The 142,500-nt window shown below is 38.7% G+C and overlaps 10 protein-coding genes across 17 annotated transcripts; 7 read left to right on the forward strand and 3 right to left on the reverse strand.

The window, feature by feature from the left end:
* The first annotated feature begins 712 nt into the window (after positions 1-712).
* On the forward strand, positions 713-12,806 carry LOC146483963 (uncharacterized). Of its 2 annotated transcripts, none has more exons than XM_085105069.1 (4): positions 713-922; positions 8,935-10,161; positions 11,480-11,536; positions 11,791-12,806. In XM_085105069.1, the coding sequence occupies exons 2-4, from the start codon at positions 9,016-9,018 to the stop codon at positions 12,259-12,261; spliced, it is 1,674 nt and encodes a 557-aa protein (XP_084961195.1). In that variant the 5' UTR covers positions 713-922; positions 8,935-9,015; the 3' UTR covers positions 12,262-12,806. The 2 variants fall into 2 exon arrangements, with proteins under 2 accessions (XP_084961195.1, XP_084961194.1); XM_085105068.1 differs by lacking the exon at positions 713-922 and adding an exon at positions 2,363-2,497 and having other exon boundaries at positions 11,791-12,789.
* Positions 12,807-24,596: 11,790 nt separating this feature from the next.
* On the forward strand, positions 24,597-29,272 carry LOC146483964 (uncharacterized). Of its 2 annotated transcripts, XM_085105070.1 has the most exons (3): positions 24,598-25,845; positions 26,470-26,526; positions 27,809-29,272. In XM_085105070.1, exons 1-3 carry the CDS (start codon positions 24,730-24,732, stop codon positions 28,286-28,288), a joined length of 1,653 nt encoding a protein of 550 aa, XP_084961196.1. In that variant the 5' UTR covers positions 24,598-24,729; the 3' UTR covers positions 28,289-29,272. The 2 variants fall into 2 exon arrangements, with proteins under 2 accessions (XP_084961197.1, XP_084961196.1); XM_085105071.1 differs by lacking the exon at positions 26,470-26,526 and having other exon boundaries at positions 24,597-25,845.
* Positions 29,273-30,239: 967 nt separating this feature from the next.
* On the reverse strand, positions 30,240-31,693 carry LOC146483965 (galanin receptor 2b-like). Its single transcript, XM_085105072.1, has one exon. It carries the CDS (start codon positions 31,581-31,583, stop codon positions 30,447-30,449), a length of 1,137 nt encoding a protein of 378 aa, XP_084961198.1. The 5' UTR covers positions 31,584-31,693; the 3' UTR covers positions 30,240-30,446.
* A 2,052-nt stretch (positions 31,694-33,745) lies between these two features.
* On the forward strand, positions 33,746-36,270 carry LOC146483966 (uncharacterized). 3 transcript variants are annotated; one of them, XM_085105073.1, is made up of 3 exons: positions 33,746-33,912; positions 34,194-34,223; positions 35,472-36,270. In XM_085105073.1, exons 2-3 carry the CDS (start codon positions 34,214-34,216, stop codon positions 36,203-36,205), a joined length of 744 nt encoding a protein of 247 aa, XP_084961199.1. In that variant the 5' UTR covers positions 33,746-33,912; positions 34,194-34,213; the 3' UTR covers positions 36,206-36,270. The 3 variants fall into 3 exon arrangements, with proteins under 3 accessions (XP_084961199.1, XP_084961200.1, XP_084961201.1); XM_085105074.1 differs by having other exon boundaries at positions 33,746-33,905; positions 34,199-34,223; XM_085105075.1 differs by having other exon boundaries at positions 33,746-33,893.
* A 1,968-nt stretch (positions 36,271-38,238) lies between these two features.
* Positions 38,239-39,551, forward strand: LOC146483967 (LIM domain transcription factor LMO4.2-like). The gene is made up of 2 exons (XM_085105076.1): positions 38,239-38,433; positions 38,992-39,551. Exons 1-2 carry the CDS (start codon positions 38,246-38,248, stop codon positions 39,203-39,205), a joined length of 402 nt encoding a protein of 133 aa, XP_084961202.1. The 5' UTR covers positions 38,239-38,245; the 3' UTR covers positions 39,206-39,551.
* Positions 39,552-41,917: 2,366 nt separating this feature from the next.
* Positions 41,918-54,553, reverse strand: LOC146483968 (mitoguardin 1-like). The gene is made up of 13 exons (XM_085105299.1): positions 54,241-54,553; positions 52,188-52,325; positions 51,500-51,577; positions 50,321-50,664; positions 50,056-50,147; positions 49,302-49,370; positions 48,874-48,946; positions 48,410-48,496; positions 47,646-47,744; positions 46,824-46,958; positions 46,280-46,333; positions 45,196-45,312; positions 41,918-42,645 (listed from the first exon to the last, which is right to left on the reverse strand). The coding sequence occupies exons 1-13, from the start codon at positions 54,416-54,418 to the stop codon at positions 42,421-42,423; spliced, it is 1,689 nt and encodes a 562-aa protein (XP_084961425.1). The 5' UTR covers positions 54,419-54,553; the 3' UTR covers positions 41,918-42,420.
* LOC146483969 (integrator complex subunit 5-like) lies at positions 54,531-77,887 on the forward strand. Of its 2 annotated transcripts, none has more exons than XM_085105294.1 (25): positions 54,531-54,669; positions 55,750-55,954; positions 61,755-61,876; positions 62,116-62,167; positions 63,151-63,253; positions 63,703-63,798; positions 64,198-64,387; positions 64,953-65,085; positions 65,741-65,804; positions 66,258-66,358; positions 66,623-66,681; positions 67,177-67,352; positions 68,104-68,212; positions 69,203-69,322; positions 70,267-70,334; positions 70,854-71,074; positions 71,515-71,624; positions 71,999-72,032; positions 72,955-73,130; positions 73,707-73,924; positions 74,806-74,876; positions 75,591-75,739; positions 76,184-76,288; positions 76,412-76,472; positions 77,726-77,887. In XM_085105294.1, exons 1-25 carry the CDS (start codon positions 54,640-54,642, stop codon positions 77,827-77,829), a joined length of 2,877 nt encoding a protein of 958 aa, XP_084961420.1. In that variant the 5' UTR covers positions 54,531-54,639; the 3' UTR covers positions 77,830-77,887. The 2 variants fall into 2 exon arrangements, with proteins under 2 accessions (XP_084961420.1, XP_084961422.1); XM_085105296.1 differs by having other exon boundaries at positions 66,258-66,352.
* Positions 77,888-81,723: 3,836 nt separating this feature from the next.
* On the forward strand, positions 81,724-89,285 carry LOC146483970 (uncharacterized). Of its 2 annotated transcripts, XM_085105078.1 has the most exons (3): positions 81,724-81,794; positions 83,246-83,408; positions 86,977-89,285. In XM_085105078.1, the coding sequence occupies exons 1-3, from the start codon at positions 81,774-81,776 to the stop codon at positions 89,088-89,090; spliced, it is 2,298 nt and encodes a 765-aa protein (XP_084961204.1). In that variant the 5' UTR covers positions 81,724-81,773; the 3' UTR covers positions 89,091-89,285. The 2 variants fall into 2 exon arrangements, with proteins under 2 accessions (XP_084961204.1, XP_084961205.1); XM_085105079.1 differs by lacking the exons at positions 81,724-81,794; positions 83,246-83,408 and adding an exon at positions 86,470-86,535.
* An 8,745-nt stretch (positions 89,286-98,030) lies between these two features.
* LOC146483971 (uncharacterized) lies at positions 98,031-101,916 on the forward strand. The gene is made up of 2 exons (XM_085105080.1): positions 98,031-98,169; positions 99,703-101,916. The coding sequence occupies exon 2, from the start codon at positions 99,705-99,707 to the stop codon at positions 101,790-101,792; it is 2,088 nt and encodes a 695-aa protein (XP_084961206.1). The 5' UTR covers positions 98,031-98,169; positions 99,703-99,704; the 3' UTR covers positions 101,793-101,916.
* Positions 101,917-117,187: 15,271 nt separating this feature from the next.
* Positions 117,188-129,836, reverse strand: LOC146483972 (uncharacterized). 2 transcript variants are annotated; one of them, XM_085105081.1, is made up of 3 exons: positions 129,815-129,836; positions 129,553-129,754; positions 117,188-119,424 (listed from the first exon to the last, which is right to left on the reverse strand). In XM_085105081.1, the coding sequence occupies exon 3, from the start codon at positions 119,420-119,422 to the stop codon at positions 117,362-117,364; it is 2,061 nt and encodes a 686-aa protein (XP_084961207.1). In that variant the 5' UTR covers positions 119,423-119,424; positions 129,553-129,754; positions 129,815-129,836; the 3' UTR covers positions 117,188-117,361. The 2 variants fall into 2 exon arrangements, with proteins under 2 accessions (XP_084961207.1, XP_084961208.1); XM_085105082.1 differs by lacking the exons at positions 129,553-129,754; positions 129,815-129,836 and adding an exon at positions 122,667-123,500.
* Between the last annotated feature and the right edge of the window lie 12,664 nt (positions 129,837-142,500).

Below are 142,500 nucleotides of genomic sequence, written 5' to 3' on the forward strand. Positions count from 1 at the left end.
TGAGAAATCCGAGCTCTCACAACAGGAGTCGAACCTATGACCTCTAGTCTGAAATGTCAGCGGTTCCCTCGAGCTTTGGAGAATACCAAAGAATAACCTCCCGAGAATAACCTCCCGAATACTTCTTACGACTGGGCTATAATGGTGACTGGCATAGCAGTGATTATAAATTACAATTACAATTACAGCTCGGCAAGCAACCTGACTTACAGTAGCTGTGCCTCAAACACAAGTCGATACAACTTTGATACGACCAAAGTGAAAAAATCAGCGCTAGCTGTCACAATCATAGTAAAAAAATAAAGGTGTTGAATTTGTCGCATAAGATTGATAAAATGCTTATTGAATATTCAATTTGATAGCTTAAGCCGAGCGCGACGTGCGCGAGACGCAAGCGTGGAGCGCGCGACGAGAGCTGAGGCGGAAAGAAAAATAGTGTAGCAAAAAAACAAAAAAAAAACAAAGGTGATAAATTTGTCATATAAACTGAGATAGATAAAATCGATGGAGTGATGCCGGACCTGGTTCTTTTTTCTTTCCGCCCCCATCCTCCCCCTCACACTCAATTGCTATAAGTAAATATTATAAGCTATAAATAAGAATTCATTCATATAGATAGTGGACCACCAAGTTATTGGAACTACTCGAGAGTTACATTAGAGCAGTGCCCTTCCTGACACACGCTGAGATACATACCTTCACAGATATACCTGTAACGGCGAGTTGATCTACTTTCCCCGCGAGAAAGAATTAATAACGAAGGCTGCTTTGCTTGACATGACGGAGGCTTAGGAGGCTGGACTTAAAGCCTGAATTGATTGACGTGTCCCAGACTCCCATTCAAGCGTACAGTCAGTAATTACCGACGCACTAAGACGTCAACCTCGACCGACCTTGCCCCAGACTTTCGACAGCAACCTTTGTAAGTATTTAACTTCTGAACACAGTAATTATTTAGAAATCAAGTTACATTTCCTGTTGAGATGAATACAATCAGAAAGGTGGCAAATATTCTAAATAACCGTAATTGTTGCTTTCATAATATCTGATGTGCCATTGTGTATCTTAATTCACACTGTATATGTAGGTAAAAATCATTACCAAGCTGAGTTTGGGACACCCCTCAAAACAAACCAAAAGCTTTGATTGTTGAAAAATGTGGCCTTTACAGCTGCAGTCTCTCAAGTTCAACGCTAAAGCAAAATTCCTCAGATTCAGATGAATGAGGTGATCGCGTATTGAGTTAAAAGTGTGAAGTTTGGCATGCCCTTTTGAATTGCTTGCAGTAGCGGAATGAAGCGCGGAATCGTATTCCTAGGGAAAACGCCGTTTAACGAACGTAAATTTAGCTTTGGGAGAACGAAGATATTTTAATTTCTTCACCATCGTCTACTCGGCAATAGAAATGGAATATTTCAAAACATTTACGTTTATTAACATGAATGCTTTGTCATGCAGAACAAGGTAATTACACAAGAAGCGTTTGTCATTCATGCTAATGTGTCACGCACCAGGGTCGACTGGGTGCAAAGTGATAAAAGAACCACATGGGTTGGTCCTCTTGTGATTTTTGTCTTTAACAAATAACCTTGCGTACAGTATTTATCGATAGCGCATATTCCATGTTAATCAAGATACTAACAGAGTCTCCAGTGTGCAATAATTTGGATTTTACTTAATGTGCAGTTACTGCCCCGAAGATGAACAATTGTATTGAAAAACAAAAGCCTCTTCGGTTGAACTAACATTAAACGCCCGGCGCCATTTATGCAGAAAAACAACCTAACAGGGGTTGCTCATAACGCCCGCCTAAGATTTTTCTCGTGTAATTCATTTCATATTTCCTTGGAATAATAATCTCTTTCGTTATATTCTATCGGATGTGTTTTTTTACAAAACGTCAAACAAATGTGGTAACGTTAGTGTAGCCCATGACAACTCAGGAGAAGTTAAAGAATGTCAGTGGGCTCCCAGTTTATCCGACAACGTTTTCCTTCAAAACAACTTCACCAGCGTTCGTCTCTATTCTTCCGGTAATATTCACAGCATCAGAGCTGAAAATACGGTAACACATCGGTGGGTTTATCTTGTCCTTCATGACAACAGAAAAGAGAGCTAAGAATGCCCTCTGGCACTGTCCATCATGTTTTGAAAGTTTCATACGAATTTGCGCAGTCTGTCTGAAATGTGCGCGTATAGCTGTCACCTGATAGCCATCTCTGTTGTGTTTGGTTCAATTTAATGGTAAAAAAATGTAAATTTTCCTCTTATTTTTTGGCTTCTATGTCGTTGCGTGATCCGATCCTACACACTTTCAACTAGTGTAATTTACATATGTTTTAATATAACATCTCAATTGACATTTTACTATGCCTTTACAGCGAACATATGATAGCTTTTAGCTTTAGTTACTTTAACATCTTCGTCTTCTCGCTTTGTGTCGTCCCTGCTGTGAGGTTCTGCTGCCATGCATTGCTCATATACTTGCTGATTCAAGGTATACTGTAGTTAGTTTTTATTGCTTTTGTGTCGTGCGGTTATAATCTCCACTTCATTGTTTGAATGGATTAGAGTTTGACGGGGGATGAATAGGGTATGTTAGTCTACTGAACTATTGCCTTTAATCCTTTGAATGCTTTTGCTTAAATCCGAATCCGCAAAACTTTCGCGAACATTTCGCAGAAGCGATGACCTGTTTACACTCTTTATTGGTGACGACATGTTTGAGTAACTAAAGCTTTTTAGAGTTTGTAATATATTGTTTGTACGGCAAATAATTCAGCGGTGTGAAAACCTCATCCAAAACTCATTCCTATGGGATAAATCGGTAATCCGCTGCATTTGCACAGTGAACTTATCCGAACAACATATTCCTCGCGTATTCACCCGTGCTTGTTTGTATTTTAATTACCCGGGTTTAATTATTCCTGTGGTGACTCATTACTGTTGAAAAGAGAAATAATACATAGAGGAGTATATGATAAATATAATAAGTGTGTTTAATCAATCGCACGTTTTCAGTTAAATCCTGTGCGAGGGCACTTGTCCTTTGCGACCTTTATTTACGTATCTGAGAAATGCGTGGGTACAAACGAAAAACAAAGGAAAGTCGCACATAGTTACCCTCGCATAAAGTGGTTGCACGCCGTTTGAACACAAACTTTTCAACTGTTGCTATTACAAAAGTGTTGAAATCATTAACAAAATTATTTCTGTCGCTCTTGTATTGTGACAGAACCCTGTATGCGTTAAAATTGGGCTCCCTAAATTCCCAGAGAGCAAGAGAAACTATTTGCAAAAAGGTTTTAGCATCATGAATGGCCATGCTTATAGCAAACAACAACGATTGTATTTGGTTTTTGCGTGTGTCTAAATGGAATTAATTGTCAAAAACAAACAGATCAAAACACAACAAGAACAATGATAGATGTAAATTGGTGTGATATTGATTTTCCAAAAGCAATGAACAGATATCTTAACAAAATCACATTTTTTTTCCACACAGAAAAGTCTACATCATTAAATGGCAACAACAATCTTTTATGTTCATTAAGTTGGATTGACGAATTTAGCGCACAAAGAAACAGACATCTTTTTTTTCCGAGGCCTAATATTTAAACATCGCATGAATTTCGATCGTGTCAACTTTCCGATAAGAAAATCTGGTTTTATGCCAATCAACCTCACATTAGAATATGTCACTGAATATGATTTGTTTTGTTCTGGAGTTTTAAATGACAGTTCGATCAGGCAACTAACATGCGAAGTTAGCATAGTATAAACTTGTCCTTCTCAGTGAAGGGTGTCAGGAGTGTAATGGTGAAAGATGCTGCGATAGAAGAGGAAACGATTTGCTGTCCTCAATCTGATCAAGATTCATAAAGTGATCAGGCAGGTTGGAGATTTAGCACTTATTGTTTCGCCCGTTCATTACAAAATTAGTAATAGCAGAGTCGTGAAGAGACGTCAGAGGTAGCGTAGGATTCAGTGATCCTTGATTCAAGACGTCAATGAATGTCATCGATAACTAGAGACGTAGCGATCATCTATAAATATCCTTCATATTCCAAAACGGCCCCCCTACCCCACTCTACACATGACCCTGAATCTTGGCGGTAAAAGGGAGGGTACATGCTCAAAGCCCAGCAAAAAAGTCTTCAACATGTAAGAACAATTAATTTGAAAAAAAATAAAAAAATAAAACGCTACGTGTCCGCCGCACGTTGGGAGAATGCGAAGTAAATCTATTACCGAGCAATTGTTTGCCAACTACACTCCGTGAAGCTTAATTTGCGTGATTATTTTTGTCATTGTCTTGTGAAAACTAAAGAACATTTTGGATGACTAAAACGCAAAATTTATACCATACAACAGTTAAGCGACGTAAGCAAAAGCGCAAAAATGCTTATTTCACCGTGAAAACGGCCTCGACGTCAGCATAAGCACAAGGATCAAAATTTTTCCTTTTCTTATGTTGTGCTTCAGTTTGTGCTTGCGTCGCGTTCGTTTTTAATCAACATTAAGCTCTTGTGCTTGTGCTTGGCTTGTGCTTGACTCGCTAGTGAAAACCAGGCTTTAAAGTCATCCCCAAATAACCGCCAAAGTCACCCTGATAATCACAATTTACGTCCTTATGCACACGTGTGCCATTTATGTTAAAGGCTACTCTGTAGTTTTGTATTTTGCCTCTGCGCCTTTGCCGCGCTTCAGTGTCAACTGTTACAGTTTTTTGCTTTTCTTGGACGGCGTAGATTTCTCAAATAACAGCTTCGTTTTTGAGCGCAGGATTCAGTGTTATAGAAAATCAATAAAGACAACAATTTTTATAAATTGAATACATACTTAAATTATATACATACATGCTTTATTCAAGATGCAGATATTACAGGACTATATACATGTACAAATAAAACATAAGAATTTAAAAAGAAGGCATCTTGTAAGGAACAACAACAACAAAAAGAACTTAATTAACCCTCATAGTTTACAAAAAGCACTTGCTATGTAAAATAGAAATGATAGGGGTATTGGCTACCTGAAATATTGGTTGATTATTCCATAGCTTAACTATCATAATGAAAAATGAACGTTTATAACAGCCCAGTTTTGGTAGGTTTGACAGAGTTTATACGAATGATTAGCTCTCGAAGATTTGGTTGTAGTAAATTCGAAAAAATCTTCAAATTTTAAATTATAAGAACCAAACACTATCTTATAACACTCAACTTAAGACAAATAAGTTCTACGGTCGGATAGAGTAGGTCATTTAGGCAGCTGACATCGATGTTCATACGACATATCCCCTTTATGTTGATTAGGAACCAATCTTGACGCTCTTCTCGGTACACTCTTTAGTGTATGAATGTCCTTGGCGAGCTAAGTGTTGAAAAGTTTCGCTCACCGACGCCAACAGTCAGAAAACACACCGAAACGAATCTAGCACTCGATACAGTCACGTAACTTTTATTCAAAGGCAGAAACTGCATAGCTTCTGGAAACTTCTGGAAACCTAGCTACACAGTTCATAAATGCTTACTGGTCTCTAGGCAGTCTCTAAATCTATTGATGACATTTCACTGAGAGTGTACCTATATTTCTAATACTAAGGGCACCGCATTGCCGCCATGTTGGTGGACAAAACAAACGCAGGGGGTAAAAATTCGCCCACATAATTTGCATAAAAATGGCAGTTAACTCCGAGAGGAGAAAAATCTTATTGTTCCTGTCCACCAACATGGCCGCCATGACGTCACATGTAAACCATCATTTGGGATTTTCTTTATAGACACCTTCCTCCGAAGGATTTCTGCTCTAAGAACCCCTCTAGGGACCAGTCTGCAGTAGGATTCTCTGCTCTACAAACATCCCCCGGTCTTTCATTACTAACAATAAAATTTCTGACAGTTCTGTTATCCCAGTTATGAATTCTGCTTCTAGCATTAAGAATTACACGCAATGTAATGCACAAGTAGAGTAAACCTCCCTTGAGAATAAAAATTACAGCAAGTCCCATCTGTAATTTTTGTTACTTGGGCACTGACAGGTACCGCGTATTCGTTTTCCCTTTGCAACAACCATTATTTTTGTGATAACACGTTTTTAGTTTTTAGGCTGTCTGGACAATTTCTTTAATTCCTGGAACCGTTATATTACGGGTTTCTCGAAAACTCGCTGGCTGCGGGAAATACTGAGATTGTACAGTAGAAATCGGCGAGAATCAGAGAGTGAACAGCACTAGGCTCCAACAGTAACTGAAATAACTGCGATGCCTCCAAGATATCACCAAAACTGTAACCAAATAATGTCTTACAAGGGACTCATATATTAATCAAAAATAGCGAAAATTACATAGTCACAGAAAGGAAAGTACATAACTGATTAAGAAGTCTAAGTTAAAGAGGAAGTGTCATCTGGTTTTGATCTCTTTTGTTAAAAAAAAAGTGAAATAAGACATTGACTAAGCTACAAAATAATTCTAGAACAACGAGAGGAAAGAAGCCAGCTCAGTTCTTGAAGGGAAAAACTCGTGATCTGTTCTAGCGCATTTTGGAAACAAAGATGCCAGAACTTGAAAAACATTAGACTAACATATTTCAAGTTTCAATCCATTGCGACTTACTCTGTCTCTGGCCAAAGGCACTAATCGACAGTTTTAATGCACAGGGGTGATAATTTATAACAAAACTAGACAGTTATTTCTTTTTTTCTTTTGACAGACAAACAATTCTGGGTTTTGAAATGACATCAAATTCGCGTGATACTTCCCCTTTAACATTATCATTCTCATCGCACTACAGAATCAGAGAGAACTTCGATTGGACAAAACGGAATTCACACTTAACAAAATTAACCCTTTCCAAAACAATACAAGCAGTTAATGAGAGGGCCACAGTAGGTTGTAATTGCAGTTTAACTCTTATTACAGTTATCCTTCAATACAAACACTTTACGGCGGGTAGTAGTTATGGTTTACTGTACTGAAAACTGATCATGAAGACTATTTTTCCAATGGATTTTTTTTTTAGATTTTCCTTTTCACAACAAAGCAAACAAGCAATAATTTCTTCCTTACATTTTACAGTGCGCGTGATCAATGGTTTCGATGGAGAGAAAAATCAGTGGCCATAGTGAGAAGATGACGCGTTTACGCTAGCAAACTATCTATTATTACAGTCAGTCGCTTAAACAAAGTGGAGAGTGACAAAGAGCCATTGCTATAAAGACAATTGAGTAATTTTCGCTCGCTTTTTTATTCGTCAACAAAAGAATATGTCAATGGGGACTACTAGTCCGCTCAAAGCTTGCAACTAAGTTTACAAACTTTTCAAACTAAGCGAGTATATTTAAGGTTTTTATTAATTTCCTTAACCATCTTAGAATCATTATTATTATTATTATTATTATTATTATTATTATTATTATTATTATTATTATTATTATTACTTTTTTCGCTGTTTTCATCTTTCGGTCTTTTCAGACGTGAAGTAAAAGGATAAAATTGTTAAATTAATTTACGATTGACCAGTTGCCTGCCTCTATCGATGATTGCTCACTAGGGATTTTTCCTTAACCTAACACAGGCTGGTTGAAAGGGGCAGAAAGTGCCAGCGCTGATTTTCAAGATTCATTACCTTTTTATCGACACAAAATCTTATAACTGTGTGAATTTTGTTCAAACGTACCTGGTAACATGTGGCTTGGTATATCATGGCATAAATGATAGATTAAAGAATTAACTGTACAGTGTATGTTAATAAAGTATTAAAGTGAACCCAGGTTCACTTTTTTCTTTAGTACTTTAGCATACACTGTAAATTTAATTCGCTGATGCATCATTTGTGTCCGTAGTGCTTAGCGGCAAAACATTCATTTGTACCCTTCATATTATGGTAGTGTTGAATAATACATTTGCTGAGTATAACATTCCGTTTCACTTTAGTTAAAAAAGTACTGTCTTCAAAAAGTGTTTATAGTCCAATCCACTGCGTACTTTTCGAATTCATAACCCCTTTATCAGAAACAAATTCCGGTAATTTCGTTTAATGAACATGATTAAAATCAAACGTTCTTGTCCATGCGCGTCTCATGGTGCAGATGCACTGGAAAGTTGATTGCGCACACGACTGCTGTAAATTTAAAAGCCTCCAGGTGCAATTGCTGTAAACTTAAAAATCAGCAGCCTTTCATCGCGTAGCCTTTTCTCTTTATCGTGCTTGACTTGCCTCACCACAGATACTCTCATATCACTGAACTTGTAAACAAGAAGACTGAAGCGATTGGCAACGCGGAATCCGCCTCCTTAATAGCGGGTTTCTGATTAAACCGTTACAACGCACGGAGATATTGAGCGGAAAGGTCTGAAGGCCTACGACCAGCACTCTCTCGTCAAGCCCTCATCTTGACCAATAACCACCAGGAATATTCCCTGCTAGAACCAGCACCCAGGTGCCGTGCTTGTTACTTCACTGAAGGGAAGGACGATGTAGGTCTCCTCTACTAACGGGTTTCTTATACCTAGCTGACGGGACTGCACCGCTGCCGCGCCGGCGTAGTTTACATCATTGCGTGTCACCTCTGCCAAATGATGTACATTGGTGAAACGTTTAGAAGGCCCATAACAAGATCCGTAATATGAGAGTGTCTGTGGTAAGACAAGAAAAGTCTCGTGTGCAAAAGGCTCAGTTGCAATTACCAAAACCCAAACGTGTTAACGATGCTTGTCAGTCGTATAAACGAGCAAATGTAACTTGTCAAGGATAGCTCTTCACGAAAAAGAGACTCTCAAGGAAAACCTTCAAGGGTGTAACCAGCTTTTGGACAGCTATTAATACAACTTATGTTTAACGTAGCCGCTATAAACAGTATACTTATAACGTCACCGAGTTTTAAACTAAACATCATTGACGATTTGGGATCCTAAATTGTATTTTTCAGAATTGTCCATGACCAACATTCCATGTATGTAGAAAATAAGAGCAATCCGGACTCATAGAAGCCATACAAAAACCAAAGTTGATGGCCAGGATGTACTCGTTAAACGACATGGCAAATGGTTGTGTAAAGATAGAGCCTTTGGACGAATCACTTTACAATGGACCAAGTAACCAAATGGTCTTGACTAGCGAGCTTCCTGCAGTAAAGGAGGAGAAAAAAGACATACCATGCAACGTGGTTGGTCAAAAACCAGTGTATCTACCACAGGAGTCCGAGTATCAGTTACCTTCTCTGGAAGAGATAAGTCGCCAATCAGATGTTTTCAACATTCAAATTACCAACATTCAAGGAACACTGCCTAATCAAAATGGTTTCAACGATGAAATCACCTCTAACCAGTTAAAAAATCACGTGAATGAACCACCAACCAGAGATGAAAGCAATCAAGAAATGCAATCAAGGTTTGATTATGGCACTCAGGGGAAAATGCAAATTGCTGAAGAATATCGTGACGGACACCTCTTGCAACACATGGTCACTGAAGAGAACTTATATCCAGCGGAGAATGAGGTGAGATCACCCATAAATCAATCGAGTTTCCACGACAGGGATTCTTTACGCAAGACAGCAGAACAAGGGAATACAAAGATGCCACAGCAGTTAAATTTCCACCAGAGAGTGTCACCAAGCGGACTAAGCCATCACCCTTATGCAGAAAGTTCTCAAACATCATTGTCAGGCTTCCAGACGACTAACCGGTATACATTTCCAGATGGTTACCAGCAATACGGCCTGTTGTCAGCTTACCACTGTGGCCCCCAGAATGGCTCATCTTCTCGAATCGGCACCGAGATGGTTGCTTCGTCAAATGTGATGTCAAACTCAACGGTCCCTCTGCACCACCTGGCTGTCCAAGATGGATTGACAACTTCCCAAATGGGAGAAAAGGTGCGTTACCAGGCCATTAACTATCACCCAGAAATACGTTTCCACAGTGGACACAACTCCCACGAATCTCTCCAAGCTCAACAGTTCCACCATCATCACAATGCTGGACCACATGCCCCTAGGAGCGCCAGTAGCTGCCATTGCTGTTGCAATCAATCGTCACAAAACGAATCGTGTTATTCTGCTGTTTTTGGTGTGGAAACCCAAAGGCCATCAGTCATCATGGTTCCCGTGAGCTGGAACAGTAGCACTTCGGGTATCTCGCATGTGCCATGGAAGGTAAGAATTCTTTCACTGTTACACTAACGTCAGTTTTCCAGTGCCGTGCAAAAAGAGTGTGGTCTGGTTGGGAAATTCCTTAGTAGGCATCCCTCCTATTTGTTCATAGAAAAAAAGATTAACGTTTTCATTTTTGACGTGGATCGCAACAGCGAACTAATTTGAAGATAGCGAATATAAATTGGTCTACGAGAAAACTAGTGCACTGCCGTTCGTGAACCACCGAATACAACAGCAGAAGATAACTAAAAAAACTCCCTTTATCTTGTTTCTTGGTGTCCGTTGTTAGTTGACATATTGCGATGGCATTACAATGTGTCGGAGGGGAAACTTTCAACTTCCGGTTGGCGTCTGTGACCCAAGAGCGCTTAAAAGAGCAGTGTCACCTAGTTTTAGTGCCACTTTGAAATACTGAGCCAAAAACATATTTGTATCGATAAAAATGTTAAAGCAATGGTTGAGTTTTGTTTCTAATTGCCCTACTACTGCACAGAAACTAATATTAAACATCCTTGACTGCAGATGGCAAGGATGGCAATGCATATCAACTTGAAAAAATTGGCGAAGTTTTTCAAGTTCTTCCTAAGTTCTTCCCTAAGTGCAATTTCATGTCAGAGAAAAGGTTCTCTCATGTCGTATATATGTTCAAATGTTGAGCGGTTTTGAGCAAAGTACAGTAAAATCTCCTTGACAATGCCACATTTAATGGGTTTCTACCTGTTCATAACGTGGTTTTAAGTTTAGCATTGCTTTAGTTTGGGCTACCCACAAAATACACAAAAAATCAAAGCTAATATCGCGTTTTACTGTGCTTGGTACTTGTTACTTTTTTGCTTCGTGTTCTTATTGGTTCATTGCGCTTTTTAGTTGCGCTTACTGTGATTTGCCAGAATGATTACTTTGTTTTGGTTATACACTCAACTGAAAATTGCTCTAAAGATCCGAGAGGGGAGGGGGTGGGGGTGTGGGGGCGTGCCCAAGTCTAAAGCCAGATTTGTTTCGGGGTAGTTCCATGTTCAAATCCTCGGCCACGCTTCTTAAATAGGCAACTGGTAAGACCCCCTGCCAGTTGCAATTTATAGTTATTTAAGTATCCCCAATTAGCAGGACAGGGTTAAATAATTTGACACTTAAATAATGTTGTTATTAAGTAAGTATTATTAACATTATCATCATTCTATCATTCAATATTCATACAAGTTACAGTCTCATTCAATTCAAATCTTTTTACTGGGTACTACTGCTGCACAGATGGAATTCATTATGACACGAAGAAGAAAAGTGCAATGCAATTATTTTTTGTTTCTTTCTGATTCAGGTTAGCAACCCTTATTCGCTGCAGCAGCAAAATCGGCCAAACGTTGCCGATGGACTGGTAAGTCCTTGTAAAATATCAGTTTTCTCTTTTTTTTTCAGTTTAGTTTTTCCACTATACGCGGACATCTGTTCCCTACTGAGACAGTTTACAGTACTGTATATCACTATAATTTGGGCTGTTATACCGGGTCCATCAAATTCATAAATTTTGTCATAGTCATGAATTTTTAAGTCTTTCATCTATTGGCAAACTATAATTCACTGTCTCCTTTTAAATTATTTATATTTATATTTATATTTTTTTATTTTCAGAATGATTCAGATTCATCTGACGACGACGAAGACGGAAAACCAGAGAAATATTTTCGCTTGAACATCGATGGGACCACAGCAAGATTCAAGCTGACGAAAGATGATTGGGAAAGAATTCCTATCAACACGTTCCCAAGCGGTGGCCGATTGCTGAGTGGGGACTGGACCAGAATCTTTCTCAGCAAAGTCAAAGAAAGCAACCCATGGTGCAGTTTGCGCTTCAAAAATAATCACGTGAGATCAGAAAACTCCCGCAAAATCCACTCAGCAGTGTTCTTCAGAGGAGGCGCGGAATGCAAGCGTCCAGAATGTAACGTCAAAGTGCGATTTGTCATCCAAAAAGAGAGAGGAAAATACGTCGACGTGACGTATGTGGGCAATGTATGCCACAGTAGTGAGCCTGGATGGAGAGACGTCACGTCAGATAACAACGAAAGAAATAAACGCGTTCGTCGCACGCACTCTTCTTGAATGAAATCATGGACGCTCTTCGTGTTAACTGACATTGCAAAGTTTTGTTCACATAGAGTTTCTGGGTTAACGGAATCCATTTGATTCGGATTTAATTACTAATCAAAAAAGGTTTTTGTCCCGCAGTTTTGACTTAGACTTTTCTGTACCATCAGCTTGAAAACAGCTTTTGAAACAATTTTAACGAACAAGACGAAAACGTCAGGTAACTTTTAATCGTGGATTAGCCTTAATCGGCTTTTGAACAACCAGACCCTGTATTTTAATCCATATGTGCAATACCCATTGCTTGGATATTTTACTACAAGACTATATCTTTGTACTTGAAAGGAGTCAATATAGTTTCTTATTCAAATTGAAATTAACTCATTCAAATGTACTTCTGAACTATCGAAATGTCGTATTTTCAACGAATTAAGATGAAATGATAACGAAAAGATCGTTTTTGTTACCTAAAGGGATCCTCAACTAAAACTCGGTGAGGCAATATGACGATTTTAAAGCCTTACGCTCCTGAATTCAAATAAATTCCAGTGATTACATGGGGAACAAATTGCCTGGTTGTTTGCTTTAGTGCTCGCTGGCGTGTTGAGATATAGCTGGCTTGGTGGCTATTACTTAATGGGGTTTGCGTAACTACCGTAACTAAGGGACAGACCATTAGAAAAAACCGGAGAGGGGGTGACAATTCCCTTAAAAAAATTCCTGCAAGGGAAACTTGTCTAAAAAAAAATCCTGCAAGCGTTGGTACCTAAAAACAAAAGTCACACAGAGGGAAAAAAATTCCTACAGACAATTGGGTTTCAAAAAAAATCATGCACCGAAAATCCCCCCCCCCCCCCCCCCGTTTTAATCTAATGGTCCGTCCCTAATTATAACAGCGCGCGTGCTTCCTTATCTAATTCCTATTGGCATCATCATGGTACATTTCTCAACATACGCACCGCCGTGCGTCCGTACTTGACGTGTGCAAATCAGACAATCCCGAATTTCCGTCGCTTAAGTTTTACAACGTTTCCCCAAAAATTAAAAAAAAAAAAGGTCAAGAACTACCCGATTTTTTTTCCGTTTTCTCCAACTGTACCGTGCACAACGTAAACATCGCGATGAATCGAAACCTTAAGTTCAATCCTTTAGCTTTGACTTGAACGTTCGAGTACTTTTAAAAATATTCCGTGAGCTTGGAAAACTCGTTTGTCTACATTTTCATTAACTTAAAACTAATTCAAAGAAACAAATTTTTATTGACAATTTCAGATGAAACATTCTCGTTCAGACCATACCACTGTAGCGTGTTTGTAACCAGCCAATAAGAACCTTTGTTTTTCTGTAAAGCGCATTGAGAGAATTTTCCGCGCACTACTTTGTTGTCACTATGTTGTAAAAGAATTGGTTTATGCTTTTAGCTGTGCGTATATCGACTTACGGATGCACTTGGGAAGCTTGGAGAGCACTCAAGAGGCTATAGTTGCTCCCAGCTACGCCTCGAGCAAATCTTACGCTTCTCTCGTTCTCTCCAAACTTCCCGCGCTGGATATATGCACGCTAAGCATGAACCAATTCTTAAAGTGGCTAATGGGAAGACTGTTTAGAAACAGGCCTTTTTGACAGTGCATAGTGGAGCTGCTTGGTTCTCCTGTGAAAAGCAGACTGACTGACCCAGTGGCTAAGTGGTTGACTGGTTGTCTACCTGCGGTCCAATGAATAGAAAACGGACTGACTTGATTGATGACTAGGTAACTATCTATCCGAATACCTTCACGTATTGCCTGACCACTTAGCAACCTAAAGTATGAGTTCAAATCTCCACTTTTAGCATACGCACATAAATTCAAGAACTTAACGCTTATTCTCCCTCCCCCACCCCATTCGGCAAATAAGGAAAAGGGGAACAAGCAATCGCAACTTGCATCGCAGCATTTGTTGCGCGACAAGTTGCAAGAAAATGTTGCCCTTATTACTTAGCCTTAAAGTGTTTACATGTCAATATGTCTTTCGATGCATAAATTAAAAGAAAGAAAGAAAGAAAGAAAGAAAGAAAGAAAGAAAGAAAGAAAGAAAGAAAGAAAGAAAGAAAGAAAGAAAGAATGCTAGAGACTCCAGGGACATGACGAGCTCTGATAACGGAGAAATCAAGAAATTCTACTTCATGAAAATATGAATAAGGAACCGAATAAGGTCCATGATACGTTTTGAATGGCTCCAGTTTATGATCGAAACTACTGATTGCGTTTCCCTGATAAGTAAGAGCGCCAGCTGACCTGGAAACGTTTACCGTAGAAATAACCCCCAAAACTAAACAATTTCAAATCCGGGAAAGAAGTAAAGGTGGTCTCTAAAAGGGACGAATGTCCGTGCCACCACGTGCAACCTAATGATTGTTTAGCTATTTTTAAATTCGTTTGATTTTGTGAAATCATTTTTTAGGTAATTTGCAGGGCCCCCACTGAAAAGCACCAAGGCGAGTGGGCTCCCTGGATAAATATTATTATCATTATTATTATTATTATTATTATTATTATTATTATTACAAGGTGGATCCATCCAGAATTGACGGACATTGACTTTGACATCGAGAAAGGACATTTTATTTCTCAGTTTTTCTTATTTTTCTTGGTAGCCTTCAATTTGATGTTGGTTCTTATTCCCTTTTTTTAAGATTTTTAACTTTGTATATATGATTGTTTTTTTTAATAAGAATAGTATAGTAACTTTATCAAAAAAAAAAAATCGGCTTGAAAGTTGTCTCTTTTTCATCGAAATAAATTGTAAACAGTTTTTTAATAGTTCTTTTTTCTACTTTTAACTCCTGAATAGCAATTTGCTTGAAGTATGTTAATAAAGAGTTCTCATTATTTATATTTAAATATATAAATATTTATATTTAAATATTTTGCACTAATTTACATAGACGATTTGTTTAAACCACATCGTAAGCCACATGAGTAGCTGAACTACTTATAGTTATTTACAATGAGCGATGTACACGAATCGGAGCTCGCATGATCTCGACATTTAATAAATATACAAAATATAGACGGGAGACTAATCCTAACGGCAGAGGTGGCGAAAAAAAAAATGGCTAGAAATATGGCAGATGTGTTATAACAACTTTGTTATAATATACATTAATTATTTAATATTTTTGTTAAAATATATTATATATTTATAATATAAAATTTGGGCTAATTTGTTATGTATTCAGTTGTTTTAGCCATTCTTTTTCGCCACCTCTGCCGTCTATATTTTGCATTTGAAATAATTTCCTGATCCAAGTCTACAAGAGATCTAGCGCCACTCATCGGTTTGTCGCTGTGGTCTTGCAAACTGCTTTGTCTGTGCTTTGGTTTTCATACCCTGCTAGAGTGGAAAGTAAAAAATGTTCCACAAATGGTTTGATCTCGCGTTCTCCTACAATAGGTGTGAACGGGGGCGTATAGGGGTTAAAATTCGTGGTTTGGTACATCCTTAGGCTGCTAAAATCTAAAATGAGTTCCGTCAAAGGTATGGTGATACCTTTTAGGGTATTGAACCGAAAAATATGAGAAGAACTGTTAATGTCAGTCAACTGATTTGGTACCTCTTAGGGGTAAAAATTGTTCAGACCAATCCCACAAAAAGAGAATTCTGTTAACTTTTGGGTTTTTTTCCAAAATTTTTGACGATCACCCCGTTTACTTTTGTATGGGAGTTCCCTTCCCCCCGGCTGTGAAACGCCAGACGTGTGAATGTTGACTAATACGGAGGGTGAATTTTTTTTATTCTGGTATATAATCAAGATCGCAAAGGGATAAAGGGATCGCAAAGACATAAAAATGCAGTAACCCCGGGGGTGGGTATCTTTTGCGGAGTTCAGTGATCTGTTCAGTTGCACCCAGAGTCATGTTATTAAAGGGGAAGTATCACACAAATTTGCTGTCATTTCAAACCCAAAAATGTTTGACTGTTAGCAGAAACAACAAAATAATTGTCAAGTTTGTTAAAAATTATCACCCCAGTACAATAAAACTGTGGATTAGTGTCTCTGGCCAGAGACAGGGTAGGCCAGTTTCGATTGAAACTTGAAAAATATTAGGCTAATGTTTTTCAAGTTCTCGCATTTTTTGTTTCCAAAATGCGCTAGAAAAGATCACAAGTTGTTTCTTTCAAGAATTGAGTTGATTTCTTTCCTCTCGTCATCCTAGAATTATTTTGCAGCTGATTGAAGGTCTTATTTCATCATTTTTAACAAAAGCTATTTAAAACCCCATGATACTTCCCCTTTAAATCTCATAACATAAGTCATGTTATTAAATCTTAGACTAGTCAAAACATTTGGACGAATCCGATCGGTATTTTTGGGTACCTTTTGAGGGTAAACTTATAACCAAGAACCACAGCCACAATATTAGGCTCTTGAGCTTTTAGGATTTCTTTCACAACTTCAGACGAGTATTCCGTCACTTTTATATATGGGAGTACTTAAGAAGGCTCTAAATTTAGTTATTAAAGAAATCCACCATAAAACATTATACTCGCTATGAATAGAGCCTCCCACGCAGTCGTTTTAAGGGGACTCGTATTTTTTGGGGAGGATGTAATACGAGTCTCCTAAAAACGACTGGGTGGGAGACTACTATGAATAAAGTCTTACCAAAGTGGTTGCGCTGTGAGCAAATGTGTAAAATTGATATAACTAAGAAAATATTCAGTTTTTTGTTCGCAAAACATAAAAGAAGCCCCCTTAGGGGTTTATAGGGACAGTATTACGGGATTTTCAGGCCAAAATAAAAAAATACTGGTTACTAGGCGGGAGGGATAATGAGATACAGGATATCGAGAAAAGATATTCTGGGATGTCGAGGCATCAAAGTTGTAAATTTTGCAAAAGAAATTGCTCTTTGGTCAATAGATATAGAGATATAGAGATATAGAGATATAGAGATATAGAAGGTCATGCGTTCATTTGTATTTTCGATCCTATGAAATCTTGGCCCTTCAAGGCAGTTTATCTACTTGGATTTGGCGCTGCTGTCCTTTGGCGAAATTTGTTCGGATTTCGTTTCTACGCGCGAGTTCCAACAGTAAAATTGGGTTGATAGACTTAGTGAATTCAAATGTTTGCCATCTTTTGTTTTGGTCATTCGACGGACGATGATTCTTTTATTTATAGTGGGTAAAGTGTTTTATGGCGGATTTCTTTAATTACTAAATTTAGAGCCTTCATCACCATCACAAAATAACTCAGACGTCAATGGTACTCCCACATATTAACGTGACAGGAATGCTTGTCTAAAGTTTTGAAAAGAACCCCTAAAATTAAGTACAAGAGCCTAATTTGTGGCCATGGCTTTTGTTAATTTTACCCTCACGTACCGGGACTGTGTAATTTGCGAGTTTTAGAGTTTTCATTGAGTACTACGGTTTTTATATTTTACATCCTTCCATAATTCTTTTAAAATATTGGTGTTACCTTTTGTTACTTTTTACAGCTACATAACTGGCAATCGGAGGTGGATTACATTGTGTTTTCAAGTGATCTTGAACAAGTTACAGTTTCTGACGTAAAAGCTACTGGCGAGGGACTGGGATTACAATCCTTTGAAACGAAATTACAATTTAGTCTAACCTATTTACAAATTAAATTTCAAAATCAACAAATTAACATTTGTGAGAAATGAAAACTACTTATTGCTTAATGTGAGGGTTGATACAACATAGCCGGAGAAAAGCTGGGCGAGAGCAAAGTTGTTGTTGCTGCGTAAGTTGAGCTCTATTCTGGGTGGTTTCTGATGTTGCACCACACGCTGAGGCATAATAATTCGCCTCTTCTGTTATCGAGACGAGTGATGTTACAGAGTAAGAGAGCATTACTATAGTACGTTTCTGGGAAAACAATACGTAAGGCTCTTTTCTGGGACCTCACAATATTGTCCCTGAGAGAGACTGGGAGGCTTGTTGCCCAAGTAACGCAGCAGTACTCCGAGACAGAACTCAGTTGTGCAAAGTAGACGGCAGGGAGATCCGCAGAAAGGATCCCAGCGCGTTACAATAGCCTTGAGATATAAAGGCTCCTTGATGCTTTAGAGACAATTGCGTTTATAATTATCGTTCTACTTAAAGGTGTTGTGTTGCATAACGTGATTCCAAGGTTGTTGGTAAGCAGTGGTTGGAAGTCTGGTTTGGTTCTGAGTTGACAAATCACCATCTCCTTGCATTTCTTAGGGTTATGTGCTGCCCACTGTGAGATTCTATCCACGGATTTGTTATTCCAGATCGCTTTGTAAGGAAGATGTGCTACCGAGGGTGACAACCTCTGAGATTGCTAGGTCATCAACGTACTTACAATGGCTGGAGTGCAGTGGGGATTGTAATACCAGATCATTAATCATAATAAGGAATAGAAAAGGGCACTTTGTACCCTATGGGACGCCTGCATGGACGGACAGCCATTCGTAGATGGCATGGTTACCTTTAATAGCTTGGCGACGATCACTAAGAAAACTGCGTATCAAGAAACCACGTACACTGAGGTGAACAAGCTTGGAGATCAGTATGGTGTGGGCAATCAGTGGTCAAACGCTTTACTGAAATCTAGGAAGCAGACTTGAAGGATCTTGCTGGGTTGGACGATAGCAGACCAATTTCGCGCATATGCGTGCCCTCTGAGAAACGTCTAAAGGCCGGCCATATGCAACATATAAACATCGTCCAACATTGTTGAATCCAACATGTTGCACTCGTTTTGCACCATGTTGGATGATGCTGAACGAAGTTTGATTTCCGTCAAACATCGTCTTCAACATCTTCGAACATTTCTTTTGTTCTCAGGTGTGAACAGCAATGTTGCATTCGTTTGGTCATCGTGTTCAACATTGTTGAACGCGCGCATGCCCACCAAGCTGACTTTGCGGGTATCTGTATCCATGGCGATGATTTATTGTTTATATTGGCTTCCCGATCGCGCATTGTCGCGTGAGTGTCTAAGCTACAGTGTGGAGAACGAACAAAGTTTTGAATCTGTCGACGAGGAAAGCTTAAACACAAGCGATCGCTCTTCCAATAGAAAAAGAAAGGGCAAAGAGTAAGTGAAACTGTAAGACCAGGAATAGCGAGAAGATGATCAGACGAGGAAGTCGATGGTCTAAGGATCCTTGGTAGATTCAATTTTGCCCCGGACCCTTGAGCCAAGTGCTGCATCAAACATGTCGTATTGGTTTGGCCACCTCGCGCAACCGGCAGTGTACAACATCGTCCAACAATGTTGGATGATGTTGCAATCGTTTGGCCGAGCCTTAAGACCAGGAAAAGCGAAAATAGGTCTCGCGCCATTTTGGGGGCGAACCAGTTAATATGGTGCAGGTTTGTCTCTAAGGATTCTGGGTAGATTTTGGTCCCAGACCCCTGAGTTCAAGTGTTGCATCAAACGTGTTGCATTTGTTTGGCCACCTCATTCGACACCGTGTAACATTGTCCAACAATATTGAATGATATTGCAATCCAGTTAATTGAAGTTCACGTGCTTTACGCCTGCTCGCAATGCGTTCAGCGGATTTCCGCTAACGCCAAAGTTCCTTTGGAGAGGGCGGACGCAACAGTCAACTCCTTGACCGAACTCGAAAGGTGAGATTTTTGAGCTTCACCCCAGGTCTTCTACAGCAACCTTTGTAAGTAATCTTGCAATATTTAGTGAGATAAGTCTTTGGGAATCAAGTTATGTTTTCTTTTGAGATGAAAAAGCTCGACACTGGCAAATATTTTAAATTACCATATTTTCGCTTTGATAAATATCTTGTGTCATACCATTGTACAATTCTCAATTGTAAGCTTGAATGGCGCCCAGCGAAATCATACCGAAATGAGTGAGCGTTTGACACTTGCCTCAGAACAAACTCAAACCTTTAAGTCGTTGAAAAATGCGGCCATTACAACTGTAATTTATCAGGTTGAACGAGTTAAAGCAAAATTCCTCAGATTCAGATGAATGAGAGATATCAGGGGTTCAACAGTGAACACAGCTGCACGTGTGCCTATTGCGTGCAGTAACAGATTGTCACTCACGGAATCGCATTCCACAGAAGACGCAACTATAACAAGTTGGAAGATTTATATACTTCTTTCTTTACTGTTCTTTTCTCGGTAAAACGGTAATGGAATATTTAAAAACTGTCGATGTCTTTGTTGAACTGAAAGGCATGCTTTGTCATGTAGAACAAGGTTATTGACACATTACTGGAGCTTAATTTGTCAAGGATGCTAATTCAATACATGTCACGCGTCAAAGGTTGTTTCCGACAAATAAAGGCCACCTTTAGTTGCGATCTTGGTATCAACTGCTGATATTCTTACATTTTGTAGAATAGTACAGATACTCCGTGTCGAGCAAGTGGCTTATAACAGAGTCTCTGAGACTTTGCATGTACAATAATCCAAGTTCTAAATATATTGGTATTGTAAGACTAAATCTCTTTGATGGAACTGATATTTTAAAAGGATTGCCATTATGCCCAGAATTATGTCAAGAATTAACCCACCAGGTCTTGCTTCAAGGTTCACCATTTTATTCCTTAAATGATATCTTCAGTCGTAAGTAATTCTATCTTTTTCTTTTTCCTTTTACAACTCCGTGCAAAACATGGTAACATTCTTGCAGCTTTGTTGGCCTCTTGACATGACAACACAAGAAAACACTCACAAGAATGGGTCACACCGAGTAGTAGCTATTTCAATATTTCCGACAACATTCTCAGTCGTTCACAATACACCGTTCGTTTCTGTTCTTCCGTCAAGTTTCACAAAACTAGAGCAAAATACGGTAAAATTAAGGTGGCTCTGTTTTCGCGCTCCTTCCGAGCCGGGCAACACAAGAGGGCACATAGAATGCCCTCAGGCAAACGATCATGATTGATGGGTTCAGATCTTTTCATTTAATTAAACGAATTGGCGTTTATCCTAAAATATTACGCTCAGGCTGTTTTATGATAGCGCATTAGCCTATTTGCTGTCTTTACTGCGTTTGGGTACATTTGATGGAATTCTACGATTGAATTGTTTTTATTTGCAGTCTCTCGTTGCGTGATCCGAATCACTTTATTCCAACCAGTTTCAAACTGTAATTTGCATATGTCTTAATATAATAGCTCGATTTAACATCAGCCTACTATGTCTTAACAGCAAACTGTTCGTAGTATCTTTCTGTAATTGTTTCCTTCTATCAAGACGGCTTCATTTTCAGACTTTTCGACTGTTTGACATTTGTCCTGTCCGTCAGTATTTAAGCCTCGTGCTCACATACCAGCTCCATTTCAAGGTACGCCCATGTAATATTGAATTTCTTTGCGCTCAGCCGCTGCTTGCCTTCGGTTTATTGTTTGCAGTATGGTCTCAGTATTGTTTACAATTAGTGCATTGCAAATTCCTGGGGTAACCTATTGTTGTGGGAAAGAGACTTATTTCATAGAAAAAGTTCGATTTATGTCTCCATCGACTGAATTCTTAGCCTAACTCAGATAACTCAATATTATGTCCGCGCGCAAAGTTACCCTATTTTACGCCAGTTGGACGAAAAAACGTTTGAAACTGATATGTGTAGGTTATTTTCTTCAGTCTGTCGTGACAAACAAATTGTTTCTGTCACGAATTTTGTATTTAACTGCGCACCTTCTGTTCATGAGGATTTCGAACTCGCGAAGAACAAGTGAAAGAACAACAGCAAAGATTACAGCGCAAACAACAACAACTGTACTTAGCATTTCTGGACGTGCAAATGGCATCGCCAAAAACCACAATAATGTAAATGATTGCATCATAGTGATAAGGAAAAAAAAACCTCATTTGCATTTACTTTCAACACACTTTTAAATGATTGGTTGTAAATTTAAACAGAGATCAGTGATCTTTATAGTTCCATTGCTGGATAAGTTTTTTCATCAAGACTCACTGAACTTAAACATAATACACAATAGCCAATAATCGTTTCATATGAAGTAAATTAAATTGGGGAAATTTGTTACACGGTTTGAATAAGCGACCTTCGTTCATCTTAGTAAAGGGTATAGAAATAATTAAGATTAATAGTATTACCTGTTCTTGTTCTTCTCTCGTTTTCCAGTTGATTTTTTCCTTTTTTTTTTTTCATTTATTGCTTAGCGCATGTACCTTTACATTTAACTTTGACCCATCTATTTCAGTAAAATGGCAATTATATTATCAGTTTAACATCGTAAAGGTATAACGAGAAGGCGGTGGTTAAAAAAGCAAGAGATTCAGTAATCTTCCTCTTAGGCAAGGGTCAAAATGATTGCCAAAGTATTTATTTTGGTACTTTGACAAAATATAATGTAACTGGCGAGGTTGGTTTTACCGAGATATAATCGACCTAGAATATCGTTCACGGGCCTGATTGGTCGTTATAGCATGCCAAGAAGGAACGATTAGGTATAATTTGACGTTTCCGAATCTCATTGAAATTTTTATATTTCTCCATCCGAGAAGGATTTTCTCGAATTTCAATAATTCCGCTTTGATCATGCAATGCCAACGTGTTTCTCAGTTCAGATCTGCCAGTCTCGATTGTCAGTGATTGTGTTACTTAGTTCAAACGGGACTCGTTTGACACTGGCGTTTCTATCAACAATACTTGTATAAATGCTTTGACAAGGGCTCGAGACTAACCGGTGCAACTAGCACTGACTCACCTTTCTTTCTAGTAAGTTTTGTGCTGTCACTAGCCATTTTGGTTGGTAAAAATTGTAACTGAAGCACTTGAGCGCTGGACAGAAAGCAAAGACTAAAATTATTTAATAATCACAAAAGCAAATCAGGAGAACAAGACCTATGTTCGCGGAACGCTTTTTGTGCTGCATGCCTAGTACGGCTTTATCATGTCAAGATCAATTTGAAATTTCAATCGCAAATAATGCAATTTGTAAACAGTGAAAAACCCTTACGAGTGTGGGAGGTTTTACTTAAAAATTATTACACAGCTAATACAAAATGTCTGACCTCGCTTCATCCCCTTTTCGATTTAGTGACTCACACCGATGCTAGGGAAAATTTGGTTTTGGCTAGTAAAAACAGACCTGTTACTAGCCACTGGGCTATGGAGAAAAAGTTAGCCTCTAGCACTGCTGTCTTTCATCCCTTCCATGGCAATTTAAGCCGGGCAACTGCTTCTAAACCCATCAAAAGGGTTCTGAATCAAGGTGGCTACGGAGATAAAATTTCGACCATCAAAAAGTTCTTAATAGCTATTTTTGCCATTTCTTAGATATAAGTTGTTTTTATTCTCATCTATCCGAGGGTTGTCAGCCGGCAGTTGAAAGTTTGGCCAATTTGTAGCCATCATTTATATCCCATCAAGCCTCTCCTCTAACTTTAGGATTGTTTTTGACCGGCGGAGTTGTTCACAAAAGCTCACGAGCGAGGGGTCACGTGCTAATCACTTGCCGCGTCTGCTTTTAGCGCGAAAGTGTGTTTTATTTCGCTGTGTAAATGTTAGTTTTACATTTTGTTGTAATTCTGTCGCTAACTTGTAAAGGAAGCTTTTATACGAGCTGCAAATATAAAACTTTTCAAGGATTTCTAATCATTGAAAACTTATTCACCTACTTGTAAGCAATTTATTTGCCAAAAAAAATTGAAAATTTGCTCGTATGGAACCAGCCTTGACGACAGCTATATCAATACAGTTATTAATTGGAAGTAATTTTAATTTCTAACTAAAATACACAATCTTCTTGGTACGAGTAGTGTATTGAGTTGGGAAGATGTGATCGTTATCAGGTTACGAGCACGAGACAAAGAAAGATACTGAGTCCACAACAGAAATCAAACTCATGACTCTCCGGCCGCCGGTAAACCGGTCGGATGATCTGATGACTGTTAGCATTTTGGCAAGCAACGTCATTTACTACGTTGATATGTGCTATGTGTCCTGCATAATGGCAGGATCAGCAATGTTGAAAGCTTCCAGTTCGTCGTTGTATTTAACACAGTTTTTAAAAAGCTCAGTAATTGAATTAGAAAGATCGGTAACGTTCATCATATCACGTGAACGGAACAGCTGTAAGGACAGCGTGTCGTACAGGACATAAACTAGTAAAAGCATCCGATTGATATTGCATTATAGCCCAGTTTTTTTTTAATACTACCTCCTCTACTGATCCATTTTGTGTTATATTGAATTATGTCGTGTAATGTCCCAAATTAGTTCAAAGAGCTCAGTTCTCAGATACCCGAATAAAGTGCATTACGGAAGATCATGCGTTCGGTTCATGTAGGGAAAGTCCCATGCTGGTGGCATGACAAACACAAAATCTTTCTTATTTAAATGCTGCACTTAACGTTTACCCTCTTTCTTTATTTTCACTGAGTGTTAAGTGATGGCTTGTGACCATAATTATATTTTTCAGTTTTGTCTATGACCAATTGGGAGAACAATCCAAACTCACAACAACGAAAGCGGTCAAGCAGAAGTTGATAACCAGGATGTACTCATTAAATGACATAACAAATGGCTGCGCAAAGGTAGAACTTCCGGAGGAAATATCAACTCACAGTGGACTAAAAAACCAAATGGTCTTCACCAGCGAGATTCCCGTAGTAAAAGAAGAGAAAAAAGACATGCCATGTAGCGCGGTCGGTCATCAAATAATTTCATTATCTCGTGAGTCAGGTTGTCAAGGACCTTCACTGGAAGAGATAAACAGTCAATCAGATGTACTAAACATCCAAATCATCAGAGTTCAAGGAACAGCGTCTAATGAAAATGGTTCCAACGATGAAACAACTGGTAACCAGTCAGAAAACCACATGAATGAACTATCAACCACTGATAGAAGCGAGCACGAAATGGAGTCAAATTTTTATTACGACAACCAGGAGAAAATACAAATAGGTGAAGAATATCGTGACGAACAACTCTGCAAACGCACGTTCACCGAAAAAAACATGCATCCGCTAGAGACAGAGGTGAAATTACCCGAAAATCAATCGAGTTCTTACAGCAGTTTTCCATTACGCGATGTAGCAGGACGAGAGAAGAATATGCCACACGAGTTATATTCTCACCAGAGAGTGTCATCAGCCGAAGTAAGCCATCCGCCGTCCTCAGAAAGTTCACAGGCATCTTTGGCAAGCTTCAAGATGAGCAGCCAGTACCCACTGCCTCATCAGAACCAACAAGAAGGGGAGTTTAATGCCAGTCAGAGTGGCTCATCTTACCGAATCGGAACCAAAATGGTTGCTCCGGCAGATATGACCTCAAACTCGACAGTGCCTCTTTACCACATTGCTGTTCAGGGTGCATTGGCAGCTTCCCAAATGGGAGAAAACACACTTTATCGGGCCATGGACTATCAACCACAAATAACGAGCCCCTTTCACAAATTCCCCAAAGTTCAACAGTTGGACCAAAATTACGATGTAGGCCCAGATGGCCGAAGTAGCTCCAGCAGATGTCACTGTTGTTGTCATTCACCATCACAAAGCGAATCTTTCTGTTTTCCTGCCAGTTTTGGTGCTGTAACCCAACGGCCATCAGTTATCATGGTTCCTGTGACATGGAGCAACAGTGCTTCGGGCATCTCGCATGTGCCGCTGAAGGTAACGATTCATTTTCGGTTTTTGAAGGCCACAGTTCATTGTAGGTCAATTTAGCATATTAATTGGGGCACAACTAAAACACAACCTTGGAAAGTACGATATTAAGGACGCCTCATATGGAAAAGGGTGGGTAAGGAAAGTGAGGAAAGTAATTCATTTAATCTCGGCCAATAACAAGGGGAATGCTTTTGTAATCTCCCGAGCCGGAGGCTCGTGCTAAAGTGCTTGCTGACAATAATCCAGATCGAATTGGAATTTGGAAATGTTGGTTAGGATGCATGGCGCAGCGCTTGTTATGTGTTCTTGATCCATTCATCCAAACAATTTTGTTTGAAAGTTCAGTTCTGCACGACTTGAACTCTCCTGATCTGACACGGCATTGTCTGAAGTAATTACCTTTCTTGGGCAACTTGGTTTTCAATTGAGCGTTTGCTTTTTAGCCCTGTTTACCTTGCTCGGCGGCTCACACATTTTAGATATCTGACTAGAACCAGGCATGCTGACCCTCACTTGCATGGCTCATGTTACATTAAAGTGCTTTGTTATTTGGATATGTTAAGGTTGTTTTGTCCTTACAGGTAATTTCAGTCCAGTCTCAAACTTTTATGTTCCTTTCTGATTCAGGTCAACAACTCTTGCTTGCTGCACCCACAAAATCGGCCGTTCGTTGGTGATAGGCTGGTAAGTCCTTTAAAACTGTTTTTCTGTTTTATTATTTCTTTGAAATAGTTGAAAAGAATTTTTGTATAATACGGTAATTTACAGTCTTAGCTTAATTCTCCTCAACTAAATACGGTAGTGTATAACCTATAGGATTTTAGAAGTCGTAGTTATGATTGACAAGAAGATGGTCCGACGCGTGTAAAGGGAATAATTTGAGAAAGATGTGGAAGAACGGTTTTCAATTGAGTGTCGAAAGTACTTCCCATTTGCTTTGGTTTGCTATACTGCGCTCTGTGATTGGTCAGCAAAACTCTCGCCACTCTCTCAACCAATGAGAAGCAAAAACCAAAACCAGCTCACGTGCATTTTCCCGCGCTTTACGCCAGTCACATGAATTTGCTTTAACTTCCGACGGGTCCGTTGCGCTCTTTGCGTCTCTTGTGATTGATCACAGTAAATAACTTCGGGTTTAGTTTTACGATACTCAATTAAACCCCGCTCTATTTTTAACGAACGTAAAAACGGCCTAAAAAAAGGAGAAGAAGAAGAAAGTTTGAGTTTCTAACGGGAGTCAATCAAACCCCAAACCTTTCGTACACCGGTCGGCTGCTCTAAACACTGAGATTCGTGGCGAGCCGTCCATTTTCTAAATTCATATAAGACACGTCTCCTACATACCGCTAGGATTAAGTCACGGGCTCGATTATCGCCGGTGAGTTTTGTCATTGTCCCGTGCTCATGGTGTGTTCTTTCCCATCACCGATCTCAGTCACCGTTTAATTGTTTTCTTTGATTGTTTTGTTTTGTTTTATTGTTGTTCTTGTTATTGTTTTGCTCACCATAACAAGATTCGTAAATGTGATGTAAGTTTACTGGCGGATGATGGCTGCAAAGGCTGTTCCCTCTGCTCACCATGATTATGTAATCTTATCACTTTTATATCATTTTTTAGGGATTATATTTTCAATTTCCCTTTTTATTTTTAGAATCTATTTATTTTGTGTCCCCGATTTAGTATGGGATTTTCCCAGGCTACAAGGCATTGACACGTTAATAAAGTTTCTATTTACACCTAATGCAAAAATGGCTGAATTTTAATATATTTTTGTCTATATTCAAATTAGCCTCACAAACCTCGTCCAAGGTAAAATGTTCTTTTGCTATTTCAACTCAAGAACGAGGCTAGTGCATGAGGCTCATTTGAATGCGGGCAAAAGAATATTAAAATGTCAGCCATTTTTGCATAGGGTCTATTCTATTCAATAACGACTGTTTCTGTTTCCCCGCCAAACCTTTTTAGGGCCATTACCAGACTGATTCAGATTCATCTGACGACGACGAAGACGGAAAACCAGAGAAATATTTTCGCTTGAACATCGATGGGACCACAGCAAGATTCAAGCTGACGAAAGATGATTGGGAAAGAATTCCTATCAACACGTTCCCAAGCGGTGGCCGATTGCTGAGTGGGGACTGGACCAGAATCTTTCTCAGCAAAGTCAAAGAAAGCAACCCATGGTGCAGTTTGCGCTTCAAAAATAATCACGTAAGATCAGAAAACTCTCGCAAAATCCACTCAGCAGTGTTCTTCAGAGGAGGCGCGGAATGCAAGCGTCCGGAATGCAACGTCAAAGTGCGATTTGTCATCCAAAAAGAGAGAGGAAAATACGTCGACGTGACGTATGTGGGCGACGTGTGTCATAGCAGCGAGCCAGGAGGGAGTCACGTGACAAGTGACAAGAGAATAAATAAACGTGTTCAACGCACGAACTCTTCTTGAAATAAGCCGCCCAAACTGTTCCAGTATATTCACAGCGCAGACTGTTATTCAGGCCTGTGGACATATTTAGCCAGCTTGTTTGAAAGGTTTTCGATTCAATTTCATAAAATTCTAGTTTTTCTGTTGGTGGCATCAACATTGTATACGTTAATTCAAAAACATTTGTAGAGAATTGAACTTTAATCCTTTAGAGGCTCTCCGGTTTTATATATGGAAAGGCCACCGTGAATATTTTGCTATAAATTTTATATTTGTTTGTAAAAAGAGTCGTATGTATTTGTCTATTCAAATCTTAATCCACCTCGCGAAACTGTTGATCGAAATCATCCAAATACCTACGGAGAATTCGGCAATGACTTTAAGAAAGGCAACGGAAATATCGTGTTTGTATCTTTTATCTCTTTCATATTCAGTGTATATACTTTTAAGCTTCAATATGATGGGAGTATTTACAGATCCTCGTAACTTTTAATCAACGTTTCAGTATGATGTGGAGCAACTTTTTTTATTTTCTTTAAGGAACAACTTCTTGTCATTCTGAGCGACTTAACGAGCTTTTAGCATCTATAAGCCTTATATTGAACGGTATATTGCTGGACAACAAATTTTCGGATAAGATCGAGCTCATGCGTTCACGACTCGAACCAATTAATTTGAGTCGAACTTAATTGGGCATGCATGCGGCAAACGTCGCACCATTCATGCGCCCTAGTTCAAAATTAATAGGTTCAACGAATTGAGTTCGACTAAGATTCGACGTTTGCCCCAGGCCTTAGTTCCTCTTTATTTTGAGCGTGGACCGCATGACTAAGCGTTGAAATACTATGGCAGAATGGATGTAGAATATGCGTAAAATACAGTCACGCCACTCTTACTCGGGATCTATACTTCTAAAACAAATAGTCTGTTGTCAAATGGTTTACTCAGTAGTGTAAACTAAAAGTAACTACGACTTTAATATTAAATATATGGAAATGTTGCTTTATTATTTCCCTTTTAAACAATTTTTTTTCCATAAGTGGACGAAGACCTACTTCATCGTTGTCACTCTCTCGACCTCGTTCCCTGCAGGGTATTTCATCTCCCTCGCTCCCTGAGGGGTATTTTATCTCCCTCATTCCCTGCGGGGTATGTCATCTCCTTAGTTTCCTGCGGGGTATTTCATCTCCCTCTTTCCCTGCGGGGTATTTCATCTCCCTCGCTCCCTGCGGAGTATTTCATCTCCCTCGTTTCCTGCGGGGTATTTCATCTCCCTCGTTTCCTGCGGGGTATTTCATCTCCCTCGCTCCCTGCGGGGTATTTCATCCCCCTCGTTTCCTGCGGGGTATTTCATCTCCCTCGCTCCCTCTAGGGTGGTGCATCTCTTAGGTAACCCATCTCCGTTCTTTTGTTTTGCAGTGTATACTGTCAGCAAATACAATTTCCGAAAGCTGTTCAAACGTTGACACAGAAGATTTCCATTTACGCTACTGGTTTCCTTGGTTTTCGCTATAGGTTACAATTTTTAAAGTTATATCTGTACTCAGCAAGGCAAAACTTTGAACAAAAAAATGTGTTTCTGTTACACTTGAAGTAGAACTGAGTCCCGGTAAAGGTTTGCCCAATCCATAAACCAGTGTTGATTTCTGGTTTCAAGTCAAGAAGCAGTCTGTATCTCGACTGCTTCATGAAAGGTTTTTATAATACCTCCATCATAATGTTAAGTTTTCCGGCCTAACAATAATCCAGCACCCATGCTGTCAGTGATGTCATGCCCTAGTGATAGTTGATGAGCGCTAAGCCCGAATCAACTATCACGCGATAAAAATCGAGAGCGAACAATCTAATTAAGCGTTATAGTCTACTAGTCTTTCAAAACTTAACAACAAGACAGGTTCATGTTTTTATTGTATAATTATATAAATAGATCACACGACGCGCTACTCACTCTACTCACTATCTACAACAGAATCTGAGATAGTGTGTAGCGTATATATAGCCAATAAGAGAACAGCATTCGTGATAGAACGTTTGTAGATTTATACTAATGGCTCATAGGTATCTGTTGGTTCGGAAGCGCAATGTCTCGTACCAACCCTCTGTGTTTTCAGTCATATTCGGTTGGATTAAAAATTAGTCGACATTTTGATACTGAAGGGCCCTTCATCCTTCCGTGCTTTTATTGTGTTCTTGGATTTAAGTTAGTCATTTGAATAAAAGTACCGTTCATCTTAGCAGGAGAAACACGATTAATTTTCACCCTGGCCACTTTTCGGACACGGAGCAGTAGACCAAGACTCGTTCTGAAATGAGTATCGCCGAACGCATAAATGATCGGGTTTAAAATCGAACTCGTTTGGGAGAAACAATCAAATAATGGCCTCAAGGGGAACTCTTTGAAAGTTATTTTCCCTGGTCTAAAAGGGTAGGAAGCAACCATATCGAGGATCATAATTGGTCCCCAGCTGAGAACAAAACTGAAGACCACGAGAGCAAACATTTGAGTGGCTCTTAACTTGGCTTTCGCCATGCTTCTGTTTATAATGTTAGTTTGCTTTGTTTTCTTCCACAAAAAAACTGTGATCTTGGTGTAAGAAAATATGATACAAAGCAGAGGAACCACAAACGCAAACAGAAAATAAACTGTGAAAGCAGCCCTTCGCTCTAACGATCCGGACACTCCCGGCATGCAATGCGTCCTAGATTCCAAGCTACTGGTGCTATTTAAATTTAAAACCCTGGCTTGAGGCAATAGACGTCTTCGACGATGGAAATTGAAAGGTTTATGGTAAACTGTAGCGCTGCCAATAAATCCCGAGCAAATAGTCAAAGCATAAATCCAGATTAAGAGCATAACAAAACTCTTTCTGGTTTTAATCCCTAAGCTACGGATTGGAAATAAAATGTGAACGTATCGATCGATCGCAATCGCCGAGAGAAGCACGAATGTGACTGCAGCACATGTGAAAACGGAAAATATTGTCATTTTGCACTGTTCTGAGGTTATCTCCATTCTCTTTGCAGTTTCCCGGTGAAAACAATGAACAGCTCTGAATACCAAGTCCGTGATCGCTAATTGAAGGATAAAGAACTTGGATAACTTTGAGCCCGATTGTGTGGCTCTAACTTTAGAGGCCTTGAACAGAACTATACATACAAGGATGTTTTCCACAACACCTAAGGCCAAAAAGGCGGTGCTCATCTTGGACAACGTCTTGTAGTACGTGTTCAGTTCTTGGTTGAACTTTTTCAACTCTGAGTACTCAGCATTAACGTGATGTGAAGTGTTAGTGTCCTCTTTGAATAGGCCCTCCATGTCGAACCGTACCTCAGCACACGTCTTAAACTGTCCGCCTCTTATAGTTTACCTCACTGCAGCTGAGCCACTCATCCGCTGGATACGTCTGGCGGAGTTTGTATCTCTTCCCTTTATAATGTGGGAAATGCCATTTTATGAACTAGCATGTGTACGCTCAGTCTAAAAATCTCGTAACAAAAAATTGCTGACTATTGTAATGTTCACCTTTCGAGGTTCCCTCGGATGTGAAATTTGTCAGGTAGACGCTGGTAATATAGCAACATATCAACTGAGTCTCCACCCTCTCTGTCAGAAAAAGTAACATAGATTTGTTTCACGATTAAAATAGTTTGAACAGTATTTTGCGTGATTAAATATTGTGAGTAACTTGTAAAAAGTAATTTCCTTTAGAGTAAACTGAGAAAAATTTTAAGCTATAGCAGCTGTTCGTTTATTGACTTTTAATTAATAAAGTAATAAAAAAGTGAACGTCAGTAATATGACATCATTCCAATGTTGATCATCCCTGTGGACATTTTCTTTCAAAGGAAGGTAAAAAGATATCGCGGACTATTGAAAATCTTGCCTGATTCGTCACGTATTGCAAAAACTGCTCTGCTTCGTTCAAATAAAGCTGATAAGACCGAAAAAAAAAAAAAAAAAAAGAACCTATGCTTTATCCAAAGTTAATAAAGGAGAATGGTTATGAAGCCACACAAGTTTCTTTGTTACGATATGTTTTTGTTAATATTCTTGGCCTTGGCCGTGCACAAAGCACAATAGATTTTGAAATGTGTTAGAGCAACTGGCCAAAAAAAACCTTCAGTTGTAGTGTGAACGTGAAAACAAAGGATGGTGCACAGTCGCGGCCCTTCCAACCTAAATTGCAACACCATTGTTATCAACTTTGAAGATGGCAAGGTTTCATAACCAGTCCCTCAATTAACTATGGCTTTATCGCATGTACACGTAGGTTCAGGCTTAACTGAAAGTCAAACCAATTTCGCTATCTTTACTTGTGATTTTAAAATCATAGCCACGCTATTGTTGATTACTGTCTCACATGACTGTTGTTTAATTGACTCTGAGTCTGACTTCCACTTTTCCACTTTCTCAGTAAACACCAATATGGAAGTAAACCTAGCCTGCGTAAAAGCGTTTCCTTGGTATTTTGTGCCCTTCTCGCTGTTTGAACGCGCGGGAATTGGGACCGCGCGGGTCAGAAAAAGCGAAAAACTTAAAAACACGTGCTACGCAGCCTGACCACAGGCTAAAGTAAAAGTAAACCAAGCTGATTGCAGGGTTTGGTGGAAAGAACGGTTTCCGGGGTACCGGGGTCGGGGTGCTGGGGTACCGGGGTGCCGGGTCTGCGTAACAGTGAGCAAAGTTAGTCGATATTTAGAGGAATGGGACACCAACTGCCTTAAAAAAAACCTTGTTTCCGTTGTACGCACTGGACATAATAGTGAAAATAAACATTTCCCGGCTTGCCCAGGAAATGTTATTCAGCCCAGTCAAGCTCATTCTCTCGCTATTAGAGAGTTTGAAACGATGACAAGATCCCCCGGCGGGAGGTTGAGATATAGAAGAATTGGGCTTTAAAGTGATTGCCACAGCCAAAACATGTCGTTGTTTGAGCTGGGCAATACTGTAAAAGGTAAATGAAAAACTGGGGATATTCAATTGGTGCGAAGTAATGTAGAATTGCTGCGCATTAGAGGGCAATAAGTTACTGTTAGAATCCAGTTCAAATGTTCCAATGTTATTTTTATTCAGTTTATTTATTCCTTAGACCCAAGCACCCCGTGTTTTCCACAGTCTCAGGCACCATAACACCCGACCCCAGTACACCGCAACCCGCGTTTTTTTCCACCAAACCTGATTGCAGGGCTGACATGTGACAATCACTTCTCTGTCAAGTTTTCCCAACCTTAGAAAAAATTACTAGAGTTTTTGGAAAAATAATTACTGAATTGGCAAAGCTGCACACATGTAAGCATATTGTTACGTACGAGGTGGCCTCAACTATAAGCCTGGTGGTTTCTAGAGGTCACCTTGCCATACATTAACTATGAATAAATTGTAAATATACATGAAAAAATAGGCAAATAAATGTCAACGTCAATGTCAAGTACGCAACTGCTTGACGTCAGTTGCTATGAAACCATTCCGGCCGATAAATTATCCGCCGACAACACGCAAATTCAGTTCGAGGGGAGCAGAATTTCGCTCCAACGAGAATTAGAAGCCTCTTTTCCCGTATCGCTAGCAAACATAGCCTGAAAACGACATTTGTTCGGCCTGTATCGTTGACGAAAGATTCTCCAGGTGAAGCAAGGGGTGAAAGGTAAATAAATTAATTTTGTAGAGACATGGTTCAATGCACAATTTAGCCCGGCTAACTTGTAAAGCCGCTCTCTACTAAAACACTTGCACGCAACGTTTCGTTTACAGCAACAAATAGAGAGTTTAAAGTTATTCAGTTCTGAATGGTATAATATAAACTGCTATTAATTTCAGTACATAAGTGTGCACGTAAGTCTTGGACTGATAGCGTATCTAGCTGCATGACTGAATTCAAATATTGCCCCACATTCCACTTTTTTAATATATTTATTATCGTTTCAGGTTAGTAACCAGCTTCTGAGATGCAGCAAGGTAAGTATGAGAGATTTTCAACGAATGCAATTTCTTTATAATTTATATCACTGCGTGTTCCACGTAAATCTGGTGCTGTAAAGCGAACTCCAAGAATCACGGATGAGCCATTGGTCAGTGATCGGTGTTTCCAAAATTACGTCAAAAATACAGGGCAGATTAATTACTACGAAATGACAACCGTATTGGAACGTTTTGCTGTAATTCGAAGTGAGAACTCATGGACAAAACGGCAGGCTGAGAAAGAGTCCATCAACTGCTGTAAACAATAGGCGGGGAGGGGGAGAGGGGAAGGGAAGGGAGGGGGGAGGGGGCTTCGCGTTCGTGAATTACTCACAAACGTCCTTAATTTATACATATATGTTAATTCGAATATTCAGATCCCTGTTTAATAGTCGATCTTGAGTGAATTTGAGTGAGCAACCCCGTGACCTTAGTGAAGTAAAGAGTTTATAACGGTGTTATTTCACCCGCGTTTCCACTGTGGGTTTCGCCTGCCATTCAAAGCAGAAGTGCCACCGTAGACTGCGAGCAGGTGCCTTTCTTCTCCCAACTTCTGTCACGTGCGCGCGATTTCTAGCGAGGGGCCGCAAGAAACTACGAGAATTCCTCCTTGTTCACTTTTCTTATTTGCATAATTTAACCGTCGCTTTGCGCGCGTGATCTGAGGAAAAACTAGGACTGCTCGCAGTCTAGTGCCACCGTTATACTTAGCTGAGACCGAGGTTCACATTCGACTGATTCGCTCCGATCATGGGGGTAACGCTCGAAACGTCATCACTCGAATCTCTTTAATAATAATAATAATAATAATAATAATAATAATAATAATAATAATAATAATAATAATAATAATAATAATAATAATAATAATAATAATAATAACAAGCCAAGCCACCCACAGTGGAAAGGGGTAAATAGTTTTAGAATTTAACTACTAGGATTTTTATGATTAGAAGTTCGGAGTTTAATTGTATGGACTTTGGTCGTTACATTGATTGGTTACGGCTGGCCGCCCAATCATTGTTTAGGTAATCTGGGCATCCAGAAGTGTTTACTGCCATAATCATCATCATCATCATCATTTTATAAGTTCAGTGGACACAATTGAAAAGAATTGAAAAAAAAGAAACTTGGGGGTAATTAGTCACACCATTTCCACCATTTTCGGGACAGACAGTTGTTGAAGGTTTCTAAAAGAAAAACTGAGAAAAGGCACTGTCTAACTGCGCATTCGTTCCTCTTCAGAAAGTAAACGTAAGCTCAAGAGATTGAGGAAAATCCGATTTGACAGTGGTTTTGTGCCTGAGGAGCCCTCGCAAACTGGACGCTCGTTTAGCCAAGACTTGTTTAACAACGAAACAAGCGTGAAGATCCGCAACGCCGCCAAAGAATCCTGCTTTATCCAAGGGATGGTTTCAGGAACTCTTGATCCAGATGACTATGGGGGCTACATGGTGCAAGATGCCGCCTATTGCTTCAATGCAGTGGAGGCATTCGACTATGCTGCCAACAAGATGCAATCGGAAGGGAAACCTGAATTCTCCTTGCTTTACAGGGTCCAGTCTGAGAGCTTCAAGAAGTACAATCAAGAATTTGTCAAAACCTGGCGACTGAAGAATACTGATAGCGTGGTAATGGGCCCTGCAGCTGCTATGTACGTGGGTTATGAGACAGCATTGAGCCGTCAGGATCCTAAGTACTTAGCTATCGCCATGTTACCGTGCACCATGCTTTGGCCGTGGACTGCAGGTGAGCTGATCGATAAAGTCGACAAGAAAAATCCCTACTATGACTGGTTTGACGATAACAAGCCTGATGGAGGCAAAAGTCGGCTGGAGAAGTTTGTTGATTATTTCTTCAACCCTGAGGAGAAAGAGAAGGCCCTCGTCATTTTCCATGAGGGATTAATTAACGAGTTAAATTTCTTTCGGGATGCATGTGACGAAACTCTGTATTACTACTCATTTTTCAATTTGTGAATGAATAGTGTCAGTTTGTAAGTTACCAACATACGATGTCCATTAAAATGCTGTTAAATAACCAATCACGGAAAGCTTTTCTTGATTGAATTGGCTGCCTTTCGGCATTTGGGGTTGAGAAAGAGGGAAGGGAACAACCACTTATTTGCAGAGTGAAAAAACGTTATTCCCGGTTGCCCGGTAGTTTACGTAATGGGACAATAATGGAGCAGAACAGTTTCGCTTCAACATCAACCGTATTGGGTGTGCGCGCGAAGCGAAGGTCCTAGTACGGAGGAGAGGTTGAAGAAAACTTATTTTACCTCGCTTCCACGCTCCCTTCGCTTTGCGCGCTCACTCTTCCCTCCCCATTTCTAATCTGGCCACTGCTACGCCAGGTAGTCACAAATCTCTAAATCTCGTGCCATTCCACCTCAAACCGAGTCACAACTCTCGACTTCTTTTAGAGTTGTTTGTTTTTGTTATTGCTTACAGGTAATCACGCAGAATTACTGCTCACCTCTTTCGACTATCCTTAGCTCAATTTCGACAGACTCAGTTTACAGTACACAGTTGATTGTTGATAAGACCAGCTCTACGAGAAAATTTAAGTAAAACAGTACCTCAGACATTGCCTTCCTTTTTCCAGCTCGTTTTAGGGGCTTCTGATACTGTGTGCGCTAACACAATTTTATTTTTTTTTTGATTCTTTGATTTGTTGTTCGCAGAAAATTTTAATAGGAAGCAAATCTTACGAGTCCGAACATCCTCGCTAGCGTTATTTAGCATTCAAAATGGCCTCTTTTTTTAACCTTCGGAAACAAGAGGAATTAGTTTTCCCATGTCACGAAAATTCTTAGGTAACATTACAACAAAGGAAACGCTAGCCGTTGTTAAATCCGAATTTCTGAGGCGATCAAAGCCTCCGAATAAATATTCCACCGTAGAGTCTGTCTGCACACGAGCGGAGTTCATTTCAACCCATCATAATCAAAATGCTTTTTGACAGTTTATATTATTCAACACATTGATAGCAAAGCACAGTTTATTGCAGAAAAGCTGGAGACGATCTTTACTTTGCTATTTTTCGGCCCGACACCGGCAAGAAATTACGTATATCACAAGATGTCTGTTGACTACGGACGACGAATATTCAAAACTCCATAACCATATTTGGGCAGTTACAACGTGTTGAATAACAAAACAGTATATTTACCAGCTTTCATTTAAATGTTCACACTTAATATTAATGGCAGTTTAAAGTTAGACGTGTTGGATTGATCACCAAGACTTTTTTGTATCTCTCACTTCAGTGACACCAGTCAGGTTATTATCTACAGACTCCTGAGTTGTAAAGTTTGATTTTGACAATAAGATTGTGAGGGGCATCACGTAAACCTGGGATTGCCTTTGTCCTTTGCATAAACGACAAAGAAATGTTTTGGTTTAAATTTCTGAAACCTTTTAACTCACGATAAACAATAAATGCGTGTAGGACTTCTGAGACAAAACACGTTAGTGACTTAAGCTTTGTTTTTGTTTTCATTGGCATGTTTTGTTTAAAACTGACCACTGCAATTGCAATAAGCTCTCTTCGAGATGACAAGTCAATACTTCAGATACTTACGAGAAACGATAAGGCTGTGTCATATCCGAAGCATTTAACTCGGACTAAACAAATTAAGAAAGATCATGTGTCGTTCGTTTAAAGGAGAGGCCGTGAAGGATGGTTGCAAAACCCTTTTCCCAGCCCCATATAGTGCTCAAATCCCAGCTTCCAGCTCAAATGTTGTCCCAGATCTTATTCCCAGTGCCACGGTGCATAAACAAATTTAATTCCCTATGCGCCAAATCAAATTTTCACAATGAAACAAAGGGACATTTTACCCCTTCAGCACACTCAAAGGAAAATGTTTTCATGATAGCTTTTTTTTACGCTTGTGGGTGTGTCAGTTGTGATGTCTAAGATCCCAGTGTTGAGGCAAACGAGTATCTATTTCGAGGTAGAGTTCACCCCATGGCCTAATACTCATTAAAGCAGTGAAGATGAGCATTTCAAGAATGAGTTCTGTTAAAACTTGTGCGGGTTGCAGTAAGGAAATCAGAGAAAGGTTTCTTCTCCACGCCGTGGACAAATACTGGCATAAAACGTGTTTGAAGTGTTGTGAATGCGGGGTTGCTCTGGACCAAGTGGGAAACTCGTGTTATGTTAAGGGAACGTCTATATTATGCAGAAATGATTACATGAGGTAACAATCCTACTTTAACACTAATTTCTACATTTATCGTTCATTTAATATTAATATCAATCTGCGTTATGGTGAGGAATATTGCTGTTATAAATTTGTTATTTTTTCGGTCGTTATTGTGCTTAAAACCACTTTGAATTTCACAAAAAACTTACAACAACAACTGAGTATAATATAGAAATAAAACGATAATTTCTGTTTTCGTTGGATTTTATTCCTCATGCAGAGGTACTCATTTGCACGCAAACAGTCTATAACGCTCTTAAATTAAAAACAATTTCGTGTTTATGATAGTTGAATGAAAACTTTAAAAAAAACCGATCTTTAATAGATACAGAAATTAAACATGTGGTCATAACACGCACAAAAGAGATCATTTTCCAAGAGAAGGCACGCGACAGTGTCCTGCAGCGAATAAACCAAAAATATAACTAAAACAAAACAAAACAAAAAAAAGAAAACAATGCTCCTGAGCTTTCAAGGTTGTTCTAAAAGAGCTCCGAGGTTACAATCTCATTATAAAGCAATCTTTGACCCTCGACTGCCAAACTGTTGCAGGATCTACGCAAGATGTGCAGCATGCGGTCAGCAGATTCCCGTCTTTGACATGGTTTTTCGAGCGCGTCAGCGGGTGTACCACGTGACTTGTTTCGAATGCACAATCTGCAAGCGGTGGCTGAGGACTGGTGACAAGTACTACGCCATCAACGAGAGGATATTTTGCGAGCACGATGGCCAGGCTTACAAAGAGGGTAAACTAAAGGGGAGGTAAGTGAAAAGTCAAGAAAATCAGCCTAAATAATGCTACACTAAATTGTAGCTTAGACAAGAGGCGATTATAAAGAGAAAGTCCAAAAACGAAATCGATCGTCATTGTTGTTATAACCATTCACCTGAATGTGATGGTCATACTATACAGATCTGCGGTATGGCCAATCTCGTTCCCTGAGGCTGCGTTCCTTTTGGTCAGCGCAAAGGAAGCAAGACGTGTGGCCCAAGCTGGCCTAAAAGACGCGCGCGCTCTGGGGACGAGAGTACCTCACGCATGCGCACAGCCATATCATCCGGGCAATGGTAGCCTTGGACAACTGTTTTGGCCTTGGTTGGCCTTATCAGCATGGCAGGCCTATTAGACCTCCGCGGCATTAACTGATTATTAGGTCCTCATCAACTCATGACGCGGAGTTGTGTAATGCAACCATTGTATTGTGAGTAACTAAGGAAGGGAAAATCAAACTAATTATGCATTTTGTTTATTTCCTAGTGACACGTTTTGCATTATACCCATCGGTTGAAAGGAAGGGAATACCCATTAAAATTAGCTACAGTCAAGTTATTAGATGTCAGATTTAGAGGACCTTTCTGTAAACCACTTTTGTGATGTTGGCATCCTCCTTAAATTATCCTTAGTAGAGTTGAACACCAATGAAAACTATACTCAGTGCATGTACTGTTTAACTCCTCTCTTTATAGTTCTTCCAAGTAACGCCTTGTTGATTAAAGTTGTGCAAGAATCTTGGTCTCCTTTAAAACGACTCACCACTAATGACGTGGAGCAGAAGATGGCACCCTCTGCCGATTGACTTCAGACATCTTAGTGTTGGCTTAAACATACAGCTTCAGTTAAAATAGCTAAAAGAAGAAAACGTGTTTGATATCTCCGACACGATTAATGCAAAATAACTGAATTATTACTAGGGTTATGGCAAAATCTGGACCCAGAAAAAATCAAATAAGGCCAGCAACGGTAACATTAGTACTGTCCAACAGAAAGCAAAATCATGAAATACACGATTTGTTCCGCATATTTGATTTTGTTTTTTATTTTTACAACTTGCATTGCCTGAAGAAGAGCAGTGAAACAGTCTGTGGAAAACGTGTTTATTTTATTTTGTTTCTTTTAGATTTTTCTTGACTGCGGCTAGAACAATCCCGGACAGACAATTTTAAAAGAATGAGTGGTTAAATTTTCAGACTTAGTATTTTTGCTGAATTTTGGTGCGAACTGAATATCAGTTTTCTCAAAGCTTGCCTCACGTTTTCACCAAAGGGAAGATCTCATAGAAATCTAGATGTACAAGTCATTTGTAAAAAGGTCCTGAGATACAAAACATTGCAAATAGTTTTGAGATCGCTGTTCTTTGAATGCTTAGCAGTTCTAGGGCAACGAAAAAGGTCTCACGTGATTGGCCCGCAACCCTTGAAGAAAACAATAGAACAAACAATAGATCAATACTCCTATCCCTAAAAACAATACCAGCTTCTACACAATTAAAACAATTACAAACTTACGAGAGCTGCGATACTTCTGGGAAAGAACGGCGAGGCCTGTCCACAATTAAACCAGAACCGAAAAAAGCTACTTTTGGTTTGTTTAGTCCAAGATTGTGAGCCTATTAGAGAGAATTAGAATTACGCTTACGGCAAACCACGTGATCAAATACCACGTGACCATGTTTATCTTAGAATCAAAAATATTGTTTTCCTGCTCTGGAATCATGATTTTAAAATATAAAAAATATAAAAAATTCTGTACTCAGAGCGCAATTAAAATTTTCAAAGTGGGATATTTCGTTGGGATCCAGGCTGACGAAGTTCGGTGGATCCGAACGAAATATCCCACTTCAAAAATTTTAATTGCGCTCTGAGTACAGAATTTTTATATTTTTTATATTTTAAAATGTTTATCCTACTTTTGCCACTCGCTGTTTTCAGTTTCTCGGTAAAATTGAGTAGTTTTACGTTAGCATCAAAGGTCAGAATTATTTTTCACAATTCTCTTCTATGAACTCATGTTTTCAAGAAAATATAAACACGAGTCTCACGTTTGTTGTTTACCTTAAACGCGATTCTAAATCTCTCTATTGATGCACGGAAATCCGGATTTGACCATAGTTATGACAGACGCTGGCTAGACTAGTATCAACACTAGCCGATTTCTTTTTTAGACCAATTGTTCACTGTTTGTTTACGATTGGCCCACAGATAATGTGAATACAATAGCAAGACCAAATAATACTCGGTTATCGTGTCCAATCTCGTTCCCAGAGCCCGCTTTCCTTTTGGTCAGCACCAAGAACGCTGACCAAAAGGAAAACGGGCTCAAGAGAAGAGATTGTTATTGTAAATGTCGTGCCAAGATTAAAAGGAGTAGAGTAGAAAGTATTCTTGCCACCAGAGCACTCAATCTCGTACTCAGAGTCCTCAGGCTCTTTGGCCAGTGGTTGGTCGTATGGGGACCAACCGCTGGCCAAAGAGAGTGAAGACTCTGGGTATGAGATTGCAGAGTACTCCGAATCTGTTTACCTTAGTACGAGAAACCTTGGGGAAAGGGAATCAGGGACTGGAGTGGAGTCCGCATCTGCGGCAAATTGTTATCAGTGTGCTCATACCCATGTAAAATTTAATCTCGCATGAATATGAGGACTATGAGCTCAGCAAAGTGATAGAAGTGCGATAGCTTGAAGTCAAAATACAACCTACGTTTTTTTAAACAATACTTTTTAATACAAGAAATCTCGCTATTACAGAGATTTCCGCTTAAATAAAGAATATCCAGGAAAAGTCCAACACTGCGTAATCCATTTCTCTGACAAACAAAACTACATGTTGAGTAATTCTTTTAAACGGGCTTTTTCCCTCCCATAAAATGGCCAAATGGATAAACTTTAGCTAAATAAAAGCACAATTTACAAGTTGAGTTCCTCAAATATTACAACAGTATGTATGCAAAAATAATGCGAAATTCGTTTCAGAGCTTAGCCCCAAATCTATAATTATGTACACAGTAAATTAGGACTATCAGCCCAACGTATACATACAATACATTAAAATGTGACTACCAGGATTCATCAAGTATTCCTTGTACAATTTCTTTTTTGACTTTTTGAAGTTCTTTGACTACCAAGCTCTGTATTTCATAAAAGAAATCTTGGCAAACAAGTGTACCACTCGAAATCAGCGCGCCGAAGTTCACAGTGCAATTCCTCAACATTGTTCAACTGCTTGAAGGTCTTGGGTAGTTAAGCTCTTCACATCAACAAAAGCGGGATCGCTGGTTTCGAGCATCTCTGCTTTATCAACACGAGTTCTTAATAAGAGTTCTCCTCTTTCCTTGGCTAGTCTGACGATGGAGTCACACAAGCTTTCCATTGATGAGTAATCAGAGGTGTTGAAGTCAAACAAATCTTGGATATAGCCAAGGATGTGACTCTAAAGTGAAACAAACACAAACTCGATTAGCTAAGGCTTCTTGTCATTACTTCCATGTGTTAGCTACCCTTAGAAGTGACACGTAAAATACCCACCGCTGTACTAGCCGGGGCTCGAGACCAACGCTAGCCAACTAGCCACTGAATAGTAAAAATTCAGTTTCGGCTAGTACGTTTGCGCTTTCACTAGCCATTTTGGCTAGTAAAAATTGTAAGGCACTGCAAGGTCAGTCAGAATTGAAAATTATTTACGCGAATCGAGAGAAGTGAAACTAATTAAAACAGACTACATGTCAGCAGATTTCATAAACTTCACTGCTTTGATTAAAACGATAAGTTGAAACAGCCAAAAGGAAACAAACGATTCACTTCTCCAAATTCTCCTGTTATCAAATGAAAGTGACAAATGGCAGAATCTGCTTCTCGCCACATGTGAATGAAACGTTTGTTTTGTCTAGTAAAACCAGACCTGTTACTAGCCAGTGGCTAGTGAGCTAAAACGTTACTCTTGAGCCCTGCTAGCGTACACATTTTAAAAACCGCGACCCAACCCACGAAGCAGAACAACCTGGCCTCGAAACTGGAGGTACGTTGGTTTGCATTCTATTTTATTCACCTTTACTCAAGTTATAGCGCAGTTAAAGTATGTCGGGTTTAATGGTTTACAGTGCGACGCGCCTTACCGTGCCCACCCAGGCAACAAACTTTTTTTTACAAGTTAGCCAATCACGATACGCAAATAAATAAAAAAAAATAATAAATAAATGCTTTGTTTATAGTGGAAATGCACTTAGCTACCCAAAGCTAGTTTACAGGCATTCCACTCAGAAATAACAGGAAACAAATAATAATCAAATCAAACATAACATGTTAAAAATCCCAACTGGCAGGAGGCAAACCAGCTGGCTATTTACAAGCGTGGCCGAGGCGGGACTTGAACCCGGGACCTCCAGATTTCAAGTCCGGCGCCCTTACCACTGGACCACGCTGCCTCCTCCTATTTGATTAACGGTCACGCCTCGTTGGAAAGCAACAGGCAAGTGACACAACAACGAATTATTGAAACAATGTCTACCGTAATTATTCGAATAAACGCCTCCTTCGAACAAACGCCGCCCACGAATAAACGCCGCAGGGACAAGTAAAAATATCATTAAACGCCGCCCTCAAATAAACGCCGCATCTTAAGTACCAAAAATTTAATATACGCCGCGGCGTTTATTCGAATAATTGCCGTATTTGTATTTTATGAACAAGGAGGAAGATATCCTGACTGGCTAACTTGTAAAAAAAGTGTTGGGTGGCCACGGTAAGGCGCGTCGCACTGTAAAGCCTGGTTTACACGTACGACGCAAGCATAAGCACAAGAAACCTACGTGTAAACCGGTGCGACGCAAGCATAAGCGCGATTTCCATTCTCTTGTGTTTGTGCTTATGCTTGCGTCGTTGCGTCGTACGTGTAAACCGGGACGACGCAAGCATAAGCATAAGCGCAAGGAAAGGAAAATGCAAAACAGTGACAAGTTGTCAGCGTACAATCTAGTTACTCATGCGTTGCCATTTTCCGCCATGTCGGAATCAAATCTCGACTGCTTCTGCGCTTGCGTATGTCACGTTATGCTTATGCTTGTCGCACGTGTAAACATCCTTGTGCTTGTGCTTATGCTTATGCTTGCGTCGTACGTGTAAACCAAGCTTAATGGTCTAATGATTCTTTAACCATTTATACAACGAAAGAAACAAAACAAAAAAGCTAAAAGATGGCGGGATAGCAGCAGGGGGAAACTTAATTGACCTTAATTCCCATTCATGGTGAGTGTAACTAACTGAGAAGAACTGTTGTTAGTGACATTGACTGACTTTTTGACAACCTGAGCGCAAGTTATTGACTATACTCACCCAACAGTCATTAACTGACTTACAGGGCCACTGTCACGGCAATGTGGCAGTATTTTGGTCAAAACTACTCTAACATTTGACGAAAAACCTTTCTGCTAACATGATATATTGCTCTTAGAACACCGGGAAGAAAATATTAAGGGATTTCTACAAGGAAGAACTAACTATAATTGGTTTTTAGCGCCTTCTCTAAAATACACAAGAAGAACGTGAAAAAACTGGCCAAAATTTTCAAGTTGTAATCCATTTCCATCCCAGCCATCCGCAGCCAAACATAGCTAAAACTAGTTTCTGTCCACTAGTAGGGTTATTGTAAAAAAAAAAAAAAATGAACCATTATTTTAACGATTCCACCGATTCAAATATGTTTTTTGGCCACTCAAAGTGACACTAAAATAGGTGACACAGTTCCCCTTTAATTATGATATGAAGCCTGCGCTCAAACCATTTACAATGCCACTAAAGAAAGGAAGCCGTGATTGATAGACTTTGATAGTAATCACGAGTAACATAAATAAATAAACAGTATATTCAACAGTTCAATCATTGCATTAACTCATATCTGCGGTTTTCGCCACTAAGTACCGACAAATGAATGTCCATCAACGAGGTTTGGGAATATAAAGAAAATATTACAAGTGCCATGCATTACCTTGAAATACTCGCAGACTTGTTTGAGTTCCTCATCTGTTCCAAGAAATCCCCAAGCAAGAACAGGGGACACATACTGAGCAACAACATAGAAATGCGCCATAAAGCCATACTGATCCTGATTGGAAACAAGTAACAAAATAAAAAAATAAATAAATAACCTTTGTTTACCCTCGGCAGTGTTTATAGCACAAGTGCTAGTGGGGCCGAGCATTAACGGCACAAAGAAATAATTTAAATTGAAAATAACATGGTTAAAAATCCCAACTGACAGGAGGCAGACCAGCTGGCTATTTACAAACGCGGCCGAGGAGTTGAACTCGGGGCTACCGAGAAACAACTCCAGCTAGTGGTCAGAGCGGGACTTGAACCCAGGACCTCCAGATTTCAAGTCTGGCGCCCTGACCACTTGACCACGCTGCTTCCAATAATAATTAAACAAGTACCTTAACTGTAACGATGCCGTTGCAAATCCTAAATATAGCAAAATATAAGGCCATGTTCTTATCAATAGGCCAGGAGTATAAGAACTACTGCGAATGCTGGTCCAGTTCATCAGGTCCCAGTTGTTTGAAAGCCGATTAACGCTAATCCCCGATTATGTCATTTTAAGCTAATGCCAAAGAAAAGTCTAAGCCAAAACTGAAGGAGAAAAATCTTTTGGAAAAAAACTTCATTGATTAGTTATTGAACTCGAATCAAATATTCACTTTAACTCAGGATTAGCTTAATCGGGCTTTGAAAAACTGGGCCCTAAAGCTTACACCAGAATTCTGTTAAATTTTCCAGCAGCTTAACAGTAGGGGAAGGAGAGGAAATGAATGACCTAAAACTGTATATACTGCATTAACAGTCCATGATTTTTTGCATTCCACGCCACCCCCAACATACAGAAGATCGTTAAGGCTGATTTTAGATGGCACAACTTTGTTGCATGCAATGCAACATGCTGACAACAAGCTTACAATACAAATTATCTACCGTAAATAAAATCTTAACAACTTGCTTATGATATGATTATGATGTACAACACCTCAAAATGTCGTAGGATTTCAAAACAAATTGTAGGTATTGTACGTACTTACCTGGAGATAAGAGGCCTTGGCCTTTAGCACACCCCATATAGCTGTCGTAAGAGCCTGGCAAGGATGACACAACATGAGACACATTATAACGTCCTATTGACAAGGCATGAACACTTTAACTCCATTTGTTGGTAAAATCAGAAACTAGGAAGTCGTCTGTATAGGTAACAGTAGACCTCCGTCTTATAATAATTCTTTAATTCAGTGAAAAGTGGAGCTGGGGTCATATTGAACATTTTTCTACTTCTGCACAAAATTGTCTTGCTTCCAAACTTGATTGCAATAAGGCAATGCAAATGAGACAAGCTATTGGAACACTTATAACAAACTCATCATGTAACAGCAGCAGAGTTAGAAATTATTTATTATTTCCTATTGACTTGAGACTGACTTGGAAAAGGACAATGCAGTGCAAACCCTACATGTAAGTATTTTACATAACTACTGTACGCTGGTGGATTGTGTGACACACACTAGGATAAAAATTTCCAAGAAGCAGAAGTCTGATCAAAATAAAGGACTGGAGTGTCACCCTGATACTAACAGTCTCTTTGATCCGTGCTGACAGCCATCTGTTTTGAACGGCTGTCGCTACTGAGTAGGGTGGGGTCTCTAGGTCATCAAAAGCATCTAAGAGCACAAAGTCCAACAGTACGTCATAAAATGACAGGTGGGTTACCTGAAACAATTGTAGTACATATAAATCAAAACAAATTTGATGCATGACTGCACAAACACACAAGTATGAGGGGAAGAGACTAACTCTTAAGTACAGCTATGGACAGCAGTTTTCAGTCAAACATTATTATTAGTGCATGACTGCATGTTAGGTCATTCAGGTATCAGTTTACTTCTAGAGATGAGGGGAACAATGTGTACTGACACAAAGCAATGGGCTGAATAAGATGTCATTTAGCCCTAAATGTGGACTGCATGATCAATACACTATTTTAAAACATTTTCAATAAAATGTTTAATTTTTGTTTTAGTTAGAATGTATTCTCAACTAACGAGACATTCACCTTCTTAACCAACAACAACAAAGTCAAAGTGAAAGGTATATTATATGATTGTACACAAGCATGATCATTTCACATCAGAGAAGATGGTTTTCAAAAGTTATTGTTTGCCTAGAAATAATAATTATTATCCCTAATTTATTATTGAAGCAATATTCCAACTAAAATCTTTAAATTTTCCAAAAGTCAAACTATCAGGAAAGCCTGCTCTTAAATTTCTGGGGTCTCAAACCTGGCTATTTTGCAAGATCATCTTACTCTTTCCACCTACAAAGGGCCATTCTCAATGGATAACCCAACAACAGGCAGACAAGCATAAAAATAGAACAACATCATGATAGTCGCACCCCTCTGCCAGTGAGCTCCTCCTTAATTTGCTTCCAGTTGTCGGTTAATGATGAGTACTCCACTAATTCATCAAATGCAGCTTGAAAGTCACATGGGTCCTGTTAAGAGTATAGTATCCTTTGCTTTACAGTATACTTTGCAATTTCTAACATTCATTTGATACTAACATTGTCATGTCAATAGCACACTTCGACACAAACATTACCCAAATTATAACTTATTTACTTCAAAGGCAGCTAGAACACAACAAAATTATAACATTCACAAACTTCAAGAATCTTTTACATTTTACAGGTAGGACACCCGGTGAAAGGCTTTCATATTATCCTGTGAGATTCTATTTGTGCAAGATTATAGGCTACGAGTAAAATGCACAGTGGAAAATTGTGGTGCTATATACAATGTTTTTGATCCCAGTAACAACTTAACAAGCAATAAGTTTAGCTAAAAAGAGGATATTTGTTACAATAATTTATTACGTTTGAATGTTTAGATATACAAGTACATGTATTTATTCAAAAAGGACATAACTTAATAAAGGTCTGGGAACATGGCGCAACCTATTGTGCATACTGCATGCATACAGTAGTTCTACTTTGAATTTGCATAGTGTTGCATGCTACACTGTACAATATTTATTTTCGGTGGCAGGTGAAATTGAAAAGCTGACTAAAACAATGTTGCACCAATTGTGTCTGGCTGATAAGTAATCAGTATTTTATGTATAAACGTGCAGATTTACAAATGAAGTTATTTACTTTACCTTGCCTGCACTTTCAATAACAGCAGAAACAGCTTGCCGACCACTGTCAATAAACCACTGACGAGTTTCAGATGATGCAAACACCATCTTGTAAAACAAATGGAACAGGAAACATTTTATTAAATTGACAAAGCAATTCAACAGCACTTAAACATGCAATGAAGCCAAAAAAAAAAAAAAAAAAAAAAAAATCTGAATGTCCACTGCCCTCTTGTTGAATATTTAAGAATACACAATCAGGTAAAAAGCATATAATTTTTTTAAGCTGAATGTAGGGTGGGGTTTAAGCATACACTGTACAGTGTAAGTAAGTTGTATGCATAAAGCATTTTTAAAACTGTAGACATTAAATATTCATTTATATGGCTGTGTCCTATTTTAATCTTTATATTTAGAAGAATTTATTGGCCTTACATAATATTTATGTAGGTGTGAAAAAGTAACCTGAATCATTATTGTCAAACCTTTGATGCCTGTCGAATGCAGTGTACTTTTGCAAGGAACTCCATGTCACTCTCACAGCCTACAATGCTTGTTCTTAAAAATAAAGTAAGAAATAAGTAATTAAAAGTGCATGATCCTGTAAAGCTTTTGTTGAGAATAAATATACTGTCAGAGTGTATAATTTAATATTTTTTCAACATCTACAACACAATGCACACCAATATCAATCGGGACTGCAAAGTGCCCTTGGACATTGAGATAATGATGATGATGTTGATGATGATGATGATGATGATGAGAAAAATGTAAACTAAAAATTTACAAATACAAATCAATATCCTATACAATGTAACTGCCAATGTCACAAGCGCAAAGATGATGGAAATTTCAAATCAACACAGCAGATTAAGTCAAGAACAAATATTACAAACTGTAGTCGTTCCCTTACCTTATCTTTCGGCATTGAATTCCATGACGGATGTAATACTGCAGGCTTGACACATAAAATTCCAGGTGGCTGTACAGAAATGAAGCAAACTTACATGTATGTTTAAGAGCAAGTTTGTACCTTAGACATAACTCAGAAGCTTAGTACACTAAAAAAAGTGAATGTTAAGCAATAACTAAAATCATACATGCAACAGTGCAGAGTCATTACAAGTGGTTTATTGAATTTTTGATAACATCAACGAGAGATGCAGGCAAACAATGCAGACAAATTCACTAATTCTACTGACAATAGGCATATCACATCACAGCAAAACTGACCAACAACCAATAATATCATGACTTTGATGACCCATCAGGTCAATATCCAAGAACATAAAATACCAAAACATCAGTCCATATCACCATGCAACAACAGTCCTTCTCAGAACTTACACTCAGTCCAAGGATCATTCGATCTCAGTCTACAATGTACCTACTTACTCTATGATGTGGCTCCTCAGTTCAAACAATTTGCAATTTGTCATGTAAGGTATAGCCACATGTGGTGTACTAGTGTTATCGTAGCGTTAATAAATAATTATTGGTAACGTTGTAACAATTAGCCTCATGGAATCTATCCTTCACCACTACACCACCCCTTATATTTGGTTAAAAATTTCCTTACTCGTTTGCCAGACTACCCAAACCACCCAATGTGCTGCACATGTGTAGTGTCTTGTCTAAGGAGAAATTTATTCAGAGCCAATACCAACCTGTGACTGCCAGCTGTGTTCAGTACAGTTTCTCTAAACAGCTTAAGTTTGTGTGATTCATTCACAAGTCTCTCATCAGCGCTATCATCAAACTACAAACAAAACCAAAACAAAAATAAGCAAAACAAATTAAAGTTTAATTCTTATAATTCCTTTATAATTTGACCAGATTCATTACCACATAAATTGAGAACAAACAAAAGTACATTAAGTAAAACTAACAATAAACCCACACATGTTCCACTACACGCATGATGTATGTTACCTCTAACTGTGCATTATCAGATGCCGATACAAATGACTCTGTGTCAGATGAATTGTCATCCAGTCCTTGGTTCATTTCCAGCTGTAACTGTTCCTGCAGACTCTCGTCATCAATCCATGTCAACATATTACTTGGTGTGCGTGGCAATGATGTCACAGCAAGATCATACTGTTCAATAACTCTTCGCAGTTTTCTAGAGCTACCAATCAAAGCATTGAGTTTTGCATCAGCTTCAAAAATGAAAAACAAGTTCTCATCCTGGGAACTACTTTGTGCTTGTCGTGTCATCACATACTCTGCAGCTTCATACCAGTGTTCTAGTGCCATTTCAAAGCTTTCCACACCTACAGGTGATACAGTGGAAGGCAGTCAGAGAACAAACTATAAGAAATCCAGTAACATGTATATGGCTGTAAAAGCAGCCTGCTTTCTTGAACCTCTCACCATCTCAAAACAGTGACTACTAACAACTTCTTAGTATACTTAATTTCAAACAGAAAGTCGGTACCCATTTGTTACTGTTTATTGCAAAATCCCACTTTCTCAAACAATAATTGATTGATCAAGACAAACTAAAAATTATTTTTACTTTGCCTCGATCAATCAATATTTGACTGATAGCAAGTTGTTGTTTTTTTATCACCTTATAAGTTTATCCAAAAAACAGTGATAGCTTCAATCTTATAACAGCAGCAAAGTTCATTCACTGTACCTGTTGTAGGATTTTTAGAGGTGTTGATTAAATCATATTATTGACAGAATTAAATCAAACATGCAATGTGCATGTGTGCTCTTGGTTTTGAATCAGCCCTGATAACTGCAAACAAATTGCTCAGGACAGGGTCAAGTGGTTCTGACCTCTCTCTCTCTCATTCTTTTAAACTGACAGCCTCTAAATTTTAAAGGCCCTTTCTGTCACAGATTGGCTTCTTCAGCACACCTTATACATGTACATACAACTAATTTGTTACCCAACGATAGTTTTTATATGCTTTTGTGCATAATAACAGCAGATACAGGTGTACATGAAGTTCAGTTTTAACTATAAACTTAGCACACTTTCCAGATAAAATCTCCACAAGCCAATGTAAGGAAAATGTCATAAATATGTACTACAAAAAATCTTGTAAGACCAATAAGTAAAGCACAGTGTAAGAAAAAAGTGGAAAGTTATAATACCTCTCTTAATGAGTTCTTCTATGATTTCTTCTTCATCTGTAATTAGGTCAACAGCACTGTCTTCAGAAATCCTACCATCTGTGTGTTGCACCAGAAAAATAATTTCTTAGAGAGGCTATTAAAACTTATCAAAATAAACAATACGTGACCCTGGAAAAGATCAGTTTCTTGGTCTAAAGCCTTCACTGATCATGCAGACCTTCTCAAAAAAACTAACCTAATCTACTTGTAATTTATTCCCACGTTGCAATGCCACTTCAGTAACTATTATTTGAGGGACAGGAGTATCTAACTGCGAGATGAAAATTGACATCACTGGTGATAGGGTATTGGCATATTTTCTGGAATCACCCATCCCAAAGAAGACAGTTGTCTTTTGCAAGTAACTAGCAGGCTAAACAAAAAAAATTGCCAAGCAGAGCAGCCGGCCAAGTTAGAGAAGTAGGTGGCAATTTTCGCTGGCAGCCAGAACTTTTTGCAACCCTGAGAATTTTTTTTATGGACACAGGGAACTGCCACGAAAGTAAAATGTTTTGCCAAAGAATACCCGAAATTAATGTATTGTGTCTTTTATCACAACAGTTCACGGCTGTAAATTGTACCGTGAAACAAAAATGACTGATCTTTACACAAGAAAATACTGAGCAGATTTAATTATTAAATTTACAAAAAAAATTAAAGTGTTTACCATTCACAGTTATAACAACATCATCCATGTTTCCAGTTTGAGATCTAACACTTGATGCATGGCGTCGGAAAATAAGTTCCTGTTCTAAGCTGGCACCCTTTGGTCTGGATGATTCACCAACAGAAACTCTTGAGCTACCTATATGTTTAAACAGCAAAGTAATAGTTATACCCATGGATATATAATATATGTGAGCTAAATTAATGTACCTCATGGCACTCTTTATGCACACGTACTTTTACAGTCGAACCCTGTTATTTAACTGACACCGTTGGGACCAGAAAAAGTGTGTGTATTACAGTGTCAGACCGGCCCGTTTCTTGAAACTCGCGGTAACTTACCGGGCCTGATAAGTATATTTTGAAATGTTTTTTCGTCGATTACACAGTGATTACAGACATGGTACTTGGCCAAAGTTTTCTTAGAATTTTCAAAAAATATTCAAAGCTAACAAAAATTGACTTCTGTTGAGAAACATTTATCACCAAAGACACTTATCGGGCCCAATAAGTTACCAGGCCTTTCGAGAAACGGGCCCGGCTGGTCAGAGTATTAAGCAGGTAAATTTTAAGGATAATGTATGAAATAAGTTTGAAATAATAAGCCTCCTGGCAATTGTGTGGAGTTGTCAGTAGTGGTTAAGTGGTTTGTGAATCTTATTATCTGGCCCCAGCTGTTCAAAGAGTGCGGATAACATTGTCCAATAGGAAAGCTGCTATCTGGCAGATAACTTTTCCTGCCAAAAAACTTTGGTGTTAACCCCATGAACATGAAGAGGGGAGACTAGGGATAGTACCGTCACCTGTGATGCCAATACAGGATCATTACTTTTGCGGTTTACCTATTCCTCAGTTGTTTCATTGTGAGCATTCCCTCTGCACATGAAAACCACTGAGGAAGATGGAAACTGCTAAACTAGTGATTCTGCATTGACTCACAGCCATACTATCCCAGTCCCCAATCTTGCACAGTATTGTATCACAATCGGAAGTTAAATTTTACGCTTTTATACATATGAAACCTGAGGAAAAAAATCAAGGGGACATTTTTTTTTTCATTTTCATACATTCAAGAACAACGTGAAGATCTGACCAAGCAGAAAAAAAAATTCTGTCATATCAATTTAAGGCTCCCAGATTCTTCATAGAAAAAAAAGTTCTGCAGAGAAATATTATGCATATCTTTCCTAACTTATGTGTAGTTGATGTCTTGTACACCAATTTTGCATCCGTGGTACTGTAAAGATTTACAGTATACGCAGCATCATTGAAATTTCCATCATAATAAATTCAAACAAAAGATATACTTTGTGGTCACTGGCAACCTCAGACAGGTACACTGAGATAACAGCTTAAACTTAGACTGTTGATATTTTGAGAGTTAATTACATGTAAATGAAATTTAAAACTTCAAAGGCCTGAGTCTAACCTGGTCTGGACTATAGGTTCATAAATTTTCTCAGAGGTTAACCCAGCTTATTATTCCTTTTATTTAAATGCATGGCACTGTAATTTATCTCAGTGCCACCAGCAGTTCTGCTGGAAACTGTAAACAATTACAAGCAAATATTTTAATGATAGAACCTGCTCCCACAGCAACCATACTGAACCTCGACATTTGGCATAATTTAACGACAAATATCTGTTTTGCCCAACATCTAAATTAAATCACAGTCAACATCAAATCTATTTTACATAAAACAACAAACTTAAGGTGTACGATGTTGAATTTCCACTGTTCATGTACAAGCATGTTGTTCTTACAACAAACTTGATATTCTGTCTGTAAACACTTTAAAATATTATAAGCTTAGTCACGGAAATTTAAGTTTAATTACTCAATTTTAAGGTAGTTAAAACTATATTGCTTTCAGTATAAAACCAATGCAAACGTATAGACGTTCAAAGTTCAGTCTTAAATACGTGTAGTGGATTGAGGACTCGATAATTCATGTAAGCTTACATATGGTCAAGTTTTGGGAACTTCGTTTCTGCATGTTTCCTCCTGTAGCTTATACAAGGGGTAAACATCGAAGAAGTTCGTTAAATCTTACCGGAAGTAACAGTTCTCTTTCTTCTCAAGGGACGGTCATTATAAGAGGAGCTCTTCCCTGTTGAGGGTTCGCGGCGCTTTCTTCTCAAATATCGCGCTGCAAGGTAGAGAACAGTCCCAGCGCCGAAAGACAACGCAAGCAACGCAGTGATTTGTAGCACTCGCGAAGAACGGAACATAATTTTGCTGTAATGGACGCTGAATCACATCTTTTTCATTCACATCTTGCTGCAAAACGCTCATAAAACAATTAAATTTTCAGCATATTCAGTAGGTACTCTTGCAATTATTATTGCACCGTTCACCGTTCAGTGGTTCAGCTGATGAAACATGAGCCCTCTGTTGGCATGCGGTAATACTTCACGGAGGGATGAGACTGGGCACTAGCCGAAAATAGAAAATGGCGGACAAGTTGTCGGAAGAGTCGAAGGTGGGATAAATAATGTTTTCAGCTGTTTAAAAGTGGTGTTAACAGTTAAATCTGTTTTAGTAAAGCTCAAATTGATACACTAGAGCTTATATTTACCAATTCAGGCTAGACCTTGTCCTAGTTCCGGCAGGTCGTTTGCTTCAAATGTCATTATTATTTTTATTTAGTGGTTTACGTGTATGATGCATGCCTGCCTTTCATTCATTCATTGATAAGCTTATCGCAGTTTCGTGTCCATTTTCACTGTACCTGTTCAGTCCTAGGCGTAACATGGAGTTAATATATCATATACAGTCGGGGATTGTCTGGGAATGAAGGATTAGCTCATGTTTATAATATTCACCATGCCTGGAATTTGCAAATGCAAAGAGGTGGAATGTGTTTTACCTCGAGGGCGTACCCAGAGTAAGGTGTCAATAACGAGATTTAGAATTACGCTTATGCCAAACGGTAAACGGCAGAAATAACCATGTGATCGTGTTTAATTTTACGTTTGCCACTTTCAGTTTTCCACTTTTCAGTTTCTCAGTAAAGTTCAGTAGTTTTGCATTAGCATCAGAGATCAGAATTATTCTGCACTATTCTCATCTATGAACTACTAATTTTTTCAAGAAAACGTAAGTACGAATCTCAGGTTTGCTGTCTGCCATAAACTATGAATTATCCAGTTGATGTTTCCTTGTCAGGTTTGGTTGAGGCCTAGGGGGTGGAGAGGGAGGGAGGGGGTGGTGGTGTACACTGTAGGAGAAGTGGGGAGGGGTTCAGGGAAAAGGTGTGATAGATATGTAATCAGGGTATGTACAGTGTAATATAGACAGATATGTAATGTGGGGGTGGAGAGGGAGGGAGGGGATAGTGGCATAGAAGCAGTGGGAAGGGGTTCAGGGAAAAGATGTGACAGATATGTAATCAGGGTATGTACAGTGTAATACAGACAGATATGTAATGTGGGGGTGGAGAGGGAGGGAGGGAGGGGGTAGTGGCATAGAAGCAGTGGGAAGGGGTTCAGGGAAAAGATGTGACAGATATGTAATCAGGCAAATCAATAACTTAAGCTTTTTTCTCTTATTCAAAATCTAGAATTTAAAGATACAATTACAGTCATTTTTGAGTGGCACAGATGAATCAGGGCAAGTATTATCAAATGTGGAGAAGACACAGTGTGCCATTGTGTTGCTACATTCCCTCCCGTGTGCCAGGCATGCTGTCTTAGAGCAGCTCTGTGATGTGTTTCATGAAGCTGTTCAGAAATATGTTGTAGAGTTAGAAAGACAGGCATTATCTGGTAAGTTTTATTTTTATTATTGTAAAATCATTATTGTTATTTTTTTTTCCATGATTCAAACATACACAACTTTTCCCTTGTTTTGTAAAGCTATCATAGTCCTGCACTCTGCAGTTTCACTTTTTTGCTTTCTTTATTTATATGCCATCTGTGAACATTAACAATTTATTAAAACAAGGTTACCCCATGGGCACAATTTTCATTATTTTTATGTGAACTCAATCATCAAAAAGCTGCTTGAGATCAGAGAAAGGAAGCATTTCTTTGCGTTGAGGGTAAGATATTCTCACAGAAGCTTTCACCAGATGCTTAGCCATCCTGGCTTGACGTAGGACATTTAAGAGTGCCTGACTGTAACTTTCGAGAATCGCTGGCCAAGCTTGAAAAATCGAAACTCCTGATAATTTGCCTGAAGTTTACTTTTGGGGAACTATCTTCGAAAATATTATTTGAATGTTCTGGAAATTTTTAGTTTTCGAGAATTTTGGAGAAAACGAAATAACGGGTTTTGCCTCATTAATTATGCAAAAATCTCACTCAAAATTAGCCAAGTTCAATACGCTTGTGTTGAAACAGTACGCAACGCTAGAAAGCGAGGTCGGTTTTGAATAAGAGCATAACTCACCTACTTTCTATTAATGGGACCTATGTAAACTTTTGTAGAACTATGGAGGGTTTTATGGCTCTTTGAAAAATTGACATTTTGAGGAATTCGCGATGAGGCGAAAATTGAGTAAGTTTGAAGGTTTAAAATGCATCTTGGTATGTCAGGTATCGACTCGAGAGGAACATTGTGATAAAGCTTGGGTCTTCGTCTTTAATAATACGAAATAAAAAATCTGGGCAATCAATGCACGCGCTGACGAAAACCAAAGTTAGCGAGGCTTCGTTAACAAATTTGCATAATTCGCAACTGTTGAGAAAATGCTATGTTGTGAAGACTCGGTGAAAACATTGACCCAGGCTATCTTTAAATGGTTATTTTACCCCACATTGCATTTGTCTGTTTCTCTCTCTTGTTTAATAACGTGGTAGAAAAGGTCTGGACAAAAAATGCGTGATCGGACAAGAAAATATTCGTCAAATTCTGGTGGGAAATTTGCATAATGCAAATCTTCCAATAAATTTTTCTGCAAAGGAATCTGATTGGGAAGGTTTCGTTAAGAGACCATTTGACCGAAACACCCCACATAAAAGGAGTCAAAACAACGTTTAAAAATTCGATTTTAACCAATTGTTGTCGAATCTTAACCTTTAAATTAATAGTGCCAAACTGATACTCGCTATTGCGTTACCTGCGTCACGTCAGTAGCTGTCGATATGTCTTAGAATGTAATGCCCACAAACCAACTTGTGCTGCGAAATTGTCAATTACAACAACTAGAAAAAAAGACCTTTATTTACTGGCATATGAGTGGTTTTGATAAAAATAAAACGTTCACATGACACTTGAATCACGTTTAAAAGATACATGCTTGTCAAATGAGATGCGAAAGTTGGACATAGGGTCGGTCAAAGTGAATATAGTTTAATTAAATCATGTCTGTTTACCGGAATGCATGCTTTTTCAAATAGCTAGTCCAACCCTCTTCAGTGGCCTTCCAAATAATGATCACCCAGAATTGGGCCAGTCAAAAACTTTCTCTGTTCGTGTTGTTTAATACTGTTCCTTCGCAAGTGACTGAAAAACAATGTCAGCTGGCACGCCATATTTTAACGTAATTACTGGTATGAAATATCACACATGCACGGATACACGCTTCAAAACCTGTGTGCCAATTTCCGTTTAACAAAATAATAACCTACCTACAGTCCACATTGGCTGTAGGGCATGCATTTATCTTTGTCGAAAGTCAACAACAGAAACACGGGTATCTCAGTGACACTGTATACACGCAATGTCTACTGCATACATCACAGGTAGCCGAAGCTCTATGACCTTTGTTTGACCTTTATATTTTGATGTCACGATGAGTGTTACGCAATGGCGTAAATTATAAGGGTTTGCATGGGAATTTACGAATGTGTTTTGGAGTCGAAAGTAAAGGGCATGAATTGAACAAAAATTGCTTACCTTGTCTCCTTGATCTCTTGCCAGTGTTTGTGCGCCATATTTTGGCCATTTTAGTACGATTCCAGTAGGTTTTTAAAGGTTTGCTGAAAATTTTCCTCTTTCTATACGGTATCCCACTATAGATATATATCCCCCAAATCGTGGTCAGTTTGGTAGCAATAGTATTTTTTGAAATAAATTGCAACGTTAACAACGCGGTCATTATAAAACACGAGTCACAGACGAACTGCGGACCACGGGGTGAGCATAAAGTTCGTATTAGGATAGGAGGACTATAGACTACGGACTATGGACTGACTGCACGCCCTACAGTTTACATTGGCTGTAGGGCATGCATTTATCTTTGTCGAATGTCAACAACAGAAACACGGGTATCTCAGTGACACTGAATACACGAAATGTCTACTGCATACTTGTCCATGTACGACATCTAGATGATTGTGAACGTGGGCTCATTGGCTGATCACGTTCATGATCATCAAACATCCTTTTGCGCATTTAATCACGCCAGTTTTCACCATATCGAACCCTGAGATGAATGCTAAAAACTAAAATGACGGCTCTCTTCAGCGCGTGTTAAAAATCCAGCTGTTTCGCTGAGATAAAGCAAGATTTTATGTTTGCACTGTCGATCCTCACTATTTTATTCGGATCTTGTGTCTTATAGGGGGCCTCGATCGATAGTAATGGTCGATTCACGGTCGACTGACGGTCGATATCTCGGTCGAGCCTCGGTCGCTACTCGGTCGATGATTGGGGATGACTCGGTCGATTGGCAGTCGTCGTATCGACCGAGGTGGCTGTCGGCCGATATAGATAGCAATACATCGACACTTCACCGACACATCACCGATACTTCATCGATATTTCACCGCTTACCGGCCGATAGTATCGGCCGATATACCAGTCAATATTCTATCAATATGTTTTTTCGACACTTCGTCCTTATCTCGATCGACATTCGTGTACATAGCGCACCGCTATATCGGTCGTCATATCAGTTGATGGCCAATATAATAACGACAGATAGCGAGTCGATAGTCTGTCGTTATCTCATTTTATTCTTCCACTATTGCATCATTTTACCATATTAGGTCAATAGAACGCGCAAAAACATGCCAGCGTAATACACCGTAGTGTCCCGGTTTAACCGATTTAGAACAAAGCAAAATCCTCGTTCCTTTTTTGTGTCGACCGAGTATCGGCCGATGCATCGACCGACACTTTACCGATACTTGACCGACGGTTCACCGATGTATTGCCGACACACTGCCGATGCTATCGCGACCGACTGTCGGTCGATCTCTCGACCGAAGGTGATCCAATGATCGGTCGATACATCGCCAATATAGCGGCCGATGCTCGATCGACGCTCGCCCGCTACTCGACCGACAATCGACCGATACTCGGTAGATACATCGACCCAGATATCGACAATCAGTCGACCGACATACCGACCGTTACCATCGATCGAGGCCCCCTATAAGACACAAGATCCTTTTATTCCAAGTCCTTGTTTTGTTTCTAAAAAAAAAAATAAATAAAAATAAAGGGACAAAAACAACTACCGAAACTTGATTTGATACATATTAAACTTACTGAGAATGAATACAAGAAAGATATGATTTTCAGACTTCAGTTCTCCTTTAAACCCAGTCAGTAGTCCGTAGTCCGTAGTCCGTAGTCCGAAGTCGTCGGCCTACTTTAGTTTCTCTTTTGTACCCAGTCCGTGGTCCGCATCCTTTGTCTGCGACTCAGACTTTATACTGACCTCATTGTTGACGTTGCAACGAAAACTATTGCTACTGAAGTGACCAACCTTTTGGGGACATATATAGCAGGATATAGAGCGAGGAAATTGTTCAGCAAACCTTTAAAAACCTACTGGAATCGTACTAAAATGGCCAAAATATGGCGCACAAACACTGGCAAGAGATCAAGGAGACAAGGTAAGCAATTTTTGTTCAATTCATGCCCTTTACTTTCGACTCCAAAACACATTCGTAAATTCCCATGCAAACCCTTATAATTTACGCCATTGCGTAACACTCATCGTGACATCAAAATATAAAGGTCAAACAAAGGTCATAGAGCTTCGGCTACCTGTGATGTATGCAGTAGACATTGCGTGTATACAGTGTCACTGAGATACCCGTGTTTCTGTTGTTGACATTCGACAAAGATAAATGCATGCCCTACAGCCAATGTGGACTGTAGGTAGGTTATTATTTTGTTAAACGGAAATTGGCACACAGGTTTTGAAGCGTGTATCCGTGCATGTGTGATATTTCATACCAGTAATTACGTTAAAATATGGCGTGCCAGCTGACATTGTTTTTCAGTCACTTGCGAAGGAACAGTATTAAACAACACGAACAGAGAAAGTTTTTGACTGACCCAATTCTGGGTGATCATTATTTGGAAGGCCACTGAAGAGGGTTGGACTAGCTATTTGAAAAAGCATGCATTCCGGTAAACAACCATGATTTAATTAAACTATATTCACTTTGACCGACCCTATGTCCAACTTTCGCATCTCATTTGACAAGCATGTATCTTTTAAACGTGATTCAAGTGTCATGTGAACGTTTTATTTTTATCAAAACCACTCATATGCCAGTAAATAAAGGTCTTTTTTTCTAGTTGTTGTAATTGACAATTTCGCAGCACAAGTTGGTTTGTGGGCATTACATTCTAAGACATATCGACAGCTACTGACGTGACGCAGGTAACGCAATAGCGAGTATCAGTTTGGCACTATTAATTTAAAGGTTAAGATTCGACAATAATTGGTTAAAATCGAATTTTTAAACGTTGTTTTGACTCCTTTTATGTGGGGTGTTTCGGTCAAATGGTCTCTTAACGAAACCTTCCCAATCAGATTCCTTTGCAGAAAAATTTATTGGAAGATTTGCATTATGCAAATTTCCCACCAGAATTTGACGAATATTTTCTTGTCCGATCACGCATTTTTTGTCCAGACCTTTTCTACCACGTTATTAAACAAGAGAGAGAAACAGACAAATGCAATGTGGGGTAAAATAACCATTTAAAGATAGCCTGGGTCAATGTTTTCACCGAGTCTTCACAACATAGCATTTTCTCAACAGTTGCGAATTATGCAAATTTGTTAACGAAGCCTCGCTAACTTTGGTTTTCGTCAGCGCGTGCATTGATTGCCCAGATTTTTTATTTCGTATTATTAAAGACGAAGACCCAAGCTTTATCACAATGTTCCTCTCGAGTCGATACCTGACATACCAAGATGCATTTTAAACCTTCAAACTTACTCAATTTTCGCCTCATCGCGAATTCCTCAAAATGTCAATTTTTCAAAGAGCCATAAAACCCTCCATAGTTCTACGAAAGTTTACATAGGTCCCATTAATAGAAAGTAGGTGAGTTATGCTCTTATTCAAAACCGACCTCGCTTTCTAGCGTTGCGTACTGTTTCAACACAAGCGTATTGAACTTGGCTAATTTTGAGTGAGATTTTTGCATAATTAATGAGGCAAAACCCGTTATTTCGTTTTCTCCAAAATTCTCGAAAACTAAAAATTTCCAGAACATTCAAATAATATTTTCGAAGATAGTTCCCCAAAAGTAAACTTCAGGCAAATTATCAGGAGTTTCGATTTTTCAAGCTTGGCCAGCGATTCTCGAAAGTTACAGTCAGGCACTCTTAATTGTTGGTGTGCTTTTTTATGAGACATTTATTTTTGGCAGGTATCACAGGCCATCCCGAAGCCCTGGATCCAGAGTTAACATCAGCGCTTCAGAATGTCAGTGAAGTTGTTCGCAAATTTGTTGATAATAATCCCACAGCCTGGGCTCCGCTTATTTGCCAGGTAATACATCATGCAGTGTACATGAAACATTGTCTGCAGACTGTTTTGTCAGGAAACAAAAGAATTTTACAAGCTGTTTGTCTAAGAAGAGTAATATATAATTAATTACCTTGACTATTATAATAAAACTACATGTGCTACTCAGACTTATTCATTTTTATATTTTTATTAAGTACAGTGGTATCTGTAAAATACAGCTTTAGTGATGTTGTATGTATTTTATCCATGATATTTTGCAGTGGTCATTAAATCTTCTTGGGCAAGTTGTCACAAGAAATAATGGAAGAAGAGGTACAGTAGTCTGGCTTAAAAATAATAATTATAAACTTTGACAAGTCTCATGACTGATGTTCACCAAATATCAGCATGTCAAAATAATAAAATTATTGTTTACTTACAAGTTAATTAAGTTTTGATTACTTTTTTCAATCGACATCTAAAAAAAGTGCATTTTTGTCAGCATAAATATATGAGCGGTCACTTCAGAGTTGCAGGAATCTTAAATTACTGAGTGGTATAACTTAACAATAAATTTTCTTTGTGGACAATAAAATTATTTAGAGCATCAGAAGAAATTTTGCATAAATAGCGAGTAACCCAATTGATGCTTGAAATGGCCCCAATTAGTAAATGTTGACTCTGTACATGGTATCATTATAGTTTTACAATAAATAGTACCATTGTTCCTCAACAAGTATTTGGAACACTTATTTCAAATTTTGTGTTTTATTTTGCCTTTTCAACATCAGTCAGCATAGACAGGCAATTTACACTGCACTGTCATTAGCAATAAATATGAAGCAAATTCAAATTTATAATAATAATAATAATAATAATAATAATAATAACAATAATAATAATAATAATAATAATAATAATAATGATAATAATAATAATGACCATTTATTAAGAACTCATTGCAGCCTGTAAGGCTAAATTACAGAGTTACAATACAAACTAAAATATAGAAACTACGTATGTATTATACAGTATTAAATCCCTTACTGTGCACTGTTTCTTATGTATTTTCACTCTTCAGGTGCTTAGTCATGAGAAGGTGCATAATTGAGGAAATGTAATAATGTGCTATATTTACCTACTTGTAATATGTACGTGGTCAATTGAGCCATAGTGTAGAGATCTCTTGTTGTATTTTTTTTTTAAGAAAACCTTTTACTGCAGATTGAAATACAGTGTAAATTAGATCCTTGAGAAAATTAATACTTCATGCAATAATGTGTCTTGCATGTTTTGTTTTCTTTGTTTGTTTGTAGGAGTCAGTATCACCATGTCGCTCAGTGAGGGTCTTCATAAGTGGATGTTATTTCCTGCTGTTCAGCGGTTAATGGATATTGCAATACACTGCAGTGCAAAATTGTAAGTTAAAACTGGCTATTCTGACTTATACACTCTTGTTTTTTCTTTTTGTTTCCTTAGTGTTAGGAAATACAAGACTTTTAAAATTATTTAATATTATTTCCTGGGACTACTGGTACATCACTTACGCCCTTTTTCCACGGAGCCCTTCAATTGTTAACAAGGTGCCAAATGAAGGTCCCATTCTCTTGATTTGCTCTTGTGATTATTAATTAAAATAATTTTCATCTTTGTTTTCTGTGCAGCCTTCTAGTGCTGTACAATTTTACAAGTAGCCAAAATGGTTAGTGAAAGCACAAAACCTCCAAGTAACCAAAACTGAATTTTTACCAGTCTGTAGCTAGTTGGCTACCGTTAGTCTCGAGCCCTGAAAGTGTTAGGACATATACAGTAGCAGTTAGGATGTCAATGTTATCAGGCTTTACATTGTGACCATTGTTTTCCAATAGAGTTGCTCGTGGCCAGGCTGATGTGTGTGTTCAGTGTCTTCTCCAAATAGCTATGAACAGCTCACCTCATCTGGACTGGGTTGTGGCTCATATTGGGTATGTATATTAGTGGTACAAGGTGAAGACACCAGCCATTTCAAATGAACCTATTACTAACTGAAAATTGCAGGTCAGTTTGTGCTTTAAACTATTTGACCTCAGTGTTCAGACACTTCTCACCACATAATTTGTGAGGGAACAAACTTTCAAATAGCAGCATTTACATGTAAAGGACAAATGAATGTAACTGATTGGTTTGACTTTAAACATCCTTTTTCTCAGCAAATTAGTGATAAATCATAATTTCTTAGGGTCAGTGTGACAGGCAACCATTTTTATTACATGTACAATCGTGATCTCAGCAAATCTGGATCATTCACCCGTTGATCTTGTCGCTTTCAAAACATACATGTAATAATTTAATTTTGATTCCTCTTTATCCTGTTCTGTTTGCAGGTCTCATTTTCATGAGGTTTTCATTCCCAAGTTGCTGTCCACAGCACTGAAGGAGTACACAGCAAGCTATTCCCTTGGGGGTGGGGGTGGTGATGCATCTGTCATGACCCCTACCATGGTACAAGTCCTTACCTACCTCTCCCTTCAGCATTCTCAGGAGATCAAGAGCAATCTACTGGCTTTATTTCATGTAAGCAAAGTTCATCTGTATCAACTGGTGTCGTTCCTAGATGATTGCATTAACTACCTTGGCTGCCATGATCATTGAGTCATATTATAGACAGTACAATAATGTTATTGATAAGGGCTGTTTCACACCTGTCCAGCAACAGAATCAGAAGTGGAGTCTGAGTTGGAACTGTAAGAAACCTTGCATTCTAGGGAAAATTAAAAACAAAGGTATAGTTGGTATCATAAGCTCAAAAAGAAATTGGAATTGGAAGGATCAGAAACCCAGGAATTAAAAATAATTTATCTGGAGTTTGCATGGGTATATACATGTATAGCCAATCAGAGTGTGCCAAAAGCAATAGCTGCTTGTTTGATAAATTATACACATATACATGTACTAATACACGATCAGATATGGATCTAGTCTGTGCATGCATGTCATATAACAGAGCTTATTTGGAGCAATTTAGATTTTGCAGCCAATCACTTAACAACTCTCTCAATGTCAATAAATTATTATAATAAAAAAATTATTTTGTTCTGTGTGTTGCAAACTAATAATTATTTTGTGCTGTTGCTTCAAGGAAAGTATTTCAAGTTCTTCAAAGTCCACTCTTGAAGCAGAGGAGCAGTTGGCTACTCTTCCATTTCTTCTGCATGTTGCCACTTTATCACCCAATTTACTAAAGGGGACTATAAAAGAGTTCTTTGATTTCTGTAAGTGGAATCTGTTGGTTTTATGTTCCATTTTCCTTGTGCTGTTACTTTGTTACTAAAACTAACAAAAAAAGATCAGTGAAGCCCTTGTCACAAAAAGCAGTTTTCAGTGGGGTCCTTGTGGAGGCGCGGTGGTGCAATAGTTAACGCTGTTTTTTTTTATCGGAGGGTAGGTTGGTCTTTTCATTGATGTGTTGTTTTCTTAGACAAGAAATTTGCGCCACATTGTCTCTCTTCACCCAGGTATTTTTTTTACATGGAAATGACTACTGCCACCATGCTACTGGGTATTAAACCCTGTGATGGATTAGCATCCCATCCAGGATGGGTGGGTGGGGGGAGGTAGCAATACTCCTAGTTGCTTCATGCTGCAGAAACTGATCAGTTAAGCTTCAGCTGTGAGGGCCACTTTAATGCTCCCAGTGTGTCCTTACCTTTACCCTGTATAAATGGAAATTTTCTACATAAAAAAAATAAAAATTACCAAAAAAACATTACCAGTAATAGTTAAAGGATCGTACTAAAATGCTCTATGAATCAGAAATAAAACATTGTTATACAGATTTTATATATGCCATATGATATCCTGCCTTTTTAAAAGTTTATTTTAAGTTAAAGCAAATCTTGTAAAATTTTTTTTTATGTCTAAATGCAGTGACGCCAGAAGTTCTTGTTCAGTTGCTTGAGCAGTCAAAGAAAAGAGGAGAAAAGAAAATGAGGTAGAGTAGACTTTTTTTTTTCATAATGAACAAATACAGACATTATGCTTGGCAATTGTTCAAAAATCTTAATTGGGAATTTTCAGATCACTGGAAGAAAAGCACGGTAAACACTTTTCTCAGAGTAAAAGAACATAATATTTGTGTCTTGCTGTTTTGCTCCTTGTCATACAGCTTTGCACATTTTAGAAGTCATCTGGGAGTGGTGTGTCAAGTGGACAGGGAGGTGGGGTTAAAGTTTTAGCCTGGTTGGGGGGGGGGGGGGGTTCACGAGGGTATTGTATATGCATCTAGTGTTGTGCGCATGACTGAAAAACATGTGCTTGCCCGCCATGGAGGACAGTTGAAATACATAGTTGTGTTCTGCCAAATGTTTTTGCTTATTGCTTTGTGTTATAATAGAGGGTACACTTGAAAAGTCCATAAAACTTTGCTCTTGATTTCATTCCACAGCTTGGTGTCTTCAGTTGTTGATGTCATCAAAAATACCGGCGAAGGAGCCCTTGAAATTTTCCAGTTTCTTCTTAAAAACTGTCAGGAATCAGAAGGTAGAAGTGACTATTAATTTTAGAACAACAAAATAAGGTTGAAGATTCTAATTAGCAAATAAAGGATCTTGTATTAGCCATCTCTTTCAGTGCAGAAATTTTGGTGGTCAATGTGCCTAAAATGATCAGGATTATGAGTAAGTTGTACAAGTCATGTACATATACAATATATATCAATCATTGATCTCATGTGGCATTAATTTACTCAATAAAGAAATACATATATTTTTTAATTGTACAGTTAGTAGCAATCATCTTTATCTGTTGTAGGTTGTGTAAATGTTGATACCACCCAAGCTGAAGTGCAGAAAACATTTGTTCTTACCCTGGTGAGATTAGTTTAACTAAAAAAAACTGATTATAGTGCAACATAATCTACGAGCATGTTACTAAGGGAGGCCATTTGACAGCCTTGAAAAAAAAAACACAGTGATTTTATCAACTTTAAATGAAGTTTACTGTCTGAGTCTTTGCTGAAAACAGTATTGTCATCTGGTTACTCTAGTGGCTGCTATTGTCTCTCCCCATCTATTCCACTCCCTCACACCTGCACCTTACCTAGGATAATTTTATATTTTGTCATCAACGTTCATTTTTTCTTACCTTATGAGGGAATGAGCTGTTGTTGTATTAGCAGGGGGATCCAGATTTGTTGATGTTAGTAGTTATCACTTAAAATAATTGAAGTGGACCACTAGTTTTTGGTTCTTATTCATGAAGTTTCGTTGTACATAAAAATTATAAACGTTTGTCTCTGTGCTCCAAAATAAAGTTGGTATAGTCCCTTTAAAAAGCACGGATCTCAAAGAGATGTTGTTCTTCAGGGATTGTTGTTAAACAGACTTCAAGAGATTGCCCTTCAAAGACATGGCCTCTTCTACAAAAACTCACCCATATCATCACAAGTTGCCACAAGCCAGACTGAGAGTGATTTTCTCACAGCAATGACCTGTCACTCACAACATTTGTGCAAGGCTCTACTGGCTTCTAATGGTAACAAGTAAGAGATGCTTTAGTATTAACTATAATTAATCAGTGCTAAAATTATTACACCCACGGCCAGTTGTGACTATTTTAAATAATACATGGAAAGAGATCTTGGCTTTAACATTCCCCAGAGGAATAAATGTGGACAAACTTCACACAGACATGTCAAATGAATTATTACATAAGATGCACCTGTAAAGAAAAATGTACATGTATGGTAACTGAATCACATACATGTAAGACTTGAGGAGTTAAATTCTAAAGAAACTGTGGTTCTGCATCATTGAGGAGATTCAAGCACTGACATCTAACTTAAGAGATTGGTTATACTTTTCTGTAGTGCTGAATTTTTATTTTAGAGTAGTGCTTTACAATATTTTTTGGTTTTAGTGCTACAGAAATGTATTATCCCATCATCATCATCATCATCATCATCATCATCATCATCATCAGCAGCATCATCATCATCATCATCATCATCATCATCATCATCATCATCATCATCATCATCATCATCATCATCATTATTATTATTATTATTATTATTATAAAAGCATTACAGACTTTAAAAGGCAGTATGCATTTTCTGTTGGAAGCACTGATGGTTAATGGAAACATTTCAATCCATTAGTCATTTACATTGTACGTCAATGCAGATCAACACGTTTTGTGGATCCTGCAAACAGGTGACAAACTTATTGGGCCTTCATCATCTTGCATCTCCTGTACCTGAATATTATGGTCTTATTTGTTGCCTTTTACAGTGTCTCCAGTATTTTTCGATTGCTGGTTATAATAGCTATACACAGTGGACGAACCTCAGCTGCAGGGATTCTCTGCCAAATCATGATGAATAGCAGAAATTCCAACACTGTAAGCTTTGAATATAAACTTGTGCTTTCTTAGAACAAATAATATTGAACCAATTTGCTGGAAAATAACCATGGAATTCAGAATACTTAATGTAGGTAACAATGCTGTTATTGAGTTGAAACTTTGTTTAGGTGACTACCATCTGATGATCTTTAATTGGACTGCAAACTAGAACTTAACATTTGCATGAATTTATCACAAAAGGATCCTCCTGTCCTGTGTTTTGTTAAAGTTAGTGTTCATTTGTTTGTTTGTTTTTGCTTACCTGAGGCTGAGATATAGCCTGAACTTAGCAGTGACTAGACTGCCGGCAAGCAGTCCCTTATTTTTACATGAAGCGCATCTTGCCTCCTCACAGGAGGCAAGCATGTAACCGTATATTGTTTGCTTGAAGATCTTACAAGAAAAGAGTTCAAAACGTTACGAAGGCGGTAGTTAGACTCGTCCCATTTTTGCTATTTATTTTTTTATAAGATATTCTTACACTAGATGAAAAGTTTGGCTTTCATAAATGTGAGCCAAAAGGATGTAATCAAGTATGGGTAATTAGTAAAACAGATTGCCACCTTACCCCTAGGCGACCTTGTCGCTTGCCGGTCAGTTTTTCGGCGCATAAGAAGACGACCTAAGGCAAGTCTACCTCACCCCAAGGCTAGTCATCTGTTACTATTAGCTCCTTGTCAATTTCATAATTAACAACTATTCAATGTTGGATATGAGATGATAGATAGCCAATGAGTTGTGTATCACCAAGTTGACAATAATCATCCTATATCCAACAACTGCAAGTAGCATACATGTTTTGTCGAAAACAACCAAAAAATACTGCTAGATGTCGATGATTTCATTTTACAAGGAAGACCCTGGAAGATGATGGCCACTAAGCCAATGAACACTCTGGAACTTCATTATCCAATGGTCCAGCGTTTAATAAGCTTTCATAATAATATTATTATACTATTGAGCTGTAAACTGTTGTCTTGTTTGTAGCTTGATCTTTTTGTCCAGCTGTACCATGAACTGGAGCTGTACTATACTCAGCTCTTGGATGATGTTGTAAAAACTTGTCTTTCAAGCGCCAAATCTCCTGCTGCATTCAGCTCGATTCAGGTACTTGAGTTTCATATTCTTCATAATGGGAAATTAACATCATCGACAATTGATGAGCTTGGGAACTGGTGCCAAGAAGGGAGGTTGAGCCAAAAGTGTAGAAGGGGCGACCACAATGGAGGTAACCATGGCAACCTTGTGAGCACCAACCACCTAGCACCGTCACACTGACAGTCAGTCAGTAGAATATTTACCGTGCCCATACATACCTCCGCGCGCAAAGATCAGCAACGTGGCTTGCCAAACACACAAAACATGAATCTTGATCAAGCCCCTGAAAACCCCAAGGACCACCCCAAACATTGCATGTTCTCGTGGGAATCTACCGCTGACCAGCGCTGCAATGTCTCGAGGTCCGCTCTTAAATACCATGCACTCATCGTTAATACATAAACCAGTCTACATGTACTTTTGCCTGTTTTAGCCAAGTTCATTGTTCATTGTTCAATCGTTCTTTGTTTATGAAAAGTAATAATTGGGACCTGAATTTCCGTCAACCATCCAAACACTTTAATACATAAACGATATGTGTACATGTATATCATTTTAATTTTCTTTATTGTAACTGTTATAACAAATAGCCAATCACGATTTTAATTACGCTTCCCGTCATGAAAGACTGGTTATGAAACTTCGCCATCTTCAAAGTTGACAACAATGGTGCTCCAATTTATGTCGGAGGGGCTGCGACCGTTCACAATCCTTTGTTTTAACGTTCTCACTACAGCTGAATATCCGCTTAACAGGAACATTTCTATTGGTCAGTTGCTCCAATACATTTCAAAATCTATTGTGGTTTGTGGACGATCAAGGCCAAAAATGCTAACAAAAACATAAATGTATAACAAAGAAGTTTGTCAGGCTTCATAATCATTGCTTTTACTAACTATGCTCTCATGACAAACAATCAGCCATAACATCAATTTTGATTATTTCTGTTTTAGTTTTTGGGTTTGCTGAGGAATTTCCACCATCTCATGTTCGTTACGAAGGAGAGTGAACTTGTTTTCAGGTAAGCAAATTACCAGCAATAGTTACTGTCAGGGTTATAACATTTGATGCACTGGTATTTTAGAATGCGTCGACTTTTTTTTTCTGATCGTTAAAATAATGCAGATCAGTTTGTTAAACAGATAAAAAAAACCGCAACTGTTTGCAGTACTTCCCATTTGAAAAAGTCCTAAAGAAATTCTCACATACATGCGTACAATTAGGCAAAGAAATAGTATAGATCATGACTACTTATGTTTAATTACGCCGAGTTGAGAAGGTATTCCATTGCTGGTTTGAATCGTTTATCAGGCGAAAAAGTTTTAAATGTCACATTCGTGCAGAAATTCAACTTCTCAAAGAAAGCAAAGGAATTGATTTTTTATGGTTTATAGGACTACACTCTATTGTTGTACATTCTTGATTTTCTCTTTTCCCCTGTCAGAGCCTATATTTTTTCGTATAATATCATTTGGTTTCACGTGACAGGACGGATGTACTACATTTGAAGGAATTTTCATTTTTCTTCAATATTTTGCAGGTCAAACTTTTCATCGTCCCTTCAAAAGCATCACAGTGTATTTGTCAACTTATTACTTCATCACAACTTGGAAGTTTCTTTAAAGTCTCTTGAACTTCTTTTGTCCTTCAACAAAACTCTTCCGGAGAAAGTTTCCAACGTGATGAAATTATGCAGCAACTGTGTCGGATTCTTCTACAAGTTGCTTCATAAACTGGCAAACGAAGATGGAAAAATATCAGGCAAGGAAAAGTATCTTTTGTTCAACTTTTTGATAAATCGGAGTCGTAATACCCCTACCATACCTTATGCATGAAAATCGCTAAATTTGACATGTATGATTAAACCAATTGTTACCTTTTTCCGTCTCTGTATCACGATTTTCCCAGGCTCACAAGAAATCACGTACCTCATTCTTCTCCATTTTGGTTTCTTAAAATGTGTTTCTCTTGTATTTTTAGAGAGTGATATAAAAAAAAACTCAAATCAGTTTAACATTCTGTTCTGATTTTAAGAAAACTTTTATTAGCACTCGTCACACCCGTTCATGGGCCGATTCAATCAAACTTTTTTTTTCTTTATAAACAAGGGACAATTCGTAATCTTCAAGTATAAAAATTTTATTGAAATGACCACTGATTAAATGTCATAATAAGAGTGCTCCCTTTCTTGTGTTCGACAGATACCGTCAAGTGCATCAAACTTTGTAGGAAATTGTTTCTTCTGCTTTCTAAAGATGACAGATGTAGGATGTATTTATTGAGACTGCTAGTGGAAGGGATTCTACAAAAGGTAAAAGATAGCATCGAGCGAAATATTTACGCAAGTTAATAAATAAAGTGCAGTTTACAACCTGAGATAGAACACCACTGTCAAGTTCAGTTTCTGACAGGCAATTATAAACAATTATAAACCTTTGAATTCGGTTTTGTACAAATATGTAGCGTTTTAGTATTTTTTTAGTCAATTGCAGAACGTGAATGGCAGTATGTTTTTTGCTTTCTGGCTATGCTAGTCACTTGAAGATCGAAAACTTTTGACTGCTTAATGCTAGGCTCTGTCCAACTTCAATTGTTACGATGGGCTTTCTAAATGATTACCTTCATCATGAGATAAACAATAACACACTTAATTTTGGATTTATGATTTAATCTGTTTATCCACAGGAACATGTGCCATTGTTTGGTGGGATTTCTCCAGGTAGGGTAAATACATTAATTTTTATTAGAAGTCGATTGTCTTTTCCTACGTTATGGTTTTAAAGCCGTTGATTCACCTTTTCAAACACAAGGTGGCGCATTTGACACTGTATGTGTCCAAAACACGCCACGAACTCTAAAAAAAAGGAACAATGCGAAGGGATAACATTTTATGACATGCGGTGACGTTAGTATAATATCGAAAAAATCGATACAGAGTATCGATTTTTGTGAGTATCGAGCGTTGATATCGAGTATTATTTTGTATCAATGGCGCGGCACAACCCTTACGTCTCGAATGGTAGTTCCCAGTTCTCGACGGATGTGATACATACATGCTACGGTTGGTCTGATAACTTTAAGAAGCGATTTCCTGCAGTCATCGATTAGAATAGATTAGAGGAAAACCTGAGTAATCTAATGTGATTCTGAACTTGGAGTATACGGATGCAATCCTAAAGTGCAATTATTCACATGAAAGCTGTTGAACGGTTCTTTCCTGTGATATTGATGACATTTGTTTTTCGATATTGGGATTTTTTTTTTCTGTTTAGATTGAAGTCACTTCTATTGTGCTCAGTGAAAGACTCAATACCTTTCATTATAATTACCGTAATGGTTCAAGGCCCTGGTTTTTCAAAGAGCAGATAACTTTATCCAGCGGGTAAGTCGCTGTCCAGCGTATAAAATATATTGGTTGGAGCACATTTTATCGGCTGGATAGCGATTTATCCACTGGATAGAGTTATCTGCTCTTTGAACAACCAGGACCAGGTTTTAATTGTTGATGACTTTGTTTGAAGAGTTTATATGGGGATAAGCAGAGATTGAGAGTTCCAGCCGGTACATCATGGCTATCTTTAAGTTTGTTTTGTTATCTATTTGTGTATTTTTATTTTTTATTTATTTCTGTATTTTTGCAGCTGAACCAGATGATTTTGAAGGTGACCTAACAAAGATCAGAGTTTCATTATTGGAACGCAACAGAAATCCTCACATCTCGTCTCACCTTCCTCTCACTCCTTCGTCTGTGTTCTTCAGTGGAATTGTTGGTGATATTGAAAAAAACAACCGAGCAAAAAACCTCGATAGAACTGAGGTAAATTTTGTACGCGTTTTACTTGCCATACCGGAGAATGTCAGTCAATTATGAGCGCTGGACTTTATACTGTCTGTGGGGTGGGGGGGGGGGGGGGGGGGAGAGAGGGAGTTCAAAGTCTGATTAAGCTAATCCTGGGTAAACTTGTATGAACTTTGATTCGAGTTTTAAAATTACTTATCAATAACGATTTCCCCAAAAGATTTCGTCCCTTAGTTTTGACGTAGACTTTTCTTTACAATAGTCCAGTTTCGAATTCACCAAGACAGCTGGATGAAAAGACAAAAGATGCATTTATACAGGGTTAGCCTCAACCTGAAGCAAAATATTCACAAATTTTAGCAGGAAAGCGCTGAATCCTTAAATAAAACACAACACACAGTTTTGAAAAGTTCACCTTCTCACTGGCATTTGTGAATATTTTACGTCAGTTTGAGGCTAACCCTGTATAAATGCGTCTTTTGTCTTTTTATCCAGCGGTCTTGGTGAACTTTTAATCGTGGATTAGCGTTAATCAGCTTTCGAACATCCGGGACCTGTTTTTTTGCTTTTTTTGCTTTGCATTTTTTATTTCAGCTCCAAGCCTGGCTTCAAACTAGCCAGTTATTCACGGATATGGTTTTCACTCTTTGCTGCATCTCCGACCAGGAAGATACTGACAACACAAATTTAACCCTCCATCATAAATACGTGGATTCTTTAGCTCTGTTGCTAATGGAGATTGTCTGCCCGGATGTTATTCCGATCACTTTTGATTGGCCGGATGATGACAGCCTCAAGTTCACTATTGAACGGTAAGGCGGCTAATAGCGATACCATAGTAATCGATACTAAGGCATGCCTTATGGTGAGTAGTCGATACCCGCGAGTACTGTAATTATCGGTTCTTTCGATTTTGTTCGATTCTTCATATTACCAACCAAAGCGACTTAATATTTTTCCGCGCCGTATGCGACCAAAAGAAATACATTTTTGTTCCAGTTTTGTTTTGTTCTCCCGTTAACATGATTCAGTAGGAGAACTTGTCTCTGATTAAACCGAAACATCTTGGGTCAGTCATTTTAGTCTAGTCGCTTTTGCTTTACTATGCTTTGGAGACATGATGATCATGTGTTTGGACTTTCAATGGATTTTGATTCGGTCCAGATACTTGGATTCTGGACCGGGTTGCTTTCTTTGACAAGGGGTGCTTACCATTTACATGGAAGACCCGGAAATTTCAGTTGGAAAGTCAAATGGTACGCATCATTCCATTTGGAGTACTTCTGAAATTAAGGGCTTCTGGTCAAAGTGATGCATTTTTATTATTCCTTTTGCGATTTACAGCTGATGTTCATACATTTTGCATGTTATCCATCTTCTGTTAAGACAAGCTACATCGTTTCGTATTTATGCCGAAAATTTCCATCCGGGTGGTTCGCGTAAATAGTAAGCACCCAAGAACTCTAGTTGCTCCACAGTATCAAGATGTAAAATGAATACCCATTTGTGATGGAATGGCATCCCATCCAGAGAGGAAAAGCAATATTCCAAGTTGCTTCACGTTACAAAAACCGGAACAGCCATCATCCATGGGGCACCCTGTGCCGGGCCTGAATACAACAAATCACTGAAGCCCATTAAATGAGGATGACTGTATCAGTTTACCTAACTAAACGTATTTTTTTCCCTGCAGTGATTTACGTATAAAGAAAACTTTTGATGATAATCCGATTCTGTGGGCTCTTATAAGCATTGTTGCCAGAGGTTAGTACGAGATGTTTATTACTCAAACAGTTGTTGATAAGTGAAAGATTTTCATCAGCGACTAACCCTAACCTCAAAGACCTAAGTACTTTAATTCTTTACACATTTGTAACTCGGTATCTCTTTCCTCCTTTAAATCTAGCCTTAAAAAATATAGCAACTAGTAAATGTTTTAACGCCATTTTTAACCTTACATGTTATTGTTTTTGTTTTTCAAATGTTGTTTCAACTGTTATTCTATCAACTGTCTCACAGTCTCTAAACCTTTTGTGTCATAGCACTGCAATAAGGGAGGCTTGTTCTATAAGCCCTATGGTTTCTCCTAACGCTTTCTCGGTAATCTTTATTCTTCCGCCCGCATTTTGGTTTTGTAACTTATGTGGTAAAATAAATAAAAATGAAAATAAAAAACAACTCTACATTAGATTTTGTGACGATTGAAAGAACGTTGCTCCCTGCAAAGTGCGAACGATGCGACCCGATGGAATTATGGGTGATCTAATTAGCATGCGAATATTTCGTGTTTTTCTCTCATCCGCAAGATAGATGCAAATTTTCAGTGCGCCTTAAAATCCACACGTGTTTTATTTTCTAGCATAGACAGTGCAAGTAGGCTCATAGTTTAAACGTTTCCTTGAAAGCTGTTGGCTCATATCGTTCGTGTTTTTTTATACCTTTCACCTGACAGCTTTTCTTGTGTATTGTGTTCTTTAGGTGTGTCATCGCTGTCCAAGTGCAGCCCTCTCGTGTCCAGTTTGCTTGCAACTATAATGTCCAACTGGGAAGTGTACAGAGGCACATCAGTTGACCAATCATCACTTCATTTTAAAGTCACGTGTTTCATCACTGATATAATGACCAAGGTAAGGGATTTTTTTGGTCGTCTGTTTCGCTGAAGTCTCCCTCGCAGTGGTTCCGTGTCTCGTCACACAACGCTCCTCCCCACGAGACACAGAACGGCTGCGACGGAGACTAGTTTCGTTGCTTCACAATTATACACTGTCACTTTGTCTTGTAATCTTGACCAAATCACTTCTTGTGTCCACCATTATGTATACTGACAGTGCGTCTTTGAATTTTTAAAACTGCAACGTAAAAATTCGTGCCAATCTAATGATTTTGACTGGCCAAATAGCTCATCAGTACTGTTCCGATAATATGAATGAAGCAACTAGGAAGCATTTTTACCCCAGCTCCCCACCCCTGGATGGGATGCTAGTCACTTAGCGGTAATCATAGCGTACGTAGTTAAGACCACACCAAAATTGTGGTTGACTTGGATTTGTTTTTTTTTTTTTTTTGCTTAGGCGAGTTGGTTACCGCCTCCACTGAGCCGAGTTGGAGCCGTGTTTGGTGTTCTTCAGCCCAAAGAAATTTACGCCTTGCTTAGCACCATGTGGAAAGTGCTCAAGGTACTTTATTCCTAAGGCCTTGCGTTTCTCATAATCTATTTATCAGGTAAATCATGAATTTTTATAGTTAACTGGCGTTGAAATAACGAATCTTGACAGATTGACACATGCTCTTTTTTTCAGGAGTTTCCTCCGCCAAGTTCCGCCATGACACCAGAAGCCTCACGCCAAAGATGGCAACAAGGTAGAGGGTTAATGAAAACTCTGCTGTATTAATAATAAAAAAAGAATCGGACAGCAGAAGCAGGGAGGACCTTACATTGATCCTTCTGATAACTAATTTTTTAATTAAAAACTATGCACAGTGTTAACTTTTAACTCTAGGAACAAAACGTTTATGCGAAAACGTCTTGAAAGAGTTAAAACTCTTTGCATTCAGACCACAGGCTGTTCAAGCAATTTTTGTCTTCATTTATATTAACGGATCATTACCAAAACGATCGTTGTTTTCGGGTGGTCTCATAAAACTCATCACAGTTTGTAAAAGGCAATTGTTATGAAGGCTAACAAACTTCTTTGGTATATGTTTTTGTTAGCGTTTTTGACCATGACCGTGCACACACGACAATAGATTTTGAAATGTGTTAGAGCAACTGACCAATAGAAACGTTCAAGTTAAGATATTCAACTGTAATGTGAACATTAAAACAAAGGATTGTGCACGGTCGCGGCTCTTCCAACATAAATTGCAGCGAAATTGTTGGCATGGCAAGGTTTCAAAACTATTCCCTCAATTAACAATATCGTCAGAAAATCCAAAATGGGGAGCACGGGTTTAAAGCGAAAAAAAGGCGGTATTCGTATAAGTTTGGTTTAAATACGCGGAGGTTTCCTTTGAGGACCTAGGTACACTTTCCGCCGGGGCTGTTTGGTGCTGCGTTGGTAAGGGGGGGGGGGGGGGAGGGGGGTAGAAACGAATGTTTGGTTTTATCAACAGAGTTAATAAAGTAATTTGACCACCGTAAAGAGATTCGAGTGAATAAAACCAAATGTAAAAAAGTAAAAGTAAAGGAAATTTATTTGCACACGATTAGATTTAGAGCTAGAAGCTTGTGGGGCCGTATATATCAAACAAATATTTTAAACAGAACAGAAACTCTTTAAAAATCCCAACTGGCAGGGAGGCTTGCCAGTTGGCTATCTACAAAGCGTCGCCAAGGATTTGAAACAGGGAGCTACCATGAAACAAATCCAGCTAGTCTTTAGATAGGGGACTCAAACCTGGAGCGTCCAGATTAGGAGTCCGCGCCTCTAACCACAAGACCACTCTGCCTCCCGTTTGTTGTCTATGTCTGTTTGGCAATATTCGTTTGACCCACCTCTAAGTTGAGGAATCAGCATTTTATTCCCGAGATACGGGCTGCTAACTTGACGCATTTCTTTTGGTTTTGTAAAAAAAACAGTAATGCTTATGCAGAGGTATATGTATCTTCACAGGGGCAGCGTTCAAGACCCAAAAGGAAGTAGTGAAGGCGATCTTCGTGAATAACATTGAAAAACTTGGTCATCATTATGCTCGAGTATTTGATGAATCATGGTGAATTTGTTAACCCGCTTAGAAAGAAGTCACTGATGTGAATAAATGTACATTTGTCCTCATGTTATTGACTCTTCATAACCAATACCACCGCGACTCAACTCTTAACTGACCAATCAGAGCTCGATTAATCTAATCATGGAATAACCCACTCTATACTTCCCTGCTAGCAGAGGCCACTTTTCCGTTGTATTCGCTGAACTGACGGGCGAGAGGAAAAGAGACCTCTGCCCTGGGTCGAAACGGACTTTGATTCAACCGCCGTCCGTAGTCGTGGACGACGCTTACAAAGCGCTGTTTGCTGACCATGACTTGAGCCCACTGCCCCTCGCACATTCGTTTACAGTTATTCCGCTGTCATTTAGTAAGCCCACATAGTTCGGTTGCTAGATAACCGTGGCGCATGCTCACACAGTGTGTCTCGACTCAAGGCAGTCTCTTTTCCTCTCGCCCGTGTCCGCGCCCGTCAGTTCATCGAATACAACGGAAAATAGGCCTCTGCCAACACTAGGCTATTTTAATCGCCGATCACGGCAAATTTGATCGCAAGCGATTTTCCCCTCCGATTCATGCGGACACATTTGGCGATTTTTTCGCTGCTTGATCGCGGCACCTTGTTCCTGAGGGAACCTGAGCGCAACCTGATTGGTTGACTTTGCTGGAAATTCGCAGCGATGAGCGTATAAAATCGCGTGAACGGGCACACTAGGCGAATGCCGGCGAATTAATAGCTGGTATCTGGCATACCAGATATTTAACATCGCATAGTGTGTCACACTTTTCAATTCGCAGCATCACAAATACGGGAAACAATAGACTGTAACATGAAGCAATCAAACTCCGCTTCTTCGTTTAAAACCAAATACAGGAAAAAATTTGCTTATAAACCAAAAGTAATGTAGAGTTCTTCACCGTCATCCGTTCGCTAAACACGCTCTTTTTCTTCTTCAAACCTTTCCAAATAATTTTCTCTTCCATCGTAAGCAGTGCCCAACTCGAAAGCAGCATGCTCCTTTGGGCACTGTTCACACTAAACCAAACAAATTTATCCTAATTCTTTTTAATCATCCTTTGTAATATAAATGTTTATTGTTTTATATGTATTGTATTGAATCTCGTTGTAGTGTGAAAAATAAAATTGAAATTGGAACGGCTTTACCTGCCTTATTGAAATTAGGACTAAACGTGACGAAAAACTTGGATTTTCCTTGCCAAAACATCGGACTTAATTGCGATGAAAACTGGGATTTTCTTTGTCAAAACATCGGAATTGATTGCGATGAGAAACTGGGATTTTCTTTGCAGCCAAAACATCGGACAAATTTGCGATGAAACGCTGGATTTTCTTTGCCAAAATGTGGCCTTAAACCTTCGTAGCACTGGAAATCCTTTTATTTTCAGAGGCACAAACATTTTGTTTAAACTGCGAAATAACGGCAGCTAGCATTTTTCGGGAAACCAACAACAGCTCGGAAATTCGAAGAATAAGGTTACTTTCCCTAAAGCATGTATTCTGCGAGTTAGATTTTCAGCTATATAAGAATCCGATCCAAAACATTTATACGCCTCTTGTTTTGTTAAGTCCCTTCAAGTTTCCTGTCGTTCGGCCTACCGTGCGATAGTTTGGGGGGTTCTTAACCAAAGTTTAAAACATATACCTAAAAGCAGTTTTCCCTACCCTTTTCTATACTTCAATTCGTGAAATCCCTACCTTTTTATATACCTCCAGGCTGAGAAGGTACCCCTTTCGGGTGGATTTAAACAAAGTGCGTTTGCGCAATCGTGAAAAAATTGATCAGAGCCGGCGGCACTGAGAACAAAACTGATAGCACATGATTATTCAAAGGGGGAGCAAACCATACTCAGTTTTAAAGATTGGTTTTTTATTCACATAGGAACAACTTGAAAAAAAGTGGACAATTTTTCAGCTTCAAGTTGCCTGAATTTATTTGCATCCTGGTCATCTGTAGCCTTCAAATAAGGCAGCATCAAAGCGCCAGCAGGACAGGCCATCTACAACCAAACACTACTAACATTTGTTTGTATAAACTGGTAAAGTACTTGATACATGTTCTTTTTCAGTCAGTGACGCAGGCATACTCCGAGAAAGAAAATCCGAGTTCTCTTCAGAACAGAAGTCGAACCTAAGACATTCCGATCACAAGTTCAGATGCTCTACCACTGAGCTACGGGAGACTCGTGGGAGCTAAGGCCATTAAACTAGGTTCATGAGACAAACTTGCTGCATCCTGCATTCTGTTTAACGTTTCCATTGTTACAAATAGTTTTGGTTATTCAGGCGACATTGTCGTTTAAATTGAACTAAAAGATTCATATTGGGAAGACAACTAGGCCTTTCAGTGTGATTTTAAAATATTTGCAGTCTTCAAATTAATGGCCCTCTATTGACAGGTACATTTAGTTAAAAGAAGAAAAGAATTCAGTATGTTTGTAACTTATCGATTCGTGAACACCTGATGAGTCTATGTTTGAACAGGCAAAGTTCATCCGTTTGATCGATTAATGACAAATGACAACCTTTCTAAAAACGTTGATCAGTCTCCGATATGAGCACTGAGTGTATGTCAATATATATTCGCTATCTCTGGATCCTTTTGTATCAGTTTATGATCAATGGGGTCTCTTCCTAGACCTTTTAACCAGGCTTGGATCTTAAGTAAGGAGGTTAATTTCTAAAGAAACTGCAGTGCTACGTCGGTGGAGAGTAGAAACGAATGTTTGGTTTATCAACAGAGTTGATAACTAAAGGTAAATTGGCCACCGTTAAGAAATTCGAGTGCTGACGTTTCGAGCGTAAGACCTTCGCTCTGACAAAGGATACTTTTAGCTATCAACTCTGTTGATAAAACAAATATTGGATCTCGAACTTGCTTTTAGCAGAAGAAGGAGTGGCTGGTGTAACAGACGTTTTTATTTGAACAGGTTGGCAAATTCAAACCTTTTTGTACGTTCTATCTCGCTTGTTAACCGCTTTACACGGCCACTTAGTCAGCTGTTTTACTCGATTTATTTGTCGACGGCGCGTTAACTTTCCTTTAGTTTGCTGAACATACACAAACATTTTTGTGTCGCAGGACACAAATTCTGTTCGAATACAAGTGACTGAAGAGGTGGGCTGTGCAAGGCGATTAAATATTTCAAATTAAAAGCTTTTCAATTTTCTTTTGTTAATACATAGTGGTAAGTAGTAAAACAACACGTCTGCCAGGTTGTGTTTGAAAAAAAGATAATTTACACTTACACAAGCAATTTGGATCGCAATGTCCTTTAACAAGGACGAAGTAAATTATTATATAGATTGAAAGATGTATACTGTTAAGTATTGCAGTATCAAGAATTAATAGGTTTCTCTATAACGGTTTCCACCATTTCATTTTATAACTGTCTTTATAACTGTGTTTCCTATCATCACCAATCGAAATCTCAAATGAAATCATCACAAATGAAATCTGGCAACGTTATCGTAGACAACATCAGGGAGTCAATCTGGAAATCTCTCCTTCATGATATGGTCCCACATGCTAAACTGCGCCTATCCCCTCCATGTGATAGGGTATTAACTCCCATCGATAATGCAACTGGTTTACAGAAATGCACTGGTGACTATTTCTAGTACGCTCTTTCTCGAACAGCTTGACTTGTGGTTGGTGAAAGGCTAGAGGAAAAATGTAAACTGGAAATTACCCTTTCTTTCCTAGAAAAATAGGATATAACGCACTGAGAATTGGATCTGGGGCTAAATTTGGGCTGGAAGCTGGGATTTGAGCCCAATTTGGTCCTGGAAATGCAATTTGTAATCCCCACCCCTCCTCCCTCAGGACTCTCACTGAAGTGTGGCGTACGCAGACTGTTTGATTGAGAAGAGTAACCAAAAAGATGTCAACCAATGCAAGGTCAATGCTTGCTTCAAACGATCAAAACTAACGGATGGAAACTTGCGGATATCAGGTAACTTGAGTAAGTGAAAACTAAAAAGCAAAAATGTCATTTATCTTTGAGGCTGCTATTTATCATGATGCTCGAGTTTCTTGTTAATCATGGTGAATTTGCTAACCCGTTGAGAAAGAAGTCGTTGATGTGAATAAATGCACAGTTTTCTTAAAAGCTCAAAAACTGAAAAGCTACTGGCAAGAAGGGCTAATATTAAAGAGGAAAACATTTTGGAGTAAGGTTTATGCCTTGCTGTATATTTAACAATTTATTTATGTGTCTCGATATTTAACAATTTATTTATGTGTTTTCGCTCTGACGAAGGATACTTTTAGCTATTAACTCTCTTGATAAAACAAACATTGGATCTCGAACATGCTTTTAGCAGCAGAAGGAGTGGCTGGTGTAACAGAAGTTTTTATTTAAACAGGTTGGCAAATTCAAACCTTTTTGTACGTTCTATCTCGCTTGTTAACTTTACACGGCCACTTGATCAGCTGTTTTACTCGATTTATTTGTCATCGGCGTGTTTAGTTTTCTTTAGTTTGCTGAACATACACAAACATTTTTGTGTCGCAAGACACTACTTCTGTTTGAATACAAGCGACTGAAGAGGTGGGCTGTGCAAGGCGATTAAATATTTCAAATTAAAAGCCTTTCAATTTTCTTTTGTTAATGCTAATGTGGTAAGTAGTAACACAACACGTTTGCCAGGTTGTGTTTGAAAAAAAGATAAACTACACTAGCACACGTAATTGGGATCGCAATGTCCTTTAACGAGGACGAAGTAAATTATATTGTGGATTAAAATATGTATACTGTTTAGTATTGCAGTATCAAGAATTAACATCTTTCTCTATAACGGTTTCCACAATTTCATTTAATAACTGTCTTTTATAACTTTGTTTCCTATCATCACAAATGAAATCACAAATGAAATCTGGCAACGTTATTGTAGATATCATCAGGAAGTCAATCTGGAAATCTCTCCTTCATGATATGGTCCCACATGCTAAACTGCGTCTATCGCCTCCATGTGATAGGGTATTAACTCCCATCGATAATGCAACTGGTTTACAGAAATCGATGGTGGCTATTTCTAGTGCGCTCTTTCTCTAACAGCTTGACTTGTGGTTGCTGAAGGGCTAGAGGAAAAATGTAAACTGGAAATTACCCTTTTTTTCCTAGAAAAATAGGATTTTTTACGCACTGGGAATTGGATCTGGGGCTAAATTGGAAGCTGGGATTTGAGCCCAATTTGGTCCTGGAAATGCAATTTGTAATCCCCACCCCTCCTCCCTCAAGAGCGTCACTGAAGTGTGGCGTACGCATATTCTTGTGCTTATACTTATCCTCCTGGTGAAAAATAAAGCGAGTCAGATTACATTCTATTTTTAAACAGAAAATCACCAGTATAATATAAAAACTGCATATTAAAAATTGAAAATGTTTGTTTGTCAAAATGGCAGGTGGACGTCTTTCCGACGCTCGGAAAACAAATCCGAATTCTCCTTTCAGAACTTTGCATGCATAGGACTGTTTTATTGAGAAGAGTAACCAAAAAGATGTCAACCATGGTCAATGCTTGCTTCAAACGATCAAAACTAATGGATGGAAACTTGCGGATATCAGGTAACTTGAGTAAGTGAAAACTAAAAAGCAAAAATGTCATTTATCTTTGAGGCTGCTATTTATCATGATGCTCGAGTTTTTGATTAATCATGGTGAATTTGCTGACCCGTTGAGAAAGAAGTCGTTGATGTGAATAAATGTACAGTTTTCTTAAAAGCTCAAAAACTGAAAAGCAACTGGCAAGAAGGGCTAATATTAAAGAGGAAAACATTTTGGAGTAAGATTTATGCCTTGCTGTATATTTAACAATTTATTTATGTGTCTGGATATTTAACAATTTATTTATGTGTTTTCGCTCTGACGAAGGCCACTTTTAGCTATCAACTCTGTTGATAAAACAATCATTGGATCTCGAACAAGCTTTTAGCAGCAGAAGGAGTGGCTGGTGTAACAGACGTTTTTATTCAAACAGGTTGGCAAATTCAAACCTTTTTGTGCGTTCTATCTCGCTTGTTAACTTAACACAGCCACTTGATCAGCTGTTTTACTCAATTTATTTGTCGACAGCGCGTTAACTTTTCTTTAGTTTGCTGAACATACACAAACATTTTTGTGTCAGAGGACACTACTTCTGTTTGAATACAAGCGACTGAAGAGGTGGGCTGTGCAAGGCGATTAAATATTTCAAATTAAAAGCTTTTCAATTTTATTTTGTTAATGCTAATGTGGTAAGTAGTAAAACAACACGTTTGCCAGGTTGTGTTTGAAAAAAAGATAATTTACACTTACACACGCAATTGCTCAAGAAAATTAAGGCAAGGGTCTCTAGTTATTTACCGAAAAAACGAGGGGGTGGTCTATCTTCTGAAGATTTAGACGTACCATCGTGAGACTTGAGCGGCATAATATGGTTGCAAATGTCAACATATTACCGAGCTTAAGATCCGACGACGGCGGGTGTCTATGACGGCGGGCGGAAGTAAAAAAAGTTGCCAAATAACTTCCGGACAGCCGTCGTGAAAAGTTTCCCGCCGTAGCGGGGTTGTTTACGACGTCAAAATGCCGAGTTTGCCGTCGCGTCTAAAACGTGAGTAAAATAATCCCATTTTAGGTCTTATTCGGCGAAATTCTTTGATACTTTCGATAGTTAAAGGTTTTTCAACCTTAGTGGATCGTTTTATTTGAGTATTTCATGAAGAGAAAAAGATTTTTGAAGGATTAATCTCCGTTTCATTTTGTCGATGTTGGCGGGCTGTCGATGACCACATGGACTGTGGCTCTGTCACGAAGCCGCCAATTGCAAACCACAAGCAGTAAGTTTTCTTTTTTTCTTGATGTACTGTTAGGAATATGTATTAAAGTCAATCATTAAATACCCTGTTTGAATTCTGTTGTGTTGTAGCTAAATTAGACGAATTAGTCGTCCTTCATCGAAATAACGAGTCAACATTCAACATTAATCTCGGCTCAGTTTGTTGACAACAGAAAATCGAGCTTGTTTTGATCCAGATCCATCCGACAGTTTTGAATTAACAAGGAAAAAGGCGAAGGAATCATCGCAGAGCCAAGTTTTCGTCTATGCAGCATTTAATGAAGAAGATACAATATTTCAACTATATGCCATTTAGTCATAATCATGTCGTGGTACGACGTGATTATGGCTGTGGAATGGTGCGATGATTCAACGAATTGTTATTATTAATATTTACAAGTTTGTTTTAAATCTGGTTTGGAATTGTCTGTACGCATATTTACATGTTGTCTTGTTACCTGCATTGAAAATATGTAATTTTAAATGGGAGAATCTTTATGGAATGGGTAGAAGAAAAAGAAAAATCTGGATTTTTCGACTTATTTTAATCGTACAAGAGAAGAAATCGGCCCCTGAAATTTCTCCGTCGTCAAAGCTTTCAAGGAGAGGGCCACGAGCCGATCTAAACGAAGCTATAACTACAATGAAAATTATTGAACCCTTTCTTCAACTCGTAGCCGTCCTCCGGTCGGTTTCTTAAGGTTTACTTTTCACGCCTTACGACGGCGGCCTCTCCCCAGTTTTCCACGGTCATAGCTGCCGTCGCAGACACCCGCCGTCGTCGGATCTTAAGCTCCCTAATATTGACATACAAGACGTATGTAAAGTAGGTCACGTGACCTGTTACAGCCGCAACATTCCAGAAAACTTTTGAGCAAAAATGACACCACTTTTTATTGCCTCCAGGAGGCTGCCTATAGTTTTATAACTTAACGTGACCTAATTTACATACATCGTGCATGTCAATGTGATAACATTTAGAAGCATTTTACGCTTCTGGAGTTTCACGATCTTCTGGTTAAATCTTCGGAAGATAGACCACCCCCTTGTTTTTTTCCAGCAAATAACTAGAGACCCATGCCTTAATTTTCTTGAGTGGGATCGCAATGTCCTTTAACGAGGACGAAGTAAATTATATTGTGGATTAAAATATGTATACTGTTTAGTATTGCAGTATCAAGAATTAATATGTTTCTCTATAACGGTTTTCACCCCAGGGGGTATACCCGGGTATAAACGTGACAGGAGGTCCGACGTATTTTTTTGGGTCTAAAATTTTCAACTCCTGTTTTTTTTCGGGTTGAAGATTTAACCATGTGTTTTTTTGGGTCTAAAATATCTGCGCGTATTTTTTTGGGTTCGAATTTCCGCCAGGCTTATAGTTCTTACGCAATTCAAGCCAAAGTTCCCGCAAGATCCGAAAGCATGATTCAAATAATCTGCATGTAAAATTTCTAAAATTTCCAGTCTTGTATTTTTTTGGGTGTACAATATAACGTCCATGTAATTTTTTTGGGTGCAAAATATTAGGCTCCGTCGGACCCCCCGTCACATTTACACACGAGTAACCCCCCTGGGGTTTCCACAATTTTATCTTATAACTGTTTTTCATAACTGTGTTTCCTAACATCACCAATCGAGTTTTACTTTTACTCTAGCTTTCAAAATGATATCGAGCAACGATATCGTAGACGGCAACATCAGGAGTTCAATATCGAAATGCATCCCTCATGACATGGTCCCACATGTTAAATTGCGCCTAAGAAAAGACCATCGGAAATTAGAATCATTTTCTTTTTCTCCTTCCCTGAAGAGGGCACCTAATCGCAGTTCGCTGCTTTTGAGGAGATTAAGAGAGGTTCTACTTTAGTGCAGGTAGATGTGGCATATATGTAATATAAATTTAGTTTCTTTTCCGTTCAGCTGCTCATTGATAATGAGAGATCCAGGGTGAAAGTTCATGACTGTCTTTTAATAAATTATAATAGAATATCTATTTCCCTCTAAGCCTGATCCTATGGATTTTGGAAATGTATTGAAAAAATAATCATTGATCATTATCAGAAAAAAGGCCACAAGATTAGCTATTTTAGATTGTTTCGATTAACAGATTGTTGATTCACGTGTATTTTGTTTAGGAAATTTTAGCCTAGTTAGTTTCAAACTCATTGATGAGAAGATATAAACTTTATGTTCGAGTCAAAAGAAAAAGAAATTACGAGTGATGCTAAAAAACCCGGTGATGTTCAATATTAGTGCTTTCCAGATGAAAACTAAAGTAACTTATCTGACTTTAATTTTCCTTTTCTTATTCAGAAATGGCTCTCGCCTTACAGCTGTTGATCTTCGCCATAGCACTTACACCCGGCGCATTTTTTGGCGACGCTGAGATTCTTGGTGGAGTGACAACTGCATTCAAAGACGCTGATCAGAAACTTTCGGCTGATATGAAGTCATTTCGTCAGATACTGGGCGCCCTGTCCCGACAAGTCATGTTACAGCAGATGTTTGTCGAAGAACGTATCAGATCTGATGGTGACTCTGGAGTGAAACAAGTACGTCATAATCGCGAAGGAACACGCAACTACTTTTCAGAAACTCATGGAAACTCTGGGAGGCTGTTGTCCATCCATGAACACGCTAACAACATCCGCACTGTGGGTCTGGGAGAATTCATCGGGGTGCTGAATGGAGTGGAATTCAGGACCAGGCACAATGATTACCGACTGTACATGGCCAACAGAACTAGCAAAGCCTACCATGCAACAGAACCGATCACATTCCCAGAAGTACCGCCAGAGGTCAAAAATAAAGCGAACGTTGACGAGCAGATCGCTGAAATGCGCGAATGGTTTAAAGCATGGAAAACTCAAAATTACACCGTAAGAGATTACCGCAAGTATTTCAAACCAGTACTTTGCTATCTCGAAGGTGCTTGGACCACAGCAACAAAAGACATCGATGAACCCTTTGAAAGTGACAGGCATTTTATTGACGCAAAAACCTGGTTCGAGTTACAAGAAAAGGTCCGCTTCACCTCCTACACTGGAAGGAAAGACAATCTAGAGAATTTTTCCTTCCTGCCCACCACCATCATGGACATCATCAATGAAACGATCCCTGTTTTCGCTCAGTGGAATTATCGTATTTTGTGTCATCCAGTGAGTCGTGACATCCCATTGAATAGATTTCGTGTAGTGGACGAGTTCCATGCAAGACTCCCAAGTAAAAGAAAGTACGAAGAACAGGCTAACACCAGAGCAGCAAGATTCCAACTCAACCCTCAAGACTCAGACGCAGGGTTCAAGTTTGAGAGGTACAACAACCCGAGGTTTACGCTACTGGATGAGCTCATGAGTGAGATTCCAGGAAAGGATAACTACCAAGGTAATCTGACGGATGAAGCATTTGATCTTCAAGCTCACACCATCGATCCCAAGAAATCTGGTAAACTGAACACCGCTTACTATCATCGCTGGTTCAAGGTTCTGAAAAAAGGCGCGATGGGCCAGTCCGTAAGGCATCGAGGCTTTGCAGATGAAAACTTGTTCATGGCTATGACAACACAGCCCAAAGTGGCAGGGATGAAACTTAAGACTTGTAAGGGTTCATGGAGGGGACGAAAATGCAATATAATCAGTCAGAAGTTTTCGTACGCCATTCCACTCGAAATAATCTACCTGACACCTCTTCACAGCTGGAACCCATTTGATCTTGAGTATAAAGGCTCCGAAAGGACGCCGTACGGGAAGACAGTCTTTCTTGGTGGTCGGTATGGAGGCAGAACCCCTGAAAAGGCGTATAATGGCACAAACAGTAGAAAGTATTACCTGACTCCATCAGCTTTCTACTCAGGAGAAGAAGTAAGCACCGACGTCGCAGACACCACCAGAAATAGCGTTGGAGTACTGGATAGAAAAAGAATTGTCAGAATCACTCGAGCCAGTGGAACACGTATCTTTCTTCCCCCCATTAGTGGAGTGGGCATATGTCGTCAGAGGTATCCCGTAATGCCCGTCCACGGAGAGGGAAGTGCTGTGTGGAAGGAACTTGAAGCAACAAAAGACATCCTGATGAACTCCAAAACGTACGGTTACATCTACAGGGAACCGCTTGGAGGAGACTCTGGTGTTGTACCTACTGAACCTGCAAACAGACCACTGACACTGAAGATGGAGGACGCAACCAAGACTCCCCCAGGGGCACACAGTCATGAAATCACTTTGACCCCAGAGGAGGTGGAGCTGGCCAAGAAAGGAACGCCCATAATGCAATTGCTGACAACACCTGGAGCTGGTCACCAACACACCATTAATGTGGAATGGAAAAGTGGCAAATGGCGAATAAAGCATTGCGATGAATACGACAGCGGACAGTATCGTTGCCGTGACCGACATGGCATGTACTTAAATGAGAATTCCAATGTTTAGAATACCATTCTTCCATAAAATTTAATATCATTTGAAACGTATATTTTAAGGCTGCTTTGGTAAGGGTGAAATTTCTGTTTCTTTTGACAATCAAGATAGAGTTGCGTTCAATTAATTTTAAATAGAAACGTGACGATTCATTCTGCCTGTAAACACAAATAGATTGGGAAATAAAAATGGGATTCCAGCAATTTATTTATATACTCTTGGCCTTAGTAAGATTTAGACTTAAAAGAAACTACCACTCTCAGCGTTATGTTGTTGAAAATACAATCTAATTTCAAATTTTCGTTGGAAAATATGGAAATAATATTTCCCTATCGGAAAAAAAAAAAAGAATTAGATTATTCCCTATTTTCGCTTTAAATTTCCCAGGCGCTGCCATTTGGATTTCATGAGGTCACACGCTTGCCCAATTGTTTCACATAAAAGAATTTCCAGCCTCGATGCCAGTCCTCTCTCTTACTCCCACGAGAAAGGACCCTGGTTGCGGCTTCTCCACAGCTGGGTTGGGCTGGCTGTATTATTTTGTTCGCAATAGCCAAACAGAGATTTTCAAGGGGCACGAAAGCATGATGAATGCGAAAATTCTGTCCAGTTCAATACGCTCTGCAAAAGTGGTATATTACTTTTGGTAGAATCTAGTGAATTTAAACGGTCAAAGAAGCAGAGGTTGACAATTAATTCTAAAACTTCCCAGGCAACTTGGATCGGAGTAGAAGTGTTTCCAGAAATTCTACCAGAAGTATTACTTATTCAAGCTTAAACTTCTGAAATAAGTACATCGTTTGCTCCATAAAATGAAATCTTATCGGGCTAAGTTCATCCCTAATTCTGGCAGTAACTGCTTTACTGATTCCACCACTCACACGAAAATGCAAATACGTTCTTGGCAATAATTAGCAGTTTATATCAGTTTAGATATTGTTTTCGATCACAATCAGCAATCTAAGCTCAATATTTTTCATTTAAATACTACTTTAAGCAGAGACGTTGGGAATAAAATAACAAAAAATAACTTACAATTATATCTGATTGTATTCACATGCAACATTACTCTCGTCCGTTGGTATTTTGAACATTTACAAATTAATCAATACGTTGCCTGCCTACATCCTTTTGCCAAAATTTCTTAGTGATCCGCTATTCGGCAATAGTAAAATTGATATTGTTTTCTATTCCATTCCATTTCGAGCTCCGTTAAAAGGCGTAAAGCCAGCGACACATCCGTTCTGATCGCCGCGTATCATGGTTTGAGTTTTGCTTCAAGCGTCCATCTGTCTGTGTGGAAATGCTTCGTTATAAAACCTCTTGTTGTAACAAACTACGGAGCCGGCTTCTCGGGCCTTTCTTATAAAGCTACAACTGCATGCTGCATTACCCTTCCTTAGAGGTAATTTTTGTCAAGCATCCCGATTTTGGGTGTCACGTGACCAGCCACATCCAAGGTCCTTTCTCGAGGGAGAAATTGTAAAGTTTGATAGTGTTTGCTTTGGTATTGTAGTCTATATTAGACTACTTCAAAGAGTCTTGGAAGATAAGTTTGAGTAATCTTTGAATTCGTATAGGAAACCCTAAAAATTGAAGTTTGTCTCGCTCGCTCTCAAAGAGAAGCTAAGAGAGAAAGAGACAGCAACTTTTTAAGCTTGGTCCTGACCTTGCCACACATGAACCTTTCTGAAACCTCTATCCTAGTTACTCAGTTGTTAGATCATCTTGCTGACCGGTGTACGAAAGGTCATTACCATGCTCGTGACATACTTTGGATTTCATTTTGATTTCATCCTAGCAATATCAACAGAGACGATGGTATTAAAATTAAAATTAAAATTGTGTGCACTCACTTTGTCACTTCAGCAAAATAGATCTAGCATTTCTTTTTAGCGAACACTTAGAGTATTTTATCACAATTAGAAGGATTTTATGAAGTTTTACAAAGGCGAGCGGTAAATTGCATTAATCATCAATTGCGTGTTGTGAGATCACTACTGTGCATCAGTGCTATTATAATAACAACCCAAAATGTGCTAAAACTTCAACCCTTAATGTAACAAAATGACTCTCACTCTAATTGAAGGAAACTTAACCAGCCTATATGTAAAGAACGCATTCTGTTGTATATTTTCAGTGTGTAGTTGCTAACCGTTTTTTATTGGGAATATATATGACCTTCGACCAGGTCTGATCAGTTAGCGGTGCTCTTATTTTCTCTTATTTTTCGTTTCGCATTTCTCCTGAGAATGGTTTACCAAGCGAGACAAAAATGGATCCTGATCGGAGGTTAGAAAGCATATGGGCACCAAACTTGATCCCCAGTATGATGATGTGACAATTCAAGTGAATTAATTCAAGCACTGTTGATTTTGATGCAATTCTCGTTCCTGTTAAGGATCTTGAGTACTGCCACATTTTGGCAAACTGATACTGAATCATTAACAAAGAGCTAAAAAGCCAACGTCACAGGTCCAGTGATTTTTTAAAATTGCTCAATTTCACTCATTTCTCGGTTGTTTGCCAAACTTTAGTCGACAGCTATGTGGATCATTCGCAACGTTCACCTAATTACACCTAATGAGGTCTTAGGTCGGATGATCTGAATTCGAAGAGAATGCATTAAATTTACATATTTTTTAGTCAATTCTGAGAGTTTTGAGTGGCATGGCAAACGTTACCAAATTGATTGGTGGGCTGTACAGGTTCATTGATTGGGCACCTCGCGTGGGACTCCGAGGACCCGTTCGTGCTCTTCTCGTTAGGCCTGCACCTGATAAAAAAAGAAATGAGTGAAATTAATTTCTAAAGGATATTTATTTTTCAGTCTTTTACTCTGTTTGCTTGATGCAGTGCCAATGTAGAAAGACGCTAACCTCTTACCAGAGAAAAAATGAAAATAAATGGTCATATCAATAAATAAATAAAGATAGGGAATTTGTGTAAAAACCTTAAAACCCTAAGACGGACTGGCTATTCTCAACCTTTTGTTGCCATTCAACCGTCAGAGCGTAAACAAGTGACAAACAACATACATCTTTTCTCCCACCATTCCGGATAAAAGTGGCTTAGTTTTGGGAATTAAAAACCCTTGTAAACAAATTTGAAACTGAAATATTGTAATGTTGTCATGGTATTTTATTTTTTTTAATGAGATGAGGCACATTTTTTTTTCAGAGGTCACTCGAGTCAACGACTTGACTGATCGGCGTCTAAATTTGCATTTCACATCCACAAAAGTGAGAAAAGAAGGGCTTGCCCTTTTATGGAGGAACTTCTTGTTAATTCAAACTGAAGACCAAAAAAATTAAAAGAACCATGGGTTAGCTATTGATGAATTGTTAAACAAAACTCAAATGTAGTCAGATCAAAAGTAGGACAAAAGCAGTGATTTTATTCTTTACCCAGGTGCATTTTTGACCATCAAATCCAGAAATAAATATCCCCATATAGTTGAGTCAATATTCGTAGGGTCTGTTTTTGTACAAACAATCAGAAATACAAAGCACATTTAACGAACTAAAACTACACAAAACATTCAACAAACGCCTTACAAAATTTCGCTAACGATCCAAAATTGTACAGTACAATATATATCCGAAATGAGAATCGCGTACTGTTCATTTTGCAATTGTCTGCAGGGATGTCCTCATCCAAGCGTTAGGATTTGGAGGAGTTTGAGGACGATTCTGGAGCAGGTAGATGTGCCATGGCCATTTATTTTTATCCGTAAATCCCGTTGTTAGAAGTTTTTAAATTATGGTAGATTCAGGGTAAGAACATTGAAAGATTATTTGCATTATTCTTTCAACTCTAATAAGAAGCAGCAAAGTTAATTGTAAAAATACAACTTTATTTAAGGTGGTTTAACATTCTGAGAAAAGAAGTAATAATCTTTTAAGTCTTGACTTATTCGCTGTTCACTCAAACTACAATGATTCATTTACAATGTCTCCATCATGGAAATTACTGATGATTAATTCTCTAGTACCGTGTAGCACTTAAATTTTGCGGGAGTTTTATTTCGCGGATTGGTGATTTTTGTGGTTTGCGAGAACAAATTTTTGCGGTTCGAGATGACTAAAATTTCTGCTGGGAACTAATTTTTGCGGTTCTCTGTTCAAGGAGCAGAACAAATTTAGGGGCAAAATAATAATGATGCACGAGCCCTACTAGAGAAGCATAACACCACAGAAGTCATTGTACCAGCAAATACTGCTGCGTTTAACCAACCCCTTGATGTATCAGTTAATCGTCCCTGTAAACATTTCATGAGAAAAAAAATTCAAGGATGGTATGCAGGAGAAGTTGGGAAGAAGATAAACGCTGGGCAAAACACCAGTGACACTGCAATTGAAATGGGCATTCCAGTGGTAGCACTAACCTGCGGAACTGCAGACCGCGGAACCGCGGAACCTGCGGAACCTAGAGAAATAACTAGTTTTTTTTCTTTTGCAACTTACATTCCCGGTATAAGGTTACAGCTGATTTCATTGCTGTGTATAAACCCGGATTTTATTTATTTTTTAACATGATTCGACTAAGAGGAAATGAGATTTTCTCCTGATTCGACGGTCATGATTCGACCGAGAGGTTACCAAGCTCATCGATGAACTCGCAAAATCACGAAGGTTCTGCACGAAGACTTGAGGTGGCGGGTGATTTATCACCAATATTTGTACGGGAGCTCGATAAAGAAAACAGCGAATGTTCTTTTTACGAGCATTTGTTTCAAAAATCCGTAGATTGTATAGGCAACGTTATATAGTGGCACAAACCTTATATAGTGGCACAAAAATTCTGGGGGGGGAGGGGGGGGGGGCTCATGGGCATTATATCTTTTCAGAGTTTCGGGAGGATGGCCAATTTCTAAAAAGAAAAGCGAACCTTCTGTAGCCACAATTTATGACAAGAAAAAAATCCTACATAAGTAGGTGTCAGCTCGGCAGAAAAATTCTTACACAAAAAAGTATGTACTTTCCTTCCCCACTCAGAAATATAAATTCCAGTCCCGCCCACACTAGTCGTTTCTACAGTATTCTGCTTGTTAGTCTAGATGTTACTGAGGTTGAAGTAATTAAATAAATAAGTATGGTTTAGATAATGTCCGTACCTAACCCGATGGTTTGGTGTTGTGTGACATAGAAGATTTGCAATCTCGATTGCGGTTTACGGCAAGCGACAGAAATGACTGCGTGACTAAATTTATTCTACGTTTTCAATTTCTCAGAAAAATTGAGTTGTTCGCATTAGCATCGAAAACCACAATTATTTTGTACTATTCTCATCTTTGTACTAATTCTTTTTTCGAGAAAGCATAAACTCGGAATCTGTCGCTTTGTCGTTTGCCGCAAACGCGATTCTAAGCTCGAGCAACTATTTTCAACCGAAGATTAGGAAAGCAGGTGATACTGACTATGAAGAAAAATGATGTGGATTCAATTGGCATCAGATGCTTATAACAATTGTATGGTTTCAGTGCTGTGGAATTAAAAGTGGATTCATGGTTATTTTATGTTCTTATTTTTTCACTGGTTAACAGAAATGCACTGGGGACTATCCCCAGTACGCCTTTTCGCTAACAACTTGACCTGAGGCTGCTGAATGGCTCCGAGGGAAAAAAAGTAAACTGGAAAATTTCTCTTCTTTTCACTGGCAGAGAAAATGAGATCTAACGCACTGGGAATTAGATCTGGGCAAAATTTGGACTGTAAGTTTTGGGTTGGGAAATGAGATTTGTAAACCCCAGACCTTCCTCCCCCAGTAGCCCTGGTCAGTAAAATACTGCGTGGGCATAAGCACAATAACATTTTCTTATGCTTATACCTATGCTCCTAATGAAAATTACATCGACATTATACTTTATTTTAAAACGGAAAATTATCAGTATAATTTAAAAAAATGAATATTGAAATTGTTTGAGTTTTTTTGAATGAAAAATCATCAGTATAACATAAAAAAAAAACTGCATATTAAAAATTGAAAATGTTTGTTTGTCAAAATGGCAGGTGGACGTCTTCCGGCGCTTCGAAAACAAATCCGAATTCCTTTAACACTCTGCGTAGGCCTGTTTCATTAAGAAAAGTAACTTAAGTTTGGGAAGAACAACCAAAACGCTTTTAACGACCAGAACTAATGGAATATCATGTTACTTGAGTAAGTGCCAACAGAAAGGCAGAAATGTCATTTATCTTTCCAGGTGCGATTTACTTTTGAAGGCACACAGCAAAATATTCTGACGTGGAAGATAACTCAATTATTGGAACATTTGTTTGGAATAAGTCTGACGCGGCGTTTCGTCTCGGTCAAGAGATTCTTCTGAAACCTTCAGAAATTATAGGCAAACTCGTTGAGGATGATCACGCCTAAAGTTCTGTTCGCCAATTGAGGTCAATTGAAAATGTTAGCAGTCTGGCCCTCTTTTGCAGAAGGTTTACCAACCGCACGTACACGAGTTGAAATTTATACAATAAAGAATTATTTTAAAATGTTCGTGGCTAGACTGACGGGGCGTTTCGTCTCGACCAACAGACTCTTTAGAGACCTTCAGTATTTATACGCAAACTCGTTGAGCAGTCCCGTTCGCAAATTCAAGATCTTAGCAGTCAAGCCCTCTATCGCAGAAGGATTCCCAAGTACGCGAGTTGAAATTTATACAATATAGAATTGAAAAATTGTCCAATACTTGTGAAATGTTCCTGGCTAGGTTGACGCGGCGCTTCGTGTCGGCCAAGCTAAGAGACTCTTCAGAGAAACAATTCTCACATTGTATAAATTTCAACTCTTAAACGTGCGGTTCGGAATCCTTCAGCGATAGAGGGCCAGACCGCTAACAACTTGAATTTGCGAACGGGACTTTGGGCCTGACGCTCAACGGGTTTGCCTATAGATTCTAAAGGTCTCTAAAGAATCTCTTGGCCGAGACGAAACGCCGCGTCAGACTAGCCACGAACGTTTCACAAGTATTTGACAATTTTCAATTTTGTATTGTTAGGAACTAATAGAGTTAAATTAAGCAAATTCAAATATTACGCTAATGAGATTGAAAGCCGAATTCGAAAATTGCATTTCCCGCATTTTGGCGTCAAAGTATCTGAAAATTAAATTTGAATACAAATCGATCACAGACTGTCAGAGTTGTTGACTTCCACAGGAGATTATGATACGAAAATTCCTAATGGCTGTCTCTGGATCGGTCAATTGAAGGCCGGTTTAGTTCGACTTTGTTCCCCTTGTGCAAACCCTACGAGGTTTGTCCAATGCACCGGTGTACTATAAGGGTCCGTAGTACTATGTTTTCAGTTCATACAGTCTGTTCAAGTGCCACATGATACCACTTATTCTTTAAGTACAAGCGAAAAGAATGGCTATGCAAAGCGATTAAATATTTCAAAAGCTTTTTCATTTTCTTCCAGTATGTTACCTCTTACGTGCTAGGAATGAAAAAAGCGCGGATGCCAGGTTGCGTTTGAATAAAGATAATTTAAACTTCCACGCGCAATCCAGATGGCAATATCCGTTAACAAGGGCAAAGTAAATTGGGGATTAACAGATGTATACTATTTATTATTGTGGTATCAAGAATTAATTTGTTTCTCTGTAACGGTTCCAAAAATTGTATTTTATAACGTTTTTCTTTGGTTTTCTGTCATTAGCAATGGAGTTTAAATGTTTTCACTGTAGCTTTCAAAAAGAAATCTGGCAAAGCTATCGTAGACAACATCAGGAATTCAATATCAAGATCCATCCCTCATGATATGGTCCCACATGTTAAACTGCGCCTATCCCCTTGATATGATAAGGTATAAACTCCTATCGATAATGCAGCTGGTGTACAGAAATGCACTGGTGGCTATTCCTTGTACGATTTTTCGCTGACAACTTGACTTGAGGTTTCTGAAAGGCTAGGGATAAAATGCAAACTGGAAAATTTCCCTTCTTTTCACTGGCAAGGAAAATGCCTGGGATTTAACGCGCTGGGAATTAGATCTGAGCAAAATTTGGACTGGGGAATGAGATTTGTAAACCTCAGCCTTTCCTCCCACAGTAGCCCTGGTCAGTAAAGTACGGCGTGGCCGATGATAAGCACAATAACACTGATTTTCTTGTGCTTATCCTTATGCTCCCAGTGAAAAGGACATGAGATGACACTTTATTTTCAAAAAGAAAATTATCAGTTTAATTTTAAAAAAACTGAATGTTAAAAATCAGTTTGTTTGTCAAAATGGCAGGTGGACGTCTTCCGGCGCTTCGAAAACAAATTAAATCCGAATTCTTTCAACACTCTGCGTGGGACTGTTTCTTTAAGAAAAGTAACTTAACATTGAGAAGAGTAACCAAAACGCTTTTAACGACCAGAACTAATGGATGGAAACTTGCGAGTACCATGTTACTTGAGTAGGTGCCAACAGAAAGGCAAGAATGTCATTTATCTTTCCAGGTGCGACTTACTTTTGCATGACACACGACAAAATGTTTACATTGGAGATAACTCAATCATTGAAACAATTGTTAGGAACTAATGGGTCTAAATTAAGCAAATTCAAATATTACGCTGCTGAGATTGAAAGCCGAAAATGCCATTTCCCGAATTTTTCGGACCGAAACAACCGCTTAACAGGCTATTGACAAAGGGAGTAAACAAAGAATTTTATGCTGGTTCCCCACAAAAGCATCGTGATTTAAAGTGAACTGGCTCTACTCAACATAGCGAGCCTGAAGAAGAAAACGATTTTAATATCACCAACTTATAAAAAAACATTTAGCCAGGTGCGGTACAATATTTACACCCTTATTTGAAGAGAACTCTTTCAAAACTAGCCGAACGTCCGCGTTATCCAATGACAATCGCGTTCAGGAGTAATCATAAAAAGCAGAAGTATCAATGTTATTTTAAGAAGTAAAACACGCTGTGGGCTAAATAGAAGAAATAGACATTAAGAGCCGTAATTTGTCCCTGTTAAAAGCCGATCTGATTTTAAAGCTTTAGTTATCTAGATCTAATAGTATTTTGTCTTGGTCGTGGACTGAAGCGGATACTCAAGCATCAAGCTCTAACAAGGTCATTTAGGAGCGTTCCTAATTTCAAGTACGTATCGCACTCCTTTTATCCTTTTGTAAGTCATTTGCAGTTTTACGATTTGTTTTATTTTATCTTTTTAAAAAAATATTCGGGAATTTTCTCATTTAAAACGTGTAGCCTGAGAACAAACGTGGCTGGGAATGTTACCAGGGCTAGTATTTCAGATAAGAGGCTTATTTAAGTCCCCCTTTTTTTAATATTTCTCTTAAAGGGAAACCAAGGTTACAACTATAACATCCAATATGTAGAGTTTTTACTGTGAGTTTCTGGGGGCTTGCTCCAACACGCACATGCTTAAAACTCTTCAACATTAGCGGCCAGCCTCCTTGTTAATCCATGATATTTATAGTAATGTTCTCGCAAAAATCAGAACAGTTAAGTTCACATTCAATAGTAGGGAAGAAAAGGACGACTCATTTTCTTTTTCCGCCGGACAGAGGCGAATCGGTCTTTTAATTTATCGCCATATCCAACCATGCAGTATCAAAACACAAATTCAGAATAAAAATGTTTTTGTAATGATTGCGTTAATAATAAAACTGAGCGGACGTCCATTTAGCTAGACAAAAGTCACTTGCCTTAACATAGAGATAAAATAGTGAAACATTCCAACAATTAACGTCTGTGATAGATAAGTACTGACACTTTTTCAGTCACTGGCACCGCTATACTCGGAATAAGAAAATCCCGGTTCTCCCAACTGGAGTCGAATCTATGACCTTCCGATTACTAGTTCGGACACTCTATAAATTCAGCTACAAAAACGAGAAATATCAATCGCAAATAATGAACGTCGTCAAACTTTACATCTGGCCTCGGTTGTTCAAAGTGTGGATAACTTTTTCCAGTAGATAAGTCACTTATTATCAAGTGGATAAAATGTATTAGGTGGAGTACATGTACATTTTATCCGCTGGATAGCGATTTCAGTACGCTAGATAACGTTATCCAGTGGATAAATCGCTATCCAGCAAATAAAATGTACTCCACCTAGTCCATTTTATCCACTAGATAATGACTTAGCCACTGGACAAAGTTATCCACTCCTTGAACTACTGCGGCCTGATCTATGAGAAAATATTATTCGTTCTCTCAGATAGGTCTAAATTTTCATTTGTATGCTTGTTTCGCATTATTCTTACGCAATTCCACAGCCAGAATAGGACCAGAACATCTTTTCAACTCGAAGAAAAAACACTTCCAGCGATGCAACTCCAACAACAACAACAACAACAACAATTTATTTGAAAAAAAATAACAGAATGAATGGCTTTTCCCGCAAATAGTTACAAAACTAATCGAGGAGAGACAAGACGAATACAAGAACACTGGAGAAAAGTAAAACGAACTTAAAAACACAGACATGCAAAAACTTTACGTATTAACAGATTTAAAGTATTTACACTCGTTCACAGAATAAAAGTGATAATAGTAAATGGAACATTTTTTTAGTTAGTCCTACATTTTTAATTATCATAGGGATTTTAATAAAGTCATTTTCAAAATTATGGTGTAAAATTGCATCCTCTTTCTCTACAGAAATGGCTTCAATCTTCATTACGTTATTTGTTGCCATAACACTTACAGCGAGTACATGTGGCGACGAGCCGTTTAGCGATGCAAACAACGGCAAGGAATCGCCAAGTGAAATGGAATCACTTCGCAAAATCGTGGGCTCTCTTTCCCGGCAAATAATGCTACAGCAGATGTTTGTTGAAGAACGCATCAGATCTGATGGTGACTCTGGAGTGAAACAAGTGCGTCTCAGCAACGAGGGAACACGTAACTACTTAGCAGACACCCACGGCAACTCTAGAAGGCTCATGTCCATTCATGAACACGCTAACAACATCCGCACTGTTGGTCTGGGAGAATTCATCGCGGTCCTCAATGGAGTGGAATTCAGGACCAGGCACAATGATTACGCACTCATCATGGCCAATAAAACAAGCAAAGACTATCATGCAACAGAACCGATTCCATTCCCAGAAGTACCACCAGAGGTCGACAATAAAGCCACCGTTGATGAGCAGGTCGTTGAGATGCGCGAATGGTTTAAGGCATGGAAAAATCAAGATCACTCTGTCAGAGATTACCGAAAGTACTTCAAACCAGTCCTTTGCTACATGGAAGGTGCCTGGACCACAGCAACAGAAGACATCGATGAACCCTTTGAAAGTGACAGGCATTTCATTGACGCAAAAACCTGGTTCGATCTACAAGAAAAGGTCCGCTTCACCTCCTACACTGGAAGGAAGGACAATCTAGAGAACTTTTCCTTCCTACCCACCACCATCATAGACATCATCAATGGGACGATCCCCGTTTTCGCTCAGTGGAATTATCGTATTTTGTGTCATCCAGTGAGTCGAGACATTCCATTAAACAGGTTTCGTGTAGTTGATGAGTTTCATGCAAGGCTTCCTGCGCGAAGAAAATACGAAGAACAGGCTGGCACCAGAGCAGCAAGATTCCAACTCAACCCTCAAGACTCAGATACGTGGACCAAATACGAGAGGAACAACAATCCGAAGTTTTCGCTACTGGATGAGCTCATGGGTGAGATTCCTGGGAAAGATAATTACCAAGGGAGCCTGACGGATGAAGCGTTTGATCTTCCAGCCCACACAATTGACCCCAAGAAAACTGGAAAATTGAACGCTGCTTACTATCATCGCTGGTTCAAGGTTCTGGAGAAAGATGCAATGGGTCAGTCTATTAGGCATCGAGGCTACGCAGATGAAAACTTGTTCATGGCTATGACAACACAACCCAAAGTGGCAGGAATGAAATTGACCACCTGCAAGAAAAAGAGAGGGAAAGAACATTGCAAGATAGTCAGCCAGAAGTTCTCGTACGCAATCCCACTTGAGATAATCTACTTGACACCGTTAAACAGATGGAACCCGTTTAATATTGAGTACAAAGGTCCTATCAAGAGTCCCCTAGGTAAAACAGTGTTTGCCGATGGCCGCAATGGAGGAAGATCCAAAAAAACGGCCTACAATGGCACAAACAGTAAAAAGTATTATCAAACACCCTCAGCTTTCTTTTCAGGAAAGGAAGTCAGCACCGATGCCGCAGACACAACCCAAAACAGCGTTGGAGTTCTGGATAAGGATGGTGTTGTCAGAATTACTCGAGCCAGTGGAACACGTATCTTCTTTCCACCCATTAGTGGAGTGGGTATATGTCGTCAGAGGTACCCCATAATGCCCGTCCATGGAGAAGGCAGTGCCGTCTGGAAGGAACTTGAAGCAACAAAAGACATCCTGATGAAGTCCAAGACGTATGGCTTTACCTACAGGGAACCTCTTGGTGGAGACTCTGGTGTTGGACCAACCCAACCTGAAAAACCCTTGACGCTGAAAATGCAGGACGCAACCAAGGATCCCCCAGGTGCACACAGCCACGAAGTTACGTTGACGCCAACACAGGTAGACCAGGCCAAGAGATTAGGAAAAACCTTCACCTTGATGACAACAACTGGGTCCGGTCACCAGCACACCATCAAAGTGTATTTTAGAGCAAAAGCTTGGCGGATAGGTCGTTGTGACGAATTCGATACAGGGAATCACCGATGCCGCGACAAACATGGGAAGTTTCTTATTGAAGTCTCTGGCGTTTAGAAGCACTTAGCGTATCATAATAGTAGACAGCTATAGTAAATAACGAACGCATTCCTATAGAAGAGTCAAACAGAATGAAGATGCAAAATTACATGTGAAATTAAAGTGGGGTTAAATAAAAACGAGATGCAGAAAGTAGTAAACTGTTTTAATCTCTGAGATAACTCTATGCTCTAAAATAAAAAACCGAATTTCTCTTTGTTTACGATTTAGCCAAAACATAACTATTACCCAGTGACGTGAAAACACGCACAAGAGCTCTGCGACATTTATAAGCGAAGGCAAGGCTAGCAAAACACAAACATAAGATACTCAATAACATGTACTTCATGCCGTTGGTGAAATTAGGATTTAAGTTGGGTTTCAAAAGCTAAATAACCTTTTTTATTCCTTGGCTGAAAGATAGAATAATTTGAGAAATTAGATCGAACACATGCATTCACGGAGTGACATGTTTAGCAAAAACCATGCACCAAAACATTAACTCAACTGAAGATAACTTTTGGGCAATGATTTCAAAAACAAACCGTTTTTGTGCTTCATTTCCCCCATTGTCACGATTTCTCCATGTTTTGGCCAAATCTACTATTATTTGACAAGGTACCTTTTCACTAACATCAAATTACTATTTAGAGCACCGAGAATAAAATACTAAGGGATTTCTCCTAGGAAGATCAAACAACATCAGTTGCTTGGAGATTCCTCTAAACTACAGATGAAGAACTAGAAAACAATTGGCCCTTTTTTTTGAATTTAAGTTTCAATTGATTTTAATCCTGATCATCCATCAAAGATTAAAAATACTGGTATCCCTGCATGCACTAGTAGGATAATTGTTAACAAAACTGAACCATTTTATTTTATAACTGTTTTTTATAACTGTGTTTCCTATCATCACCAATCAAGTTAAACTTCACTCTAGCTTTCAAAATGAAATCTAGCAACGATATCGTAGACGGCAACATCAGACGTCAATCTGGAAATCTCTCCTTTATGATATGGTCCCACAAAGTCATGTTAAATTGCGCCTATCCCCTTGATATGATAAGGTATTAACCCCCTATCGATAATGCAACTGGTTTACAGAAATGCACTGGTGGCTATCCCTACTATGTCAACTGAAAATTTCCCTTCTTTTAACTAGAAAAATAGGATATAACGCACTGGGAATTGGATCTGGGGCTAAATTTGGGCTGCAAGCTGGTACATGTATTTGAGCCCAATTTGGTCTGGAAATGAGATTTGTAACCCTCACCCCTCCTCCCTCAGGAGCCTCACTGAAGTGTGGTGTACGCATATTCTTGTGCTTATACTTATCCTCCTGGTGAAAAGTAATGCGAGATTACATTCTATTTTTAAACGGAAAATCACCAGTATAATATAAAAACTGCATATTGAAAATGTTTGTTTGTCAAAATGGCAGGAGGACGTCTTTCCGACGCTCCGAAAACAAATCCGAATTTTTCTTTCAACACTTTGCATGCGTAGGACTGTTTTATTGTAACGTTGAGAAAAGAATAACCAAAAAGATGTCAACCATGGGCAATTTTTGCTTCAAATGATCAAGACTAATGGATGAAAACCTGCATGAGGAGTCACTGACAAAGTGAAAACTAAAAAGCAAAAATATCATTTATTTTTGAAGGTGCGATTTATCATTATGCTCGAGTTTTTGATCATTCATGGTGAATTTGCTGACCCGTTGAGAAAAAAGTCGCTGATGTGAATACTGAATGTATAGTTTTCTTCATGTTATTTACTCTTCATAATCAGCACGACAGCGACTCAATTCTTAACTGATCAATCAGAGCTCGATTTATCTAATCATGGAATAACCCACCTCCAGCTGATTTTGCCAAAATGGCTACTTTTTAAGTCTGTGATAAACTGTGTTTGCAAGGATCACCGTGACAAAATAAATGTACCGGATCCTGTAGTGAAGGATCTAATCAGCAAAAAAATTGTAAAGGAAAGAATCTAAAAAAGAGCAAGGCTGATTTCACAGTCACAGAAGTATATTTTCCAATATTTCGAAAGGCACGGCCCTTCTTCTTTAGGGTATGTTTGAGACTGACCCTGTAGCAAGATACGTTACAAGTTTAAACAGTTACAACAGATACCTGAAACAATTGGCTAAAGTTATATAAATTGGGTCACATAAAGTGGGTTATTTTGTGTGGGATTACGTAGTTTGGCGCTAACTAGTAAATCTCTCAGGTTGTTGGTCCGTCGGAAGGCAACAAGGGGTGTGGCTTTGAAAACATTAGTGCAGCGGGGCGATGAAGATAGGATGTTGAAGTGTTTGTGAATAATGGCTGGTACAGAACGAAGAGCTGGATTGTATGTGACGACAAGGGGTACTCGTATAGGTTGGTTGGTGTCGGAGGTGTCTTTCGTAGCTATAGCCTCGGAACGTGGGATGCCGTTAACGCGTCCTATTTCCTGGCTGAAGGAATGACAGATTGTATCCACGTTTGTTGAGATACGTTCTGAGTTCGTTTGTTCGGAGTTTAAAAGTTTCGTCAAAAGAACAAATTCGTCGAAGTCTGACAGCTAAGCTGAATGGAATGGCTCTCTTAGTGTGTCTAGGATAACATGAAGATTGTAACAAGTATTGATGTTTAACACTAGTAGCCTTAGTGTAAAGTCGGTAGTGATAGTGCCGTTATAGAGAGACACACTGACGTCCAGAAAGGGTATAGATGTGAAAGAATAATTGGATATAAATTTAATAGTGGGGTGAATGTTATTGAGATGAGTAGTGAAGGTTTGGAGGTCGTCGAGAGAGTGTGTCCATATCATGAAGATGTCGTCTATCAGGCGCCACCATACCATATATGAATGGTTGGAGCACGTAATAATGCGTCCATCTCAAATTTGGCGAGAAACAAATTGACGTAAGAAGGAGCCATTCTGGTTCCCATAGCAGTTCCGCGAGTCTCAGTAGATAGTGTTTGTCGGCGAACGTAAAATTGTTCATGGTAAGGATCATGCGTATGAGGTCACTTAAAGTTTCGGAACTTATGGTAGAAGGGTTACGTGTTTCGAGGAAGTGTCGACGCGCGTTGATGCCTTCGTTATGAGGTATGTTGGTGTAGACGGAAGAGACGTCCAGAGTGACAAGAATGGCGTTTGTTGCTGGAGTTTGTTAAGGAAGAAGTGTGTAGTGTCTTTTATGAAGGATTGTGTAGCCTGTACCAGAGGTTTGAGGTAATAGTCTACAAACTGAGAGATGCGTTCTGTAGGGTGAGAATTACTGGAAATGTAAACTGCCATGTAAACTTCATTCATTCATTCATTCGTTCGTTCGTTCGTTCGTTCGTTCGTTCGTTCGTTCGTTCGTTCGTTCGTTCGTTCGTTCGTTCAGTCAGTCAGTCAGTCAGTCAGTCAGTCATTCATTCATTCATTCATTCATTCATTCATTCATTCATTCATTCATTCATTCATTCATTCATTCATTCATTCATTCATTCATTCATTCATTCATTCATTCATTCATTCATTCATTCATTCATTCATTCATTCATTCATTCATTCATTCATTCATTCATTCATTCATTCATTCATTCATTCATTCATTCATTCATTCATTCATTCATTCATTCATTCATTCATTCATTCATTCATTCATTCATTCATTCATTCATTCATTCATTCATTCATTCATTCATTCATTCATTCATTCATTCATTCATTCATTCATTCATTCATTCATTCATTCATTCATTCATTCATTCATTCATTCATTCATTCATTCATTCATTCATTCATTCATTCATTCATTCATTCATTCATTCATTCATTCATTCATTCATTCATTCATTCATTCATTCATTCATTCATTCATTCATTCATTCATTCATTCATTCATTCATTCATTCATTCATTCATTCATTCATTCATTCATTCATTCAAACAATGGGGAGTCCGGGGTTACCCTGTTTGTGTTCTTTGGCTAATATGTAAAATCGTGGTCTGGGATCAGTCAAATTAAAAAACGTTTAGTGTGATCGTCAATAATCTTGACACGGTACATGCGTTCTACGTAGTTCCGTATGCGTTTTTGAATGTCAGTGATGATGTCTTTGTTTAAGGTTTTGTAGAATTTAAAGTCGTTTGATTGTCGTAAACATTTTTCAATGTACCAGTTACAGTCCATAACAACTACACCCGAGCCCTTGCCCGCTGACTTGATGAAAATGTCATTACGTCTGCGGACACGTTTAAGAGCATCGCGTTCGCGTGTAGTTAAATTGTCACGTACAGGTGCTGGTGTGGCATTGAAAAGGTCATGTTCCACGGCGTCCAAAAAAGTGTCGAGTGCTGGGTCCCTGTGGGGGGAGGGGTCCATGTGCCTTTGAAACGAAATGGGTTAAGATTGGTCTCAGGTGGCTAGTCATGAAAAAACTCAAGGCGTCGCATACGTCGGCTAAACTCAAAAAAATCAGCTCGGATTTCAGTCCAGTCAATTTGGCGTGGAGAAGGGCAAAAGGAAAGGCCCCTAGCAAGCAGTTGAGTCTCGTCTTGGGTTAGAGTCGCGACATTGCTTAAGTTAATAACTGCGTTACTGTCTTTCTTCTCTCTAGGTATTAACTTCTGTAAGGCAGTAATTTAATTAACTTTTCTAACTTACTTAATATGGGTGTGTGAGTGCGTGTGTGTGTACGTGTGCGCTCTCAAAGTTAATTACGTTAAGTCCATATTGTAATTCTAATATAAGATTAGTTGTTTTAAGTGAGGAAGCCTGACTTGTTATAAGCCTCGTGGTTTCTTTCAGGTTTTCTCGCCATTTATTTTCTTTCATCAATTTTCTTCATTTTTTCCATCTGTAAATGTTGTGTATATGGCGAAATAAATATTGTATTGTATAAATTAGCCTTGCTCTTTTTTTAGATTATTTACTTTACTTTTTAAATATTCTTTTATTCGTATTCAAATAGCCCTTCTTACCTCGTTCCTTTCAGCTTAAAAGCTCAAAAATCAAAAGAACGACTGGCAAGAAGGGCTAATTTGAATGCAAACAAATGAATACTAAAGTGAAAACCATTTTGGAGTAAGGTTTATGCCTTGCTGGATATTTAACAATTTCCCTGCGAAATCCGCTTAATAACGCCTGATACCCTGTAATCGCACAACTGAGAAGGGTAATTGTTTTATCATTCAACATATTGATAAAAAAGGTATAATTTTTTAGCGCATTCTTTTTCCTGGTTAGAAAGTCCATCCATGTAGCCGGTTGTTGTTATGCTTCTTCCTTTGCATGGCCACGGAACTTGATTCCAAGCAGCAAAAAGTTTTTTTTTTCAATTCAAAATGAGCCGAGAAAACAGCCAAAGCTGACAGAGCTCAATATGAAGGTTGCGAAACCTGCGTAACAACTTTGCAGCATCATTAATTTCCACAACTGTTTAGACTTTCTCCAACAACTAATAACTGAACTTTAGACATTTTTAGGTTACGATTTGAACCATATCATACTGGCCAAAGTGACACAGAAAGCAACCGAGAAGAACTTCACTAAAGTTGAGTACTTACGTGTCTGGGTACATAACGTATTTTCGCGATTAAACGTCCCCGGCGTTTATTTAAAATTCGGCAGTTTTGACCCGGCGTTTAATCGGGGTCCAGCGTTTATTAATGAAAGCGATTTTCAGCCATTTTTTCCAGGTTTATTTATTATTACCGATCCTCGGAAACCTAGGGGCAGTTTGAAAGTGCTGCATTTTTTCGCTGTGCAGCAACTATCCCAGTTATGTTACGCCGGTATTTTTCCTTTAAACGTTTATTAAAATACCAAAACAGCATACCGTACTTGGTATGTCGTAACAGTGCCATTCAAGAGCTTACTGTTTACTTGTAACCGGTTCAGTGACCTAGACCCCTAATAAACGCCGCGACCCCGATCAAACGCCGGAGCCCTGATTTAACGCACCCGGCGCTTATTTCAAAATTGGCAGTTTTGACCCGGCGTTTATACGAAGCCGGCGTTTAATCGGGGTCTGGCGTTTAATCGAGAAAATACGGTATTCGTAAAGTGCAAGCTTTTTTTATTCATTCAACTGTAGCAACGCACGCGGCGCCACCGTTTTGGCGGCGTTTTTGCTGTACTATCTTTACTGTGAGGGTCATGCGGATCAATATGCTGTTTATTTCAACTTTCTGTGTCTTCTTTCAATTGTTACCTTCTCGTTGCGAGAGTCTTATTCCTTAAATGTGGGCACCGAGGATATATTCCCTGCCGCAGAATTTTAACATTTGGACGCCATTTTAAACGCGCGATCCTGACCATTTACACGCGTATGGCGCAATTTTTTTCTATAATAATAATAATAATAATAATAATAATAATAATAATAATAATAATAATAATAATAATAATAATAATAATAATAATAATAATAATAATAATAATAATAATTAATAATAATAATAATAATTAATTTATATAGCGCTTTTTAAATGATATTCAAAAGCGCTTACAATATAAATACGAAAAATTTAGTCAAAATCAATAAAATATAAAATTAAAAAATAATCAATCAAACGAAAAAGTAAGAAATAAAATAAACAAAGTAGGGAATAATCAGATGCCATTTGCTTTTTTAAACAAAAATGTCTTCAATTGTTTCTTGAAATAGAAATAGAAAATAGATTAATGAAAATAGATTTCTTGGTACAACACATGGGGATAAGCCCACAAGTCAAAATGACATCTCGTTACGGTCTATGGCTCCTGATGTAACTTATATCAGTATAAACCTACTAGTGTTCAGTGTTCTATCACGAATGCCGTTCTCTGATTGGCTACGCTACTCGCTATCTATTCTGCCCCAGTAGATAGTGAGTAGCGGTTTTCAACAAAATGGCGGTCGCTTCGTCGCGTTTTCATGTGTCTACGATGAGGATATAGATAATTTACTTTTGTAGTTTTGAACGACTAGTAGATTTATACTAAAAAAATTAGATTATTCGCTTTCGATTTCTATGTGTGATAGCTGATTCGGGCTGCGCCCTCAGCAGCCATCACGCAATAGAAATCTCGAGCTCATAATTGCTGCCGCAGCGAGGGACTCCTGAAGCGACCGTGCAAGGCAGCAACTCTAATCGGCACAGAAATATATCTATGGGGCCTTGCGATAGCTTTCTTGCAAAGTGCAAAGGATTGTGGTCGCGCAAAGATCAAAGGAACGTCACATTGTAACGCGTTGCTTTGCTTTTTCCAGTTTCGGACAGAGCGAGGGAGAGAAATAAGGTGAGTATCTTTTGTCGTTTTGAATGCCCCTGATTTTGCGGAATGTTTCTACTTCGTTTATATTTTCTAAACTTCCGCTCTTTTAATTTTTAAGAACGCAATATATTTACAATTTAATCGTCAGGTATATCCTCGAGGTAAAAGTGAAGGCAATTTCTTGAACGTTCAACCTCGTTCCCAGGGCCTTTCCCCTAGGGAAAAGGCCCTGGGAACGAAGTTGTTGAACGTTGTGTTGTTGATTACGTATCTGCGTTGATTATTTAAATACAAAATGTAAGCAATCAAGCTACGTACTTACACTATAATTTGAACACTACCTCATGCGAAAAGCAAATAATGTTTTGAAAGATGTCATCGAAACGTTAAAATCTCTCTGCGTTAGTTTTTCTGATTAAGCTCACAACTTAGTAACAGTAAGTATTATTCAGAAGTCTGTTCCACCGTTAAGTAAAACCACACTACAATTTATTGTATATTTAACAGATTCAAACAAATACAATTGTAAGTTCTGTTTAATTACTTTGTACTTTCAACATGTCATTAAATGCGCATTTCCGTTGTTATACACGTTTCTTGTCATCACTGCGTTTTCCTGTTTCACATAAGCACCATGTGTCATTTTCAACTCTTTCAACCTCCCCTTCTTATTCTCATCATAACAGCACTCACCTGCCTCCCCAAGGCAGCATTCACTGCTATTCCAGTATACTAGTCTAATTGTTAAATAGAAATGTTTTCTTTTCGGCTGAGCGTAGCGAAAGAGAATAGAATTTACGCCATTAAAAAAAAAAATTGAAATCAATCCATGAATGAAGTCAAGAAATTGACATGTTAGAGAGGATAAATAAATAAGGAATCTGTCTAAATGTCAGGTCTGATCTTTGCGGTATTCCGTACTCGAGTTATTTGACAAAATGTTCCACACTCTGAGGGGCACCAACATGGCGGCCGGAGATAGGAAAAAACATCTGGAGTTCACCTTTGCCAGAAAAGAGCTTTGTTTTCCTTTGTGAATTTTCGAATGTTTAGATAAATATTTCTCCTCAAACTTAAATTGTTCAGAATGCTGAAAATCATCCAAAGAGTCATTTTTAAGATACGGAACAGCTCTGTCACGGCCGTCCTCACTCAGAAATTGAACCTGTGCTATTTTCAAAAGGAAGTATAACATCGAGCTTAGAAAATGTGAAAAGACATATTCTTAGGTAATCTTTCCTTGAATGAAGGTAAAATTTTGTAGGCCTCCCGGTTTTGAATTCTAGAATTTGTGACGTCACGTGAAAACCAAGAATTTTTTCAATAAAATTTCCTACAAGTCATTTTATTCAGTTTTACTAGTTTTCAAATCGCGTTATGGTTGTTGTCGTATTCGTTGATTTTATTAATACTCGGGCCGTGAGGCACCGAGTTAAGTTCTGGGTCGCGTTCTTTTTTATTTTTATTTTATTTTTTTCGTGTCGCGATTGTCCAAAGACTTCCTAAATGACCAACTCCAATGGTTGCTTTAAGCGCATTGAGGGTTCTGGAGCTGTTACAACAAAAAGATGATAGCAATGATAGCATGTTGAAAGCGATCTATATCGTCAGCTGTAGTAAAAAAGCGACAGATCGAGGTACGAGTTGAGTATAATCTGTACTGCGTGACTGTATTATTGCGTAAGCATATGAAATGCAATGGAATGTTATTTATCTTTGTGGAATTATATTTGAGTATAGGAAGATCGATCTTTTAAAGGAAGGGGTCTCGGAGGAAACGAATGAAGAACTTTGATCGGGGCTCGTAGCCAAAGAATAGACCGTATTCGTATTCTCGGTATTGAACTGGAACTAGCTTGCACACGAGGCTTATGCGGGGAAATCTTTTCACATGCAAATAGTTTCTACTATATTCCCCCGCATGAGCCTCCATTGCAAGCTCGATCCAGTTCAATACCGAGAATACGAATATTGTCTATTGAAATTTGGTTGTGTATAAGGATGTATCTTAAAATTTCTAATGAATTTTTTATTCATAATTTTTCAGCCAAAAGTGCTGGTTACCAATACGACAAGAAACATTTTCGCGGTTATCTAGCTGCTAGGCATTTCCTTGTATGGAAAATGAATTCAGAGTGAAGTATAATTGTATGTTCTATTTGTTAAATCTGTAATATATAACAATTTGAAAATTTTTGAAAATAGAAGGGAATGTGAAATAAAATTGTTGTTGTCGCTTTGATCGTGAGGTTACGCAGCATTTAGTCAAATATGGCAAGAGTTTAAGCTGCTATCAGCTTTTTGTTTCGCTGTCACTTATATTTAGGGGCTAATTACATGGCGAATTTCAGCCCGGGCTGAAATTTCATCCCGTTAGGTGGGCTGGAATTTTGTTGCGATTACAGGGCGAATTTCAGCCCGTGCACCAAATTTGAAATTTGGCGGGAAGAGTGAACAGAAATAAAAATGGCGTCAAATATTTGACTTGGGAAAATCGGGGGATTGCTTCTCTCGTAATGTAGCCTTTTGTTAGCACTCAATTTCCAATTTTTGGGATGGTGGCAGCTTACAAGATGATGGAGCACAAACGAAAGAAGAAAGAAGGTCGGTTCCTCCTCACATGTTCGGGCCATCGCTACCCGAACAGCTTCATATTGCTTCACCTTATCTGTCACTGTTCTGACAGTCCATTTTCGATTTGTAATTCGCCAAGCACCGAATAAGATTTTTTCGATTGTATCGCCGTTATTCCACTGAAACCTGGTAGCCGCCATCTTGCTTCATTAAAAGCAAATCATTGCGCATGCCCACGTCACTTTTCTACCCAGGTGACCTCGCTTTTCAGCCTGGGTTGAAATTTCATTTTGATTACATGACGTTTTTCAGTCCCTTTGTCCCGGGCTGAAACTTTCTTCATGTAATCACAAAAGTCGTTTAAAGAAGGTTGGTTCAAGAAACCGGGCTGAAATTTCAGCCCGCCTAACCGGGGTGAAATCTCAGCCCGGGTCGAAATTCGCCATGTAATCGGCCCCTTAGCGTCACTTTGAATAACAAAAAACATATCGCTATCGATGAGAACATAATGGTTCAGTTTTGTTAACAATTATCCTACTAGTGCAGGGATACCAGTATTTGTAATTTTTGGCTGTGGCGTGGATGGCCAGGATTGAAATCGACTGCAACTTGAATTGAAAAAAAATGGCCATTTTTTTCTAGTTCTTCCTCTGTAGTTTAGAGGAATCCCCAAGAGCTCCCAAGCAACTGATGTTGTTTGATCTTCCCAGGAGAAATCCCTTAGTATTTATTCTCGGCGCTCTAAAGAGTAATTTGATGTTAGTGAAAAGGTACCTTGTCAAATAATAGAGTAGTTTTGGCTAAAACATAGATAAATCGCGACAGTGGGGGAACTGCAGCACAAAAACAGTTTGTTTTTGAAATCACTCCCCAAGAGTGATCTTTGAGTTGTTTTGGTCCGTGATTTTTGCTTAAATGTCACTCCGTGAATGTGTCCGTTCTAATTTCTCAAATTATGCGAGCTTTCAGCCAAGGAATAAAAAAGGTCATTTAGCTTTTGAAACCCAACTTAAGAGACAGTCCGCGTTAGAATCGACCGGTCAATTTGGGCCAGTCGTTCGATTTCCTTCAAATTTTCAGCAACAGACAAAGTTGATATAACATTAATGAAAACACATTTCTTTTGATTCTAAACTTAACAAGACCCGAAATTTTGAGGCGAATGTTCAACCCTCCCGAATCCCCGAAAATCGACCTTTCACCGAGTCGAAATTAACCCGTTTTCGGATGTTTGCCGCCGAAATAATATTTATCCGAAAAACCTTACATTTATACCACGAACACATACACTATACTTCTTTACAAATATGGTATATAGAACTCATATTATTGAGAACTTTTAAAAGGAGGGCATCTCAAACATACCAATGTTAACGATTCGTGCACGGAGCGTGTTAAGTGCTGCAACAAAAACCAACATTTCTCAAAATTCTGACTTACTCTGGAAGTCTCGTGTATTTTTTCAAAGAGTACTAGGATAGTGTCCTTAAACTACGGAATAATATTTAGTGGATCTCTATACTGCGAAAAGATACGGCCGCAACAATTTTGGGCAAATCTCTTATTTTCCGACACGTGTTGTGTGACAGCGATGGCATCCCAAGGCAACAAACTTCGACTTTTTCTGTCTTGACCGCGACTTAAAGTAGACAAATGCGTTTTAAAAGGGTAAACAATTAAAAACATACCTTAAAAGTTCCACTGTTTTGCTTCCAAGACTTCATGTTTCACCGATTAACTGTTAGCAAATTTGATGGCCGTGTTCTTTATTTGTTGGCTTGCAGGCGACGATCATGCTAGCTAAAAACCTGAACAACTCTACAGAGTTCCGTGAAATTAGTTCTGTTATTCAACCGGGCACTCTGCCGACCAAGCAGTCATAAGTTGCAGAATTTATATCGAGGAAAGACTTTTGAAAGTTGTCGTCCATCTTTGTTTTGAAATAACAACCGCTGACAGTAACAACACTTCCGGTCTGATCGAACCGGAAACAGAACATCGTCTACAGTAAGAAGTCGTGCACTAAGTTCAATTTCTACCGTTAATTACTTGATTATTTCTAGCTTATTTTCTACTTCAAATGCATACATGTTTATGCAGAGCAACTCATTATTTAACCCTTTTACGTTATCTATGATGTATTTTACTTAAATAATAACAAAAACTGTAAAAAAAAAAAAATATCGAAAAACTGCGAAATATATAGAAATGAGACTTCAGAATGGTCTCAACAGCAACTGCAAATTTACGAAACTTGCAATAAATGAGACGTCAGAATGGTCTCATTGAGAACTGCGAATTCTAATGTAAAAAGAAGAAAATGCAGGAAACTGCGAAAATTTGCAATTTTCAGTTGAAAATCGTAAACTTTGTAGCGACAATTTCGTCCTAGACCGGCATACCGCTAGAATAAAAGAGGCTAAGGCTAGCAGAGTTTTTCTTTATTTTGTTTGTTTTCCGGGGGTTTTATTTAGGCTAGACTTTTCGGCGGCTCTCCTGTTTGCTATCTCCGAGAGCGACAGGTAGCTGCATGGAAGGCAATCATTAAAAACTGAGTGTACCTCAATATTATTCTGTCTCTTAGCTAAATAATTTTACAGAAAACACGAACATTTTTCAACAAAGATAGCCAAGTGCTGAACCAAATCCTTCTTTCTGTCCTTTGCTGTAAATGGGACTTCATAGTTCTTTAGAATGTTCTTTAGCATTGAAACATTAAACTGTGAAAGTTTGTTGTTTTTCCGGTACTGGCAAAGGTCATAGACGTCGTAGTAAATGGGATGTAGAAGGCCGATCTCGTCAACAATGCTGTTCACCACTTCTTGTCTGTTGCTTTCTTCTTCCTATTCCAGTATTTCTTCAATTTCTGTTTTTTGTCATCAGCTGCATCTTGCCCTTTCCTCTTGGATGACACTAGCTGAGAGAAAAAGTTCTTTATCTGAACAGCTGTTAGCCATTCTTCTCTGGAAAAGCGACGCTCATTTTGTTCATCTCGGGTGTTTCGCATGTCTGCAGAGACTTGTTTTGGGTTAGTCTTCAACCCCGTTCGTTCTCCTTGGTTAAACTTTGCTTTCAAGTAATCCTTTACATTTTCAGAAAAACGAGTTGGGGCAAGCGGCTTTGAAAGGGCCCACCCTCGTGTGAGATTTGAGGGTCTGGTTGCCTGTTCTGAACCACGGGCGCTCTCTCTCGAATTATTAGAAGCTTCTTGACTGTCTTCATCTACAGTAGAGAAACGCGCGGCCCACTCTCTCCTTAGTCGATCATAAATACTTTAATTCATTGGCTTCTTTCCATGATCTCCGATTTCAATGTGTATTTCAACAGACAAGAAGTGGTGAACAGCATTGTTGACGAGATCGGCCTTCTACATCCCATTTACTACGACGTTTATGACCTTTGTAGCGGTATGCCGGTCAAGGACGAAATTGTCGCTACAAAGTTTACGATTTTCAACTGAAAATTGCAAATTTTCGCAGTTTCCTGCATTTTTTTCTTTTTACATTAGAATTCGCAGTTCTCGGTGAGACTATTCTGACGTCTCATTTATTGCAAGTTTCGTAAATTCGCAGTTGCTGTTGAGACCTTTCTGAAGTCTCATTTCTATATATTTCGCAGTTTTTCGATATATTTTTTTTACAGTTTTTGTTATTATTTTAGTAAAATTGCTGGTTTTCACATGACGTCATAAAAAACTGAAATTCATATCTAAACACAATTTTGGAATTTTATCTTCATCACATAAAAGAAAATATAAAATACCATCGGCTTGCTTGTTTTCAGAAGGAAAGCATTTTTTTTTAAATAGAGCAGTTTGAATTTAAGATTTTTGCGCAGTGCGTGACAGAAGGATTGCTGCTCTAAACATGTCACGAATACATGAAAACATCGATTTGCCTCGTGTTTTATTAGGTCTCATCAGCTAACATGTAATAGAAACGTCTATGTTAATGTGTGAAAGTTCAGCGGAGAGAAGAAGGGCTTTGAAATAGCCCAGGTAAATTTCAGATGTTTTTGCTGGTTTCCGGCCGCCATGTTGGTGTCCCTCAGACGGAACACCAACATGGCGTCCCATACTAAACTCTGTAATTTTCCGTGGTACATTTTCTTGAATAACTCGGTTATGAGATATCGCACGGCCCTGTGGCTTTTACACGTTGTTTATGTATCACTCTTCTACAACATATCTATTTCTTGACTTTATCTATTGAATTGTTGAGGATTTTATTTTTTTTTTACTTGCGTGACGATGTGTGAGGTGAAAACCACCAATACATCTTAGAAAACGTAAAAGGGTTAAATAATGAGTTGCCCGGCATAAACATGTATGCATTTGAAGTAGAAAATAAGCTAGAAATAATCAAGTAATTAACAGTACGTTAATAACAATAAAACTCTAGAAATTGAACTTAGTGCACGACTTCTTACTGTAAACGATGTTCTGTTTCCGGTTCGATCAGACCGGAAGTGTTGTTACTGTCAGCGGTTGTTATTTCAAAACAAAGATGGACGACAACTTTCAAAAGTCTTTCCTCGATATAAATTCTGCAACTGATGACTGTTTGGTCGGCAGAGTGCCCGGTTGAATAACAGAACTAATTTCACGGAACTCTGTAGAGTTGTTCAGGTTTTTAGCTAGCATGATCGTCGCCTGCAATCCAACAAATAAAGAACACGGATACCGTGACACGACCATCAAATTTGCTGATAGTTAATCGGTGAAACATGAAGTCTTGGAAGCAAAACAGAGGAACTTTTAAGGTATGTTTTTAATTGTTTACCCTTTTAAAACGTATTTGTCTACTTTAAGTTGCGGTCAAGACAGAAAAAGTCGAAGTTTGTTGCCTTGGGATGCCATCGCTGTCACACAACACGTGTCGGAAAATAAGAGATTTGCCCAAAATTGTTGCGGCCGTATCTTTTCGCAGTATAGAGATCCACTAAATATTATTCCGTAGTTTAAGGACACTATCCTAGTACTCTTTGAAAAAATACACGAGACTTCCAGAGTAAGTCAGAATTTTGAGAAATGTTGGTTTTTGTTGCAGCACTTAACACGCTCCGTGCACGAATCGTTAACATTGGTATGTTTGAGATGCCCTCCTTTTAAAAGTTCTCAATAATATGAGTTCTATATACCATATTTGTAAAGAAGTATAGTGTATGTGTTCGTGGTATAAATGTAAGGTTTTTCGGATAAATATTATTTCGGCGGCAAACATCCGAAAACGGGTTAATTTCGACTCGGTGAAAGGTCGATTTTCGGGGATTCGGGAGGGTTGAACATTCGCCTCAAAATTTCGGGTCTTGTTAAGTTTAGAATCAAAAGAAATGTGTTTTCATTAATGTTATATCAACTTTGTCTGTTGCTGAAAATTTGAAGGAAATCGAACGACTGGCCCAAATTGACCGGTCGAATCTAACGCGGACTGTCTCTTAAATTCTGATTTCACAAACAGCATGAAGTACATGCTAGTGAGTATCTCATGTTTGTGTTTTGCCAGCCTTGCCTTCGCTTTGACATGTCGCAAAACTATTGTGCGTGTTTTCACGTCACCGGGTTGTTTTTGCCAAATCGTAAACAAAGGGAAATTCAGTTTCTTATTTTAGAGCACAGGGTTATCTCACAGATTAAAACAAACCAGTTCAGTACTTTCTGCTTCTCGTTTTTATTTAGCCACACTTTAATTTCCCATGCACTGAATTTTGCATCTTCTATAGGGATGCGTTCTTTAGCTGTCTTCTTTTATGGTACGTTTAAGTGCTTCTAAACGCCAGGGACTTCAATAAGAAACTTCCCATGTTTGTCGCGGCATCGGCGATTCTGTGTATCGAATTTGTCACAATGTCCTATCCGCCAGTTGATACCTGCAAAAAACACTGTGATGGTGTGCTGGTGACGCTCTGCAGTTGTTGTCGTCAAAGTAATGATTTTTCTAAATCTCTTGGCCTGGTCTACCTGTGTTGGCGTCAACGTAACTTCGTGGGTGTGTGGGAATTTTGTGAGTGCCCTCTCCATTACGAGTGTCAAGGGTTTTTCAGAAACTCCACCAAGAGGCTCCCTGTAGGTGAAGCCATACGTCTCGGACTTCATCAGGATTTCTTTTGTTGCTTCAAGTTCCTTCCACACGGCGCTGCCTTCTCCATGGACGGGCATTATGGGGTACCTCTGACGACATATACCCACTCCACTAATGGGGGGAAAGAAGATACGTATTCCACTGGCTCGAGTAATTCTGACAACACCATCCTTATCCAGAACTCCAACGCTGTTTTGGGTTGTGTCTGCGGGATCGGTGCTGACTTCCACCCCTGAAAAAAAATCTAAGGGTGTTTGGTAATACTTCTTACTGTTTGTGCCATTGTATGCCGTTTCTGTGGATTTACCTCCACTGCGGCCATCGGCAGACACTGTTTGTCCTAGCGGACTTTTTATAGGACCTTTGTACTCAATGTTTAACGGGTTCCATCTGTTTAAGGGTGTCAAGTAGATTATCTCAAGTGGGATGGCATACGAGTACTTCTGGCTGACTGTCGTGCAAATTTCTTTCCCCCTCTTTTTCTTGCAGGTGGTCAGTTTCATTCCTGCCACTTTGGGTTGTGTTGTCATAGCCATGAACAAGTTTTCATCTGCGAAGCCTCGATGCCTAATGGACTTGCCCATTGCATCTTTCTGCTTAACCCTGAACCAGCGATGATAGTAAGCGGTGTTCACTTTCCCAGTTTTCTTGGGGTCAATTGTGTAGGCCGGATTATCAAATGCTTCGTCCGTCAGGCTCCCTTGGTAATTATCTTTCCCAGGAATCTCACCCATGAGCTCGTCCAGTAGCGAGAACTTCGGATTGTTGTACCTCTCGTAGTTTCTCCACGTAGCTGAGTCTTGAGGGTTGAGTTGGAATCTTGCTGCTCTGGTGCCAGCCTGTTCTTCGTATTTTCTTCGCGCAGGAAGCCGTGTATGAAACTCATCAACTACACGAAACCTGTTCAATGGAATGTCTCGACTCACTGGATGACACAAAATACGATAATTCCACTGAGCGAAAACAGGGATCGTCCCATTGATTATGTCTATGATTGAGGTGGGCAAGAAGGAAAGGTTCTCTTGATTGTCTTTCCTTCCAGTGTAGGAGGTGAAGCGGACCTTTTCTTGTAGATCGAACCAGGATTTTGCGTCAATAAAATGCCTGTCACTTGCAAAGGGTTCATCGATGTCTTTTGTTGCTGTGGTCCAGGCACCTTCCATGTAGCAAAGGACTGGTTTAAAGTACTTTCGGTAATCTCTGACAGAGTGATCTTGATTTTTCCATGCCTTAAACCATTCGCGCATCTCAACGACCTGCTCATCAACGGTGGCTTTATTTTCGACCTCTGGTGGTACTTCTGGGAATGGAATCGGTTCTGTTGCATGGTAGTCTTTGCTTGTTTTATTGGCCATGACGAGTGCGTAATCATTGTGCCTGGTCCTGAATTCCACTCCATTGAGGATCGCGATGAATTCTCCCAGACCAACAGTGCGGATGTTATTAGCGTGTTCGTGCATGGCCATAAGCCTTCTAGAGTTGCCGTGGGTGTCTGCTAAGTAATTACGTGTTCCCTCGTTGCTGAGACGCACTTGTTTCACTCCAGAGTCACCATCAGATCTGATGCGTTCTTCAACAAACATCTGCTGCAACATGATTTGCCTGGAAAGAGCGCCCACGATTTTGCGAAGTGATTCCATTTCACTTGGCGGTTCCTTGCCGTTGTTTGCATCGCTAAACGGCTCGTCGCCACATGTACTTGCTGTAAGTGTTATGGCAACAAGTAACGTAATGAAGAATGAAGCCATTTCTGTAGAGAAAGAGGATGCAATTTTACACCATAATTTTGAAAATGACTATGTTAAAATCCCTATGATTATTAAATGTAGGACTAACTAAATCATTGTTCCATTTACTATTATCACTTTTATTCTGTGAACGAGTGTAAATAATTTAAGTCTGTTAATACGTAAAGTTTTGCATGTGTGTATTTGTAAGTTCTTTTTACTTTGCTCGAGTGTTCTTGTATTCGTCTTGTCCCTCCTCGATTAGTTTTGTAACTATTTGCGGGACAAGCCATTCATTCTGTTATTTTTTTTTTTTTCAAATAAATTGTTGTTGTTGTTGTTGTTGTTGTTGGAGTTGCATCGGCTGGAAGTGGTTTTTCTTCGAGTTGAAAAACGTTCTGGTCCTATTCTGGCTGTGGAATTGCGTAAGAATAATGCGAAACAAGCATTCAAATGAAAATTTAGACCTATCACAGAAAACGAATACAATTTTCTCATACATCAGGCCCCAGTTAAGTTCAAAGAGTGGATAATCTGTCCAGTGGATAAAATGTATTAGGTGGAGTACATTTTATTTGCTGGATAGTGACTTATCCAGTGGATAACGTTATCTAGCGTACTAAAATCGCTATCCAGCGGATAAAATGTACATGTACTCCACCTAATACATTTTATCCGCTTGATAATAAGTGACTTATCTACAAGAAAAAGTTATCCACTCTTTGAACAACCGAGGCCAGATGTAAAGTTTGACGACGTTCATTATTTGCACAACTGCAGCTTGCGATTGATGTTTCTCGTTTTTGTGGCTGAATTTATAGAGCGTCCGAACTAGTAAACGGGAGGTCATAGATTCGACTCAAGTTGGGAGAACAATGTTTTCTTATTCCGAGTATAGCTGTGCCAGTAACTCATGCATGTGAAAAAAATGTCAGTACTTATCTATCACAGACGTTAGTTGTTGGAATGTTTCACTATTTCACCTCTATGTTAAGGCAAGTGACTTTTGTCTAGCTAAATGGACGTCCGCTCAGTTTTATTATTGACGCAACAATTACGAAAAACATTTTTATATTGATTTTGTGTTTTCATACTGCATTGTTGGATATGGTGATAAATTAAAAGACCGATTCGCCTCTGTCTGGCGGAAACAGAAAATAAGCCGTCCTTTTCTTCTCTTCCATTGAATGTGAACTTAACTGTTCTGATTTTTGCGAGAACGTTACTATATATATCAAGGATTAACAAGGAGGCTGGCCGCTAATGTTGAAGAGTATGTTTTAAGCAAAATTTGCGTGTTGTGTTATACAACAAAAATAGACTCTTTTCAAAGGAAAAGTTCCAACTTTGTTTTTTTAAATTTGGTCCTTATTCGGATACTTTATCATTAAACGGTATTTCATTGCTGATAATTACTCTCAAATATTGCGGTTTAAATAACAATGATTTTAGTGTGTAGTTATTAAGTTATCTTGCGGCCAGATCTTGACTGGAAATAACTTGCTTACTCGTTTTTGGTAGTTTTTGGTGTATATTCCGCCGTGTTTTGGGTTGAATTTGTACCAGTTGAATTTTACCCTTAATGACTTTTAATCTATAAGTAATTACTACGGAAACACTTATCGACCAGATCTGTCAGTTGTACCAACACGTAATGTACTTTTTAATTAAAGCTACGAGGTTGTAAGAGCGTGGCAAGTTAATTTATGGAAAAAGGAAGAACCAAGTTTCGGACAAAGAAAGTTGTGTTCCATTTCAAGTTTCCGTTGTAAAGTGTTGTTATGTGATTTCATTTAATGTTTGATTTCTCTTATATTTAGCCAAGAATGTTTAATTGCAAAAGATGTAAAAGATAAAAATGTTCCTTGTAATTTTAATATTGATCTCTTAGCTTTGTTTTGTCCAGATGTACCTTTGTGTTTGGCTTCTGAACTTCAACTTAGGTTAAGAAAAATTTCATCTTTGTTTTAAACAGCTGAAACACTAACCAGTGACTAACTTCTGCATTTCCTTTATTATTACAACCTATGGTCGATTTTACTTAAGAACCTTCAAATTCTATTGGAGTAAATATGTTATTCACCATTCTTCAGTTGGATTCACAGAGGCACTTTTGTGCAATTGAATATTTAACGCCTATAAAATACAAATTATTCAACCAGTGTTATCAGGGTCCAATCACCCGTGACGAATTGGCTTTGTTGCGCTGTCCACTTTCTGAATACCTTTTACATCGAAATTTGCTTGATAAATGTTTTCGCTCCGATGTCACATTCATTTGTCCTCGTCACATTTTGAATTTGATAAACGATACCCGCTGGATTGGCCTACCTTGGCATAAGAATAGCAAACTAGTATTTTCACGCCGTCACACCCAGGCGCCAGATTGTTCTAATTTGCATGATTTATTACATCTCGGAGGAAGCCATTTCTTGTCCACACAACAGCGCTTCTTAACAGTGCAAAATTCAACAAATGGTTCTACATACAATCTACAACCTACTCCTTTGACTGTTTATCATTTTCCTTGTGATCTCACCTTCGCTTCAGAAACCACTGGTTATGGACAATGTCCAAAACGCATGAGTTTTCATGTTCCATTGTTTACACAAACCACATTCCATTACTTACAATGGCGCGGAACGAACCATGACGAAATTCTACGCTTACATTACAAATCACTTAACCTTTCACCTCCAGTACATTTCGACAACATTACCATGCAGTTACTCGACAAAACTTTCTACTTACTCGATAGACAATTTTCCACATAAATGACTTCACTTCGGTCGCGAATTTACTGATTTGTTGATTTACATCGCATTCGCTTTGGCACTTCTAAACACTTTTTGTATTTTTGTTTTGTACTAATTATCGTCGAAATATTCAGCAACGCATTCGTTTACGCTTCTTTAAACGTGCGAAGCGCTCAAAGTTAAATTCTCAAACGCCAAGAACCATGGCCGCACGAGCGTCGATTCCGACTAAATTGGACAACTCACAGGCTAGCGATCAAGAAGACTCCGCTTTAGCTATAAATTTTGATTCTTTGGAATTACAATCAAATGGCCCATCTTGTTCTCACTGTCATAAACCACAGCGTTTTCGCTCGGACGAAGCTACTAAGACTTACACCTGCTTTCGTCCGCGACTAGTTTCAGCTTACATTCTTACTTTTTGCGGGACTTAAGCTTATATTTTTGTTGTTGTTTTTTTTTAATGCTTTTTTCATTTTCATTCACTGTGCACAATTGCATTCGCTTACCTCGCTCTGTCCTCTCCTTGTTTTCGTTTCTACTTCTCGGTTTCGTTGGCCATAATCAATATGCGAAATGATTTCGCATATTTTCCAACACACACTATAATCACCCTGCAAGCAGAGCCTCCTTTTGTCTTTTTCTTTACTGAGGAGAGAAAAGGATGCCTCCTTTTGTCTTTTTCTTTACTGAGGAGAGAAAGGGAGACCTCCTTTTGTCTTTTTCTTTACTGAGGAAAGAAAAGGAGGCTCTGCCTGAATTGCGTCAACTCTTTGAAGCCCCCGCAGCCCAAACTTGTGGACTAGTCAATCTTGTTTTCTCTCTTCAAACTGGTTTTTCAAGTGCGAGCATCCGTTTAGTGAGAGAGAAGCGAAGAGAATTTCTATCTCTGGTTCAATGTTATAAGATAGTTTTTGGCATTGATCACCCCTCTTTCCCAGATTTCTTTGAGTTTGCCAAAAGTACTCGTACAAGAGCTAACCACGACTACAAACTTTATTTGAGAAGAGCGGTTTGTAATTGCTACAAATATTCTTTCTTTATTCGCATTGTAAGGAAATGGATATGTTGTACATGCAGAATCATTATCTGTTTTTAAGAGTAGACTTAAAATTTATTTGAATATTTATTGAATCAGTAGCCATCGAATTTTATCTAGTTCTAGAAATTTTAAAATATTTTGTAAGTTTTTAGTTAGGGAAATTGCTTTGTACAGGGTTAACCTCACGATTTCCCTTTTCAGGATGTTTTTAATTATGTTGTAGCTTCCTGAATAAAATGTTATGTTATGTTATGTTATGTTATGTTATGTTATGTTATGTTATGTTATGTTATGTTATGTTATGATAAGACCGATGGTTATAATTGAGCCCGCTGTACCATGACAAATCAAGATGGCTGCAAGATCTGCTTGTCGTGCTCGAAGCCAAACACCAGTTATTCTCGACGAGATTCTTCTTACAGTCAATTCACGCGTGACCGGTATTTTTGAAATTTGAACTGTATTTTTAAATTTACCTGTCAGTTTTGAACATGGCCGACGAGGTTTCAAATTTCCCGTCAACGTTTCCCTAGTTTATTGACGGCATAAAGATTTCATTGAATTTTCTTTACATTACAACATTAAGTATTTCTAGAATAACAGTTGTTTCCCAAGTATTTTGAATCTTTTATTTTGTTATTCTGTTAATGGGTTCAATTCGGAAAGATTTCCTGAGAAATGTTCAACATTCCGTCCATTCACATGTCGGACATCACAAAGAGAAATTCGAATGTTCCTTTCTTCTCCGAAATACTGGTCACGTGTGACGTGAATGGACTGTAATGTAATTGGTATATTCCATGGATTACATGGTTTGATTTTTTTCCGGCTCAGATACCTCCGTCTCTCTTCCTACAGGACACGGCAAATCTTTAAATTCCGTTAATGAAAGAGTTATCCAAGCGGTCAGATGAACTTTCGTTTCATGTTCCTTAGCAGCCGATGTTAGCGGTGCTTTCTCCTCTCATTGCCCTGAAAAATTATCTGAAAGGCTTGCCTTGAAATGCTGTATTGGAGGCAAGCGCACGCCTATTAGGCAAAATAGGCCTGGGTTCGAAACTGTATCCTAGCAACATGCAGCGCATGCTCAATAAAGATCTTACTCGATTCATGCAGAGTCTTTCTCGAGAACGCCAAAATCGAGCAAGCAAAAGAAAGGCTCTGCTACCAGGGTGTCACCATGGTAACCATGCATTGTTTTATTTTAAATTTTGTCCCAGTTTTCGCACGGATTCATGGCGTCTATTCCAATAGCCCATTTCACGGTTAACTCTGCTCATTTGAATTACAATGAAATCTAGCATGTATGTGAGGCAATTTCGAGCTATTTTGTAGTTTTAGCCCGAAATTGCCTCGGATCAACGTAGGATAACATTGTAATGAAAATGAGAAAAATCAACCGTGAAAAGGGCTAATACGCAACTGGCTGACTCGCCGAATAAAACTCACGAACTATGTATACCAGCATGGGTACAGCCGTTTTATTTCACCAGCGTTACTTAGCTGTTCCAGTCCTTTTCCTTTTTATTCCGCTCATCCAACTAATCATGGAAGTGCTCTTACTTCGAGTATTTGCGCTCACTGTGGACATGAGCACCTTTGGAAATTGAATTTTTACTTAATTTTCTTGAGCAGGGTGTGATTCCACCACCGCTATTTCTCTCCGTTATTCGCTTGTGCGATTATCTTATGATAGATAAAGACATCATTTTCGCAAATGATTCAATTGTATTTACCAGGGCATTTCCGACGCCCTTCAGCGTACACATGAGCACTTGTAGATACATTAAACAACACTACACTTTTGTCCGTCAGGGGGAAACCGGGTGCTGTTGTGCGGAACGACCTTGAACTACGCTGCGAAGATCGCCTTACTTCTCGCGTTCCTCCTGTCGGCAATCACTGGTGCTGCCTTGTTGACACACTTAGAGCTGAACCAGTTCGAGTGGAATGGTGAGGTTGCATCGACTGCCGGTAGGTGGACGCATGTTTCCGCTACAATAGCTCTCGTTTCTTCCTGAAAACTATTTTTCATTCAATTTCTTCGTACACTTATTATTTAACTCCTTGATTACTTACATCATTCGCCACAGACTTCACTATGTCGGCCAATCAAAAACACAAGCCTCGTGCCGTCACGGACGCGCAGCGCGTTTAGCTGCGTTTCTCAAAACTAAATGTTTCATTTGTTTCGATGACCCCGATGCGGGTATTACTTCTTCAGAATTGGGTTACTGTAAAAAATACGCCAACGAATCTTGCTTGCTTTCATGTTTCAACGCGGGTTACATTCGGACGGGATTTGTTCACCGAGCAAGTTTCGTCCCAACTTGTCCCCATTGCCGAACACGACTAGTTCTCACTAGAGATCACAGGGATGGAATTCGGCCAGCAGAACTTCCAGGTTACCACGGGGATGGTACGTGTGTTTCAATTTCCGTCGTCGCGGGCAAATTTGAAAGCCAATGTCCGCCTACTCGTCTCCCAGGTTTTAGCTGGGCACGGATTCGCGTAGATTGGACGGCCCCGCGAATTCGCTAACTTAAATGCCGTGACATTGTTCATTTAGTGTGTTATTTTATTATTATTATTATTATTATTATTATTTTTTTTTTTTTTTTTTTTTTTTTTTTTTTTTTTTTTTTTTTCATATTTATCACCACCGAGCGGTATTTCGCAGGAGTGAAAAAACACTTTTTCTCTCCTACCACATACAAAAGCGGTTATTTATGTTCTGGGTGGAAACACGTCAAGCCAGCGTCTTAAATTCGGTAGCGCTCCTGGTAGCGCATTCCTTTCGTATTCTTGGGAGTCAAAAATTGCCTTGTTTTTTAACTTTCCCGTATCCCGTGCCCGTTCCGAAAAAATTGTGATTTTTATTGGCTGCAACTTCGAATCACGTGGAAAACAGGTTGGATTGTACCATAAATGTTCATTTTACCAAAAATTTGCATAATTTTGTTTACGACGTCAGTGAGGCGTGACATGGCACTTTCCGCGGTAAAAGCGGTCAATCGAAAGAATAGGGAGTTTAAGAAACGAGAACGTCATTTAAAAATATAACTTCTCGTTTTTGTAACTCTTTCGCAATCATTTAAATTTGTTTAAATTGGAAAATGCTGGCGAACTCTCCAGGAACTAAATTAGTATGAACGACGTCAAAGTAAGGAAAAATAAAGAAAGATTTTGCGTCATACGCTCCCGTTCCCTAAAATTTGGTCATTTTACGTTGTTGTTTTGCAGAGGACGGTAAAGAAATGTACCAAAATGTAAAACGCACGTGCAGAGTGATTGATTTTGCTCATTAAGCCCATTGTTTTCTAGCGTTCTCGTTACCGTTGCCGTGCTCGTTTCTTAAACTCCCTGATGAACTTCTAAGAAGCACTCGACATTTAACACAGTGGAAATTGGAGAGTTCCTGGTGAAGGAATCATGCTTTCTTTGACAGTTGAGGAACCACGATGAGACTGAGAAGAGGTCATTTGTAAGCTTACGTTATCGTAATCACTAATGGATTTCCAGCACAACTACAAGGGAAACAACATAACGCGATCATCGTGACTCAAACTATTCCATTAGCAAGGATAGTTTTATCTGCGAGGCATACAATTGAAATAAAAGAATCAGCATCATGCGTAAATGCGTAAATGCCAGTATAGGCATCTTGTTTTTCATTAATTACCACGCCAATGTGACACCTTTGTGTTTAAATCTTTCCTTTTTATTACGCAACAGGAGGGGGCAGCGTGGTCGAGTGGTTAGGGCGCCGGACTTGAAATCCGGTGGTCCCGGGTTCAAGTCCCGCTCTGACTGCTAGCTGGAGTTGTTTCTCGGTAGCCCCGAGGCCGCGCTTGTAAATAGCCAGCTGGTCTGCCTCCTGCCAGTTGGGATTTTTAACCCTGTTATTTTCAATTTATATTATTTCTTTACGAGGTTTAATGCTCGGCCCCACTAGCACTTGTGCTATAAACACTGCCGAGGGTAAATAAAGGTTATTATTATTTATTATTATTATTATTCTTCAACTAAGCGTGGGGAAATGTTATACAACAAAAATAGACTCTTTTCAAAGTAAAAGTTTCAGCGTTGTTTTTATTAAATTTGGTCCTTATTCGGATACTTTAATCATTAAACGATATTTCATTGCTTATAATTACTCTCAAATATTGTGGTTGGAATAACAATGATTTTAGTGTGTAGTTATTTCATTTACTTGTGTTTTATTAAGAGAATTGATGAATTGTGTAATGTAAGTCACCGACAAGAGACACTTTGCCTTCTTAGCTGGACTTCTTGGGACTGTTCAGATTATCCTCAATTGTACTTTACAAGTGACACAGTTGAAACCGAGTTAGTCATATCTTTCAACATAATGTTAGTTATGCTGATCAAAAGTTGTTTTCTTCTGGTACCAATTCAATGCAAAGCAAAAGTCTTGTTTTGAAGTGTTTCCTCGGAAACCGTACCAATGAATAGTTACGCCCAAATTGTTTTTTAAAAAGTAACAATAGGTTGTTTATGCCTTGTCAACACACATTTTCTTAGTTTTTATCTTGCTGCCAGATCTCGACTGGAAATAACTTCCTTACTCGTGTTTGGTAGTTTTTGGTGTATATTCCGCCGTGTTTTGGGTTGAATTTTACCCTTAATGACTTTTAATCTATACGTAATTACTATGGAAATACCTACTTTAGCATATCTGTTGTACCAGCCCGTAATGTTCTTTTTAATTAAAGCTACAAGGTTGTAAGAGCGTGGCAAGTTAATTTATGGAAAAAGGCGGAACCAAGTTTCGGACAAGAAAATTGTGTTCTATTTTAAGTTTCCGTTGTAAAGTGTTGTTATGTGATTTCATTTAATGTTTGATTTCTCTTATATTTAGCCAAGAATGTTTATTTGTAAAAGACATAAAAGATGAAAATGTTCCTTGTAATTTTTATATTGATCTCTTTGCTTTGTTTTGTTTAGATCCACCTTTGTGTTTGGCTTCTGAACTTCAACTTAGGTCAAGAAAAAATTCATCTTTGTTTTTAACCGCTGAAACACGTCTAACTTCTGCATTTCCTTTATTATTACAACCTATGGTCGATTTTACTTACGAACCTTCAAATTCTATTGGAGTAAATATGTTATTCACCATTCCTCAGTTGGATTCACAGAGGCACTTTTGTACAATTGAATATTTAACGCCTATAAAATACAAATTATTCAATCAGTGGTATCAGGGTCCAATCACTCGTGACGAATTGGCTTTGTTGCGCTGTCCACATTCTGAATACCTTTTACATCGAAATTTGCTTGATAAATGTTTTCGCTCCGATGTCACATTCATTTGTCCTCGTCACATTTTGAATTTAATAAACGATACCCGCTGGATATCTTGGCATATCTACCTTGGCATAAGAATAGCAAACTAGTATTTTCACGCCGTCACACCCAGGCGCCAGATTGTTCTAATTTGCATGATTTATTACATCTCGGAAGAAGCCATTTCTTGTCCACACAACAGCGCTTCTTAACAGTGCAAAATTCAACAAATGGTTCTACATACAATCTACAACCTACTCCTTTGACTGTTTATCATTTTCCTTGTAATCTCACCTTCGCTTCAGAAGCCACTGGTTATGGACAATGTCCAAAACGCATGAGTTTTCATGTTCTATTGTTTACACAAACCACATTCCATTACTTACAAAGGCGGGGAACGAACCAAGAAGAAATTCTACGCTTACATTACAAGTCACTTAACCTTTCACCTCCAGTACATTTCGACAACATTACCATACAGTTACTCGACAAAACTTTCTACTTACTCGATGGACAATTTTCCACACAAATGACTTCACTTCGGTCGCGAATTTCACGACTTCATACTGTTCACGAAAAACCTATTACTGATTTGTTGATTTACATAGCATTCGCTTTGGCGCTTCTAGACACTTTTTGTATTTTTGTTTTCTTTTGTACTAATTCTCGTCGAAATATTCAGCAACACAGCCGTTCACGCTTCTTTAAACGAGCAAGGCGCTCAAATTCAAATTCTCAAACGCCAAGAACCATGGCCGCACGAGCGTCGATTCCGACTGAATTGGCAACTCACAGGCTAGCGATCAGGACGATTCCGCTTTGCCTACAAATTCTGATTCCTTGGAATTACAATCAAATGGTCCATCTTGTTCTAAACCACAGCGTTTTTGCTCGGACAAAGCTACTTAGACTTACGCTTTCATCCGCGACTAGTTTCAGCTTACATTCTTACTTTTTGCGGGACTTAAGCTTACATTTTTGATGTTGTTTGTTTTTTTGTTTTTTTCATTTTCATTCACTGTGCACAATTGCATTCGCTTACGTACCTCGCTCTGTCCTTTCCTTGTTTTCGTTTCTACTCCTCGGTTTCGTTGGCCATAATCAATATGCGAAATGATTTCGCATATTTTCCAAAACTCACTGTAATACCCTGCGAGCAGAGCCTCCTTTTGTCTTTTTCTTTACTGAGGAGAGAAAAGGGAGCTTCCTTTTGTCTTTTTCTTTACTGAGGAAAGAAAAGGAGACCTCCTTTTGTCTTTTTCTTTATTGAGGAGAGAAAAGGAGGCCTCCTTTTGTCTTTTTCTTTACTGAGGACTCTGCCTGAATCGCGTCAACTCTTTGAAGCCGCCGCAGCCAGAGCTTGTGGACTAGTCAATCTTGTTTTCTCTCGTCAAACTGGTTTTTCAAGTGCGAGCATCCGTTTAGTGATTAACCTGATGGTAATAATTGAGCACGCTGTACCATTACAATTCAAGATGGCTGCGAGATCTGCTTGTCGCTGTCGAATCCATCACCCGTTATTCTCGACAGTCAATTCACGCGTGACCGGTATTTTTGAAATTTGAACTGTACTTTTTAATTCACCTGTCAGTTTTGAACATCGCTGACGAGGTTTCAAATTTCCCGTAGAAGTTTATTGACGGTATAAAGCTTTGAATTTTTCTTTACATTACAACATTAAGTATGATCAATAAAGATCTTACTCGATTCATGCAGAGTCTTTCTCGCGAACGCCAAAATCGAGCATGCGAAAGAAAGGCTCTGCTAGCAGGGTATATGTATACATAGTTCGTGAGTTTTATTCGGCGAGTCAGCCAGTTGCGTAATAGGCCTTTTCACGGTTTTCGACTGGAAGCTTTCTGGCACAGCTACATCCCTCCAATTTTTTTCTTAAACTCCTTTCCCAATTACCAAAAGTTTTCAATTCGTGAATTTTTCAGAAGCGATGTTTTTTGAACTGATTATTTGACATCGGATTTTCATACAAACACTGTTATTTCAAGCCTGTTTGCCTACTCGTCAATATGGCTTCGAAAACCGTGATAAGGCCTATTAGTACAATAGAAAACAAAGTGTTTAGAAGCGCCAAAGCGAATGCAATGAAAATCAACAAATCAGTAAATTCGCGACCGAAGTGAAGTCATTTGTGTGGGAAATTGTCCATCGAGTAAGTAAAAAGTTTTGTCGAGTGACTGCATAGTAATGTTCTCGAAATGTACAGGAGGTGAAAGGTTAAGTGACTTGAAATGTAAGCGTAGAATTTCGTCTTGGTTCGTTCCGCGCCATTGTAAGTAATGGAATGTGGTTTGTGTAAACAATGGAACATGAAAACTCATGCGCTTTGGACATTGTCCATAACCAGTAATTTCTGAAGCGAAGGTGAGATCACAAGGAAAATGATAAACAGTCAAAGGAATATGTTGTAGATTGTATGTAGAACCATTTGTTGAATTTTGCACTGTTAAGAAGCGCTGCTGTATGGACAAGAAATGGCTTCCTCCGAGATGTAATAAATCATGCAAATTAGCACAATCTGGCGTCTGGGTGTGACGGCGTGAAAATACTAGTTTGCTATTCTTATGCCAAGGTAGGCCAATCCAGCGGGTATCGTTTATCAAATTCAAAATGTGACGAGGACAAATGAATGTGACATCGGAGCGAAAACATTTATCAAGCAAATTTCGATGTAAAAGGTATTCAGAATGTGGACAGCGCAACAAAGCCAATTCGTCACGAGTGATTGGACCCTGATAACACTGGTTGAATAATTTGTATCTTATAGGCGTTAAATATTCAATTGTACAAAAGTGCGTCTGTGAATCCAACTGAAGAATGGTGAATAACATATTTACTCCAATAGAATTTGAAGGTTCTTAAGTAAAATCGACCATAGGTTGTAATAATAAAGGAAATCCAGAAGTTAGTCACTAGTTAGTGTTTTAGCGGTTTAAAACAAAGATGAAATTTTTCTTAACCTAAGTTGAAGTTCAGAAGCCAAACACAAAGGTAGATCTGGACAAAACAAAGCTAAGAGATCAATATTAAAATTACAAGGAATATTTTTATCTTTTACATCTTTTGCAAATAAACATTCTTGGCTAAATATAAGAGAAATCAAACATTAAATGAAATCACATAACAACACTTTACAACGGAAACTTGAAATGGAACACAACTTTCTTTGTCCGAAACTTGGTTCTTCCTTTTTTCCATAAATTAACTTGTCACGCGCTTACAACCTCGTAGCTTTAATTAAAAAGAACAGTATGTACGTGTTGGCACAACGGATCTGGTACAATAGGTATTTCCATAGTTATTACTTAAAGATTAAAAGTCATTAAGGGTAAAATTCAACTAGTAAAAATTCAACCCAAAACACAGCGGAATATACATCAAAAACTACTAAAAACGAGTAAGCATGTTATTTCTAGTCAAGATCTGGCAGCAAGATAACTTAATGTAAAAAGTAAGAAAATGTGTGTTGACAAGGCATAAACAACCTATTGTTACTTTTTAAAAACCAATTTGGGCGTAACTATTCATTAGTACGGTTTCCGAGGAAACACTTCAAAACAAGACTTTTGCTTCGCATTGAATTGGTACCAGAAGAAAACAACTTTTGATCAGCATAACTAACATCATGTCTACAACAAACTATTGCGTTGAAAGATATGACTAACACGGTTTCAACTGTGTCACTTGTAAAGCACAATTAAGGACAATCTGAACAGTTCCAAGAAGTCCAGCTAAGAACGCAAAGTGTCTCTTGTCGGTGACTTTCATTACGCAATTCATCTTAATTCTCTTAATAAAACACACTCAAGTAAATGAAATAATTGTAATGCATAGCTACACACTAAAATCATTGTTATTCAAACCGCAATATTTTAGAGTAATTATCAGCAATGAAATACACGGCTAGTTCTCAGATCATCGGGATGGAATTCGGCCAGCAGAACTTCCAGGTTCTCGTGCATTTGCATTCTCGTATACCCAGTTTACACCAGTGTTACAACATTCGACCAATTTCCGTCGTCGCGGGCAAATTTGAAAGCCAATGTCCGCCTACTCGTCCCCCAGGTTTCAGCTGGGCACGGATTTGCGCAGATTGGGCGGCCTCGCGAATTCGCTAACTTGAATTTACATAGTTCATTTACTCAGCGATCATCAGACTTATATTACCAGTTGGTTCATAAACCTCCGTTCGCTAAGATCGAGATGGAACTAAACCACAATTTGTTGGATCTTAAGAAGAAAGGCAAAATCGATGATCCTACAAACTACAAACTACGATCTACGGACGCCATTCCACCCGCCATACGAGGCTCAATCAAAGGTCTCCCTCTTCGGCCCATTGTGTCTTGCATTGGTTCTAAATTCCTCTAAATTCCTGACGGACATTTTGACATCTATTCAGAACCTTAATGGCTATTTTGTTTCTAACTCTATGGACTTTACCAAACAAGTTGCAAACCAAGAGATCGCTGACGATGAAGTAATGGTTTCGTTCGATGTCGTTTCACTCTTTACTGCCATTCCGGTTGACAAGGCTTGTGACTACATCAGAACAAAGTTAGACGAGGACACCACGCTACACTTAAGAACGAAGCTCAACACTGATGAAATCATCTCCCTCTTGGAATTCACCCTCTCCAACAACTACTTTATGTTCAATGACTCTGTCTACAGATACATGGATGTGCAATGGAGAGCCATTGACCAATCGATGACCAATCGATGGCGAAGATTCGTGTGGTTCATGTGATTCGTGTGGTTCGTGTGATTCGATTATCAATACCAATCGATAGATAAATTGGTATCGATTGCTATCGATTTGTTGCAGATTAACGGAACCGGAATCGACGCATAAAGAACACAACTTTGTACGCAGTAATTATAAACACGTTTCTTGTTAATGTTAAGAGGAGACAAGAGAGGATGAAGGTAAGAGAGGTAATCCCCCTTATAGGCCCTATCCCCATCATAATCCCTCTGAAGTTATTTTTAGAAGGTATCGATTTCTCGCGGATAATGTTACCTCGCGCGTTACGTGTCTTTCACCGTTTTCAATTTTACAACGGCTAATCACCATCATACACTTCCAACAAATCTCTCAGTAATACACGTGATTTGAAAGCAAATAGAATGTAAATTTGAATGTCCGAAGAGATTTACAACTCACTGTGACAAAAATATCAAAATTTTCGTACCGCGGTTATGATGTTTATACTCGTCTGTTCAATCGCGGCTTCAATTCAAATATAATCCAACACTCTTGCATGAATAAGCTAAGATTTGTTTCTCGCCTTCCTTTTAAAGAATCTCTTGGCTGCATGCGTGATTAGAAAGCTAATGGAAGGTACACTTCAATGATCAAAGGGATTTGAACAAAGTGAGATAAAGATATCAAAATTTTCGTGCCGAAGTTGTGATGTTTATACTCGTCTGTTCAATCGCGGTTTTGACAGCTAAATGTAACACTCTTGCATGAAAAAAAAAAAGATTTATTTCTGGCGTTTCTTGCAACAAATCTCTTAACTACATGCGTGATTTAAAAGTAAGTAGAACGTAGATTTCAATGACTGAAGGAATTTTGTACTCACTGCGATAAAAATATCAAAATTCTTGCCGGAGGTTGTGATGTTTATACTCGACTGTTCAATCGCGGCTTTCAATGTTTCGACAGCTTTTAAAATGTAATACTCTTGCATGAAAAAAGATTTGTTTCTCGCGTTTCTTCCAACGAATCTCTTAACTACATGCGTAATTAGAAAGCTAATGGAACGCAGATTTCAATGACTGAAGGGATTTTGTACTCACTGCGATAAAAATATCGAAATTCGTGCCTAGGTTGATCATGAGATGTTTGTATTTGTCTGTTCAATCACGGCTTTCAATTTTCGCCAGCTAAATATTCTTGCATAATTTCCGCACAGCTGGGCTCTAAAACAAATCATGCCGGAGCGATTCTTTTCCAATCTGCGTTGTCCAAATACAGCCACTTTAAACTCGCATTCGTCCACAAAACATATGCAGGCCCCGCTTTCTGTATGCATGTTCCGCCATTTTGATTTTAGATCAATTTGCGAAAGACGCGTAGCATTGCGTGGGAATCGGCTCAGCTGTCAACGTGGGTAAAATTCAGGATATATGATTGGCTAACACCTAACCCTCTTGGGACACTGGATCTCGCGGGAGATCTAAAAATAACTTCAGAGGGATTACGATGGGAATAGGGCCTATATGGGGGATTACCTCTCTTACCTTCATCCTCTCTTGGAGGAGAACAATACTCTCTTCTTTCTCTTTAACGTTAATGCCCCGTCCACAGGAATCCGTTTTTTTGACAAATTAATAGTTGGTTCCATGGGCCAATGTATAGGCTTCAAAAAACGGTAAGTGGTTGCATCGTGCCTTCACAGAAAAATTCTGATAACAGAAGTTGTACTTTTGCAAACAATGAAATTGCCAACAACAGCAGCATTAGTTGTTGCAAAATAATGAATAAAGCCGCAATACCTAGCCTTATATATAATAACAAACCTAATCGTGCTTAAAGCAAAGATCACATAAACACAAACTAAAAAATCTGTGAAGGCGCCAACTGTGTCTAAAAGAAATAAAATATGAAGCAAAAGACAAAAAAGACGTTCCTTTTTTTCATCATAGTAGCAAGCGATGAGCCATTTTAGTTTTGGTGTTTGGTATATTCTGGGTCAGAATTTGTTTTACCAATTTCGTCCCCAGGGCTTCCTAAAAATGGCGGATGATCGGACAGGTAGCGAGCGTGACGTCTGTTCAAGGTTGCGGAGCCAGTCGATAGCAATCGATGAACGGTTTTTGTGTGGTTATCGATTGGTCATCGATTGGCCGATACCAATTAACTAATTTTATCGATTGATATCGGTTGAATTTCCGATCATTGGATTCTGACTTCACTATCACGAAACATTCAATGTGAAATAGTTTATTGAGGAATGGTCAGTCAGTCATCCGACAACAACAATGTGTCCTGACATATACTTATTACAACATACAACATGCTATAAAGTCTAACTTGAAAAGCTTGAAAAATTAAGTGTACCACGCTAGATACGAAAAACCACTAAAAAACCACTCTTTAGATGTGGCCAAAAAATATGTGGAAACGTATTCCCCATCTAATGCAGCGGCACAGAACCTCGAGGAAGAGGTACAAACAAACCCATAACTCCATAGAAAAAATTTAACTAAATTTGAAAGCAGCGAACAGGAAGACTGACTGAGCTAGAATGATTAATATTCCCCGCTAAAACATTAAATACTCAAAACTCTCCCTTGAGAATACTAAAACCTCTCAATCGTGCCATCAGAATAGTAATTTCTGACTAATTCGTTCCTTAGTCACTCAACCGTCAGAAATTACATTTTTCATCGATTGGATACCCCGGGAAAATAAGTTGATTGATTGTATTGTACATTTGTTTCTACTTTGTGTGGTTTTCAGGGAAGGGGGGGGGGGGGGGGGGGGGCGTTTATTCGACAGGGGGAGTTTGTTAGAGAGGGGCGCTTAATACAAACTTGTCAGCTTAGGGGGCGTTTATTAGATAGGAGGCGTTCATGAGACAGGGGGCGTTTATTAGATCATTTACGGTACGCGTTTTTGGTAGTTTTTGGTATATATTCCGCCGTATTTTGGGTTAAATTTTTACCCGAATTTTACCCTTAATGACTTTTAATCTATAAGTACGTAACACGTGATGTACTTTTTAATTAAAGCTACGGGGTTGTAAGCGCGTGGCAGGTTAATTTATGGAAAAAGGTGGAACCAAGTTTTGGACAAGAAAGTTTTGTTCTATTTTAAGTTTCCGTTGTTAAGTGTTGTTATGTGATTTCATTTAATGTTTGATTTCTCTTATATTTAGCCAAGAATGTTTATTTGTAAAAGATGTAAAAGATAAAAATGTTCCTTGTAATTTTTATATTGATCTCTTTGCTTTGTTTTGTCCAGATCGTTTGGCGATGACATTGAAAATTGAAGAAGAAAGTCATTTCGGTCACTGAAAGTTACTCGAAGGAAAATATGGAAATTGTTTTAGTGCGCTAAAACTACTGCGCAAGGCATTTCGTTAGCCTAAATTTACGATTGATGAGATTTTGACAGCAAATTGACAGTTCCCGCCAAATCCCGCTTGGACGATATAAAAGTGATGAGATTAGTGGCCTTTACATCTTGATCTTGTCAAAGTAAGTTTTACAGTGTGATGAATAAATAACCAAAGGAATTGAAGACGTGGTTGTACTGCTTGGAGCCTAATAGCGCGTAGAAATAATAGTGCAACAGTTAGAGCAAACCCCCAGAAACTCAGTAAAAACTCTATATATTGCATGTTATAGTAGTAACCTTGGTTTCACTTTACGAGGAATATTAAAAAAGGGGAACTTAAATAAGCCGCTTATCTGAAATACTAGTCCTGGTAACATTCCCAGCAGCTTCCAGCCACGTTTTTTCTCAGGCTACACGTTCTAAATGAGGAAATTCTCGAATATTCCGTAAAAAGATAAAATAAAACAACTCCTTAAAATGCAAATGACTTACAAAAAGAAAAAAGGACAAGACTGCGATACGTACTTGAAATTAGGAATGCTCCTAAATGACCTTGTTAGAGCTGGATGCTTGAGTATCCGCTTCAGTTCACGACCAAGACAAAATACTATTAGATCTAGATAACTAATGCTTTAAAATCAGATCGGCTTTTAACAGGGGCAAATTTATACCGCTCTTAATGTCTATTTCTTTTATTTAACTACAGCGTGTTTTACTTTTTAAAATAACATTGATATTTCTGCTTTTTTTATGATTACTCCTGAACGCGATTGCCATTGAATAACGCCGACATTCGGCTAGTTACACGGAATGCCCACAGGACAGGCCTTGTCTAGTCAGTTGGGTCGGGTATCTTTTTACGCGGGATGCCCTGAAGGGGCATACCGTGTCTAAAAACGGGTCGATTTCTTTTTTTTTTGTTTTTCGTAGTAGCTACAAACCTGCACATTAATTTATTCATTAAACTCACTCCTCTCCTAGTCGGGAAAAACAGGCCAATCAAAATCCATTCTTGTCGCTTATATCTCGAAGGAGGGGACTCACTCACCCCTACCTGTGTGACGTCAAAGCATCATTTGATTATGATTAAAACCGGATTAAATTTGTTCGCCATATTGTTAACATGTTGTGGACTCAAGTGTGCCGTTTTCAAACGAAAACTTCACCATTTTGAAACGGTAAATCGAAAGAATAACCTCTAAGAAGCACCCGACATTTAAAACAGTGGAAATAGGAGAGCTCCTGGCGGAGGAATCGTGCTTTGGTTGACAGTCTTGAACACGATGGGAGACTGAAAAGAGGTCATTGAGAAGCTTACGTTATCGTAATGGAATCTCAGAGACGCATTTTCCTGCATTCTGAAGCCCTATTAAAAATGGTTAATACGAGACTTGTTGAAAGCATGGCAATTTGTCTCTTTATTGGGTTTCCCTAAATAAAAAACAAAATCAAAGGGCCACTCAGTAGTCACCCTTTAGAAGGTTCATGGGGCTCTTGCCTCCACTTCAGAAGATTTCGACTCACATTTGTCAGTCCCACAAAAAACATCAGGAATCAGTTCTGAAGATAATAATCAATCACTTAACGGCTATGTAACAATAATTTTCTGTATATTTTTCAATAACTTTGCGCAAACTCTACGCAAACGTTTCGCGAACTCAAAGCGAAGATCAAACGTGCACATACGGAGTACTACATGAAGTACTGGCTGAAGTAAACCACTGCCCAGTAACTGATCCTACTCCACGTTCACTGTACGTTCGCTTCGATCGCCGTTCATACTGTTTATGCGATTGTTTCTGCTGAATGCGAGCCAGGCTTGCTTGTTTATTGTCTTTATTAACTCATAATGTAGACAGGTACCTTCTTTATCAAAAGCTTTATTTATTTTGGGAATTTACCAAAGTGAAAATAGGCGTCTCAAATATAAAAGTTACCGTCGGATGCGACGGCCAACGGCTTATTTTGAAAACCTTTTATTACGCGGGATGCCCTTAGGGGCATACCGTGTCTTAAAACGGGTCGATTTCTTTTTACGCGGGATGCCCCTCGGGGCATACCGTGTCTAAAAACGGGTCGATTTCTATTTTTTTTTTTTATACGCGAAAATGAAAAGAGGTCATTGAGAAGCTTACGTTATCATAATGGAATTTCCAAAATATTGGGGAAAGCCTAAGTAACGTAACACAAGGGAAACAGCCTAACGCGATCTTCTTGACTCAAACTTTTCCATTAGCAAGGATAGTTTTATAAATCTGCAAAGCATACAGTTGGAATAAATGAATCAGCTTCAGCATCACGCGTAAATACCAGTATAGGCATCTTGTTTTTTCTTCGTCGTAGCCACAAATCTGCGCATTAATTTATGCTTTATTCTCAGTCCTCTCCTCGTAAGGATGTATCGTTCTGATTGTCTTCAACAGAAGCGGCTCAATTAAAATCTATTGTTTGGGCACATATCACGAGAGAGGGGACCCACCCATCCCTTTCTTTGTGACGTCAAATCATCATTTGATTTATTCATTAAACCTACATTAAATTCTACCCTCTCCCAGAAGGGATCTATTGTTCTGACTGTCTTCAACAAAAATGGTCCAATCAAAATCCACTATCGGAGCGTATATCACGGAGAGAGGACCCACTCATCTCTACCTGTGTGACGTCAAGGCAAATTATCATTGAAAGGTTGTTTTCGTTCAATGGCGGCCACTTGTATAAATTTAAGACTCTGATCTGCCGTTTTTCAAGCGGTAAATCGAAATAATAACTTCTAAGTAGTAGTCGACGGTTTAAACGATGGAAATTGGGAGAATTTATAGCGAAGAAACTACGTTTTCACAAACACATCTAATAATACAACGCGAAAGAAAACAGACCAGTTTAAGCAGGGGTTATGACGTTATCGCACAGTAATTTCCAGTATGATTCCCTGTAACACAACAATTCATAATATATCACGCAGTCTCTCTGAATAAAGCCATTCAATTATTTCAATTGCGAAGGGAGGATAGTTTTTAAAAATCTGTGAAGCATACAATGGGGGAATAAATGGGGCTATTGCCATTAGGGGGGCATCTTGTTTTGAAACAGTCCTCTTAAAATAAGAGTGTAAATATTATACCGCACCTGGCTAGCTGTTTTTTATAAATTGGTGATATTAAAACCGTTTTCTTCTTCAGGCTCACTATGTTGAGTAGAGCCAGTTCACTTTAAATCACGATGCTTTTGTGGGGAACCAGCATAAAATTCTTTGTTTACTCCCTTTGTCAATAGCCTGTTAAGCGGTTGTTTTGGTTAACTCAGCTGCGTGATATTTCAATTTGCTTAATTTAACCGTATTAGTTCCTAACAATTGTTCCAATGATCGAGTGCAAAAGTAAATCGCACCTGGAAAGATAATGTTTTGTATTGTATATGTAAATATTTAAAACATATATTTTGAACTGCGGATGAAAGATAAAATAGAAGAAAGATCCTCGCAGTGACTACACAACTTAAGCTGTTGCGAAAAGAAAGCCTGGAAAAAATTCAGGAGTGAACGGGATTCGAACCCATGACACTTGCGTTGCCGTTACAATTGAGCTATAAGCCAACTGGTAGCTGGTCATATATGTGAGTTCGTAATATAGCCGTAAAGGATGAATAAATAAATGTAAAAATATGAAACATATATTTTGAACTGCGGATGAAACAACAAATAGAAGAAAGATCCTTGCAGTTACTACGCAACTTAAGCAGTTGCGAAAAGAAAGCCTGAAAAAATCAACACTTGAACGGGATTAGAACTCATTATCCCTGCGATGTCGATGCAGTGCCCAATGCAACCAACCGAGCTATCAAGCCAACTGGGAGCTGGTCATATTGTGAGTTCGTAATAAATTACCCGTAAGGATGAATAACTAAATATAAATATTTGAAACATATATTTTAAACTGCGGATGAAAGATCAAATAGAAGAAAGATCCTCGCAGTTACTACGCAACTTAACCTGAAAAAATTCAGGGTTGAACAGGATTCAAACCCATAACCCTTGCGATGCCGGTGCGGTGCTCTACCAACTGGGAGCTGGTCATATTGTGAGTTCGTAATATAGCCGTAAAGGGTGAATAAATAAATGTAAATATATGAGACATAATTATATTTTGAACTGCGGATGAAAGATCAAATAGAAGAAAGATCTTCGCAGTTACTACGCAACTTAAGCAGTTGCGAAAAGAAAGCCTGGAAACAAATCAGGCTTGAACGGGATTCGAACCCATACCTCTGCGACGCCTGTGCAGTGCTCTACCAACTGAGCTATCAAGTCAGCTGGGACCAAGAGAGGATGAAGGTAAGAGAGGTAATCCTCCATATAGGCCCTATTCCCATCGTAATCCCTCTGAAGTTATTTTTAGGTCTCCCGCGAGATCCAGTGTCCCAAGAGTCTTAGGTGGTAGCCAATCATATATCCTGAATTTTACCCGCGTTGACAGCTGGGCCGATTCCCACGCAATGTTACGCGTCTTTCGCGAATTGATCTTAAAACAAATGGCGGAACATGATTACAGGAAGCGGTGCCTGTATATATTTTGTGGACGAATGCGAGTTTAAAGTGGCTGTATTTGGACAACGAAGATTGAAAAAGAATCGCTCCGGCATGAATTGTTTTAAAGCCCAGCTGTGCGGAAGTTATGCAAGAATATTACAAATACAAACATCTAGACCTACTGTAGGCACAAATTTTGATATTTTATCGCAGTGAGTACTAGATCCCTTCAGTCATTCAAATCTACGCTCTATTTACTTTCTAATCACGTATGTAGCTAAGAGATTCGTTGGAAGAAACGCGAGAAATAAATCTTTTTTCATGCAAGAGTGTTACATTTAGCTGTCGAAACATTGAAACCCGCGATTGAACAGACGGGTATAAACATCACCTCCGGCTCGAATTTTGATATTTTTATCTCAGTGAGTTCAAAATCCCTTTGGTCCTTGAAATCTACATTCCATTAGCTTTGTAATTGCGCATGTAGTTAAGAGATTCCTTGGAAGAAACGCGAGAAACAAATCTTTTTTCATGGAAGAGTGTTACATTTTAATAGCTGTCGAAACATTGAAAGCCGCGATTGAACAGACGAGTATAAACATCACAACTGCCGGTACAAATTTTAATATTTTTATCGCAGTGAGTACAAAATTTCTTCAGTCATGGAAATCTACGTCCTATTTACTTTTAATAATCACGTATGTAGTTAAGAGACTCGTTGGAAGAAACGCGAGAAACGCGCGATTGAAAAGACGAGTTCAAACATCAGAACCTCCGCACGAATTTTGGTATTTTTATCTCACTGAGTTCAAATCCGGCTTTGGTCATTGAAATCTACATTCCATTAGCTTTTTAATCACGCATGTAGCCAAGAGATTCTTTAAAAGAAAGGCGAGAAACAAATCTTAGCTTTATTTTTGCAAGAGTGTTACATTATATTTGAATTGAAGCCGCGATTGAACAGACGAGCATAAACATCAAACCGCGGCACGAAAAATCTTGATATTTTTGTCACAGTGAGTTTAAAGTCTCTTCGGACATTCAAATCTACATTCTATTAGCTTTCAAATCACGTATATTACTAAGAAATTCGTTGCAAGTAACGCGAGAAACAATTTCGTTTATGGAAGTGTACGATTATGATTAGCCGTTGTAAAATTAATGACGGTGAAAGACACGTAACGAGCGAGGTAACATTATCCGCGAAAAATTCGATGCCCTCTAAAAATTACTTTAGAGGGATTACGATGGGAATAGGGCCTATATGAGCGATTACCTCTCTTACCTTCATCCTCTCTTGGCTGGGACCTGGTTATATTGTGCTTTCGTGATACACCCGTGAAGGATGAATAAATAAATGTAAATATTTGAAACATCTATTTT

This window comes from Pavona decussata, unplaced genomic scaffold (assembly GCF_977016875.1).
Source record: "Pavona decussata unplaced genomic scaffold, jaPavDecu1.1 SCAFFOLD_37, whole genome shotgun sequence".
NCBI lineage: Eukaryota > Metazoa > Cnidaria > Anthozoa > Scleractinia > Agariciidae > Pavona > Pavona decussata.

What these genes read in the sequence shown, in the direction of transcription:
- LOC146483969 (XM_085105294.1), top strand. Translation starts at nt 54,640, where the DNA reads ATGGCGGACAAGTTGTCGGAAGAGTCGAAG. An exon ending in CTGGCTTCTAATGGTAACAA is followed by an intron (nt 67,353 to 68,103) that starts GTAAGAGATGCT and finishes TGCCTTTTACAG; the next exon opens with TGTCTCCAGTATTTTTCGAT. An exon ending in AAAACCTCGATAGAACTGAG is followed by an intron (nt 73,131 to 73,706) that starts GTAAATTTTGTA and finishes TTTTTATTTCAG; the next exon opens with CTCCAAGCCTGGCTTCAAAC.
- LOC146483967 (XM_085105076.1), top strand. Translation starts at nt 38,246, where the DNA reads ATGAGTTCTGTTAAAACTTGTGCGGGTTGCAGTAAGGAAATCAGAGAA. An exon ending in TGCAGAAATGATTACATGAG is followed by an intron (nt 38,434 to 38,991) that starts GTAACAATCCTA and finishes AAACTGTTGCAG; the next exon opens with GATCTACGCAAGATGTGCAG.
- LOC146483970 (XM_085105078.1), top strand. Translation starts at nt 81,774, where the DNA reads ATGGAAACTTGCGGATATCAG. An exon ending in TGGAAACTTGCGGATATCAG is followed by an intron (nt 81,795 to 83,245) that starts GTAACTTGAGTA and finishes TCAAAATGGCAG; the next exon opens with GTGGACGTCTTTCCGACGCT. An exon ending in TGGAAACTTGCGGATATCAG is followed by an intron (nt 83,409 to 86,976) that starts GTAACTTGAGTA and finishes TTTCTTATTCAG; the next exon opens with AAATGGCTCTCGCCTTACAG.
- LOC146483964 (XM_085105070.1), top strand. Translation starts at nt 24,730, where the DNA reads ATGTACTCATTAAATGACATAACAAATGGCTGCGCAAAGGTAGAACTT. An exon ending in TCTCGCATGTGCCGCTGAAG is followed by an intron (nt 25,846 to 26,469) that starts GTAACGATTCAT and finishes TTTCTGATTCAG; the next exon opens with GTCAACAACTCTTGCTTGCT. An exon ending in CGTTCGTTGGTGATAGGCTG is followed by an intron (nt 26,527 to 27,808) that starts GTAAGTCCTTTA and finishes AAACCTTTTTAG; the next exon opens with GGCCATTACCAGACTGATTC.
- LOC146483963 (XM_085105069.1), top strand. Translation starts at nt 9,016, where the DNA reads ATGGCCAGGATGTACTCGTTAAACGACATGGCAAATGGTTGTGTAAAG. An exon ending in TCTCGCATGTGCCATGGAAG is followed by an intron (nt 10,162 to 11,479) that starts GTAAGAATTCTT and finishes TTTCTGATTCAG; the next exon opens with GTTAGCAACCCTTATTCGCT. An exon ending in CAAACGTTGCCGATGGACTG is followed by an intron (nt 11,537 to 11,790) that starts GTAAGTCCTTGT and finishes TTTTATTTTCAG; the next exon opens with AATGATTCAGATTCATCTGA.
- LOC146483968 (XM_085105299.1), bottom strand. Translation starts at nt 54,418, where the DNA reads ATGTTCCGTTCTTCGCGAGTGCTACAAATCACTGCGTTGCTTGCGTTG. An exon ending in TTATTGAAAGTGCAGGCAAG is followed by an intron (nt 47,745 to 48,409) that starts GTAAAGTAAATA and finishes TACTCTTAACAG; the next exon opens with GACCCATGTGACTTTCAAGC. An exon ending in CCAAGGCCTCTTATCTCCAG is followed by an intron (nt 45,313 to 46,279) that starts GTAAGTACGTAC and finishes GTTTCCAATCAG; the next exon opens with GATCAGTATGGCTTTATGGC.
- LOC146483971 (XM_085105080.1), top strand. Translation starts at nt 99,705, where the DNA reads ATGGCTTCAATCTTCATTACGTTATTTGTTGCCATAACACTTACAGCG.
- LOC146483972 (XM_085105081.1), bottom strand. Translation starts at nt 119,422, where the DNA reads ATGGCTTCATTCTTCATTACGTTACTTGTTGCCATAACACTTACAGCA.
- LOC146483965 (XM_085105072.1), bottom strand. Translation starts at nt 31,583, where the DNA reads ATGGAGGGCCTATTCAAAGAGGACACTAACACTTCACATCACGTTAAT.